The sequence below is a fragment of the Pelodiscus sinensis genome, chromosome 2 (assembly GCF_052426305.1).
Source record: "Pelodiscus sinensis isolate ZL-2025 chromosome 2, ASM5242630v1, whole genome shotgun sequence".
NCBI lineage: Eukaryota > Metazoa > Chordata > Testudines > Trionychidae > Pelodiscus > Pelodiscus sinensis.
The window spans coordinates 3,338,539-3,455,000 of record NC_143053.1 but is presented as its reverse complement, the minus strand read 5'-3'; the positions used below and the strand labels follow the sequence as shown (position 1 = coordinate 3,455,000).

The 116,462-nt window shown below is 57.7% G+C and overlaps 5 protein-coding genes and 1 long non-coding RNA gene across 14 annotated transcripts in view; 4 read left to right on the top strand and 2 right to left on the bottom strand.

The window, feature by feature from the left end:
- LRRC24 (leucine rich repeat containing 24) overlaps positions 1 to 21,533 on the top strand; it is a 23,259-nt gene extending 1,726 nt beyond the window's left edge. For both annotated transcript variants that reach the window (XM_075919960.2, XM_075919961.2), the window contains 4 exons: positions 15,752 to 15,914; positions 17,581 to 17,859; positions 18,549 to 18,717; positions 20,165 to 21,533. In XM_075919960.2, the coding sequence (XP_075776075.2) occupies positions 15,752 to 15,914; positions 17,581 to 17,859; positions 18,549 to 18,717; positions 20,165 to 21,186 (1,633 nt within the window). In that variant the 3' untranslated portion in view covers positions 21,187 to 21,533. The remainder of the gene's footprint in view (positions 1 to 15,751; positions 15,915 to 17,580; positions 17,860 to 18,548; positions 18,718 to 20,164) is intronic.
- Positions 21,534 to 25,842: 4,309 nt separating this feature from the next.
- Positions 25,843 to 28,136, bottom strand: LOC142826901 (uncharacterized). Its single transcript, XR_012901159.2, has 3 exons — positions 27,982 to 28,136; positions 27,005 to 27,087; positions 25,843 to 25,999 (listed from the first exon to the last, which is right to left on the bottom strand). It is a non-coding gene; the product is annotated as an uncharacterized LOC142826901 (long non-coding RNA).
- A 6,703-nt stretch (positions 28,137 to 34,839) lies between these two features.
- Positions 34,840 to 38,351, top strand: LOC102447605 (uncharacterized). Its single transcript, XM_075919958.2, has 2 exons — positions 34,840 to 34,949; positions 36,789 to 38,351. Exon 2 carries the CDS (start codon positions 36,888 to 36,890, stop codon positions 38,082 to 38,084), a length of 1,197 nt encoding a protein of 398 aa, XP_075776073.2. The 5' UTR covers positions 34,840 to 34,949; positions 36,789 to 36,887; the 3' UTR covers positions 38,085 to 38,351.
- A 16,926-nt stretch (positions 38,352 to 55,277) lies between these two features.
- LRRC14 (leucine rich repeat containing 14) lies at positions 55,278 to 63,024 on the bottom strand. Of its 3 annotated transcripts, none has more exons than XM_075919957.2 (4): positions 62,885 to 63,024; positions 59,511 to 59,878; positions 56,438 to 57,079; positions 55,278 to 56,011 (listed from the first exon to the last, which is right to left on the bottom strand). In XM_075919957.2, exons 2-4 carry the CDS (start codon positions 59,831 to 59,833, stop codon positions 55,441 to 55,443), a joined length of 1,536 nt encoding a protein of 511 aa, XP_075776072.1. In that variant the 5' UTR covers positions 59,834 to 59,878; positions 62,885 to 63,024; the 3' UTR covers positions 55,278 to 55,440. The 3 variants fall into 3 exon arrangements, with proteins under 3 accessions (XP_075776072.1, XP_089632254.1, XP_075776070.1); XM_089776128.1 differs by having other exon boundaries at positions 56,438 to 57,076; XM_075919955.2 differs by having other exon boundaries at positions 62,896 to 62,919.
- A 5-nt stretch (positions 63,025 to 63,029) lies between these two features.
- Positions 63,030 to 104,191, top strand: RECQL4 (RecQ like helicase 4). 5 transcript variants are annotated; one of them, XM_075919951.2, is made up of 25 exons: positions 63,030 to 63,161; positions 67,607 to 67,730; positions 70,525 to 70,558; positions 72,052 to 72,161; positions 72,355 to 72,498; positions 75,034 to 76,214; positions 79,048 to 79,147; positions 83,636 to 83,765; positions 85,204 to 85,326; positions 89,669 to 89,806; positions 90,556 to 90,648; positions 90,896 to 91,032; positions 91,455 to 91,538; positions 92,167 to 92,355; positions 92,874 to 93,056; positions 93,513 to 93,708; positions 95,183 to 95,460; positions 95,931 to 96,068; positions 97,801 to 97,963; positions 98,628 to 98,757; positions 99,623 to 99,795; positions 100,161 to 100,347; positions 101,156 to 101,321; positions 102,750 to 102,858; positions 103,928 to 104,191. In XM_075919951.2, the coding sequence occupies exons 2-25, from the start codon at positions 67,647 to 67,649 to the stop codon at positions 104,047 to 104,049; spliced, it is 4,392 nt and encodes a 1,463-aa protein (XP_075776066.2). In that variant the 5' UTR covers positions 63,030 to 63,161; positions 67,607 to 67,646; the 3' UTR covers positions 104,050 to 104,191. The 5 variants fall into 5 exon arrangements, 4 of the variants coding, with proteins under 4 accessions (XP_075776066.2, XP_075776069.2, XP_089632253.1 ...); XM_089776127.1 differs by lacking the exon at positions 63,030 to 63,161 and adding an exon at positions 63,229 to 63,360; XM_075919954.2 differs by lacking the exon at positions 95,931 to 96,068.
- Positions 104,192 to 108,143: 3,952 nt separating this feature from the next.
- On the top strand, positions 108,144 to 115,939 carry SLC33A2 (solute carrier family 33 member 2). Of its 2 annotated transcripts, XM_075919949.2 has the most exons (6): positions 108,144 to 108,404; positions 109,820 to 110,558; positions 111,140 to 111,287; positions 111,561 to 111,667; positions 112,694 to 112,803; positions 113,851 to 115,939. In XM_075919949.2, the coding sequence occupies exons 2-6, from the start codon at positions 109,877 to 109,879 to the stop codon at positions 114,022 to 114,024; spliced, it is 1,221 nt and encodes a 406-aa protein (XP_075776064.2). In that variant the 5' UTR covers positions 108,144 to 108,404; positions 109,820 to 109,876; the 3' UTR covers positions 114,025 to 115,939. The 2 variants fall into 2 exon arrangements, with proteins under 2 accessions (XP_075776064.2, XP_025044462.3); XM_025188677.3 differs by lacking the exon at positions 108,144 to 108,404 and having other exon boundaries at positions 108,443 to 110,558.
- Positions 115,940 to 116,462: the final 523 nt, after the last annotated feature.

Genomic DNA, 116,462 nt, shown 5'->3' with positions numbered 1-116,462 from the left:
GCGCACCTCGGGCACTGGTTTGACTTTGGGTCGTTTGCTGTCTTGCCTGGCGGCTGGCGGCTCAGCCAAAGAGCCCCACACGTCCAGTAAGTCACTGATCCGGAGCCAGTTTGGGAAGCTAATCGTGATACTGTCACTGATTGGACTGGGGCCGTGTCCATGTGATCCCCACTACCCGCTAGGCTAGGGTATTGAGTTCAGTTGTGTGTTAGGGTATTGAGTTCAGTTGTGTGTCACAGGCCCTGTACTGCTAACAGCTGAAGGGATTCTCCCATAGTGCAGACGGGAAAGATCTGGCCTTTCAGAGCAGGCAGCTCTGGTTCTCTCCTTGCGGTCGCTCTGCCGTTCCATGTATATTTGTTACGTTACGTTCCCTGGCAACCGAAAAGTTGGTCTCAGCAGCTTCTGTGGTGCTATTGCACCGAGTTACCTGAGTCGCTGGTAGGCAGCATGGCAGCCGGGGGAGCCTGTCCCAGGGTTTTCATATCTTCCTGCAGGCCTGGCGTTGCACTAGCCAGCGACCCCCGAACCCCACTGCTGTGAAAGCCAGGCATGTGTTTGTCTCGGATCAGCCCGTTCGGAGGCACCTGCCGTGTACAATGGGCTCTGTGCGGTCGGAGCAGGAGCATTTGAATGGACTGAGGAGTTTGCAGGCAACGCCACAGACAGCAGCCAGGCAAAACCGCAGCCAGGACAAGGCATCTGGGACGAGCGGAGGCTCAGGAGAAGCCCTGGGAGAGGGACAGGTGCAGCCTGGAGACTGTAGCAATAGGATCAGGGAAGTAGAAAGTGTCGTTATCCCTTTTTACAGATGGGGAAACTGAGGCATGGCATGGGTACGGGCCACAGGGTAAGTCGGTGGCGGCAGTGGTAAGAGAATGCAGCCGCTCCTGGCGGTGGCTCTCTTGCTGGTCCATGCTTAGCTAGCTGCAGACATTAGTGTAGCCCCCGCATCCCTGCCACGCTCCACTTCTAAGAGCTCTGCTATTCCCCGGAGGTTGGGAGGGGCCGTGGGCTTTCCCTTCGCTTCCTGCCCCACTCTGTAGGACTGCGGTGCACCGCTACGTGGCAGAGGCGCTCCACCCCAGAGGTGGCTGCATTTCAGGGGTGGATGACGGGATATAGCCCGTGGAAAGGATCCTTGGACGGAAGAGTTGTCTCCTGAGTCAGCTCCTGCGTGTGCTGTGCCCTGCCAGTGCCTGCGTGGCGGGAAGGCGCCCAGCACCCCAGACACCCTCTGGGCCCGAGCTCTCAACTTCCCTTCGTTTGAAAGCCTGGCTGGTGCGCTGAAATCGCAGGGCGGGTTGTGAATAGGAGCGGGAGGTGCGAGCCCCAGAGCGCTGTGTCGGAGACGGGCCCTGCCGTGGGGGAGGAGAAATAGAGACCCACGTGCTCCGGACTCCCAGCCGAGGACGCGTGCCTCGAGCCAAGCCCCAGCCTCCGGAAGCGCTGCCCGGCTCAATGGGGGGGTGGACCTGCTGCGCGTTCACGCCCCCTGGCGTGCCAGGCTAGCGAGCGGCCGGCACACAAGGAAGGACAGGCAGTGAAACTCCTGGGACCCTCCGGCTGCTCCGGCGCCGAGCTAACTGCTCGCGGCTTGCCAGGGTCGGCATTGCGCTGTGGAGCAGGGCAGCACCGCGCCGTGAAAGCAGCCGCGTCGCCTGGCACGAGGGACACGAGGCTCTGGCGTGCGCCTGCACGCGCGCTTCCGCTCCAGCCCACGCCTGTGCTGACGCACGTGGGCCCCATCAGCACGCACCAGAGAGGGCACAACTCCGTGCTAAAACACGCCCTTGTGCACCAACGCATTCGCCCCAGCTGCTCATACGCACGTGCAAACCCACACGTGCAAAGGGAAGTGCAATGGGATGTGCCTGCGCAGGCGAAAAGCCAGCATCTGTCACGTGCCACAGCACTCACTTCCGTGCACTCGTGCACGCTCCCCACGGCACGAGTGCCAGCCCCTCTGGATGGGCGGGGAGACAGACACACAGACACACCCTGCAGCTCTTGTTTTGCCGCATGGCCCTGCTGCTGCAGGCAGGTGTAACAGGGAGACTCTCTGGTTTAGCTTTTGGGGGGGAGGTGTTTAAATCTCCTAGTCCCGGTGAAAAGCCCCCAAAATGTGTCCCCTGGAGCTCAAACCAGCCGGTGAATGACAAGCCCCTGCACCTTGTAATTGTTTACACTCTCCTGACTTTGGAGCCAGTCTTGTGACCTTGTGGGGCCGGCTGGCGGTTTTCGAACAGGCAGAGCGGGTGTTGCCGGCGAGGTTGTACCTGGAGACCAGGAAGCAACCGGTATCGGTTCCCCTGGGGTGTGGGCTGGCGGCAAGGGCCAGTCTCTGTGTTAAGTGCAGCGAGCGCATCTGTGCTGGCCCCAGAGGGTCTCAGAATGAGGGAGGCAGTCTGCTTCAGTGGTTAGAGCAGGACGGGTCTGTTGTGGCCTTGTGTGAGAGTCTCTGGGTTCGTCTCCTCCCCTGTCTGTGCCCCCCCCGGCCGCCCCTGGCTGTTCGAATGGGGGCGCGATCAATGGCTCCTGTTACGCTCTGCCCGGCCAGGGCTGTGCATGGTGGCTGCCCAGCGCTGGCGCACGGGGAGGGAAGGTGTTTCACGAGCGGCTGTCAGCTCACCGGGCGTGTCTCCCACCCGGCCGGGTCGCAGCCCCTCCCAGGACAGGCGAGGGGCCGGAGCCACGCTGAGGTGTCTGCCTGGCTTTCTTCTGCTTCATGCTCCCACGAGCTCCTTGGTCCCAGCCCCACAGCTGGGGTCCCTGCAGCCCGGCCAGCCCCCTTGATTCCCACAGCCCTCAGCTAGGCCAGCCTGGGGCTCCCCACATGGCCAGTGCCTCCCAATCCCAACCTACAGCCCCCCCAGGTGTCCCACTCTGGGATCCCCCCAAAGTTCTTACAGCCCCTCCCCTCCCCCCGCTGCCTCTAGCTTCTCCCAAGCAAAGATGGTTTTGGTAAACTGCAGGGTCAGGCCAAAAGGCCTGGCCCCACGGGGCAGCTCCTGTCCTAGCCTGGCCCTTGGCAGAGGGCATGAGTGACGTGCAGCATCAAACCTCAGTTTGCACCCCCCCATTCGTCATTGCCCCCCCCTCCCCCCCGCATGCTGCATCTGCTCCTGGCCGGGAGCCCGCTCTGCTCTCTTGACTGGGGGAGATTCTGGGGGGCGGTCTTGGCACATCCCAGCAGAGACTGAGCTGAGCCCATCCAACTCATCTCACTGATGGCCTGGGACTGGCGCTTCCTTCAGAGCCGGAGAGACGGGCCCTGCCCAGTCTGGCGGCAGCCACAGGGGCGTGTCCAGTGCGTGAGCCCCCCCCAGCTCCAGTGAGGTCTCTCTAGGCGAGAGAGGCGTGGCTGGATCCCCCTGTGGGTCAGCAGCCGAGTTCGGGGGCTGAGCTCCAGGATGAAACGTTCCTCTGTGCTCCCCTTAGGGCAGTGGCGCTGGGGTGTCCGTAGAGCCCCTGTCCCCAGAGCATCGCTGTGCCTGCAGTCTGTTATCCCCACCCCCTGGGATGCCAGCTGGACCCCCATTGTACAGATGGGAAACTGAGGTACCGAGCGGCTGAGTGATTTGCCCCAAGTCACACAGGAGGTATGGGGGAGCAGGGACCCAAAACCAGGGGTCAGCCTTCTTCTCCCTGGTCACTGTGGGCCAAGGAGGCAGCGTGGCCTAGCAGTTAAAGCACAGGACTCCAGCATTCCATTCCCAGCCCCACCACTGACTCTGCGAGTCCCTTCCCCTTTCCTTGCCTCAGTTTCCCTCAACAATCCTCACTCCAGTGACATCACTGGGTGTGCAAATGACATTTCTCCCCCCCCCATGGGGGGGCGCACACACCACCCGGGCAATGCTGTCGTCTCCCGCCCCTGCGTTCAGAGTGAGGAGCAAATGGGCGTCTGTGTGCGTGGGAAGAGCAAGGGGGAGCGGGCCGGAGGCGCGGAAGGCATCTCCCTCTGCAAGGTGCCGGAGCGAGGCTCCGGCGTCCTGCCAGTGGCATCGGCTCTGGAGTGCGCTGCCCGGCAGGGCAGGTTTGTGCCAGCCTTGGGAGGCAGGGCTCTCAGCTGGGGGAAGGGGGCAGGAGCGAGGTGAGCGAAGAGCGGGGAAGAGGAACACGTGTGAGGGAGCAGTGCTGCCTAGTGAGTGAAGCGCAACGCTGGAGGTCAGGACTCCTGGGTCCTGTTCCTGCTTTGGGAGCGGGGGGGGTGAGGGCCGGGGGGGGGTCAGGACTCCTGGGTCCTGTTCCTGCTTTGGGAGCGGGGGGTGAGGGCCGGGGGGGGGGGGTCAGGACTCCTGGGTCCTGTTCCTGCTTTGGGAGCGGGGGGTGAGGGCCGGGGAGGGGGGGGTCAGGACTCCTGGGTCCTGTTCCTGCTTTGGGAGCGGGGGGGTGAGGGCCGGGGAGGGGGGGGTCAGGACTCCTGGGTCCTGTTCCTGCTTTGGGAGCGGGGGGTGAGGGCCGGGGGGGGGGGGTCAGGACTCCTGGGTCCTGTTCCTGCTTTGGGAGCGGGGGGTGAGGGCCGGGGGGGGGGGGTCAGGACTCCTGGGTCCTGTTCCTGCTTTGGGAGCGGGGGGTGAGGGCCGGGGGGGGGGGTCAGGACTCCTGGGTCCTGTTCCTGCTTTGGGAGCGGGGGGTGAGGGCCGGGGAGGGGGGGGTCAGGACTCCTGGGTCCTGTTCCTGCTTTGGGAGCGGGGGGTGAGGGCCGGGGAGGGAGGGGGTCAGGACTCCTGGGTCCTGTTCCTGCTTTGGGAGCGGGGGGGGGGAGGGCCGGGGGGGGTTAGGACTCCTGGGTCCTGTTCCTGCTTTGGGAGCGGGGGGTGAGGGCCGGGGGGGGGGGGGGTCAGGACTCCTGGGTCCTGTTCCTGCTTTGGGAGCGGGGGGTGAGGGCCGGGGGGGGGGGTCAGGACTCCTGGGTCCTGTTCCTGCTTTGGGAGCGGGGGGGGGGGAGGGCCGGGGGGGGTTAGGACTCCTGGGTCCTGTTCCTGCTTTGGGAGCGGGGGGTGAGGGCCGGGGGGGGTGGGGGGGTCAGGACTCCTGGGCTCTGTCCCAGGCTCTGGGAGGGGGGGTGTCTAGCGGGTTTGGGAGCCCGGACCCCTGGCTTCTATTCGTGATTCTGCCACAGAGTCCTGGCGAAATCCCTGCCCCTCGTCTCTGTTCTCCCCTTCCCGGGGGATCCGTAGCCCCTGACGCTGCCCTGCCCTCAGTCAGGCGGGGCGTGTGGGCAAGCCCGGTGCCCTATGGCGAGGGGGAGCCGGCAGGGGGTGCAGAGAGTCAGTCACTGACGCAGGCAGCCGCTCCCCCGCCTACCCCTCTGGGCATCCCCCTTCCCCGCACACACCATGTCACCCGCCTGGCCACGCGCCCATCGCCCTTTCCCCAGGCCCCCCCGATGGTGCCACCTGCCTCCCCGCTGGGGTCAGGCCCCTGTGCAGCCCAGCAAGTCCTGCGCCCCCGCCCCCCGCCGGTGGCTAATCCCTCGCCAGAGAAGCTGGAGGCCCAAATCCCGGCCCTGTAAGCGGCTTTGGAATTATTGGAGCTCTCTAAATACGCCATGACACCCGCCGGAAAGAGGCCTAAGCTGATAGCAACCCCCTGGGATTCCTCTGCAGCAACCCCCCCCCCCCCACCCGCCCGGGTATCATGCCCTCAGCACGCCCCCCACTTGCCCAGGTGTCACACCCTCAGCCCTCCCCCCCCCACCTGCCTGGGTCCCACACCCTCAGCCCTCCCCCCCCACCTGCCCAGGTGTCACACCCTCAGCCCTCCCCCCCCGCCCAAGTGTCTCGCCCTCAGCGCTCCCCCCCCACCCGCCCGGGTGTCACGCCATCAGCGCTCCCCCCCCCCCCCCGCTGGGTGTCACGCCCTCAGCCCTCCCCCCCCCACCTGCCCAGGTGTCACACCCTCAGCCCTCCCCCCCCCGCCCAAGTGTCTCGCCCTCAGCGCTCCCCCCCCCCCCCCCCACCTGCCCAGGTGTCACACCCTCAGCCCTCCCCCCCCCGCCCAGGTGTCTCGCCCTCAGCACTCCCCCCCCCACCCGCCCGGGTGTCACGCCGTCAGTTTCTTGTGGCTGTTGTGGGGTCTTCCCCCTCCGTTGCTGTTTTCACCCTTCCTCAGTTGCCGTGTGTTGGTGAAGGGGGCAGCTTCTCCAGTGGCTGCCCAATGGGGGTGGGGAAAGCCCCCCCGCCGGGCTGCTGCCTATTTTATTTGGCTTGGAGCCGGTTGGGCTCCGTGGCGCCGGGCGCCGCACGGTGGGACAGTCCCTGCCCTGGCGAGCTCACCGGCTACTGGTGGGTTACGCTCCCCCATTCCTGAGCTGCGGGGAGCGTGAGTGATACACCCAAGGTCACACGGGAAGTTTGTGTCAGAAGCAGGAATCAATTCCCGGGTCCGTGCTGTGAAAAAGCCGTTAGGGGCCCCACCCTGGCCAGCGCCCTGGCAGCCAGTGCAGGGTTGTTCCCTGCCCAGTCTAGCTGGGTTCTCCCAGGCAAGGGGGCTCGCAGCGGGATGGGTGCTCAGCCTAGGACGGCTCCTGGTCACCCGCTTTCCTGTTGTTCGGCCTTCGCTTTCCCTTCGCTCCGCTGTGTTCCTGTCCTCCTGTTGGTCCCCCTTGTCACCGCCGACGGATTCCCCTGCCTCCCGGGGCGCGTGGTCCCTTCCTCCTCTTTCAAAAACTCAGCCTGGCCGCTCAGACTGGACCTATGGGGTGAGGAGCTGTGGGGGCGCTGTGCCCCATTGCCTGGGTAATGCTGGGCACGCGTATAGGCCTGAGGCCTGGGCCTGTCGGCTCCTGCAGTGAGGCTGTTGCTCCGTGCAGCGTGATGTCTTGGCTCTGCTGCTCCCGGGGCCAGAAGGGGCAGGCCAGCGCCGTGCCCGCCTGGCAGCTGGGAGGAACGGAGTGGAGAGATTCCCCTCTCCCCCTGCGGCTGTGGAATGGGCTGTCACGGGGGCGGGGTGCAGGGACGGAGGAGGACACAGGATCCAAGTTACAGAGAGACGTGGGGCGGCTCCGGGGTCTCCTCTAACTGTCGGCCCTGGTGGGGGGATGCAAGTGCAGAGGGGGTGTCAGGAATTGCTGGCGCTTTGCGCTGTCCCCTGAGCAGGGCAGGGCGCCCGGGAGGTGTGGGGAGTTAACACCCTAGAATTCCGCCCCCTGCACCCGCTCTGCTGCGCGGCTCCAGCCTGGGGACCTTCCTCCGTCCCCCCTCTGCCGTGTGTCTGTGTGGGTCACTTCAGCAGCTCCCCGCCACGCTCGGGGACCCCTGCCCCCTCCCCTCCGTCCTCCCCTGCTGCGTTGGATTGATGCCCCCGCGCAGCGGCTGGCTCGTCCCCAGCTGAGCAGGGCGGGCAGCTCGAGCGAGACTTCAGCAGCTGGGAGGCGGCCCTGCCCCCCTCGGCGAGCAGATGGCTGCCCGCCCGCCGCGGGCTCTGGATGAAACGGGAATCGAGCCGAGCGCGCTTTCTGCTTGGGCCTCACAGGGCCTGGAAGGCGATTCAGGAAGCGCGGGAGCGAACGTTCGCTCTGGGTCCAGGAGCCCCAGGGCCAGGCAGACAGGGATCCCCAGCACGGCCTCGACGACGCCGGCCCTTTAAATGACAAACCAGAGCAGCTGGCGCTGCCCTGGACCTAGATGCTGGGCATGCAGCCTGCCAGGACTAGAGGGGCTAGCTGCAGTGCATGCTGGGAACTGTAGTCTTCACTGGCCTCCCTCTGTGCCAGGGTCACTGCACTGCCCTGGGGCACGCTCGGCGCTGGCACCCGTCCAGTTGGTCCTTCCGGTGAGGAGCAGGAGGCAGGCGCATGGCTCCGAGCTGGTGTAACCTGGGCTGGGCTGGACTTCACTGCCCTTCTCCAGAGCCTTCAAATCCCAACTCCCTGGGAAAAGTGGCTGGAGCTCCAGCGTTCAGGCTCCAGGGATTCTCAGCAAGGATAGCCTGGGCTGCGCCTCCTCCCCTTCAGTCCCCAAAGGAACCCCAGACGCGGATTTCACTAAAGAACTTTTATGAAAGCTCATGCCGAAGACAGACATCGTAATCCGATGTGTACGACGGAATGGAGCTGCGTTATAACCCACCAGCAGCATCACAGTGACGACAAACTTCCAGCAAGAGAAACCCAGGAGTAAAGTGTGGTCAGCTCAGTCCACGCAAAACTCAGTGAAGAAGAAACTGAGAGCTCCCAAAAGCTTAGGGGGAGTTCGCCGGAGTCGCAGGGTCTCTGATTCCCAGAGCTGCACGATTTGCTGAGCCTGAACCCTCTCTCCCCTTGCTTGTAGCGATCCTCCATTGGGATCCAGACAAACTCCTCCGCGGTGGATCCTGGCTGGCCAGCCAGCTCGCTGGTTAATCACTCGGTGTGTCCACACTACAGAGTTTTCCCAACAACCAGTACTTACGTCCACACTGCTATTGCGTTCTTGCAACAGACAGTCGAAAGAATGGAGACGTTTTTTCCGACGGCGGTAAACTTCATTCTGTGAGAGAAGCCTTTTTCCAAAAAAGCTTTATGGGAAAAAGGTGCGTGTGGACGCGGAAGAGAGGCCTCCAGGAAAAAGCACCGGTGCCCTGGTGGCCACTTCGTTGCCAGTAATCATGGCGTAAATGCGAGAGAGTGTCCAATCAGTGTGGACGCTATCTTTCAAAAAGGGGTAACCCACACGCCTAGGCTATGTCTACACTGGTGGCTTCTTGCGCCAGAAATATGCAAACGAGACTAAACGTGGAGTATCGCCGAGCCTCATTTGCATACCTAATGAGCCGTCTTTTTTTCAGAAGAGACTCTTGCGCCAGAGGGAGCGTCTACACTGCCCTTTCTTGCGCAAGAAAAACCTTGCGCAATGCAGCTACGCTGATTATTTTCAGGAAGAACACCATTGCGCAAGAGGGGTTTTCTTGCGCAAGAAGGGGCCGTGTAGACAGCTCCTTGTGGCGCAAGAGCCTCTTCTGGAAAAAAGGCAGCTCGTTAGGTATGCAAATGAGGCTTGGCGATATTCCACGCTTAGCCTCGTTTGCATATTTCTGGCGCAAGAAGCCGCGAGTGTAGATGTAGCCCTAGTGTGGTTACTGAGCAATGCAAGTGGTACCTAGACCACAGCAAGAGTGAAGACCAAGAGACCCCTACAGCACAGGGCTGGGAGCCAGCTGGCTTTTAGCCCAGAGGGTAGAGGCTCCTATACTCAGCTCCAGAGGGCCCAGGTTCAAATCCGCCGCGTGGTGGAATCGTGTTTTTGTTGCAGTTTACCCCTCCCAGGTACTCCTGGCTATAATTAACATGCCCATGTGCCCTGCTAGAGGGGTAACCTGCAGGAGTCAGTTTAGGAGCAGCCCCCAGTGCACAGAGCCCGGGCTGCAGGGTGCAGGTGCGTTTGGACGGGCTCCCTGGCGGGCTGGCGTCGCTGCCCAGGACGGGGCGTCTCTCCGGGACTCGCAGGCAGCGAGCGGCAGGGCGGGTGTGGAAAGCGAACAGCCCCACGCAGACGCTCGGTGTGAGAATAGCGGCTCCTGGACTCAGTCGTTGCATTGGGCGGGGATCAGCCAATCCACTCCCGCCCCAATGGCCAGGGGAGCGGAGCAGCCAGGTGGAGACCTGACGGGTGGGGTGCTGGGACCAGCTCCGCACTCTGGAGCAAGCCGGCAGCGCCTGTGTGTGGCGGGCTGGCTCGCCGGGGCCCTCGGGGTGCATGCAAGGGGCAGGGCCAACCTGGGAACGGAGGGGGCGCTCTGCTGGATTCTCCAGCTCTGTGGTATCTTTGGGGCAGGCAGGGGCCTCTCCCCTTTGTGCTGTCTGTGATGGGCCAGGATGTCGGTCTGGCATGACCTTCTCAATCAACAAGGGAATGCAACCCAGACGGGGCTACTGTCCGGTGGGTGCATAACTGGCTGGAGAACCGTCCCCAGAGAGTCGTTATGAACAGTTTGCAGCCAGGCTGAAAGGGCAGAACACGTGGGCTCCACAGGGGTCTGTTCTGGGACCGGTTCTGTTCAATAGCTTCGTCAGCGATTTACACACCGGCATAGAGAGGATGCTGGTTAGTTTGCAGATGATCCCAAGCTGGGAGGGGCTGCGAGTGCTTTGGAGGAAGGGTCAGAATTCAACAGGATCTGGGCAAATTGGAGAAACGCTCTGAGGGAAACAGGATGAAGTTTGATAAGGACCAATGCAAAGTGCTCCTCTTAGGGAGGAACAATCCGTGTCTCACACACAGAACGGGAGGCGACTGTCTAGGAAGGAGCACGGCTGAAAGGGATTTAAGGGTCTTACTGGATGACAAGCTAAATACGAGTCAACAGTGTGGCACTTGCAAAAAAAGCAAATGTGATTCTGGGCTGCATGAACAGGAGTGTGGTGAGCAAGACACGAGAAGTCTTTTTTCCGCTCGACTCTGCGCTGGTTAGGCCTCAGCTGGAGTCTTGTGTCCAGTTCTGGGCACCACATTTCATGAAAGAGGTGGAAAAATTGGAGAAGGTCCAGAGAAGAGCAACAAGAATGATGAAAGGCCTAGAGAACATGAGCTATGAGGGAAGGCTGAAGGAATTGGGCTTGTTTGGTTTGGAAAGGAGAAGACTGAGGGGGGACATGAGAGCGGTTTTCAGGTAACTAAAAGGGTGTCAGAGGGAGGAGGGGGGGGGGAAATTGTTCTCTTGGCCTCTGGGGATAGAACAAGAAGCAAGGGGCTTCAACTGCAGCAAGGGAGGTTTAGGTTGGACCTTAGGAAAAACGTCCTAACTGTCAGGGTGGTGAAACACTGGAATAAATTGCCCAGGGAGGTTGTGGAATCCCCATCTCTGGAGATATTTAAGAGCCGGTTAGATAAATGTCTATCAGGGATGGTCTAGACAGTGCTGGGTCCTGTCACGAGGGCAGGGGGCTGGACTCAATGACTCTCGAGGTCCCTTCCAGTCCTAGTATTCTATGCTTCTACGATGCTGGTGGGCGCCCTAAGCCCCTACTTCTAGGTACCTCCATGGGCCCTGGCTCTGCCCAGTGCGATTTCCCTCCTGGTACAGGTGTGACCCTCTCTCAGCTGGGACTCTGGTCCGACAGGCCCACAGATGTTGCTGGGCCGGAGAGACCCACTAAAGGGCCAGAGACAGGAGGCCTGCGGGGCCGGGATCCCAGCCAGGCCAGCAGCAGGGAGGCCAGCGGCGGGGAGCCCTGCCGTGGGAGTCTGGCGGAGCTGGTGGCAGGGCAGCTGGCACACCCGTGGGCTCCATCTGCCGTGGCGAGGCCGGGAGCCTGGCAGCGGGGCAGCAGTCTGCTGTGGTAGGGCCACGAGCTCCGGCAGCAGGGCTCCCAGCCTGGTGGGGCCGGTGCTGCAGTGGCAGGGCCGTGGTTTGCCACGGCGGAGCCGGGAGCCCCAGCGGCAGGACCGTGGGCTGCCGTGGCAGGGCAGCGGGGCTGCTGGCTGGCGGGGAGCCCACTGGGAGGCCAGGCTGGGGGACCAGTGGCAGGGGGCCAGAAGTGATCTGCCCTGGCCCAGCAGAATCCCCCCTCCGGGCCCACTGGGGCGGTGTGTGGGGATAGGACGGGTCCCGGCTCGCCGCCTGACGGCCGCGCAGAGAACTGAGGGCTGCCCGGGGCCAGTGACGGGGAATTCTGGCAAAGAGCCGAGGCTGGAAGGGTCCAGGGAGCCCCCTGGCCTGGCGTCCGGGGCCCGCACAGACCAGTCGCCTCTCCATCCGCGGAGCGGGGCTGTGGGGGGCTCTGGAGAAGGGCGGGGCTGCCCTAGTGTGAGCGCTCGGGGGGGGGCTGCCCTAGTGTGAGCGCTCCGGGGGGGGGCTGCCCTAGTGTGAGCGCTCCGGGGGGGGGCTGCCCTAGTGTGAGCGCTCCGGGGGGGGGCTGCCCTAGTGTGAGCGCTCTGGGGGTGGGGGGGCTGTGGGGGGCTCTGGAGAAGGGGGGGCTGCCCTAGTGTGAGCGCTCCGGGGGGGGCTGCCCTAGTGTGAGCGCTCGGGGGGGCGCTGTGGGGGGCTCTGGAGAAGGGGGGGCTGCCCTAGTGTGAGCGCTCCGGGTGGGGGGGCTGTGGGGGGCTCTGGAGAAGGGGGGGCTGCCCTAGTGTGAGCGCTCCGGGGGGGGGCTGCCCTAGTGTGAGCGCTCCGGGTGGGGGGGGGGGGGGGGGGGGGGGCTGTGGGGGGCTCTGGAGAAGGGGGGGCTGCCCTAGTGTGAGCGCTCCGGGGGGGGCTGCCCTAGTGTGAGCGCTCTGGGGGGCGGCTGTGGGGGGCTCTGGAGAAGGGGGGGCTGCCCTAGTGTGAGCGCTCTGGGGGGGGGCGGCTGTGGGGGGCTCTGGAGAAGGGGGGGCTGCCCTAGTGTGAGCACTCTGGGGGGCGGCTGTGGGGGGCTCTGGAGAAGGGGGGCTGCCCTAGTGTGAGCGCTCTGGGGGGGGGGCTGCCCTAGTGTGAGCGCTCCGGGTGGGGGGGCTGTGGGGGGCTCTGGAGAAGGGGGGCTGCCCTAGTGTGAGCGCTCCGGGGGGGGCTGCCCTAGTGTGAGTGCTCGGGGGGGGGCTGCCCTAGTGTGAGCGCTCCGGGTGGGGGGGCTGTGGGGGGCTCTGGAGAAGGGGGGGCTGCCCTAGTGTGAGCGCTCCGGGGGGGGGCTGCCCTAGTGTGAGTGCTCGGGGGGGGGCTGCCCTAGTGTGAGCGCTCGGGGGGGGCTGCCCTAGTGTGAGTGCTCCGGGGGGGGGGGGCTGCCCTAGTGTGAGCGCTCCGGGGGGGGGGCTGCCCTAGTGTGAGCGCTCCGGGTGGGGGGGGGGGTGGGGGGCTGTGGAGAAGGGCGGGGCTGCCCTAGTGTGAGCGCTCGGGGGGGGGCTGCCCTAGTGTGAGCGCTCCAGGGGGGGGGCAGCCCTAGTTTGAGCGCTCCGGGGGGGGGGGGCAGCCCTATTGTGAGCGCTCCGGGGGGGGGGGCAGCCCTATTGTGAGCACTCCGGGGGGGGGGCAGCTGGCATTCGGGGCTTTGCCTGATTGCTTGAGACGGGAGCCAAAGCCTCTAATGGGTTTAGGAGGCGGCGAGCTGGCTCTGCCCATGTGGGGGGACGGGGGGGCAGCAGGACCCAGCGGCCCCGGCCAAGGCGAGCGTGCCGGGGTCCCTGGCCTGGCTGGGCTTGAGGCCGGCGGGCCAAGCGGGTCTCCCAGCCCCCCTCGGGCGGGGGCAGCCGCTCTGTGCAGCCGGACAGACCCCGCTGCCTGGAGCATCCCCTGCGGCCTGCCCCCGCGAGGCTCCTCTCTGGTATCCAACCCAGGGCCCCTCACGCCGGTCCCCTGGGGCCGAGACCTGCCCCACGCAGATGGCAAAGGAGGCTGCTCGCCCTGGGGCAGCACAGGGCCTGGGGCAGGTTTGGGGGGCAGATGGGCAGTGGTGGCCAGGCCCAGGGCTCCTGGACGTGGCCGGTGGCAGCGTGGTCCGAGGCAGCTCTCCTGGGCCCCGCGGCCGATCCAGCGGGGCAGGGACCCCCCTGGGGACAGGCCTCCCGTCCCCCCGTTCTGCCAGCGGCTGCCGGGCCGGAAACCCGCCCTCCCCGGACCATGAGACGCGAAAGCAGCTTGTGAATCCCCGGCGGGTCCCCCGCTTCCTCTGCAGGACGGGCCGCAGGGAGACCCGCGAGCTGGGCCCTGGGGGTGCCCGGGAGCAGGGCCAGAGCAAGGGGGGGCGCAGACCGAGACCAGGCCCCTGCTCCCAGCCGCCTCTCTCCCGCCTGCCAAGAGAGGGGCTTGCAAAGTCGGGCTAAGGGCCTGGAGCTAGCAAGGGGGCCAGCCCCCCCTTTAACAGCACCATGGGAAAGCGATGTCGCCGCCCCCCTCCCCCGGCTGCCCAGAGCGCCCCCTGCAGGCTGTCGGATGCGTCCGCTCCGCACCGGGCCCAGCCAGGGACGGGCCTTTCCCGCCGACACTCAGCCAGGCCCAGCGCTCCTGGCCAATGCCGCCCTGGCCCCGGGGGAGGGGAGCTGGCACGAGGGGCTGTGGGGAGGGGGTTGTGCCCAGGGCAGGAAGGCGGGGAGCTGGCAGGAGGGGTTGCGCCCAGGGCTGGGGTGGGGCAGGAAGGCGGGGGGCAGGAGGGGTTGCGCCCAGGTTTCGGGTGGGGCAGGAAGGCGGGGAGCTGGCAGGAGGGGTTGCGCCCAGGGCTGGGGTGGGGCAGGAAGGCGGGGGGGGGGGGCTAGGGGTGGAGCAGGAAGGCGGGGGGGGGGCCAGGGCTGGGGTGGGGCAGGAAGGCGGGGGGCAGGAGGGGTTGCGCCCAGGGCTGGGGTGGGGCAGGAAGGCGGGGGGGGTCCAGGGCTGGGGTGGAGCAGGAAGGCGGGGGGGGGGGCCAGGGCTGGGGTGGGGCAGGAAGGCGGGGGGGGGGGCCAGGGCTGGGGTGGGGCAGGAGGGCTTGCGCCCAGGGCTGGGGTGGGGCAGGAAGGCGGGGGGCAGGAGGGGTTGCATCCAGGGCTGGGGTGGGGCAGGAAGGCGGGGGGGGCAGGAGGGGTTGCGCCCAGGGCTGGGGTGGGGCAGGAAGGCGGGGGGCAGGAGGGGTTGCGCCCAGGGCTGGGGTGGGGCAGGAAGGCGGGGGGGGCCAGGGCTGGGGTGGGGCTGCGGCGGGCAGGCCACTCAGAGGCGGAAGGGCAGGAGGGGTTGCGTCCAGGGCTGGGGTGGGGCAGGAAGGCGGGGGGGGGCAGGAGGGCTTGCGCCCAGGGCTGGGGTGGGGCAGGAAGGCGGGGGGCAGGAGGGCTTGCGCCCAGGGCTGGGGTGGGGCAGGAATGCAGTGGGGTGGGGCAGGAGGGGTTGCGCCCAGGGCTGGGGTGGGGCAGGAAGGCGGGGGGGGCCAGGGCTGGGTTGGGGCTGCGGCGGGCAGGCCGCTCAGAGGCGGGAGGGCAGGAGGGGTTGCGTCCAGGGCTGGGGTGGGGCAGGAAGGCGGGGGGGGGGCAGGAGGGCTTGCGCCCAGGGCTGGGGTGGGGCAGGAAGGCGGGGGGCAGGAGGGCTTGCGCCCAGGGCTGGGGTGGGGCAGGAATGCAGTGGGGTGGGGCAGGAGGGGTTGCGCCCAGGGCTGGGGTGGGGCAGGAAGGCAGGGGGCAGGAGGGGTTGCGCCCAGGGCTGGGGTGGGGCAGGAAGGCGGGGGGCAGGAGGGCTTGCGCCCAGGGCTGGGGTGGGGCAGGAAGGCGGGGGGGCAGGAGGGGTTGCGCCCAGGGCTGGGGTGGGGCAGGAAGGCAGGGGGGGCCAGGGCTGGGGTGGGGCAGGAAGGCGGGGGGCAGGAGGGGTTGCGCCCAGGGCTGGGGTGGGGCAGGAAGGCGGGGGGCAGGAGGGGTTGCGCCCAGGGCTGGGGTGGGGCAGGAAGGCGGGGGGGGCCAGGGCTGGGGTGGGGCTGCAGCGGGCAGGCCGCTCAGAGGCGGGAGGGCAGGCATCGGCCAGGGTCCTACAGAGCTTCCAGCCGACAAGGGCCGGGGGGCAATCTTGGGGGTGGGGCTGGGAGGGCCGAGCTGCTCCTCCCCCGGCGCCAGGTCAGGGCTCTGCCCGCTCCAAGCATCCGCCGCCCTGTCCCGGGGAGCCTGCGGCCCCGCTCGCCCTGCCGTCCGGACCCACTGACCGCTCCCCCGCGGGGTGGCCCTGTGCGGGGGGGTGCCTGTGAGCGGGGCCCTCTGGTGGCTGCAGCTGCAAACTGCAGCCGGGACCTGCCGCTGGGGCGGCTGGGAGCTGGGTGCCCGGTTCTAGTCCCGGCTCCGGTGGGGTTTGGGGGGTGAGGGTGGATCTTTGCTCCGGGCTCACTCCCTGCTCTCGCTCTCTCCGGCAGCTGCTCTAAAATGGCCCTGCACATCCCGCCCCTCCTCCTCCTGGGCCTGCTGGCGCTCGGGACCAACAGCTGCCCCGCCACCTGCCGCTGCTACAGCATGACCGTGGAGTGCGGCTCCCTGGGCCTCAAGGAGATCCCAGCCAGCATCCCCCCCTCCACCCAGGTAGGCCTGCCTCCCCTCCGGGCCCAGCCAGCAGCCCCCTTGGGAGCGGGGGAAGGGTCCCGATCCGTGCCCCTTCTCATTTTTTCCACCCCTGTGTGGAATACATTTTGGTATGTGCGCCGAGGCATGTGCGGATGTGCACCACCACTGGAAACGCGGGCTGGGGGCGCTCCGCCAATCAGCTGGGCAGCATTGGAACCGCTCCTGGGTGGCCGCCTGAGCGCTCAGCTTCCAGGGAACACTGGTCATTCTCTCCTTCCACAGGGGGGAAACTGAGGCACAGGGGGGACCAGCCCAAAGGGAGGGATAGACCCCAGGTGTGCATTATTATTATGGCATCTCCCAGGATGTCTAGTTCTGGCCTAGACCCCGTCATGCGAGGTGCTGGACAGACAGACGGAGGAACGCAGAGCCCGTCCGGCTAAGTACAGGGCTGGGATTCGCGACCTTTCGCTCTCGGCCCATCTGGGTAAGTCGCTGACGGGCCGCGAGACGCTTTGCTGGCATTGACCGTCCGCCGGCCCGGCCCCCGCAGCTCAGTGGCTGGCCAATGGGGGCTGCAGGAAGTGGCGGCCGGCGCTTCCCTGAAGCCTCGGCTGCCCTCCAGCGTATGGCAGGAGACTGGTTCTCTGGACGCTGAGCGCTTGGGCGGCTGCCCAGGAGAGATCGAAATGCCGCCCAGCTGATTAGCAGAGCGGCCGCAGCTAGTTTCCGCTGGTGGTGCACCTCCACACGTGCCTCGGTGCACCGAACAAAATGTATTCCGCACATGGGTGGGAAAAAAATTGCAGGAGACACGAGGTGAATAGATGGGGCAGAGCCAGGACACTCAGGCAGCTGCCTCCGCGCCCTCACGGCCAAACCGAGAGCAGCGGCTCCTGTGTGATGTGCTAGAGAAGGGGGAGCCAGGAGAGGGCTCCAAAGAGGGACGGGGAGGGGCAGAGGGGGCTCGTGGGTGTCGAGGCCGAGGGACGGCGGGTGCCGTGATCGAGGTGCCGGGCACCTGGCGAGCCTTTGGGCTGCGTGGCGGGAGAGGGGAGGCCGGGCTGGAGGGGGCTGCGTGGCAGGGACCGGTCTGCACACAAACGGGAAGCCCTGAGCCTCCAGCGCCCGGGGAGACCCAGCTAGGGCAAGGGGGGATCCTGCCCTCTCGCTGCTGCCCCTCGGGGGGACGGTTAAGCGCCCGTTGCCGGGACAATCCCGTCCGCCCTGGTGCTGCAGCGGAGCAGCCGTTCCGCGGGGAGTTACCTCCCATGCCCTGTGACCAAGGCGGATATCCGTATCTGGACCCAGGGGCTGGGTCGGGGGGGCCCCACCCCGTCTGCTGAGGGAACCGGGCGGCAGCCCCCCAACACGGAGCCAGGCTAGAAACCAGCAGGGAGGGAGGAAAGGCGAGTGCTGTGAGACGGGCCCGTCAGCCTCAGTGCATTCTGCCCCCTCCCCCTCCCGCTGGGTACCCGACCCCTGGGCAGATGCCCCAGCGACAGCGACAGCGATGCCCTGACCCGGCTGGCCTGGGAGAGCCGGTGGGAAGGGGGAGGGGAGGTTCTCACAATGCTGGGTGGCTGCAGGGGGAAGGTGTCTGGTTCTCCCCATGGCGCAGGGAGGTGGCGGGGGCTGGGGGGCGGAGCCAGGCCGTTGCTCTCACCCCGCGCCCCCTCGGCAGACCGTCTTCCTGCAGGACAACGGCATCACGCAGATCCACCAGCGGGAGCTGGCCGGGCTGCCGGGCCTGCAGTACCTCTACATGCCGAACAACTGCATCTCGGCGCTGGAGCCGGGCGCCTTCCGCAGCCAGCAGCAGCTGCTGGAGCTGGCCCTCAACGGCAACCGCATCCACCTGCTCCACGGCAGCGTCTTCCGGGGCCTGGAGCACCTGCGCGTCCTCTACCTGGCCGGCAACCAGATCACCAAGCTGCTGGACTGCACCTTCTGCGACCTGCAGGTGGGGGGCTGCCCGCGTCCGTGTCCCCTCCTCCCCCCGGCAGCGGGAGCCCGGCGCTGGCAGGGGAGGCCGGTGGGACGAGGCACGGCGGGAAGGCGGCCCAGGTGGGCCGGAACGGGGCTGCCAAGGGGGCGCCGTGCAGTGCCAGGCCCCACGCTGGCCAATGGGGGGGTGCACGGGGCTGTGCATCGAGGTGGGGGGGATGGAGGGATATTCGCTTCCCGGAGGGCAGGCTCCCCTGGATTCCCTGCTGCCCGCCCAGCCCGCCCGCCACGGGCTCGCGTCTGCGTGGTTGGCCTGGATGGGTTGAAGCTGCGGGCCCCAGCCACGGAACAGCTGGGAGCCCGGGTTCCCCCTCCCCTGGCAATGCAGGGCTAATGCTCCCCCCTCTCCCAGGGCATGGGCAGAGCTGAATGCCCCGGGGTCCGACGGGGGCGTCTCGTGACTCGCAGGGTGAGGGAGGCGGCGTCCAGGGGGAGGGCCCCACGCTGGTGAACGATGGGCGTGCGTCTGCCCCGTGTATGTGCTGAGCGGGGGGGGGTCGGGGCATGGATGGGGCCAGTGTGGCTTGTGCCTGCCAGTGCCGGCGTGTTTGCACGTCGGGGGGGGGGGGGGGTCAGGCCTGTCTGCTGTCGGGTGTCAGCCCCGCTGGCCTGGCCCGTGACCGTCCCGCCCCGGCCCCCTTGCAGAGGCTGCAGGAGCTGCACCTGCAGGAGAACAGCATCGAGTCGCTGGAGGGGCAGGCCCTGGCGGGACTCTCCTCCCTCGCCCTGCTCGACCTCAGCAAGAACCACCTGCGCACCATCGGCCGCGCCGCCCTGCGCCCCCTCATCAGCCTGCAGGTGCTGCGGCTGACAGGTAACCCCGCCCCCGGGCAGGCTCCCCGCCGCCGCAGCGCCACCTGCAGGGCCAAGGCTGGACTCCCCCACTCCCCCCGGGAGAGTCAAGGCTCTGGGCAGGCCCTGGGACTGTGGGCTGCTGAGAGGGCCCTCCCCCCCCGGCACCGGATCCGCCTGGGGATGCAGACGGGCCCTGGCTCTGGCAGCAGGGCCTGGGGCTAGAGGGAGCTGACTGGGGCGGGTTGGGGGTTGTGTCCCCCAGGATACTCCCCAGCAATGGTGTCGTTGAACGTCCCTCCAGCTGACCGGCTGAGTGCCTGGGGCGGGAATCGAGGGACCTGGGTGTGATTCTGGCCCTGCACACGTGCTCTGTGACCCCCCCCCCCCGTGTGCCCCGGCCGTGCAGCGGGCCGGCAGTGCTGGGTGCAGAGCCCAGACTCTCTAAGGCTGTGTCTGCACGGGGAAGGGTTGGTGATGAAAGTGCTGTCAACGTGCAAAAGTCGCCAAAAGTGAAAACCAGTCAAATCGTTTTTTCTGCCTCCCGTTGTTGCGTTTCTTGGCCAGGTTGCTAGCTCCCCTGTGGGCAGATAGAGCAAAGCATTGTGGGGAAGCAGTGCAGTGTGGTAAGAAGGCAGAACTGATCGCTGCGCTCCTTGCGATTCTCGTTTAGCTCTGGGAGCCCTCCGTGCTGGGGAATGTCAAAGCGGCACCGCTGTCCCTCCAGCCCTTCCCTTGTGGCAGCAGCCTGCCTGCCACTGGGTTCCTAGCAGGGCAGAACAAGAGCAGTCCAATGATTTGTTCTTCCCAGAGCAGCTCCCTCAGCTGTCAGACACTTCCTGGAGCTTTGAAGGGGGAGGGGCGCCTGCCTGCAGGGCAGCAGAGATCACAGAATGCTGAGCAGAGCCATCCGGGCGGGCATGGTGGGATCCTGACGGAAGCCTGTTCTCGCGACAGTACAAGCAGCAGAGTCCACACTGGCTCTTTGCAGACAATAAGGGGAGGGGAAAAGACCGAAGTCTGCACAGGGCTGGAAGTTTTTTGTCCCCCAAACTGGGTGTTTTTCCCGACCAAAGTCGCACGGCAGTGTCAACGCTCTGACGGTTTTGTCGCCCGAAGGCGGCTGGTGTCGACAAGGCTGACGAGTGCGATGTGCTTGGGGGGGCAGGGTCGTCCCCAGTCTGCTCCCTGGAGAGCTGTCACCCCCACCTGTGCTCAGCCCCACCCCGGGCAGCAAAGCTCCCCCCGCATCCAGCCTTTCCTTCCTGCATTTCAGCCCATTCCCCCCAGCTCCCCTCCCCGGCTCCCTGCAGCCATGCGGCACGGCTCCCTCCTCCCCAGTGCTCCGGGGGCTTGGCTGAGCCTGGGTGCCCCTCCCCACCGACTGGCCCTTAGCTGGCTGGGCGGGGGTGTCTCCAGTGGGCACGGAGCCTGGATGCCTTCCCCACTGACCCAGCTTCTCTTGGCAGCAAACCCATGGCGCTGCGATTGTGCCCTGCACTGGCTCGGCGCCTGGATCAAGGAGGAAGGGCAGCGTCTCCTGAGCTCGCTGGACAAGAAGATCGTGTGCTCGGAGCCCCCGCGCTTGGCCTACCAGAGCCTGCTGGACATCTCTGGGAACAGCCTGATCTGCATCCCGCCCGTGGTGCACGTGGAACCGCTGGAGGCGACGGCCCGGCTCGGGGCTGACCTGCGGGTCTCGTGCCAGGCCTCGGGCTACCCGCAGCCGCTGGTGAGCTGGCGGAAGGCGGCCCAGGTGCGGGCGGGGCCGGCCCCGGCGAGCGCCAAGCCGCCGGGCGGCACGGCGGCGCTGAGCGAGCGTGGCGGCGGCGGGGAGCGGTTCGACTCGGACACGGGCAGCGGGATGCTCTTCCTCAACAACATCACGGTGGCCCACGCCGGCAAGTACGAGTGCGAGGCCTCCAACCCGGGCGGCACGGCCCGCGTGCTCTTCCACCTCATGGTCAACCTCTCCCGGCCGCCGCTGCCGCCGCCGCCGCACGACTACCCGGCCGCCGGGGACGTCAGCCGGGAGCCCCTCTACGACATGGAGAGCATGGACTTCAACGCCCTGAGCCTGGCCACGCAGACGGCCATCGCCGTGGCCATCTCGCTGCTGGCCCTCGTGGCCCTGCTCCTCCTCGCCATGATCTGCCACAAGCACCGCAAGCGGAAACAGGCCACGAAGGAGGAGAACATCCTGTACGTCAACGACTACTCGGACGGGCCCAGCACCTTCGCCCAGCTGGAGGAGTACCGCGACGAGCGGGGCCACGAGATGTTCGTCATCGACCGCTCCAAGCCGCTCTTCGCCACCTACAAGGACCCCGAGGGGCCGGCCGGGGCCTTCCCGGGGCTGCCGGAGCCGCTGCAGGACCAGGCCACGCAGACCCTGGAGGGGGAGGAGGAGGGCGAGCGGGAGGCCAACGAACTCTTTGTCAGTCAGGGACTGGCGTTCCAGCCGCAAATCGCCTACGAGATCCACTGCTGAGGGGGGCGGGGCAGACCCCCCCCAGTGCGTCTGTGACCCCCGACCGTTCTCCTCCGTCCCTGTAGCTCTGATAGTTCTGCCCCACTGTGGTGTAGGGGGAGTCGGGGGGAGCTGAGTCCGGCCGAGGCCGAAGGCTGCTGGGCATCACCAGCATCGGGCCAGGGCCAGAGGGTTCGGCAGGGCGCCCCCGGCTGCCGCTGCCCGGCTCCAGACACTGTGAAGCCCCCCACGCCCCCCAGGCGGTACCTGTGTGGCCAAGGGAGGGACGCGTCTCCCGCAGCCGAAGGAATCGCCCGGGAAGGGGGGTGTTTTTTAACGAAAGAAATAAAACCGGGTCCCTGTCCGGAGTGGCAGGTGCCATATTTGTAGGACCTACAAACCAGCCCACCCGCGTGCCAGCCCGTTGAGCCACGAAGGCTTCCCCGGAGCCGGGGCTTGGTGGCCTGGCCCGGCCCCTCTGGAGGGCATGAACCTGCCGCTTCCGAGCCTCTGGGGCTGGGCAGAGCCTTGTGGCTATTTCCAGCGCCAGGGCATCGTCCTGGGCTTACATCCCCTTCCTGGGCCGGGGCAGCTGCTGGTCGCTGCTGCTCACACGTGTCCCGGAAGCCCAGCTCAGCCGGGGCCTCTTAGCTTCCTTGCTCTGGCTTAGCCACGGGCATCGTCCCTTAGCCCCCAGGGCTGGACTCTGGGACCAACCCCAGTGCCCTGAGGCCGGCCCGGCCTGCCCAGCTCACATATTGAGGCCTGAGCTTCAGGGGCGAGTCCCTCCCACCGTCTGGCTTTTGGGAGCCCGGCTCCTGTGGGACAAAGGCGCCTGCCCTGGCCCTGTGCCCGTCCCGATCCCCGGTTCTTCTGCCCCAGTGGGCGGGGGTGGCCGTGGGCGGGAGGCAGGCAGAGCGGGTGGCCTGCAACAGGGAGCACGGGGGACCTCAGGCTGAGGGTGGCAGGGCTAATATCTCCCCAGCCTGCGCCCCCTGGCACCATGTGCTGGGACAGACCCGCCCCGCCCCGGGAGCCGCAGCCTGGGGAAGACTGGCCCCGCCCTGCTGTTCCCCAGCAGCTGCGAGTGCGGAACCGAGAGAGACCCGGGCCCAGGAGGTGTCGGGCGCTGCCAGAGGCTGCTCTGAGCCGTGCGGGCCCCGTGTGAGTTTGTCTCTGCGCTGGGTGGAGCAAAGGGGTCTAGGACCCCTCCCCCGGGGGGCCACGCCCCTTTATGAGGGCAGCAGCCAATCACAATCCAGCCGGCCTTGAGTGACCCAGCTGGGAAGTGACCTTGAAGGATTCTCCCGTCCCCACCTGGCCACAGGCCGGCTGCAGGGGTTAATTGCAGTGTGGATGTGGCCTGGGAGGACACTGGCAGGCTTGCGAGGAGATGAGGCACTGGCAGTGCTGGGAATGTGCCTGGTTTCCAAACCCACGGCTGAATTACCCCCTCCGCTGATGGCTTGCTGTTAACCTGTGTAACTCCCCGCTGCGGTGTGCTGTTAACCGGTGTGACTCCCTGCTGCTGCAGCAGCATACTGTTAACCTGCATAACTCCCTGCGGCAGCACACTGCTAACCTGCATAACTCCCTGCGGCAGCATACTGTTAACCTGCATAACTCCCATGCGGCAGCACACTGCTAACCTGCGTAACTCCCTGCGGCAGCATGCTGTTAACCTGCATAACTCCCATGTGGCAGCATGCTGTTAACCTGCATAACTCCCTGCTGCAGGGAGGCAGGAGGATGCAGGTGTTTGTCTAAGTACAAAACCCTTCTCTGGTGCTGCCGTGTCCCAGGTGGGATGCAGCTATAAGGGGCCTTCAGCCTCATCCTCCAGCCGTAAAAGGAGCCGGGGCCGGGGGGCACTTCCCTCCCCACAGCCCTGGGTAGATGATGGCATAGCGAAGTGCCAGTGGGTCCCTGCGCCCTCCTTTTGGCCTGCACCGTGGGCAGGAAGCTCAGCCGCCAGGTGAGACGCAGGAGCCCTGGGTGAGAGGCACCGGCCTGGGCTCAGCCCAACCATCGTCCCCCAGCTGTGCCTGGATTCAATGGTGGGGGGGAGCCCCCTTGACTGCGACCCCTGCCCCTCCCACCCCTGAGCAGCACGACTCAGACTGGCGGGCGCAGCGCTAGGAGCCCTGCAGGCCTGTCTCCTCGGGCGGGCTCTCGCCACCCAGCGCAGCCGGCTCCGCTGCACTTCCAGAGCCTCACTGCCTGAGCCCCATGGCTGGTGCTTAAGAGCCATGTAGACAGACCCCCCGCAGCCACTGAAGCCACGTGGCTCCAGCAGGGGCACTGGGGCGGGGCAGGTGTTGGAGAGCAAGTGAACCCCAAGACATGAGCTCACCAAGCCTTATGTGTGTGGTTTACCCACACAGGATGCCTGGGCTCTGTCCCCACAGAGGGGCTGGGATCTAGGGTGAAACCTGGGAGGGAAGGGGGGTGGGTAGTCTGGGCTCCTGCATCCTATTCCTAGGAGGGGAGGAGCGGGAGTGGGGGGGGGGGAGGCTGGAGGAAAATCTGCAGTCCCGAGTTTTTCAGCCCCTGAATTCCTGTGCCCGGGAGGGTGGGGGGGGCGGGCGTGGTAGCTGCAGGCTCGTGTCTCTCGCCAGCCTCTCCAACACCCTGGAACGGACGGGGCTACAACAGCACTGCAGCCAACTGATCCCCTGGGGGAGTCGCCCACCTGACTCCTGGCCTCAGTTTCCCTGGGGGTGCTTGTGCCGGGGGAGGAGGGGCAGTAAGTCAGCTCCTTGGCTTAGGTGGGGCCTGGCGCACGCCCTAGGATCCGCACTGCGGACACATCCCACGGGAAAAGCTGCAAGTTCTCGAGCTTTATTGGGCCCTAGGGCACCACCAGCCCCCGGCGCTGCCCCCCCGGGACGTCTCGGCCTAGCGGCATCGCCCCGGGCGCCGGCTCCACCCGCTGTCCACCGCCTCCTCCGTCTCGCCCCCGCTCAGGATGCCCGTGGCGGAGAGGTAGGTCCTGGTGCGGTAGCCCCGGAAGGTGGACTGGATCCTGACGGCGGCGTCCTGCTGCTCGCGCAGCGCCCGCCGAGCCTGGCACCCCCGCCAGAAGGCCTGGATGAGCGTGGCGGCCCGGGCCAGCTGCCAGTGCTGCTTCCTGGTCTTGAAGACGCGGCCCTCGCCGTGGGACTGGCCGGCCCAGACGTGGTGGGAGAGCCAGGCTGGCTCTGCGCCCCTGGTGGCGCTCGGGGGGCAGCTGGCGGTGCAGGGGTACAGCATGGCGCTGCGGGCAGCCACGGTGCCCCTGGCCCACTCCCCATGGCGGGTTGCTGCCTGGGCCACAAAGGGACGTTCCCTCACCCCTGCCGCCCTGCCCTGGTGCCACGCGCTGGGGGCAGCTCGGGCTGCGGCCGCCGTTTTATTTGCGGGGAGGGTGCCTGTCCAGTGGCGGTGCCCTGGGTGTGCTGCGCCCTCAGCCCTCTCCACGTGGTAGAGCCCGGCTCGGCAGGCCTGAGCGTGGCTGTGCCCAGCCACCTGCTGGGAAAGCCCCGGCACGTGGGGGTAATATCGCTCCGAGCTGGCACCCGGCTGGTCGTCCGTGCCCCTCCCTACCCCCACCAGCACCCGGACCATTGTGCTGCGCCCACACTGGGGGCATTTCTTGCAGGCCGCCGGCACCGGGCCCCCTCTCTGCGCCAGGCTCGTCGGCTTCGGCAGCTTCTCCCCGCCCGCCCCGGGCTGTCCTGGCCGGCGCGCGGGGAAGCTGAGCTGGCTGTGGGCTGGCGTGGGGGGGTGTCGCCTGGGAGGCAGGCTGGTGCGGGTCGGGGCTGGCTGCGCGCCCGTCACGTAGTCCAGGAGCCCGCGGTACGTCTGGCTGAGGAAGTCCCTCAGGCTGCTGGAGGAGCGGGGCACGGCCCTGGCCTGGGCTACGGCCTGCCGGGCACAGTAGCCCCGCCAGTGGGCCTGGATGGTGGTGGCGGCTTGGCGCATCTCGGCCAAATCCTGGCGCGCCCGGTACCCCCGATAATGGGCCTGGATGATGGCGGCAGCCAAGTGCTGGTTGTAAATCTCACACCGCACCCGGTAGCCCCGGTAATGGGCCTGTATCACCACAGCAGCCTGCTCCTCCTCCAGCTCTGGCTCCGCCCAGTGGTACCCCGGCTCGGCCCTGTGGTAGCCTGGCTCAGTCCTGTGGTACCCCGGCTTGGCCCTGTGGTACCCGGGCTCGGCCCTGCGGTACCCCGGTTCGGCCCTGTGGTACCCCGGCTCGGTCCTGTGGTACCCGGGCTCGGCCCTGCGGTACCCTGGCTCAGTCCTGTGGTACCCCGACTCGGCCCTGTGGTACCTCGACTCAGTCCTGTGGTACCCCGACTCAGCCCTGTGGTACCCCGACTCGGCCCTGCGGTACCCCGGCTCGGTCCTGCGGTACCCCGACTCGGCCCTGCTGTGTCCTGGCTCGGCCCTGCGGTAATCTGGCTGGGCCCAGCGATGACCTGGCTCGGCCCCATAGCCCTCCCAGGAAGCTGCCTCCGCCCGCTGGGTGGCTGTCCGCTGCCTGGCGAGGTACCCCCGCCAGAGGGCCTGGATGGCGACGGCCGCCTCGTACTCGGCACGCAGCTGCTCGCGGGCCTGGTACCCCCGCCAGGCGGCCTGGATGACGGTGGCCGCGGCATCCTGGAGCATGTCCAGCTCGTCCACCAGGACTTCGTCGAAGGAGTTGGCCCGGTGCCTGCTGTGGCGCCGGTTGGGGCTGAGCCGGCTCCTGGACCGCTGGGGGGTCTGCCGGCCCGAGGGCTGCATGTCCTCCACGCTCAGCTTCACGTGGCTGGACCACGGGCGGGAGCACTCAACGGCCTCCATGCTGGGGGGGCAAAGCCACCGGTCAGCCTGTGGAGGGGGAGTCCGCATGCACCCCCCCACTTCCAGCCTGATTCCCCATTGCCACACGGCCCTGCACCCCCTTTGCCTGGCATCATGGACTCCCTCCCCCCGGTTGGCACATCAAGCCCCCCGACCCCTCAGGCCAGGCCTCGATCGAGGGCCAGGGCTGGCCTGCCCAGTGCCATGAGGCCCTGACCAACAGGCAGCAGCCACGGCTGGGCCACCCGAGAGCTGAAATGGCCAGACACTGAGGTGCAATGGGGAGGACTCGCCTCCTGCCCCCTCCCCCTGCTGCTGGCTCTGTCTAGGAGAGGGGAGGGGAGGGGCAGGAAGTCCTCTCCCTGGCTTAGGGGGTGCAGGCAGATCCCATGGTCGGAAGCAAAGGTGCAGCATGGTGGAGATGGCTGACAGGGTCATTCACTGGTGTCCGGTATCGGCCTGCAGTGACTCTTGTCTTTTCTTGTGTGGGGTGTTTTTTTGCTCGAGGACTTCGGTCCCCTGTTGTTGTTTTTCTTAACAAGTTTGGTCTTTTTTTTTCTCAACCCATTTTTTTCCCATCATGTTCAGTATTTTTTGTTTAGTATTTTATACTTTGTGGCACCTCTACTGGTGGAACTCACTGCTGCAGGATGTGATCAATGACATGCCTGGAAAGTTTTTTTTTTTTAAAGACTAAGGCAGAGCAGTCTGGACTTGGGGACATGGGCAGCTCTTCCACTTGCCAGGACAGGGGGGATGCCTGGCCTCCAAATTGGGCTTGCACAGCCCTACCCCCAATGCTCCCCGTCCCCCCAGAGATTAGGGTAGCCCTCAGGCCAGCCAGGTTTGGTTCTGCTATAGCTCCTCGGTAAGCCATCAGCCCCCCGAGACATGCTGGGAATGGGGTGTGCGGGGCTGCAGGGCTTGGCTTGGCCTGGGTCGCGTGCTGGGGTCAGCCCCTCCTGGCCTGCACCCTGGGGCTCAGAGACTCCTTTTCCCAGCCTACCTGTCCCCAGGGGACCATCCCAGCGCGGCTGCTCGCGGGCCTCTGTGCAGGGACTCGCAGGGGAACCTGGCTCAGAGCACCACCTGCAAGGAAGGCGACATCTCCGCTGGGGCCCGCCCTGGCGAATGAACGGGGAGCCCGGGGCAGGCCAGGCATGGCCACAGGCCAGTGGGCCCGGTTTGCTCCAGACCGGGGCGGGCACGAGGGACCAGGGTCCTTGCAAAGCCGCAGCATCAGGGAGCCAAATGGCACTTCCCGTGCTCAGACAGGCCCAGCCTGCACTGCCCAGCCAGCGGCAGGAGGGAGGGTCAGTGCTGTGCCAGGGGCTGGCTGGGGCGTGTGACACCCAGCTCGACAAAGCCCTGGGGTGCCAGGTGCTCGGGGGCAGTGAATGCTCTGGGTGCAGGACCCAGCCCTGCAAAGCCCAGCCCGGGTGCCAGGGGGGTCAGGGGGCAGGACCCAGCCCTGCAAAGCCCAGCCCGGGTGCCAGGGGGGTCAGGGGTCAGGACCCAGCCCTGCAAAGCCCAGCCCGGGTGCCAGGGGGGTCAGGGGGCAGGACCCAGCCCTGCAAAGCCCAGCCCGGGTGCCAGGGGGGTCAGGGGTCAGGACCCAGCCCTGCAAAGCCCAGCCCGGGTGCCAGGGGGGTCAGGGGTCAGGACCCAGCCCTGCAAAGCCCAGCCCGGGTGCCAGGGGGGTCAGGGGTCAGGACCCAGCCCTGCAAAGCCCAGCCCGGGTGCCAGGGGGGTCAGGGGTCAGGACCCAGCCCTGCAAAGCCCAGCCCGGGTGCCAGGGGGGTCAGGGGTCAGGACCCAGCCCTGCAAAGCCCAGCCCGGGTGCCAGGGGGGTCAGGGGTCAGGACCCAGCCCTGCAAAGCCCAGCCCGGGTGCCAGGGGGTCAGGCTGGGGGTGATCCATCCATGGTGCTACGCTCTCAGGGATTTGCTGTGTCCCCCCCCCCGGCCTGACCCCGGCCTGCACCTGCACTGAAGTGGGGAGCTGGGACCCCTGCTCCGGCACTAGCTGGGCCCCCCAGCTCCCTCGCCGCCTGCCTCCTCGCGCCCAGGGCCAGGGCCGGTCTCCCCGCGTGATGTCACAGTCCCTCTGTTGCCAGGCCAGAGGTGGGGGGAGGGGCGTGCCAGCCTGCTGTGCCAGCTGCTTGGGGAGGCAGATCTGGCCCAGATGCCCCGGCCCAAGGGCAGGTGTAGCCCGAGGCCCGGCAGGACCCATATGGGCTGCGGGGGGAGGGGGCACTCGATTGCACCGCTGGGGGGGGGGGGGTCCCAGCTGTTTCACCTATAGCAGATAGTGTGATGTCACAGGATGACGTGCCAACGATGAGGTCACGGCAGGGTCAGATTTTGGGGGGGGGGCATAAGCCAGCCCTGGCTGCCCTGATATTTTTCGCACAGGGCGGTGACCCAGCCCAGCTGCCGGGGGGGGAGGGGCGTTTGGCCTGAGCGTCGCGCCGGGGACGCAGGTAGCGAGGGAGCTGCCAGGCAGGGTGGGTCCCTGTGAGCCTCATTGGCCCCCGATGGCTGACAAACGGGCTCTCGCCGACCCCTCCGACCCCCCAAGCCTGGACTCGCATTGGCCACGTGGGCTGGGGTGCGGCGGGCAGCGATGCTGGTGCCAGCCACTGGGGGCCTGAGCAGGACCATTTTGGGGGCCCCCTTATACTAACAATTAATAGGGGCCCCTTGGGGCCCAGAAACTTTGCTTAGGCTGCTTGTGCATCGGCTCGGGGGGCGGAGCTGGGCGATGGTGCCCCATGGCCGAGTCGTGTCTATTGGCCATTCAGGGCCAGGGCCAGGGCGGCAGCACAGGCGCTTGGTTAGGCATCATTGTGACAGTAAAGGGCACACAGCCAATCCTCACCAAGCCTGGCAGGTTAATTTGCATGCTGCAGTCCCATTGGTGGAAATGAACAGGGGGCGTGTGTCAGCTGGTCACTGCGACTAGATCTGATGTGCCAGACCCCATGGTCCTGGCCAGCCCCCAACCTGTCCTATGGCCCATCCTGTCTAACCAGTATTGCTTCAGAGGGGGAGCTGTCCGGCAGGCGAGTTCGTGGCAGGAACTTGCCAGCTGTCTACACTGGTCGCTTGAATTTCCGCAAGAACACTGACGCTCTCATGTAAGATTGTCAGTGTTCTTGCACAAATACTATGCTGCTCCCGTTCGGGGAAAAGCCCTCTTGCGCAAATGTATTTGCACAAGGGGGCCAGTGTAGACAGCTAAAAAGAGTTTTGCGCAAAAAAGCCCCGATGGCGAAAATGGCGATTGGGGCTTTTTTGCGCAAAACCGCGTCTAGATTGGCCACTGACGCTTTTCCACAAAAAGTGCTTTTGTGCAAAAGTGTCCTGCCAATCTAGACGCTCTTTTCCGCAAATGCTTTTAACAGAAAAACTTTTCCGTTAAAAGCACTTGCGGAAAATCATGCCCGTCTAGACGTAGCCCTGATGCCAGAACATGGCTCTGCCAGTTCCCAGGGGAGCAGGGCATGAAAAGGATGCGCCCAGGGGCGCCCTGTGGCTATAGGCTGACTCGGCTGTCGCCTAGGGTGCCGCCTTCAGTGGCGTCCAATGATGACATCACCGCATTGACGGCCCAGTGACAGCTGTGCAGGCGGGGGCGCCGATCACGCAGTGCCACTGGGGCACCAGCTGCCGCACGCAGCCCGCCTCGGGCCGCTCCTCGATGTGCCAACAGCTGCAGTGTCTTTTCAGCTCTGCCCTGCCTGTCAGCCCCCACCAGGTAGATTTGAACCTGGGATCTCTGGAGCTGAGTATAGGAGCCTCTACCCTCTGAGTTAAAAGCCAGCTGGCTCCCAGCCCGTGATGTAGGGGTCTCTTGGTCTTCACTCTTGCTGTGGTCTAGGTACCACTTGCATTGCTCAGTAACCACACTTGGGCTACATCTACACTGGCGGCTTCTTGCACAAGAACATCTTGCGCAAGGGTTCTTGTGCAAGAGGTCTTGCACAAGAAAATGTCCACACTTCCATGTGTGAGCTGTGCTTTTGTGCAAGAGCATCCATGGCCGTGTGGACGCTCTCTTGCGCAAGAAAGCTCCAATGGCCATTTTAGCCATAGGGCTTTCTTGTGCAAGAAACCCCTGCCCAGCGTCCACACTGCCCTCTTGCGCAAGAGCCCCGTGCAAGAGGGCTTACACCTGTTAAAAAAGAGCGTAGCTCTTGTGCAAGAAGCCCTCTCTTACCACGCCGTACTGTAAATCTCCTTGTGCAAGAGCGGGTGGGCAGTGTGGACGCTCTGCAGAGTCTTGCGCAAGACCAGCCGATCTTGCACAAGAACCCGCCAATGTAGACATAGTGGCTGTGTCTAGACTGGCCAGTTTTTCTGGAAAATCAGCCCCAGCGCCCCGTGATGTCATCATCAGGTGCCCGGGTCGGTGGCGCCCTAGGCAACTGCCTAGTTTGCCTAGGCTCATGGGCCGCCCCTGCTGATGAGGTTCAACAAGGACAAGTGCAGATGGAAGAATCCCAAGCATTGGTACAGGCTGGGGACCGACTGGCTAAGTAGAGATTCTGCAGAAAAGGACCTGGGGGTTCCAGTGGATGAGAAGCTGGATAGGAGTCAACAGGGGCCCTTGTAGCCAAGAAGGCTAATGGCATATTAGGTGCATTAGGAGGAGCATTGCCAGCAGATCCGGAGATGTCATTATTCCCCTTTATTCGGCTCTGGTGAGGCCACATCTGGAGTATTGTGTCCAGTTCTGGGCCCCCCACCGCAGAAAGGATGTGGACGCATTGGCGAGGGTCCAGTGTAGGGTGACCAAAATGATTAGGGGGCTGGGGCACATGACCTATGAGGAGCAGCTGAGGGAGTTGAGTCTGTTTAGTCTGCAGAAGCAAAGAGCGAGGGGGGATTTGAGAGCAGCCTTCAACTTCCTGAAGGGGGGTTCCAAAGAGGCTGGAGAGAGGCTGTTCTCAGTAATGACAGGCGGCAGAACAAAGAGCGATGGTCTCAAGTTGCAGTGGGAGAGGTCCAGGTTGGATATTAGGAAAAACGATTTCCCTAGGAGGGTGGTGAAGCACTGGAATGGGTTCCCTAGGGAAGTAGTGGAGTCTCCATCTGGGCTTGACAAAGCCCTGGCCGGGTTGATTTAGTTGGGATTGGTCCTGCCTAGAGTGGGGGGCTGGACTTGATGACCCCCTGAGGTCTCTTCCAGCTGTATGGTTCTATGATTCTAAGCGGACGGAAGCATGCATTCCTGTCAGCCTCCTGCTGGAGTTGCATACTTTAAATCCACCTGCCTAGGCTAGTGTAGACCATTGCTTTTCATAAACCAACCCACAGCGCCACAGACCAACAGTTCATCAGGGCAAGTGATCCTGGTGAGGCCACACACCACCAACACAAAATACATCAAGCTCCACAATGGCTACATGGCAGCTTAGGTTGACTTAATGTTGTCGGATTGACTTGCCCTCCCTTATGACATCGGTATCCCCATATTACCATATTCAAGGCAATATTTGAATGGTTTGAGAAGCTGCAAATCGCCAGGCAGGAGAGAGACATTAACCAGTGTGAAGTGCTGGCTACAACAGGAGTCGGCTACGTCTACACTGGCATGATTTTGCGCAAGAACTCTTTTGTGGAAGAGCTCTTGGGCAAAAACTGTTCCAGAAGAGAGCGTCTGCACTGGCATGTGCTTTTGCACAAGAGCTTCCGTGCCAGTGTAGATGCTCTCTTGCGCAAGAAAGCTCCGATGGCCAACAGTTGCGCAAGAGGACTTATTTGTGAGCGGGAGCATGATAGTTCTTGCACAAGAAGCCCTGATTTCATACATTAGAACGTCAGTGTTCTTGTGCAAGATCACACCAATGTAGCCAGAGCCGAGGTATTTGCCCTGCCCCACAGGTAAGGCCCATGGACACAGAAGGATGCTAACAAGGACAAAAGACTTTTTGGCTCTGCTTGGCCCCAAGAAGATGATTGATGCAAGTGAATTCCTCCCATGTGCTGAGTTTGCAGCACAAAGCACATGGCAGGATGGGGATAACACCCCCAAACAAAAGGAACTGGCTCGCTCTGGTTGCTTAGGGTGGGGGGTCAGGAGAGGCAAAGGTTTCTGGGCCTAAACAAGAGATCTCCCAGCTGCTCAGCCTGGGCTAAAAGATGCTCACTTGCTTATTAGAGACATCTCTTTACACCTTGAAATGTAACTTTGTAGCACATTTGCATACCTATGGTTACCTGCTTTAATCTGGTAAATAACACTGGGGCTGCGTCTAGACTGGCAGGATTTTGCGCAAATACTTTTAACGGAAAAGTATTTGCGCAAGAGAGCGTCTACACTGGCATGTGCTTTTGCGCCAAAGCATCTGTGCCAGTGTAGACGCTTTCGTGCGCAAGAAATTAACGTTGCTGTCTACACTGGCCTCTTGCACAAGAATACTTGCGCAAGAGGGCTTATCCCTGAGCGGGAGCATCAGAGTATTTGCGCAAGAAGCACTGATTTTGTACAGTACAACGTCAGTGTTCTTGTGCAAGTACTCGCGGCCCGTGTAGACGGTGTAGACACTTTTGCGCAAAAGTGACCGCTTTTGTGCAAAATCTTGCCAATGTAGGTATATAGATTTGTATAGGATTGGCTACAAGTCTAGGCTACGTCTACATTGGCAAGATTTTGCATAAAAGCGGTCACTTTTGCGCAAAATCTTGCCACCTGTCTACACTGGCCGCGAGTACTTGCGCAAGAACACTGACGTTCTAATGTTTGAAATCAGGGCTTCTTGCGCAAATACTCTGACGCTCCCGCTCAGGGATAAGCCCTCTTGCACAACTGTTCTTGCGCAAGAGGCCAGTGTAGACAGGCAACATTAATTTCTTGCGCAAGAAAGCCCGATGTTTAAAATGGCCATCTTTTGCATTTTTACATCTTTTGCGCAAAGGCACATGCCAGTGTAGACGCTCTCTTACTCAAATACTCTAAGGCAAAAACTCTTGCGTTAAAGAGTATTTGTGCTAAATCTTGCCAATATAGACGTAGTCCTAGTGTTTGGTGTAAGATCTAAGAATGTTAAAATGTGGTTAATTGACTAGTCGACTAGTCTTTTACCTCCTTAGTAAGATCAAGGGTGCAAGTGACCTGGGATAAGTGACTGATCTTATGGGTCTGGGAATAAGCTGAATATTGCCGCGATTCTTGGTGTGAGAGGCACCTGTCCCGGGGTCGGCTCCCCAGGGCGGTGCGGCAGATCAGTGTGTCCCACAGGACTGTTGGTGACCCCACAACTAGGCTGATGTGGTGCTTGAGGGCTTCACACTGGCTGGCTGGGCTGGTGCAGTCCAAGCACACAACCCCACACGCAAAGTGGGGCTGCTGCCCTGAGGCTGGGCCTCGTGCACTCCGTGCGCTGCAGGGGGCAGCACCAGGACACCCAGCTCAGCTCTGGCTTCCAGCTGCCCAAGTGGGGCAGTGTGTAGACCCGGGCTCACCAACCTTTTTAAGCACGAGATCACTTTTAGAATTTAAGTGCAATCCAGGCTCTACCTCCAACCTGAACACCCTTGCCCTGCCTCCTTCCTGCCCCTTCTCCAAGGCCCCGCCCCTCCTCACTTCATCCTCCCCCCCATTCACTTTTATCAGGTTTGGGGCAGAGGGTTGGGGTGCCGGGCAGGGGGATGCAGGCACTGATCTTGGGCTAAAAGATTTGGAGTGTGGGAGGGGCTCTGAGCTGAGCCTGGGGCAGAGAGTTGGGGTGCAGGAGGGGGGTCAGGGTGCAGGCTCTGGGAGGGAGTTTGAGTGCAGGGGGACTCAGGGATAGGGCAGGGAGTTGGGGTGCAGGAGGGGGTTCAGGCTTTGGGAGGGAGTTTGGGTGCAGGGGGACTCAGGGATAGGGCAGGGAGTTGGGGTGCAGGAGGGGGTTCAGGCTCTGGGAGGGAGTTTGAGTGCAGGGGGACTCAGGGATCGGGCAGGGAGTTGGGGTGCAGGAGGGGGTTCAGGCTTTGGGAGTTTGGGTGCAGGGGAACTCAGGGATAGGGCAGGGAGTTGGGGTGCAGGAGGGGGTTCAGGCTTTGGAAGGGAGTTTGGGTGCAGGGGGACTCAGGGATAGGGCAGGGAGTTGGGGTGCAGGAGGGGGTTCAGGCTTTGGGAGGGAGTTTGGGTGCAGGGGGACTCAGGGATAGGGCAGGGAGTTTGGGGTGCAGGAGGGGGTTCAGGCTTTGGGAGGGAGTTTGGGTGCAGGGGAACTCAGGGATAGGGCAGGGAGTTGGGGTGCAGGAGGGGGTTCAGGCTTTGGAAGGGAGTTTGGGTGCAGGGGGACTCAGGGATAGGGCAGGGAGTTGGGGTGCAGGAGGGGGTTCAGGCTTTGGGAGGGAGTTTGGGTGCAGGGGGACTCAGGGATAGGGGAAGGAGTTTGGGGTGCAGGAGGGTTCAGGACTGGGGCCAGGGTTCGGAATGCGGGCTCCAGCTGGGCACCACTTACCACAGGTGGCTTCTGGGCGGAGGTGCAGGGGACTACGGCAGCCGCACCCTGCCCTGGCCCTGCACCGCTCCATCCCTGCCCCCCCTAGAGACGGGGTACAGGTGGGGGAGGGGCACCCTGACATGGGCAACCCCCCTTCTTCCGGTAGGCAGGGGGCTCCCACGGGTGGGGGCAGCTCCAGCCCATTCACGGACTCGCGGAGCGTTCGCTCTCCTCCCCCGTTCCCTGCCTCAGTTTCCCCGCGGGGCTAAGGCTGCGGACGAGCGATCCGGGGGCCGGGGCGGGGCAGCGCCTCAGCGCGGCTCCCCCGCCCGCCAGCAGGGGGCGCACTGGCCGGGCGACGCTCGGGCCTCGCGGCTCCGCCTCGGGTCGCAGCTTGATGACGTCAATAGAGAGCGCGCCGCTCGCCGGGCACCCGGAAGAGCCCGTCACAATGGGGGCCGCCAGGGGAGGAGCCGTTCAGAGCCGGGGGCGGGGGCGCCCCGGGCAGAGAGTGAGTGGGGGAGGGGGAAGGGGTTGAACTATGCCACTGCGGTGGGGGAGGGGCTGCTCAGAGGGGCTGACTGTGGGGGAGGGGCGGTAGGAGGGGGCGGGGCTGAACGTGGGGGAGGGGTGGGGAAGGGGGAGGGGCTGCTCAGAGGGGCTGACTGTGGGGGAGGGGCGGTAGGAGGGGGCGGGGCTGAACGTGGGGGAGGGGCGGGGAAGGGGGAGGGGCTGCTCAGAGGGGCTGACTGTGGGGGAGGGGCGGCAGGAGGGGGCGGGGCTGAATGTGGGGGGGAGGGGCTGCTCAGAGGGGCTGACTGTGGGGGAGGGGCGGCAGGAGGGGGCGGGGCTGAATGTGGGAGGGGAGGGGCTGCTCAGAGGGGCTGAATGTGGGGGAGGGGTGGCATGAGGGGGCTGAGGGCAGCGCTGACAGGGGCGGGTGGAGACTGAGCTCTGGGAAAGCTGGTGAGGTGGGGGGGGAGGGGAGTGTGAAGGGGGGGAGGAGCCCTGGCCAGTGTTCCCCACCCTGGCACTCCGGGGGCAGCAGGTGGGGGGCCCACAAGAGACCTTCAATACCTGCCTCCCTAGGCCTCTTACAAAACCTTCCCAGGGTCACAGAGGCACTGGCTCTGAGAAAAACAAAAACTGCCGCCATCAAGTGATTTAAATCCTAACCCCCCCCCCCCCCCCAGGAGGAACACTTGAATTCCTTCCCCACGGGCGCCCCAAGCTCTTTTACCATGAGAGAGCTTGAGAAAACAAAGAGAAAATAAACTGCAGTCTGAGGCCTGCATTCATTCTCTCTCTCTCTCTCTCTCTGTCACACACACAGACGGACAGACAGAGCAACCAACCTGTTTCTTTCTTTCCAGGACACAAGAATCAAATAATCACTTTAAAAAAGGTGATTTTCTTAACAAAATAAACAGATACACTTGAGAAAGCGTATGTGGCTGCTCGGTGTTACAGAGCAACTGACTAAACCAAATTAAAACACAGGGAACATCTCCAGATCCGCTCTTGGATAGTGAATGGGAAAGGGAAGGCACGGATTCACACAGAAGAGTTTAACCAAACAGCCAAAACAAAGAAAAATACCCTGATCACGACTAAATACATGTTTTCTCTCTACTCACGGTCTGTGCTTCAAGTCCCAGTTCACTCTCGTCCAATATTTCTCATAGGCATGGTAATTCTGATTATTGAATGTTGCTCCCTCCAACCCTTAGCTTAGAAGACACAAAGGAAGAGCAGCCAGGTATCTCCAGCTCAGTGTTTCTCAACCAGTGAGTACCCCTTAGGGGTACTCGAGAGAACTCTGGGGGGTATGTCAACACAACTGAAATTTGAAGAAAAGCAAATTTTTGTTCTAAGTTTTACAGCGCTTTATCATTTTTGTTCTTTTTAAACCCCAAAATTTCATTGCCCACCCAGCTACAATTAAGTTGTTTAAACAAATGTGTTGCAGTGGTTGAAAATTTTGTGTCTGAAAACTAGATACTGGGGGTACTTATAAATTCTTTTTAAACAAAGGGGTACTTTATTAAAAAAAGGCTGAGAAACACTGCTCTAGCCAATTCAAATTTCAGCACTGTATCCCTGTCGACACCCTTGCTAGCGACCTGAGTTTAACCTTTTAGTCACCAAGTGCTGGCCAGCACTCCTCCTATCCATTGCAGGTAGCTATCCAGAGAGGAAGGTGGGAGGCGCAGGGAGCTCATGGCCCCCTATTCTGGAGTGATCGAGCCATCTGGCTGCAAGGCACCAGGTGCTGTGACATTGGGAATGGGGATTTAATGGGGGTCGTGGTCCCAAGCCCATGTAACAGGATGTCATGTTCTCTCTGCAGGTCTCAGCTGGCCACGCCTGCCCGGGAGTGCCTAGCTGAGCATCAGTGCCATTGGCCCTCTGCGTTGGGTGGGGCCTGACTAGTGACTGCTTAGGCACCATGCCTCGGAAAAGGAAACATTGTCAGCGTTCAGCCCCCCTTCAGTTGGCTGAAGTCACTGCTTCAGAAGCCCCAGTCCTGGCCCGGGTTGGCTCACGGTGCCGCGCACAGCTGGGTCGCAGGACTAGGACGCCAAGCTACTTTCCCTTCAGCTTCCTGCCAGTAGACTGTCAGCTCCATGTCTTCTCTTTCCTTTCTGAGGTGGAGAAGTGCACAGCTGCCTTGGTCTGTGAAGCCTGGAGCAAGCTGATCCGCACCCCCAGGCTCTGGAGGGTGGCTGACTTCATAAGACTTGGGGCCTTCCACTCAGGCATGGATTTGGTGCTGGTTTCTGCCAGAGAATTTGAGAGGTGGAAAGAGTGGGTCCACCAGTATGCCTATCACCTGACCTCTCGTGGTGCTAGCCTGCTTGTCCTCCGGGCCAGCTTTGACCTGGGTGACCAGAAGACCAAATGGGCTGACTTCCTTTCACGCTTTTTGGACAGTGTCCACTGTGGGGAGTTGCAGGAGCTGGAGCTCAACTGGACCTTGACGCACCTGGAACCGCCCGACTTCTACCCGTCCGGCAATGGCAGCATGCTGCAGGTCAGCTTGATCAAAATGGAGCAGATCAGCAACTTCCAGACCCTTCTGGAGAAGCTTATCCAGAGGTCCCCAAAGCTCACCAGGATGAAGCTGCCCTTTGACTGGTCTGCACACTCAGTTGCCATGCTTACCCAGTTCCAGCAGCTTCACACCTTGGAGCTGAAATACTTCGGGAGCTTCAATGGGGTTTGCCCAGAGATCATGCGGGATCTCGCCAAAGCCCTGCCCCACCTCAAGACTCTAATCCTTCATGTGCTGGTGCCAGTCAAAGACTTGGGCATCTCCTATTCCCTGGAATCCAGATCCCTGGAGTACTTGGATGTGTCCCAGAGCCGCGGCCTGGTGTTCTATCACCTCGACCTGCCCTCCTTGAGGGTGCTGAGGATCAAGAAGACAGTTCGGGGCATCATCCTGAACCGGAGAACTAGGCTGGCTCTTCAGAGTCGCTGGTCCTGTCTGTACAGCTTGTTACGGAATGGCACGCCCAGCCTCCGGGTGTTCAACAACCAGGTGCTGCTGCCGCACTGGCGGGAGCAGACATACAAGGAGCTCAATGCCTTGCTGCTGCAATCGTGCTACTGTGTTCAGCACTCGGACACATGGTTACTGTAAAGCTTGATGGTGAAGGGAACAGCAAAGAGAACGTGGCCTCTCTTGTATCTACTGGTGTCAGTGGAGGGGGTGGATAGCACAGAGAGACCATGTGTCTGCCTTGGGAGGGGCCAGATAGCCTGTCTCTCGGGGCCGAGCAGTTGTCAGGTTTCAGGAGAGGATGTGTCTAGGCCCAGAGCTGACTTAAAACGGGAGGCTGGCTGAGGAGTATGTGAAGGGAAGGAGACTGCTTCTCGGCTACCAGGAGAGTAAATGTTCTGTTCCCCATCGCTGTTCCCTGCTTGTCGTTTGTAAGGACACCGTATGCCATAAATGACGGTTCGTGCTGCTCACAGGGGGGGAAGGGCCCTGACTCCTGCACACAGTAAAATTACAGCCAAACACACGTGTCCTTGGCTCAATGTGCTGATGCAGAAATGAAGATAGAATCAGAATCCTAGAACTGGAAGGGACCTCGAGAGGTCATCAAGTCCAGCCCCCTGCACTCATAGCAGGACCCAGCACCGTCTAGATCATCCCAGATAGACGTGTTTCCAACCTGCTCTTACATATCTCCAGAGATGGGGATTCCACAACCCCCCACACGCAATTTATTCCAGTGTTTCACCACCCTGACAGGTAGGAAGTTTTTCCTAATGTCCATCCTAGACCTCCCTTGCTGCAGTTTAAGCCCATTGCTTCTTGTCCTGTCCTCAGAGGCTAAGAAGAACAATTTTTCTCCCTCCTCCTCATCACATCCTTTCAGGTATTTGAAAATAAATAGACTTGGTCATCTTTGGAGTGTCCAGTATCAATGGCAGTGACTGGAAAAAAACCTAGGCCTCTTGCTCGTAGCTTGACAGTGTTATTGACTGGTTAGAGCAGGGGCCTGGGTTCTTTTCCAGTCACTGCCATTGATACTGGACATGTCACAGACACATTTTCAAAAGGAGCCTCTAATGGTGGGTGCCTGACATGTTGTGGGATAGCAGCAGCTGTGGCATTCAGGGGCCCAAGTTCGCCATCTCAGGTTCCCATCTTTAAATGGGAGTAAGCCTGATCTACCTGCCTGGGGATGTTCTGAGGCCTTTAGACCCTGGACCCAGGTGCTGCCAAAATCCATAGCAATATCAGCCAGTAAAGGAACAGGGATATGTGCCACTTCCCTGCCAGCAGAAAGCACCTCTCCCTTCCTGTTTTGCTGACACGTAACCTCACTGATTCTTCAGACCAGGCCTATTCTGGGTCAGCTGCTGAACTTATGCTAATACCAATCAATGGAGCCCCGTCTCTGTCAGTCTGTTCTAACCCGGCACCGGGCCAGGCATTCTTGCTCTGTTGGCTCTGTTTCCTAGGAGCCTCTTTCTAGCCTGGAGGGAGCATGTGCCTCAGCCTGGCTTTGTCGGGGTGATGCTCCTCGTGGGACATGTGGTGGAAGAGCCCCTGGCTTTTCTGCTGGGCTCTGTTTCACAGGTTGTGATGAGGGAGCAGAGCCAGAGTTATTCCTCTGAGGAAAGTGTCTAGGGCTACCTCTATGCTATAGCCCAGGTAACATGCTGAGATCGATCCACTGGGAGTGGATTTAGTGGGTCTAGCAAAGACCAACCAAATATACTGCAGATGGCTCTCCCATGGATGCCTTTGCTTTACCCCGGATGAGAAGAGGAAGAGAGATTGATGGGAGAGTTTCTCCCGTCGGCCCGCCCTGGTGTGCGCCCCGCGCTAACTCGACGCCAGGCACGTCGACTCCAGCCACCTTATGCGCACAGCTGGAGCGGCGGCACTCAAGTCAGCTGGCTGCCGGAGTGTAGATGCAGCCCGCGATGCCTGTGGGGTTTGAACTGCACAGGTGGCTGGGGGAGAGGTTGCTGCGCTGCCAAATGCTGGCTGGGGGGATTCCCGTGCATGGCCTCTTTCCATCCGCAGGCTTGAGCCAAAAGCCTCAGTAGCCCCTGGCTTAGCTGAGCCCCGGAAGGCTTTGTCTAGCTCCTGGCACAGTAGGCTCCTGTCCATGGCTAGGCTCCGAGGCACTACGGGGAGATAACCAAGGAATCAGGGTCCTACCCCCAGCTGTTCGTACCTCCTGTGCCTCCCACTGCTATGATGCTTTGCTGGAGGCAACATTTGACCTGGGGGGAGTATGTCCCTGTTGCCCCCCCCCCCCACGTTGCCTTTCTCCCTGCCAGAAGCCCTAGCAGCATCTGAGGTTCCTCCCCAGGTGCCTCTGCGTCAGCAGTGCTGCCAGCATGGGGGAGGAAGGGGGGAGGCTGGCACAGAACACAGCAGCACGTCTCCTTAGCAACGCTGGCTGCCATGAGCACCTGGCTCCGGCTTCCCGCAGAACCAATGTTCTTAGTCCGCATTGCCAGAGCCTGGGCCCAGGGGCTCTAGAAGAACCTGACGCTCCCGGGTGCGAGCCGTGATTCCAACTCTGCCCCTCTGGCATGCTCTGCCACGAGGATAGGGCTCGTTTGTGCAGGAGACCGAGCTGCCTTGGGCATCAGTCTGAGCCTGTGGCATGAATTCTCCCTCCCGCCGGCACCAAGGACCACCCCAAACCTCCCCACCCTCCGCTCTGAGCACGGGGCTTTGCCTGTAGCTGTGCGGGGGAAGGAGAAGAGTGACGGCGTGACAGACGAGTCGCGCGTCCGGGGGCCGTGATGAGCGCGGTGAGAGAAACCACACGGCACCGAATGGATTAGAAGGAGGCTCAGCAGCGATGGGTGCGTCGGGAACGTGCGCGGAGTGATTGGCGGGTTTTGTTACCTGTGCACACAGCTGTGCTGGGTGGGGGCTGTGGGGGAATCCCTCCTGGCGGGCTAAGGAGAGGCAGCACTGTGCTGCCATAGTGCCTCAGTGGCCCAGTCGAGGCCTAGGGCTCCGCCGCGCCAGATGCTGTACACAGAAGAGGCAGCCCTGTATCATGTTGGGCTGGAACATGGTAGCCAAGTCCGGCTGGTCCCTGACCTGGTTGCTGTGCCAGCTAGGGATGGAACCTCCCATTTATCCTTTCACATCCCTAGTGCCAATGTTTCCTCATATGTCTGATCTGTCCCAAGGCGTCCTGGCCGTGCTGCCTTCATCCTGTTCCCTCCCCTCCCCCCGTGCTTGTGTATGCAGAGGGGCTGCTGGATGCTTGGAGTGCACTGTTGGGGAAGACACCACCTGCGTGAGGAGGGGACCGCAGCACCTCCACTCCCCTGCGCCCAGAGGGGCCTTTGGGAGCACAATTTTTGTGAGTACAATTTTTCTCCTTCCTCTTTGGAATGCCCTTTTAGATATTTGAAAATGGCTCTCATATCCCCTCTGTCTTCTCTTTTCCAAACTAAACAAGCCCAGTTCCTTCAGCCTTCCCTCCTAGCTCATGTTCTCTAGACCTTTCATCATTTTTGTTCCTCTTCTCCACATCTTTCTTAAAATGCAGTGCCCAGAACTGGACACAATCCTCCAACTGAGGCTTAATCAGTGTGGAGTAGAGCAGAAGAATGACTCCTCGTGTCTTGCTCACCACACTCCTGTTGATGCCTCCCAGAATCATGTTTGCTTTTTTTGCAATGAACATAAGAACGGCCGTACTGGGTCAGACCAAAGGTCCATCTAGCCCCGTATCCTGTCTGCCGACAGTGGCCAGCACCAGGTGCCCCAGAGGGGGTGGACCGAAGATAATGATCAAGCGATTTGTCTCCTGCCATCCCTCTCCAGTCTCTGACAAACAGAGACCAAGGACACCATTTTATCCCCTGGCTAATAGCCTTTTATGGCCCTAACCTCCATGAAATTATCTAGCTTCTCTTTAAACTCTATTATAGTCCTAGCCTTCACAGCCTCCTCTGGCAAGGAGTTCCACAGGTTGACTACACGCTGTGTGAAGAAGAACTTTCTTTTATTAGTTTTAAACCTGCTACCCATTAATTTCATTTGGTGTCCTCTAGTTCTTCTATTATGGTGTCACAGCACCGTTTCCTCTCTCCGTATGGTTTTGAACTAATTGCTTCTTAGGCCAGGTCTGCAGTGGGGGAGGAAGTTGAACTGAGAGACGCGAATAGGGTAGTTGGAGTCGACATACCTTAGTTTGACATACCACAGCATCCCTGCTGCGGGAGGCTGATGGGAGAAACTCTCCCATTGACTTCCCGTACTCCTCATGGCCCCAAGGAGTGGTCAACAGGGGAACCATCTGCGGTTGATTTAGTGGGTCCTTACTAGACCCCTCAATTGAACCTTGAGTGTCGCTCTCCATTTAAGTGTAGACAAAACCTTCGGCAGCCCCACTGCTGACTGAGGGATTCTGCTCTCTGACAGTTGGGCGGTAAGAAATGAGGGATCTTAGGGCAGGCTTGCCCAGGATGCTGGAATCTCTCTTGTAATTGACATGATTAGACAACAACAGTTACCAAACGGTGCATCATTTACATTCGTTTGCCAGAGCAGAGTTTAGACAGAGGTGGGCAAATACCAATCTGCGGGCCGGATCCGGTCTGTCAGGGTCAGTCCCTGGCGGGCCCCTAACCTCTGTGTTTACCTGCGGCTCCTCATGTCTGGAGCGATCGCAGCTCTTGGCTGTGGATCGCCATTTGCAGTCGATGGGCTTGGTGGGAAGTGGTGTCCTGGTCTGCATTGGTTCCCACCGCTCGTTGGCTGTGAACGGCGATCTGCAGCCAGCAAGAACTGCGATCGCGTGATACCTGTGGCGGCACAGGTAACCAGAGTGGGGCAGGTAACCAGAGTGGTAGCAGGTAACCAGAGTGGTGGTGGCCTGCCAGAAACTAACCCTCTTGGGCCGCTGCTCTTTTACCACCCACCCCTGGGTTAGACAGATGCAGCTCAGCTATTTCTTTCTCCTAGCCCTGGCCGATCTAAGTGCACTGTCCATACGTGCTAAGCAATGTACAGCCTTGAAGATACAAACTGATGTAGCAATGAGGAGTCAGAGGTGTGACTGCAGCTTTCGAATGCGGTTGGGCCCCCCACCCCTGTTCACTTCCAAACCGCCGCCTTGCTCCCACTCAGCTGTTCGGAGAGCATGGCTAGATTGCATGGCTGGAATGGTGCCCTTCGCGGGAAGACTATCCATGCCTACATACAACAGTGAGGCAGCATGGTCCAATGGTCAGAGCATGGGAACCAAGGATCTTGGGCTCTATGGACTCTGCCACTGACTCACTGGGGCAAGTCACTTTAATTTCAGTACAACGGGCATAGGCCTGCCCGTTTCCTGGGGCGTGGGTCTTTGTAAAGCAGGATCTTCCTGGGCAGCTAATGACTATCCGAGGCAGCGCTGCACATGTACAGAGAGAAAGGGAGGAAAAGGAATCATAGAATCATAGAATAATAGGACTGGAAGGGACCTCAAGAGGTCATCGAGTCCAGCCCCCCGCCCTCAAGGCAGGACCAAGCTCCACCTACACCATCCCTGACAGATGTCTATCTAACCTGTTCTTAAATATCTCCAGAGAGGGAGATTCCACCACCTCCCTTGGCAATTTATTCCAATATTTGACCACCCTGACAGTTAGGAATTTTTTCCTAATGTCCAATCTAAACCTCCCCTGCTGCACTTTAAGCCCATTACTCCTTGTCCTGTCCTCAGAAACCAAGAGGAACAAATTTTCTCCTTCCTCCTTGTGACACCCTTTTAGATATTTGAAAACCGCTATCATGTCCCCCCTTAATCTTCTTTTTTCCAAACTAAACAAGCCCAGTTCATGAAGCCTGGCTTCATAGGTCATGTTCTCTAGACCTTTAATCATTCTTGTCGCTCTTCTCTGTACCCTTTCCAATTTCTCCACATCTTTCTTGAAATGTGGCGCCCAGAACTGGACACAGTACTCCAGCTGAGGCCTAACTAGTGCAGAGTAGAGCGGCAGAATGACTTCACGAGTTTTGCTTACAACACACCTGTTGATACAACCTAGAATCATATTTGCTTTTTTGGCAACAGCATCACACTGTTGACTCATATTCAACTTGTGGTCCACTATGACCCCTAGATCCCTTTCTGCCATGCTCCTTCCTAGACAGTCGCTTCCCATCTTGTATGTATGGAACTGATTGTTCCTTCCTAAGTGGAGCACTTTGCATTTCTCTTTATTAAACCTCATCCTGTTTACCTCTGACCATTTCTCTAACTTGCTAAGGTCATTTTGAATTATGTCCCTATCCTCCAAAGAAGTCGCAACCCCACCCAGTTTGGTATCATCCGCAAACTTAATAAGCGTACTCTCTATCCCAATATCTACATCATTGATGAAGATATTGAACAGTACGGGTCCCAAAACAGACCCTTGCGGAACTCCGCTTGTTATCCCTTTCCAGCAGGATTTAGAACCGTTAACAACAACTCTCTGACTACGGTTATCCAGCCAATTATGCACCCACCTTATCGTGGCCCTATCTAGGTTATATTTGCGTAGTTTATCAATAAGAATATCATGCGAGACCGTATCAAATGCCTTACTAAAGTCTAGGTATATGACATCCACCGCTTCTCCCTTATCCACAAGGCTCGTTATCTTATCAAAGAAAGCTATCAGATTAGTTTGGCATGACTTGTTCTTCACAAACCCATGCTGGCTATTCCCTATCACTTTATTACCTTCCAAGTGTTTGCATAGGATTTCCTTAATTACCTGCTCCATTATCTTCCCTGGGACAGACGTTAAACTGACCGGTCTGTAGTTTCCTGGGTTGTTCTTATTCCCCTTTTTATAGATGGGCACAATATTTGCCCTTTTCCAGTCTTCTGGAAATGAGTGGGAGGAAGGCTTTTTAGTGGTTAGCACCTGGGAGCGGGGGACAGGCCTCCTGAATTCTATTCCCAGCTCTGCCACCGACCTGCTGAATGACCTTGCCCCCATCACTTCTCCTTGGTGCTTTGGTTTCTTCACCTGTACGAAGCTGCAGAGAGACATAGTTCGTTTTACTGAAGCTTGGATGAAGGGGAAAGGAAAGGGCTACAAACCAGCACTATTAGAGGAGTAAAATATGGATTTAAAGGCCTTTTTTGTGGCACGTTGAGGAATCCTGAATCAAATGAAGCCCACGAACAAACCTCGGGGGTGAACATCTCGTGTGGCAGCCCATCCTACTGCCAAACCGCTTGTCAATCTCCCATCTGGGCACCTACCGTCTCCTCCTCTCTGGCCTTCCCAGCAGCCACCGCGCTCCCCTCTGCTGCCACCCAGCTTTCCAACTGCTGCTGATCCCACCCCCCTTCACAGACTCCACTGCCCCTTCTGCATTAGCCCTGCCCAGTGCCGCCCCTGCTTGCATCTGTTCCCCACCTCTGGGATCCTGTGGTCCCCCAGTGTGCTTCCCCCTCCCCAGAACATCCCTCTGGCCCCATACTCTGCCAGACCCCCCCCTTTTCCCACAGGCCCTCCAAAACTCCGCTGCTTCCTTTCCAGCCATCTGGAACCACCACCCAGTTCTCTAAAGCTGGGAGCCAACAAGAACGCACCGAGGCTTATTCTGTGTATTCCGGGCTCCATCCAGCCCGCCCTCCCGCTTGTCTGGTAGAACCTCCAGTCTCCTCCAATGTATCCCACCCAGCATAGTTTATATGTTCCCCAGGCCTGCTGAGTAAACCCCCTGGCACTGCAGTAGCGTATTAAAAACTAAAGCCAGCAGAGGGTTCCCTGCACCACCCGTCGAGTTGGGGCAGCCTGTAGGAACACGCCAACGCACAAAGCTACAGCACCTTGTACTCCAGGATTTCAATGCAACTGCCACACAATGGGGGGGGGGATCAGCCTTAAAACACCCCCAGCAGGTAGCGAAGCAGCCAGCCTGAGTTTCCGATCACGGGGCATCGCCAGCAGCAGAAACCCCTCTTCAGAAGGAACGACAGCAAATCCAACAAGCCAGCGGGAGGGTCGAACGTGATTTCCCGGGTGCTGAGGCGAGAGGCACGTTTCAAAGCAGAGCGACGTCGTGGTAGCGCTTTGCCTTTGGCCGGTGAGGCCGGTTTTACTCTTTGGAGGCGGAAAATGACATTTAACAAGGCCTGGATGGCCTGCGGGGGAGTGTAGGGTTTCTTTCAGCCCAGTGGCTTGGAAACTTAACACTAGACTGGGCAAATGACTAGCAGAATAGGCGGCCCTGACAGGCAGATGGATTGCACAACCTATTGGGTTAGTTTCATCTCTGTCTTCTATGATTCAGCTAATGCCGATGTGGCTACAGCCTGGCTCGGAGGAAAGGGACCATTAGCAATTCATGGTATCGCGGCAGCCACAACAAAAACGTTCTAACCCCTGCACGAACAGCTGGTGGTTAGAACAGCAGCCTGAGCATTTGAAGACCCGCGTTCCATGTTCATTTCTGCTCAGGACTCTCTTTGAGCCGGTCCCTGCGCCTCTTTGTGCCTCAGTTTCCTCTGTCAGCACCAGAACCACCTCCCCATCTCTGTGAAGAGCTTTGGGCTCCTCAGGGGGAAGGCGTGCAAAGGCCAGCTCTTGTTTTAGTATTACCAGCAATAGTCTGGTGGAATGCACTTAGCATGGGGAAGACAATCCAAGCCGCGGGGGATGAATGATATTTCAGCTACTCACTTCCTGCAGCACATTTTGGGACTTTTGGAAGGCAAATAACTGAAGATGGAGCTCGTGCTGTTTTGAGGAGCCCTACACTGCGCCTTGAGATCTAGCAAAGAGCCAGAGGGGAGCGATCGGCAGCTGAGCCCTTCCTGCCGACCTGCCTCACAGCCAGGCATGCCCTCGCACGGCTGCAGAGAAACAGGCATGCAGCCCTCCCTCCCTCCAGCTTCAGCAAAGGGGCAGGGGGCTAGGAACAGAGCAGGGTTCTGCCTCCCCTCCTCCAGCTGGCCAGGAGGCCTGTCTCTGACAGCTGCATGCTGGCAGCATTTCCTGGGCTCCGGCGTCCTGTGCCAGTGGGTGTGCTTGGGCGAGCTGCCGAGCCTGCCCCTCTTGGAAGTTCCCTGTAATTTGCAGGAAGCACCAGGCACTTAGTGCCCCTTGTTGATTTCAGCAGGGGGCAGGAGATAACAGCCTCCATGAACGAGCTGGGAGCTAGTCTCTGCAGCTGCCCATTCATTTCTCCAGTGGGGGCGCAGTCTGTGTCCTGCATACATCTGTGGCCACGTGTATTTTAAAGCCTCAGTCACGCAGGCTAAATGGAGTCCATAAAGCCCATTGGCTCACGCCTCCGCCTCAGTGCCCGGGGCCGAGCCCCAGCTGATCTTATGCGGCGCAGCTGTAGAGTTAGGGATGTAAGTGACTAGTTGCCTAGTGACTCTACTAGTCACTTCCCCCCACACCTTGCTGCCGCTATCAGAGAGAGGCAGCGGGGGGCTGGGGTGGGGGGAGCAGAAGACAGTAGTGGGGGGAGTTGGCTTAAAAGCCAGTTCCCCCCAGTAATGTCTCCCCAGAAGCAGAGAAGTAGTGGCACAGCAGGGGACTGGGCGAGAGCTGGGAATCAGCTGATTCAGAAGGGAGGGGAGGGGAGGGGAGTCGGGAGCAAGCCAGGACAGCTGAATCCCAGCTTGCTCCTGGTCCCCCAACTGTGCCGCTGCCTTTTAAATACAGTAAGAGCTCTTAATCCATTTCAAAGGCAGAGCCACAGTGAGATTAGCCCCCGGGCCAGGAGCTAACCCCGCTGTGGCTCTGCAGTTTCTTCCCTTTTCGATTAATCAAGTAGTCAGTTCCATCCACTACTCGATCAGCTGATGCAATTTAACAGCCCTATGGCTGTCTCTGCAGAAGGAGAAATCACTTTGAGACCAAATGTTTGGGCCAAAAGGCAACAAGGGGAGGGGTGGGGATGGGGTGGTGTGTGTGTGTGTGTGCGTACACCTGTAATCCCAACCCCAAGCCTGGTAAAGACAAGACAGCTCAGAAAAAACCCGGTGTGTGAGAGATCTGTAAGCACAGAGTCTCCTACCATTGGGTTCAAGAGCTGGAAAAGCCATGAAAAAAGTGGTCACGGCTCTGCTAATAGCTTGGCCCAGGCAGAGTTGAGTATCTGCAGTTGCCGCTAAGCGGTGGCTGCGACAATTCGAATGCGCGTGGGGTGCTCGGAGATCCTCCCATGGAAGATGAAACGCCTACGCTATGTCTACACTGCAGGCTTCTTGCGCAAGAAGGGATAGCTCGGAGTGTCTACGCTGCATGCGCATTCTTGCACAAATAAATGTACAGTAACGCATCAGAACAGAGGGCTTGCGCACGAGTTATTCCTTTCCCCTGAGGAATAAGCCCTCTTGCGCAAGCGGGCAGTGTGGACAGGCAAGGGATTTCTTGAGCAAGAAGCCCCTATGGCTAAAATGGCCATCAGAGTTTTCTTGCGCAAGGGAGAGTCCACACTGCCATGGGTGCTCTTGCGCACAAGCACATGGCAGTGTGGCCGCGTTCTTGCGCAAGAAGCCTGCAGTGTAGATGTAGCCCTAGCGACCAGGATGGGGTAGATTATCGCACAGCTGCTACCCTCCGACACCTTTGCAGCCTCCGGCGTTGGCTACTGTCTGACACAGGACGCGGGGCTAGATGGACATTTGTTCCCATCCAGTCCAGCGACTCCCCGCCGCAACAGGATTGCAAAATGCTTCTCGCTCTTGCTGGCTGGCAGAGCTGTGGCGGGATGGATGCAGGTAGCACTGTTGGGTGTCCAGCTCATTCATTTCCCATAGGTGTCTTGGCTAAAATCCATGACGTGAAGTTGGTACCTGCAAGGAAGAGCCCTGCTAGCCAACGTGGCCACCTCACGGAGATCATGGGAATGCACGTCACGTATTAGACTTGCTCTGGGGCCCTGACGACAACGCCTCATTGTTGTTTCCTGCCTGTACCCTGAGGATGGGTCAAGAAGCAATGGGCTTAAACTGCAGCAAGGGAGGTTTCGGTTGGACATTAGGAAAAACTTCCTAACTCTCAAGGTGGTGAAACACTGGAATCAATTGACGAGGGAGGTTGGGGATTTAAGAGCAGGTTGGACAGACACCAGTCAGGGATGATCTAGATGGTACTTGGTCCTGCCGTGAGAACAGGGGACTGGACTTGAGGTCCCTTCCAGTTCCATGATTCTACTCAGCGGGCAAGCAGGGTGAATGACCCAGATTTTACTGTTAGGGCTGGAGGGGGCGCTGCTGCTCAAAGGGGCATGGAGGTGGCTGCTAGCCCACCAGAGACACTCAACCCCCTTCTGGTGACCTCTGGAAAGGCCAAGGTCATTGATGGGGCTTAAAACCTTTGTGAGGGCCCAAGGTACAAAGGAGGCAGCGATGCATGTCTCATGCCTACCTGAAAGGCCCCAGCTGGAGGGGACTGGGGTGAAAAGTAGGCTGCATTGGCTTGCACTGGGAGAGCAGGATCTCTCGGCTGTGCCTGGAATTAAAGCCAGCCTGGACGAGGGAGCAGGTCCCTCTGCTTGCTGCATGGGCAGCCTGGCCAGCCGCCCCTGGAGGTGGGTGGGAGGGGGCCCCAGATGCAGCCCAGTGGGGACCTGGCCAGTCTTTCCTATAAGCTGAGCACTTGGGCAGCTACCCAGGAGATTCAAATGCTCCCAGCTGATTAGCAGAGCACCCCAGTTGGAAGAATGTGTTTGTACTGTGGTGCACATCCACACATGCCTCAGTGCACATAAAATTTATTCTGCATATGGATGGGAAAAAATTAGAGGGAACATTGGTCTGGGTGGTGGTGGGATTTCACCTACAGCAAACGGCTATCCATGATCACTGCTTTAATTCTGGGAAAGCGAGGTTAAAGACAGCAATGCTTCTGCCCACTAGATAAGGGAAATTCTGATGGCTGAGAATAACAGAGGGCAGGGGAAGTGGTCCTTTGGCAAGATAACTCCTGGAAAGTGTCTGTTTTCCAGGGCTTTGCCAGGTCAGGTGGATGGCTGGGAGATGTTTCCCCACGGTAGGGCAGGGCCAGGCCTTGTGATCAATGTGACTATTGACCGATGCTGCCTCCTTGCATGTTGTGCTCTTGTACTCCCTAATGGGCTCACACACTGGTCTGGGATTGAGCAGGGAGAAGGCAGGCCGGCCAGGCATGGTGCTAGGAGACAAGCATACATGCTGGCAGGGAGGCTGGTCAGATCGGGGGGGGGGGGGGGGGAGAGGGGATGTCACTATACTGGTGAAAAGGCAGGATTCCCTCGAATAGGGGTGCTCCCCCTGTGAGCCACTCGTGGCCCATGATACCCTCAGGGCCATAAAGGTAGCATCTATCGTGTGTGGCCACATAACCGACGGAGAGTTGCATATGCAGCCCACAACAGTAAACAGGTCAAGACAACTCTGTGGGGAGGCTAGTCCCCAGCCCCAACCTTTCCTCCCCAGGCCCTACCTCTCTCAGGAGCTGCAGCTAGCCCATGACCTCACAGCAAAACTTACTGGGTGGCTCCCCCCTGCAAAAGTTATTGCCCACCCTGCTGTAGAGTGTTCAGAGATGGGAGATTTGCCTTTTGGCATGAATGATGCTGAACGTCTTCAATCGGGGGCAGGCTCCCCTGACCGGCTTCCTCATGGTTCATCACAGCACTGCCCCAGGCCCCTGTGCAGCCTTGCTCAGGGCCTGCTGAAGCAGGTAGCCGCCGTGAAAGTGGCAAGGCAGTGCCCGCACTAAGACTTTCAGCCAATTCACATTATCAAGAACGGCACGTTACCCTCACTCCTACCCCCGCGAAGCGAGCTGGGGGCTTTGGCCCGTAGTTAGCCACAGTACAGAAAGTTAGAAAACAAGTCCAGCATTTAATGATCTTAGCTGAACCGGATAAGGAAGAGAGACTCCTCCGGCCAACAGCAAGCAACACCACTTGCAACCAATGACACGCAAGTTAGAAACTATTACATCATCGGCACACATGCTCATTGGCTGCCCGTGTCCCAAAGTGAGACAGCAGTGGTTAGTCCCTTCTACCTAATAGCAGCTAACCCTTTCCCGGGAGTCACGTCAAGCACAGCGTGTGAACAGCAGTGCAGCTTTGGACAGCAAACTGCCCCTGTGCTGTGGATTAGTAAATCCCAAAGAAAGTGCTCCTAAAAGTTAGTTCTCCACTGCAGTCCACAGTTTGCTCTCATGATCATGACTTCAGCCTACAGGCACAGCCCCACAACCCTGCCTGAGATCGAAATGGGAGACTGTCCCATAGAGAATCATGGAGCAAGGTATGTGCTGTCCTTGAACGGATACAGCATGTTGCAGTTTGAACATTTGGCCCCTTGGACTAAGACTTGAAATAATCATTTGCCTGATTTCTCGGGCAATGTTTGCTCATGTGAGGAATTTCTCTTCTGCCGACTCACCTGTTTGGGACACAGAGGGCTAGTTCCTGCCTAATGTGTCAGTGGTTGGAGAAACTGGCTATTGTAGACTCCAGACGCAGAGGGGCACATGGCAATCCCTCTCCCCCAAGGGCACATAAAATAAAGATCATGGTGAGCTCTAATGGTGTTTTCTCCAAGCATCAAAACATCAACCCATTGATCAAATTCCACCTCCTGCAATCACATTCTGCCTCCCTGAATCCCCTCCTGCGTTTTAAATAGACACGGCCTTCTTCGCTTGTGTCCTAACATGTTGCGCTGTTGAACGGACGGTGTGTTTCACCCTCAGAGGTGGCTGCATGTCATCAGCAGATGAGAATCTCTTGTACATAGTTAGTAAACCACCGTGGGATCCTTCTAGCTGGGTGGGTTTTGAACAAATGCAAGGTCATTTCCAAAAATAAATACTGATTGAACCATCAGCAGCAACCACTGCACTCAGCTAGAGCAAGAGGCACATAGTAATCCATGGCGGGAAGGGAACGCAAAAGATTGTGTGTCTGCTGCAGATGGGGCTCGTGCAGCTAATGTGCATAGCCATAAAACAAAGTGCCTGCTCTGTGGATCTGAAACTGACATGGTGCAAAGACAAACCAAGGTGAGGGGATGGCAGATTGCTTGGTAGGGTGTCTGCTTAATCTCTGAAGAGCAGGCATGAGGACAGGGAGAGAGGGGGCTGCAGAGAAGATGGAGGTGATCAAAGAGGTCGGATTTGAGGGGAGTTAACAACAGGAACTGGTCCAGGCCTAGGAGCAGCATGAAAGCATGTGGAGAAGTGAACAGATGAAAGAGGAAGGGGTGGGCACAGCTGAGACCAGGAACAGGAGCTGACGAACAGAGGGGGCTCTTAGGACATGCCTGCACTGGCGCTAGAAGCGGGCTTCCCAGCTCGGACAGACAGACATGCCCTAGCTCAAACTAGCAGCACAGCCCAGGTTAGCATAGCTGGAGGCTCTTTCTAGCCACCGGAGTACAAACCTGGCTGGACCCCCTGGGAAAGAACCTGGGCAGCGAGCCCAAGGGGATGCCCATGCTACTCCCGGCTACCATGCTGCTTTTAGCATGCTGGCTCGTGTGGAGCTAGCACGTGTCTGTGTATCCTACCTTCAACAGTGACTCTTCCCTCTAATGGGGTAAGAGCTCTGGAGTCCTGCTGGACATGAGAGCACACCGAGGGTCCACTGCTGGAGGAATTAGGGAAGACTGCACCCCACTGACTTCAAACACTCATCTCTTCTCCCTTTGTTCCTCCCACACGTGGGCAACCGTGACCAGGTCTGGGTGCCACGCTCCAGGAAAGATGGGACCACATGGAGAGAACAACAGAAATGCGCAAGTGTTAGAAAGAAAGCCTGATGCATAAAGGACAGCTGAGAAAAGCCAGGCATGTGGAGTCTTGAGAAAAGCAAGCAGATGGGAAAACTTGATTGTTTTCAAACACATCAAGGGTGATGAGGGCTCATGTCTTCTCCATGTCCACTGAATGCAGAGCAAGAAGCAATAGGAACTAGTCTGCAGCCAGGCAGATTTAGGTCAGTTCCAGGGACAAGCTTTCTAACGCTAACGGTAAGCTCTAGAACGGGGCTCTGGGGAGGTTATGGAATCCCCATCATTGGGCTAGTTCAGAAGCAGGTTGGACAAATGCCTGTCAGGGATGGTCTGATTTACGTGGTCCTGCGTCAGCGCAAGGGGCTGGACTCGATGACTTCTCAAGATCCTGACATTTCTCGGACTCTGATGATGAAAGGTCCACTACTGAAGACAGGGCTTTGCTGCTGGCAGCTCCTGCAGCAATGTCATCCCTATGAATGGGACAGCGGGCGTGGCTGCCACATGACTGGCCCCGGGAGAGGCAGAAGAAAGACGAGTGGCTCAGGGACAGTCTGACAAACAAGCATGTCCAACAGCAGCAGCGCAACCTCTGCCAAACAGATACTGTATTCCGCAGCGTGTGTTTCACAGGGTGGCGAGAGATTGCTCTATGGAGACAGTGCGAAAGGCCAGAGAGGAGACCAGCTTTAAGCAGGCAGGGAGCGGGGAATAATGCAAGATAGGGTGGCCAGGCAGCAGATCTAAAAATATGGTTTGCAAATGAATCCTGAATGCCCAGGGATTTAGCGGAGTTGATAAACAGAGGACACGTACAAATGTGAACTGATTTCAGAGAGGCTGCATGCATTGCTAAAGTACCAGGGAAAGCAACAAGGAGTCCTCTGGCACCTTAAAGACTAACAGATTTATTTGGGAAACAGAGGGGGGAAAGCCCAGCTAACACAAGGGTAATGTGTTGAAATACGTTTCAAAGTCCCTTAGCTGGGCAGTCTCTCACAAAATTAACCCTCCACTGGGAACAATTATTCCTCAAAGTGGCCAGAACAAAGGAGTTGACGCAGATATGCAGCCACAGAGGATGTGGGAATTCGGAGTCTGATGCCAAGGAAACCGCAAGCAGGGCGAGGGAGGTCGCCTTGACCCAGAGAAGCAGGTTGATTTTGAAAACTTTGAAGCTGTTGAGAGTTAAAATGAAGCCAGAAGTTTAACTGATCAAGAGAGGAATGGTTGACGGTATCAAGTTACGTGCAGTAGAGTTTAATCAATCTGAATTAAAACCAGAAGGGAATGACGACTATACCGGCAGACAGGGCAGAGGGCCATGCAAGTAATCTGGTGGGATTTTACGGAAGAGGGAAGAAAGAAGCCATTACCAGACACGAGTTAGACAGGTGGCAACAAACTCACCCCGGAGGGGAACCAGTTAGTGGCACAGCGTGACTATGGAATTGTATGCAGAAGCCGAGAACACGTTAGACTGAAGAGATCTAGTATGCCCCTCTTGGCTAATGCAGGATCGTTCTCTATTAGCTCAACCAGGGAGATGATGTGTTGGGTGCACAGCCATGCCAGAGAGAGGTTTTAGGGAGAGGAGGAAGACAAGATGTTCAGAGGAAAAATGGGTCTCAGGGAAGCGAACAAGACTTAAAACTTGGGTGTCGTTGCAATGCTACCTGCTTCAGTGAGGTCATGAGGCTTTCCAAGGAGAAAGTATTCTTTAAATGGAGCAATTAAAAGTTAGGGAGTAGGTCAGGAAGCTGATAAACTCCACAGGCCCATGCTGATAAGTCTATCAGGGAACCTTCTGTGGGAGCTAAGCTCTCATGACAAAAGTTTCTAGCCTTTCTGGTTGTGAAGAAAGCCATCGCACACATGCAGAGTGTAAACAGCCAGGCCGCACACAGGTCTAATGCCTTGGCTGCTACTCAGACCTTCTACGCACCAGCAACAGAGAGAAAACTGACAGGGATCAGCCTTGCCACTACTAAAGGCCGCAGGCAGCTGTGAAATGAATAAGAACTGGGTCAGTTTCATTTTGCTGCATCATAGGAAAGCGCCAAGCAACAGGAGGAAATATTCTGTTCACGGGAGGACTCCAAAGCAAAGGCTGGGGATACTTCACTGGCAGCAGCCAAAAAGCCAGGAAGGAGCACAGTAGAGAGGTCCCTAAATAGAGGTCTCCCCATCTTTTGTATCTGTCTGGCAAGTGGGTTTGGTGCTCGGACAACTACACAACGGACAGAAATTTCTGAGCATGCCGCGTGTGAGAGAATGAAGGGCTACATTAGAAATGGACAGAGGTTTTCAGATGAGGTAATCCACGCAGAGAAAGAGAAGAGTAGGCTGCCAGGAGGCTAGAATGGATTGGTGTTTTTTGGAAGGGGGATTTCTCATTGTCCAGCTGCTGGCTTTGAACTCTGCTAGCAACTCTGCAGCGCGATGTAAGGTGCATGTAATAACCCGCACAGGGTAAGGGGGCCAGAGGCATAGCAAGACAGGAGAGCAATGGCACTACCGGGATAAGCCACAGACAGAGAGGCATAGAGCTGGTGGCTTGAAGTTCAGCTTTACCGAACAGAGGTGCAGAAGAGGAGACGAGAACTCCCATTTGAATTCATGCCATGATTCGATGCTGTTAAAAAAAGGGTAGAAAAGTGGTGTTGCTGCTTCTGGTGACCCTCACGGTTTTGCCAGGGCATTAAAAACGATCAGCCCGATCAGTTTGGTGTCTCCTTCATTCTGCATTCCCATGAGCTACAAGTTAAAATAATCCAGGGTATTATGCCTGCATAAGTTCGTAGTCCAGACGGCGTTGGCCCGGCTTGCGGTAAGCAGCATCTGTTGCAGCTCAGCACTCACCCTGGAGAACTTCTCTTCATCCACAGACCCATTCAAGAGGTTAGAGGAGGTGGGGGGCCAGGGCAGGTTCTCACTGTAGCAGTCCACGGGGTAGGGATAAATGACGAGCTGCAAGTACAACAAGCCCATGGTCCTCTGCAGCAAGTTCTTCAACCCCCGTGTGGAGAGGGGGTTGCCAAACACCCCCAGGTAGCGAAGGCGAGAGCAGCGGCACAGGGCGGGGAGAAGCGACTCCAGGTGGATATCCATCAGGCGGCACTCCATGATGTCCAGGTGGAGCAGAGATGAGGAGGCCTCCTCCAGGAGACGCTGGAAGGGCTGGAGAAGTGAGTCGGATAAGTTGTTGCCGCTAAGGTCCAGCTTCTTCAGAGTGGGGGTGTGAAGGCTTTGGGAAAGGTAGGCCAGGTCATTGGGGAGCAGGTAGCAGAAGGCCAGCTCCAGACTCTCCAAGGGACCCTGCAAATCGCTGGTGGGAAGAAAGATTGCAAGGGTCAGTTCCATCGTAGATAACGACTGCCGTTCGCACAGGACAGAAATCAAAGGGCATGGAAAGGCCACAACACCGATAGCTCAGGGACAAATCAAGACCCACATTAAACCTTCAGACGCATACGGTGACCAACATCTCCCATGCTAGTTATAAAGGTCTGGACACTCGGAGAACTGTAAGACAGGGCATGCAGCACATTGGCCAACCTTTCCCATTAGAGGAGGCTGCAGAATACAGGCCCCAAAATGCAAAGAAGCTTCTCTGCTCAAGATGAAGCATTGCATGATGGGACATGTAGTCGCCCCTGGTCCCAAAAGAAGAGCTGCAACCTAGTCTATTACACAGAATCAATTGGCCAGGGCAGTGCTCAGCTGGGTCCCCTTGGCCCTACACACAGCTTACCCCAGCAGTTGCTTTAGTTTTCCGGAAAGCCTGGAGGAGCCCAAATTCAGCTCCTTGAGACGGGACAATCTACTGAGCTGGGTGGCGAAGTAGTGGAGGCTTCCTTCCATGCCCGCGGAGAGCCGCCTCACATCAATGTTGCTGTAGGGCAGCTTCAGGCTGAGCAGGTTGGTGAATTTTGCCATGTGCGGGAGAATCACCCTCAGGCCAGACAGCCCCAGGTTATTGAATCTCAGATCCACCTGCCGAACCCCCGTGGGATCCAGGAACTCCAGGAGCCCTACGGTACTTGCAATGGGCAGCTCCTCCGCCCTGAAGTCCCGGCACTTCAGCCGCAGCACGCTGTTGGCGTTGTTCTGCAAGGCGTCTTTAAGCACTCCGTAAGAGGTGCTGTTCACAAAGAGATCCACGTGGACCTCCACGGACACAGGCCGTGGCGGCGGCAGAGCCACCGAGCTGCTGTAGGGGCCCTTCCGTCGCTTTGAGGTGCGCTTGGCGCACTTGCTCTGGTGTTTGGAAACGTCAATGCAGGCTTTCGCCAGCGTCACTGTCCTGGACCACAGGCTCATGCTTTCGGGGCCCTGGTCTATTCCATCATCCTGAAGCCCGGTCATGTCCAGAACCTGCAGGCGCTGCCTCCTGCTGGGGGAGGCAAGAAAAAAAATCAGCAAAAAAATGAGAGACTGAAAAGACCTATTGGGCCACCTATTTCATTCACCCAGCCACGGCAGGAACAGTCCCTACACGGCCATGCAGTCGCACTCCCAATATATGGGGGGCTGGTATCAACAGCTGGCTTGAAAAGACTCGCTCTCACTCCAGGACTGGGGCCTCAGCTCCCTTCTGTGGCAGCTGTAACGACTGAGCCACTTGTCTTGCCTCAGGATTAGCTCCTTGGTTTAACCGTTCCTGCTGCACGGCTGGTGGCCCTGCCTATCTAAGTCTTTTGATCATTTGATTATTCTAGATCGGGGAGCCTTCCCCACCCCGTCTCCTGCCACTGCCCATCACTCATTTGTTGCATCGAGTCTAAAATAAGAGCGACACTATTCGGTGCCAATATGGTTGAGAGCATCTCAGGCTTAGCCTCCTTCAGAAAGCTTTGAGATCTAAGTATCACGGTCCCTTTTCCATAGGTCACAAAGCAGGGACTAGAATCCAGGTCTCCTGATTTCTGCCCCAAGCCCCTATCCTTCCAGGTAGGGACTTTTATTTTACAGAAAAAATAAAAAGCACCTAGTATTTTTGGCATTGAACAATGACTAAGACAGGCTGAGATTTAAGACTGTTCCCTCCAAAAGGAAGAGAGCCATGTTCATCTACAAGAAGATGGATAAGACCAGTGCTACTAAGGATGTTAAGTATCATGTAACTGACTCATCAAATAGTCAATAGGGTGCCGCTGTGGTGTTTCAAAGCAGCCGCACAGAGCCCGGGGGCAGCTGGGAAGTCCGCAGCTGACTTCAGGCTCCAAGTGGTGCCGCTATCTGATAGAGGCAGCAAGGGGGGAAAGTGACTAGTCGACTATCCGATAAGCTTATCGGATAGTTGACTAATCCTTCACTTCCCTAAGTGCTACCCAGCAAGAGTTACTGAACTGTATCCCACCTCCCAAAGCTGCTTATGGCCTGCCACTGTTTAATGCTGCCAACAGGCTGGCAGTGCCACCAAGAAGAGAAAGCACAGGCATAATGGCACCAGCGTCTGCTTTCAAAGTGCAGTCTACAGCACAGTCCCATGCAAGGGGCCAGAGAAGACTTTTGGCAAGCAGCTGCTACCTGAGAGGCATCCCATTCTGCTGCAATTTGAGGAAACTGAGATTGGATGCCTGGTTTAACATGGTAAGACACCTAGAATTCTTAGTCCACCAGGTTTATGTCGGCATCCAGCACCACTGATCAGCAGCTCTTCCTCCAGCGGGATGCAGCGCACAACTTCAATTTGAGCTGCAAGGCCAGTATGGAAAGCACCATATTATCTTGTCACACAACCAAGAACAAAAGCAAAGCTTTGGACGTCACCACAGGCTATAGTCAAGGGCCAGAGGGCTCAGACAACACCACTTAACACGCTAGTGCAGCGTTTCTCAAACTGGGTGTCCTGATCCAAAAGGGGTCTCAAGGCTACTGCAGGAGCATCACAGGAACATACAAAATCTCTTGAAAACCTTGCGATCCTTTGCTGGGATTACCATACTCCACGTTCCCAAACAGAGGATGCTGTGCCCCGGGGGGGGCGGGGGGGGGAGCATGGAGGGGGACACAGCAGCTACCACTCTCCAGCCACCCAGCTCTGAAGGGGCAACACCAAATCACTGACCTTTGTTCATGCTTCAGAACTGAAAACTGAACCGTGAGCACAATCTGAGAGTTCACCTCAGTTCCTTGGAACCACGAATGAAAAAAAATGGTGAGTTTCAAAACAGCCGCACCCCTTGCATTAAGCGTCCGGGTACTTGTTTGTACAGTTTCGTGTAAAGCCACGATCCTTGGACTATGATTATTGCCACAATCACTGGAAAAGGGGTTTAGCTCCCTTCACTGTAGCCTGTTATCTATTCAAAACACGTGTTTCTTAAATGTGCCTGTATTTATGCCTGAAATCTGTTGCTTTACACTATTTGAAAGTGCCTGTGGCTGCAGGAATAATGATTATTCTTGTGCTTCCTTTAATGCTCCTATGAGTGTGGACAGGAATTTACCATAACTATCGGGGCAGTGGGGTCATCACAGCCTGAAATGGCTGCAAGGGCTCAGGTCCTTTCCGACCAGCTCACAGCTCGTCTTCTTTTGCCCATATCTCCTCCTGGTAGCCCTCCGTCCCCCACACTGCAGGGACCGCCAAGTTCCTCCCTTTTCCCCACTAATTTCTCTTCCAAGATGCCCATGTGTCTCTCTATTGTCTCTTCCACCACTGCTGCCCTTGAAGTGCATGAAAGCCATCCAAAGAAATGTGAGGACCCCTGTGTCAGTGTGTTACTGTAAGCCTGCTTCCTGGCTCCTCCCCTCTGGTTTAGTCCCATTAGCATATGACCCTTTTGGTAGGGGATGATGAGCTGTGTGCCGACAGATACCTTTGGCTGTGGAGCTGGTCGTCTAGAGCCTCGTTCAGGTAGGCCACCACTCCCAGGATGACAGTCTGCACACAAAGCTTGTTGGGCTTTTCCTGGAGCAGAGCGCGGTCGCAGTGCTGACACTTCCGTAAAAGCTTCTGGAAGCTGAGTACCGGGAAAGGCCACGTCTGCACCAGATCCTGCAGCACGAGGGTCCTCTTGTCCATGAAGGCCGCTTTGAACAAGACTGGGTACAACTCCTTTGGGATGAACTCCAAGGCACCACGCACTGTGGAGTGGTGGGAAACCGCCTTCTGTGCGCAGAGGAACACGAGGGAGTGCATGGCTGCAGGGAGGCAGCAAGCCAGCGCCCTGGCTCCAGGCAAACACTGAAAGAGAAAACCAACACCTACTGATACCCCTGCCCCCAGGATGCAGCGCAACATTCCATCAGCAGGAACCACTCCTCATGAGATCCCCGATTGCCACCTGGAAGTCACCAGTTTTTGCATTGCTCTCTGCAGCTGCTGTGTGGGCAGGCAGGGGAGACAAACCCCACCTTCATCTGACCGGCTTCTGCTCTCTGGAAGCCAGCCACATAGTGCAAGAACGGAGCCGGGAGGCCAGCACACCTGCCTGCCCAGCGACTTCCAGAAAGAAAGTTCCCACCTGCTTCCCTCACTTGACATTCCTACAACAGTAGGACTAGAAATCAAGGAAGACCTCCGGGACTGCAGAAAATTAACCCTGTGGCTCCAACTTGCCAAACTGTTTACAAGCCCCCAGTTGGTCCTTGATTTTGCAAGGCCAGAGAGGGTTCAGGTCCTTTCTGACCAGCTTGCAGTTTTTCTTCTCTTGCCAACATTTCCTCCTGGTAGCCCTTCTTCCCCCACAACGCAGAGACCGCCGAGTTCCTCCCCTTTTCCCACCAATTTCTCTTCCAAGGTGTCCACGTCTCGTGTTTCTCTACTGTTTCTTCACCACTGCTGCCCTTGAAGTGCATGGGGCCAACGTGTCTGCTGTCATGGACTAAAATGGTTATTTCGCCATTACAGCAAGCAGGCAGCAGCATCGCTCAGGACTCTGGAGCTAGTGAAGAGCTACTCCTCTTCAGACTCAGCCCTTTTTGCACACCCTGATGGGAATGGTCTTGCCTCTAGGTGGCAAAGATCTGACTCTGACTATCACAACTGGTTGCACAACAGCTCTTATGTCTTCACCAGAAAGATCAGAACCAAAGTGCTCCCACTTAACATAAATTGAACAGAAACTGTGGCACAATCCCGTGGCTCTCAGAGGCCATTAAATCTTAAGCCTACACAGAGGAGTCACCATTCCCAGAGATACTGCAGCTGGGGAGGGCAGTAAGGCTCAGTCCAACAGGCCCAACATCTTAGCCAGCTCTGCTAGAAGTCCTGGAGAAAGATGATGCTCTGCATGGTAGGAATGGTGCATTAAGAACATAAGAACAGCCATACTGAGTCAGACCAAAGGTCCATCTAGCCCAGTGTCCTGTCTGCCCACAGTGAAAAATACCAGATGCCCCAGAAGGAGGGCTCACAACAAGTAATCCTCATGTGAACCATCCCGTCACCCACCTCCAGGCAAACAGAGGCTAGAGACACCATTGCTACCCATTCTGGCTAATAGCCATTGATGGACCTAACTCCCATGAATTTATCTAGCTCTTTTTTGAACCCTGTTAAAGCTCTAGTCTTAACCACATCCTCTGGCAAGGAGTTCCACAGGCTGACTGTGTGCTGAGTGAAGACAAACTTCCTTTTATTTGTTTTAAACCTGCTGCCTATTCATTTCATTTGGTTCTTATATTGTGGGAATAAGTAAATAACTTTTTCTTATTCACTTTTCCACACCAGTCATGATTTTATAGACCTCTGTCATATCCCCTATTAGTCTCCTTTTTTCTGAGCTGAAAAGTCCAAGTCTTTTTAATCTCTCTTCATATGGGACCGGTTCCAAACCCCGAATCATTTTGTTGCCCTTTTCTGAACCTTTTCCGATGCCAATTAATTGTATGTCTTTCCTAGGACTCCTTAGTCTTTGGTCAAACTCATCATAGTTGTCAAGATGTGAAGTGCTGTGTATGTCACGCCGGATCCAAGCAGCACAGCCACTGCCCTAACACAACAAGGAGTCCTGCGACACTTTAAGACCAACAGATTTATTTGGACATAAGCTTTCATGGGCAAAACCCCACTTTTTCAGACGCATGGAGTAGAGATTACCAAAGCAGGTATAAATATACTAGCACATATACCTTCACCTGCGAGGGGCAGCTGAAATGCCAGCATTTGATAGCCTCTTGGCTAAACCAGTTAAGATCCCCTATCACAGGCTCCAAGAGCTACCAATAGATCCCAATCTACTGGTTGGTGACCACTGAAGTAGACTATTTCTGACAAGTGTTTGTCTAACCTGCCCTTAATGATCTCCAATGATAAGAGATCCCACAACCTTCCTAGGCAATTTATTACAGTGCTTAACCACCTTCAATCATTTTTGTTGCTCTACTTGGGACCTTCTCCAATTTGTCCACATCTTCCCTGAAACGTGGTGCCCAGACCTGGACACAATACTCCAGCTGAGGACTAATCAGCACAGAGTCGAGCGGAAGAACGACTTTTAGTGTCTTGCTCGCAGTGCGCCTGATACCGTATCCCAGAATCATGCTTGCTCTTTTTGTAGCCGTGCCACCCCGTGACCTCTAGGTCCCTTTAGGAAGGAGGGCTGCAGAGTCGCTTCCCATTCCATGTGCGTGAAACAGATTGTGCCTCCTGAAGCGGAGCCCTTTGAAGGTTGCCCTTATTAAACTTCATCCCTTTTACCTCCGACCAGTGCTCCAGTTTGTCCCGAACATTCGGACTATGACGCACTCGCTGCCCCTCCCAGCCTGGTGGTATCTGCAAATTCACAAGCGTCCCCCCTATGGCACTACATCGCCGACGAAGCGATTGAAGGGGACCGGTCCCACCCAGAGCCCTGCGGATCCCCTGCCCGCCTGGCTGCGAACCGCTGGGAACCCAGCGCACGGCAGCCCCCTCTGGGCTGGCTCCCCTCGCTGGCGGGTGAGGGGGCCAGCGAGCCCGTCCCAGGTGCCTTGCTCAGCTCTAGGCCGGCCACGGCCCCTGCCCGGCCTGTGCGACAGGGCTCCGCGGTGCAAGTACGAGATGGTGCCTGTCACCATGACGAACGGGCAGCTGCACCGGGAGGGAAGGGGGGGAGGGGAAACGGTCGCTGCCCCTCCCCCCCTCACACCGCAGCCTGAGGGGGGCTCGTCCCTCCCCCCATTTTGCCGTTGGGCCCGAGGGCTCGCGCCCCACCTACTCCAGACTCTCCCCCCCCCGGAGTTCGCGCCCCTCCCCCCCGGCTCTTACCGTCCCCTCACCGGCCGGGCCCTGCGCGCGCGCTCAGCCCCGGAGCCGCTCCGGGCTCCGCAGGCCCCGCCCCCACCGCACTTCCGGGTGCGCGCGCTGACGCCCCGGCGGGGCCGGCGCGACGTTTTCCGGAGGGGAGAGGCGGGTCCCGGCGGGCCACTCCCCCCCGGTGACGGCGGCGGCTGTGATTGGGCCGCGGGCCCGCCCGTCCCGCTGCGGCCGCTCCCATTGGTGGGCGCCCCGGGCGGGCGGGCGGTTCGAGCGGGAGCCGGTGCGGGTGAGTCCGGCTTCTGTCCGCAGCGGGGGGCGCGCCCAGGTTCCCCTCAGGCGGGGGGGGGGAGGTTGTAGTGTCAGCTGTGCCCCCCCCGGTGAAGTCTCTCCGTGCCTCAGTTTCCCCTCATGAGCGACGTGAGGATGACGCGTCTCCCGCGCCCCCCAGGGCTGGGGCAGTGAGTTGCCCCCCAGGGCTCAGCCGGGTGGGCGTCTGGGACTCTCCCCCCCCCACACCCAGCGAGAGCTTCGTGGGGTGAGGTGCCACCCGGCAGCATGAGGGTTACAGCTTCTGGGGTCCCGCGAGGGGAAGGAGACGCTCTTGTGGGGCTCGTTCTGGGGGCGCACCAATGCAGCGCACCCCCTGCGAGGGATGCACATGTCCAAAGGGTACCCGTGGCACGGTACCTGTGGCGTGGCTTTTCTTCGGGAACGCCCGGAGATAGAGGGGAATGCAAATTCCCCCCCCCCCCCCCCAGCAACCTTTTGAAAGTTGGCCCTTGGGGAGAGACTCTTTGTAGACTAGTCGCTCCCTGGATCCCTAGAAGAGGCTGGACTGAACTGGTCTGGAGGATGCTCGCTCTGAATTGACGTGATGATGAACGTGTAAACAAAATAGCGATAGAAATGCTGCCGTGTTAGCCTGGGGCAGCTGAAACAAAAACCAGGACTAGGTAGCACTTTAAAGACTAACAAGATGGTTTATTAGGTGATGAGCTTTCGTGGGCCAGACCCACTTCCTCAGATCAAATCGTGGAAGAAAATTGTCACAATCATATATAGCAAAGGATACAATTAAAACAAATGAACACGTATGAAAAGGACAAATCACATTTCAGAACAGAAGGGAGTTGGGGGGAAGGTAAATGTCTGTGAGCTAATGATATTAGAGGTGATAATTGGGGAAGCTATCTTTGTAATGGGTAAGATAATTTATGTCTTTGTTTAAACTTAGGTGTAAAGTGTTGAATTTAAGTATGAATGACAGTTCAGAGGATTCTCTTTCAAGTGTGGTCTGTAAACAAAAGACACTGAGGCAGGAGGGGCAAAGTGCTTGTCTTGCCAGAACCCGAAATTAGAATTGGTGTAAACTCTAGTAAGCTGATTAGTCTGTGTAGAGTCTTTATTTTTCAGACATGCTTTTTACCTTAACAATACAGGCATGCTGAAGAAAGTTCTGTGTGGTCACTTATACCTGTACCAACTTTTCTATTCTCCGTCTCTGAAGAGAAAGCAAGCCCGTCTGTTTTGACAGACAGGCACAAGGAAGGCAGGGAGCTGTTCAGCCTGAGCATACCCTTGTTAGGCAGCAAAGAGATGCAGATTCTCCACCCAAGAGAGTCCTCAGTTGTGGTCCTGGGAGCTGCTGAGTGGGTGCCCTTCCGAGTCGGTGCCCTTGCTGAGCTAGTGAGGGGCGATACTGGTGCAGTTGTTTTGAACTGTGATGATCTTGCACTCCTACCTGAGTGGAATGGGAGCTCTGTAACACAGCTCAGTTTGGAAGTGAAGCAGCAGACTGCACTAACTTCAGATGATAGTGGGGATGTATCCGGTTGCCATCCATTAGGCATAGACTAGGGGTGGGGAACCGAAGGCCTGGGGACCAGATGTTGCCCCGGGCTTGCCTGGATCTGGCTCCTGAGGCTTGGGGCTCCCACACTGGTGCTCCATTTCCCCTACCATTCCCCTGCAAAGCTGGAGCACACAAAATACTAGCCCCCCCCCCCCAGGCTCTGGTGTGCAAAGGGAATATAAGGAGTGTCTCTCCTCCTCAGACAGGGACCACGTCAGGGTGGGTGTTTCTTTGTTTCTGGTTTTGTGGTTTTGGTTTTTTGCTTCTCATTGTGTGCGGCCCCTGACTGATTTTTCTGTGGGTCAGTGGCCCCCGACCCTGAAAAGGTTCCCCAGCCCTGGCATAGACCAATGATGGGCAACCAAGGCTAGAGAGTGGGCCGTGTGAGTGGCCCTCCTTTATCTCAGTGGGCCACATGATTGAAATATAATGGTAGGCAACCTGTGACCCACGGCCCACTGGAGTTCCACCTGCAGTCTACATACCCCCTTTTTGCTTCCTTCCCCCATGCCTCTTGCACCCTGGGGCATGGGAACCCTTCACTTCCTACTCCTGCCCCTCCTTCCGAGCAGTTTAGCAGCATCACGAATCTGCTAATTAATGCTCCTTCCCCGCTCCTCCCTATCCTTCAAATGGCTGAATTTTGGCATTCAAGTTCTAGGATGGAGGAGAGGTGACAGTGCATGAACCAGTGGATTCATGGCACTCCTAAACTGCTGGGAGGAAGGGGGAGAAGTAGGAAGTGCACGGCCCCAGTCTGAGAGAGGGGGAGGGGGACAGACAGGGGGTGCATGGGATGCTGGTGGAACCCCAGTGGGCCGCATGCCAGCTGCAAGTTGCCCACCACTGGCATAATCAGTGAGAGTCACCTGAGACAGGCCTGGGAGAGGGGTGTAGGAGAGGTGCAGAGTCTGGGAGGGAGTTGTGACCTGGAGGAGCTGGGGAGAGGATACAGAGGATTTGTGTGGAGGCCTTGGGCAGGTAGTTGGGGGGAAGAAGGAGCAGGGTGCCAGAGCAGGCTCTGGCTGGGAAGTGCTCACCTTGTGGCTCCTAGCCAGCAGGTTCCCTGCCTGTGTGCTGGGCTGACTGCTTCACATGGCTCTGTTAGAGCACAGGGAGTGAGGAGGCTTCATTAGCTCCTCAGCAAAATTTCTCAGTTTCTATTGGCTGGAAACTGGCCAACGAGAGCTGAGGGATTTTGCTAGGAAGTGGGGCCACACACAAAGCTTTCTCCGCCCTGCAAAGACTGCATAGCAATTAGCAGCCTGCTGTTTACGTAGGGATGTTAAATATCACTTAATTGAATACTCGAGTAACCTCTTGAATTCTTATTGGTTTCAGGGGGGTAGCTGAGTTAGTCTGCAACAGGAAAAACTTAAAAAACAACAAATAGTCTAGTAGCACCTTAAAGACTAACAACGTAGATGGAATCGTGAGCTTTCGTGGGCACAACCCACTTCTTGGTTAGTCGACTAATCTGTAGTCCCTGGGGGCAGAGCCGGCAGCAACGTGGGGTGCCAGGCGGGAGCTAGTCCACGAGGGGAGCCAGTTTAAAGACCAGCTCCTCTTGTGGACCAGCTGATTGTCGCCCTGTGCTGTGTCTGATAAGAGGCAGCAGTGTGCTGTCTGCAGGGCAGGGGCGCCTGAGCTCCCGGGCCTGGCGCGAACTGGAACTGAGCCGGGCTGCCAGCCTGCCCTGCTTCTAATACCCTAACTGTGGCTCTGCGTTTAAAGTGTAGGTCCTGCACCCAGTGTGAGCCAGAACTGAGCTGGGCTGCTGGCTAGCCTGCTAAAAAAATTACTGGTTTGGGGAGTGGGGGAGAGAATAATAGAATCATAGAATACTAGGACTGGAAGGGACCTCGAGAGTCATCGAGTCCAGTCCCCTGCCCTCATGGCAGGACCCAGTACTGTCTAGACCATCCCTGATAGACATTTATCTAACCTGCTCTTAAATCTCTCCAGAGACGGGGATTCCACAACCTCCCTGGGCAATTGATTCCAGTGTTTGTCCACCCGGACAGTTAGGAAGTTTTTCCTAATGTCCAACCTAAACCTCCCTTGCTGCAGTTTAAGCCCCTTGCTTCTTGTTCTATCCTCAGAGGCCAGGAAGAACAATTTTTCTCCCTCCTCCTTTTAGATACCTGAAAACTGCTCTCATGTCCCCGCTCAGTCTTTTCTTTTCAAAACTAAACAAGCCCAGTTCTTTCAGTCTTCCTTTGTAGGTCATGTTCTCTAGACTTTTAATCATTCTTGTTGCTCTTCTCTGGACAAGAGAAATGCGTGTAGTCTATTGCATTCTATAAGCTCTTGCTTATTGGTTAATCGACTACACTATTACATCCTTAGTTTAAAGTAGGGATGTTAAGGACTAGTTGACTAGCTGACTAGTCGCTCCCCCCCCCCCTTTCTGTGTCTATCAGATAGAGGCACCAAGAATGGGATAAGGAGTACTTCAAAGCGGCAGCGCCACACAAAGCCCAAGATCAGCTGTGTGGCGCTGCCCCTTGGAAATGCTGCCACAGCGTTTCAAAAGTGGCAGTGCTGCCCTATCGACTAATTGAATAGTCGATGCAAAAATGCATTTTTTTACATGCTACTTAATTACACGCTATTTAACATCCTTAGTTTAAAGTGGCTGCAGTTGCTGTGTAGTAAGGGTGCTGGTGAGGCGGCTGCAGGCTGGGATCTGGTGGCTTGGCGGGCCCGATTCGGCCCACTAGCCCCCCCGTGCTACCTCACCCTGACTAATCCCTCCCCAACTGTCTATAGATGGTACTTGTATGACTATTGCATAGTATTCACCAGCAGAAAGCTGCGTGGTGTGCATATAGCTTTCTCTGAGGAGGATTACCTGAAGATCTATGTAATATTTACAGCTGCCGCAGTTCTTCAGAGCAGAGCTAGGCCTTTGGAGCCATGGACAGATACAACGAGGTCAAAGTCCTGCTGAAAAAATGGGAGATGACATTTCTTCAAGAGCACCAGAAGAAACCGAGCAAGGTACCTGTGCAGGGATGGGAGGGAATTTGACTGAGTAACCTTGCAAAAGAAAAATATACAAAGAGAAGTGTAGCTTGACATCTGTCAGTGCTCATCTGTACTGGGGATTAGGTAGCCCTGCTGCTTCGTGCACTGATTTGAATAAAGATTAAAAGAGCTAAATCTCTTGAGTTTGGCTGAGCAACACCTGGTGTATCAACTCTCTGCAAGTTTAAATGCTAAGGAGGGCCAGAAACTGTTTAAGATGGTATGAAAGTGACATAAAAGGAAGGGTGGAATGACAAGGAGAGAGGGGAATTTTAAAATGAAATAGCAGTGAAGAATTCTTAATAAGTCTGTTTTTCAGTAGGACAGTCTCCCAGCGGGGCTTATCACACGAGAGATTCAAAGTCTTATCACACGAGAGATTCAAAGATTTGTATTTAGATTATGGTAATGTCTAGAGTCCTCGCTTGAAGTCAGGCTCCATGGTGCTCAGCAGCTCTTATGCTGCGTAGAGGAGGCCTGCAATTTTTTTTCCTGCTTGTTTTAGCATTAGAAATTCAGGTTGTGTCTATTTTGAAGAAGGGATGGCTAGAGAACTAGTAGGTTCTCGCCATCGGCGATATCAAAGAAATGTAAACCTGGATTAATTGAGAAGGGGAGTGGCCTTTATTCACACTGTTTAAAGCTTGTTTTGCTCACCTCCATGTAACTCCGGTGCCTAGTGGTTGGAAGAAAAATTCTTGTGTGAAAAGAACCTTGTCTGCCCTCCAGGTAAGGGCTGTGACAAAAGCTGCTACTTTGCATCTCCGCATCCTCCAAAGGAGACCGCCAGCAAAGCAGGGGAGATGAGACTTGAAATTCCTGACATTTTAAAGGAGAATGACCGAGTAGCATTTCTTTGCATCCTTTCATAGAGAAGCCAAAAAGGACAAAAATCCATTTTTCCTTCCGTTTAGGTCAGCTGTAAAACTAGCTGGATAAGACACTAGTAATCATATTAGTAACATGAGTGCCTGGCTTCTGCAGTCAGATCCATGCGGTTGGATCTTGTGCCTGTGCAGAGCCCCTTGGTCCAGGGTCTGGTTGCAAGACTGAGAACTAAGTGCTGACACAGAACTTGTGTTTTCCCAAGGTGGTGGAGATACTAGCTAGCTAATCTGCATGCTCTGGGAGATGGAACCTGGCTGGCTCTGGGTCACTCCATGAACCTGGGAAGCCTGATCTGTGGGCATGCTGGGTTCTCTGCCAGTGGGACAGATGTACCAAATCACCTAATGGCAGGCTGCAGAGAACTGTCCTGCTTTCGTTCTCTGTGCGCAATTCTCCCTGCCTGGGGGATCCAACAGTCTGTGGGACAGAGTGTGGTTCAGCTGTGTAATAAATATCCCGGATGACCAAGATCAGCAAGTCCAAGGTCAAAGTGATGCAGATACGATGTGTATATTTTAGCTCCTTTAACTTCACTAGGACCGTACCAGTGCTGAAAGTGAAGTGCATGCAAAGTGTTTGCAGAGTCAAGGTCTTTTTGCTCATAACAGCCTGTTCTTGCACTGTGCTCCAGTAGGGGGTATTGGTGCCCAGAGCACCACAGATGTTTAAAAAAAAAAAACTTAAAACTTGGGCTGCACAGAAAATTGGCCTTTTCTTTTTCCATGTATCTGGCTGTGTCTAGACTGCAGGGTTTTTCCGAAAAAAGTAGCCTTTTTTCGAAAAAACGTCACCTGCGTCTAGACTACAGCCACGTTCTTTCGAAATTAAATCGAAAGAATGCGGCTTTTCTTTCGACGGTGGTACTCGTCATTTCACAAGGAAGAAAGCCTTTTTTCGAAAGTGCTCTTTCGAAAAAAGGCATTCTTGAATGCAAACAGGGCTTTTTCGAAAGAGAGCATCCAGACTGCCTGGGTGCTCTCTTTCGAAAAAGCGGCTCACTTTTTCGAAAGAAGAGGTTGCAGTCTAGACGCTCTCTTTCGAAAGAGGCTTTTTCTATTCTTTTGGAAAAGCCTCTTTCGAAAGAGGCTTGTAGTCTAGACGTACCCTCTGCCCAAAAAAAAAAACCCCAAGACCAAAAAACCCCCAACTTTTTTGTCAAGCAATAAAGGCTGAGAAATTGAAGCCCCATTTCCCTCCTAACTGTCTCCTAAGGTGTGTCCTTTCAAGGAGGTTAAGAGGCCATATCCTCTTGTGGTTTGGGAATTGCTAATAATTAATTGTGGTTCTGCCCTTGGCTCCCTCTGTTGTCTAGGCCACATCTCTGAGTCATTATGTGCCTCAGTTTCTCCTTCTGTGACATAAAGACAATACTTTACTACTTCTCCAGGATTAGAGAGGTTACTGAAATGTGTTGAACAGGCTTTGCGCATGAAAATGCGATGTGAGAAGAGTTGTTATTGTGAATTCTACTATCATCGTCGGGAGACCTGGCCTGTTACTGCACCTCTGCCTCTGAATTAGGGGCTAGATGAGATGGCATCACTTAGTATTTAGCTCACTGACATGTAGACCGCGTCGTGCAGAGGAGCACATGCACCAGATGGAAGAGGGAGTGAGTCTCTGTCCCAAAAAACTTGCAGCATAAAAGTCTGAGCAAGAACACTGTACAATAAACATGGAGGGGCTGATAGACAGTGTCGAAGAGAAGAATTCTCAGGAGTCCTTGAAACAGGATGCTTAGGGCACTTGGCGCACAGGGTGGGAAGGTGGTTCCAAGTGGAAGAAGGCAGCACAGTGAGCAAGCTGAAAGGATAGAGCCTCTGTTTAAACACATCTGCTCCCGGTATCAACACCTAACCGTTTGGTGTTTATTTTACAGACTGATATGGAAAAGGCTCCAGAGGAGACAAAAAGTAAGTGGAGCTTGCCCTCCGCCCCAAACTACACAGCTGCTCCATGGGGTCGAGGTGGGTTGCCTGTGTCCCTAATAAGGGATCTGTCCATAGGGACAATTACCATTGATGCCAAAGGAGATAAGGCTTTGGCTAGAGTTGTCCTGGAAAAGGTCTCCTTTCCCTTGGGGTGATCTGTAAGTAGGGTGGCTCTTCGCCCTCATACAGCTCTTCCTCGGTTTCCCCTTCTGGGAACTTGAGATCCTGCTGCCCAGCTTCCTTGGGAGCTTTATTAATTTATATAAAGTGCTCTGAGATCCTTGGAGGACGCTAGGCAACAGTGCAAGAATTATGTATGCGGCCAGAACATAGGAAACAGGCATTTTAAAGTAAAAGTTTATTTTAGGAGAAGAGAACAATGTTCAGTCTTAGACCTGCAATATTTCCAAGCCTTTAATAATGTATCTTTAAGCCTGGAAGTGTTAGTTTTTAATTGGCAAATGTCAGTAATGTTGGATTTCTCCTTTACTCAGAAACAGCAGGGAGCCGAAGAAATTCTAGAATTATTCCTATTGAAGTCAATTGTAGTTAGGGGCCCAGTCCCATAAGGCACCTCAGCATGGCATGTGGGTGACGTACTTGGATGGGATGAGTGTCAAGGGTGACTTGATTTCAGCACATTCTACCTCGTGCTTAGAAAAAAATCTTAGGGCCCAGTCTTGCCTAGACTTAAACACACAATTAACTTTATACCATGGAGGTTTCTGCTTAAATCAACAGGCCAACTTACGTGCCCAAATGTAAGCAGGTTTGCATTTTTAGGGTTGGGCCTAAGACGCTAAAAATGGCCATCAACTATTATGCCTTAATTTCTCTATTTGTTGCAAATCTCAGTACCAATAATTAAATATTGCATAATAATGAGGATCATATTGCTTTTTTATAAATTCCAGCTAATGTAAAAAGTTAGCTGTCAAAAGTCAGGGAAGGGTCTTTGGATGTGGTTTTTGAGGTACAAATCCAAGCCCTCCAAACTCAAATCTACAGAATTCTTGTTTTCTAGGGAATGGAACAATGCCTTCCTTTGCTAGTCTGTTACTGCCTGGAGCATAGGTTCCCAAACTGGGGGGGGTGGGGGGGTGAAGAAATTCCAGGGGGGGTGCGAGGCGACCCAACTTCCCTCATCAATTCCCCCTCCCCCTCGAAAGAGCTCGGTCCATCCAGTAAAAAAAATTCAGAAAATACCATGTGAAAATGGCTGCCTTAAAAGGGCAATGCCTACTCTGCTCTTAAAAGGGCAAGTTCTTTACTTTTTTTTTTTTTTTTTTGGCTCAACAAGTATTGCTGCAATTTTTCGGGGGCGGGGAGTGTGAGGGTTTCTCAAAAATCAAAAAGGGGGCGTGATGCTGAAAAGTTTGGGAACCACTGGCAGTTTCCAGCAAAAATAAGACCATGGAGCATGTTCCAGCTACTTTTATGAAATCTACTTTTCTAATCCTTGTTTTAATACACAGAACTGTACAGAGAGTATAAAGCACTCAAGCAAGCAAGAGAGCATCAAGGCCTCCCCGAATCCAGCTCAGTCTGCCAGCAAACTGCTAAAGAAACCCCAATAGTGGAACAGGTAACCAAGGGACTCTTGTGTTTTGCTGAGCTCAGCAGCTTCTTGGCATCTCTTTCTGGGTGTTGTGACAGAAGGCCTGATTCTGCAGAATTTGCACTGGGGCTCCAAAGCCCCAGGGCCTATCATCCTTCCACACCCGAGCTTTGGAGCCGCAGTGCTCTCGCTCGCTGTGACTGTTTTTTCTTTATCACAGGCACCTGATTCGGGTTGCTGGGGCGCGCATCTGAATCGAGAGCAGCAGATCCCCAAGCTGAACCACCGAGACTGTGACACACTAAAGGCGTCTGCGCAGTATTTTGGGATGAAGCTGAAAGCCAACCTGGGAGCGGCCATAAAGGTCTGGGGACTCAGAGAAGGGGCCTTGGGTGGTCGGGTATCTTCTGCGTAGTTCTGACAGCTTCCAAAGGACTTGCATTTAGGTGATCGACTGAGGAGAGGAGACGCTGCTCTAGCACCCTGAATGGATTCACGAGGCAGAATCGTGCGCCTGAGGCCAAAGTGGGATCCACTGAATTGAATCAGGCAGAGGTTCAGTCTGGGTGGACCACAGCTCTCGGGGTGGGATGCTCTCTGGGAGCCAAGCTTGGATCAAGAGGGCACATTGCATGCTGGGAACTGCGCCTGCAGCTGCCTCTTTAGTACAGAGAATCCGCCTGCATAGTCACCTCCCTTTCATGCCTCTAGGGCAGTCCAGGCTAGTGGCCAGTGCAGCAACCGTGGGATCCTTCCCTGCCTTTGCAAAGGAGACTCTTTCCTTGCACTCAGACGTGTGTGCCAAAGGCAGTGTGGGCAGGCCTAGCTGGAAGTGAAGCTCGCGTGGCAGGCAGTGGAGAGAGAGGCCAGGGGGCGCCTCTCAAAGTTGCTCGTGGCCCTTTCTCAGAGCGGGAGGAGAGAGCCCCGCTGTATTTCCCGACAGAGCCCCGGGGTGAGTTCCAGCAGACCCCCTTAGCAGATCAAACCTGGGAATGCTGCAAACCCCTCCATGAGTTACAGGGGCTCGCGTCAAACCACGCTGAGGAAGATGAGGCTGCCACGTGATCCGATTTCATGAGGTCCCGGTGGCGACCTACAAACCAGCAGAGGGGTGAGACTGCGCCCCAAGTGCTGCATGAGACGCCCCTTTGGTCTGATTCTGCTGTGATCACATAGCAAGGCCAGGAAAGGGGGGTGATACCTGCTGTTTGTTTTGGTCCCCCTGGTCTCTATTGACTCTGTGACTTGCCCTTGCGTGGCGCTGTTCACAACTGTGGTTCCTATGGGCTGGCTTAAACCACTTTGCTCGGGAGCTGCTACGTAGTGACAATGAGCCTGATATCTGGAACTCCCCTTTAAGAGGCTGCTAATTCCTTCCCGAGGCAAAGCAGGTGTTTTTGGAAGCAATGGAAATTACGTTTGGATATTTACTATCCCATTGTAATATTGAATCCTTGGAAGGCTGCCTGAACAGAGCTGAAGCAAAATGCAGGACAATGTAGCACTTTAAAGACTAACAAGATGGTTTATTAGATGATGAGCTTTCGTGGGCCAGACCCACTTCCTCAGATCAAATCTGCCTGAACAGAGCTCCTGACTCCTTGTAGTCAGTAGAGATCCCCTGACATGGTCCCTGGAGCAAAGGCGTTAATTCCAGTGTCGTGATCAGATTTCACGCTGGTGTCTATGTTCTACACACTAAACGCGACCAATGGGTTCTGTTGGATGCCGTACTCTTCACTTCCTGTCCCAAAGCTTTGGAGCAGCTTGTTAAAGCAGCTGCCGCATTCCACTCCAGAGGTGGCTGCATTTCAGTGACTATTGAAGTGGTTCCTCGGCATGTAGCTGGTGAATCTGGGCTCAGTTCTGCCGGCTCTTGCGCTCGTGCTACGTTATGAATGAGGCCAGTTGTAAGTGGCCCGTAACATCCTTTGGGGTGCTCTAAAAGTGTCACTCGCTCATCTCGGAGGTGGCCTACGTCGAAAGTGTCTTTGTTCTCACATCTTCCCTTCAGGTGCCAAGAGCTGATGTGCAAAGGCAAGTGGAACCCACTTGGAAGCCATTGGTGCACTAAGGAAAAGCTGCCCAGAGGAGCTGTGATGCTAGCATGACGGGTTATTCACTGGGGGGGTTGATAGAGGTGTGAACGTGAACCCTAGCACACTGTTAACCGATGAGCCTGGGCTCACTGGTTAACCTTCGTGGATACACACAGCCTTCCACACATCCGCCCCACCCCCAGCGTGGGTGCCTCTAATACAGAGGCAGCGGTGTTGGGGAGGGGACGGTGGGAGCTGGTGTGCATGGGAAGTCTGTCCTCCTCTACTCCCCCACTGCTGCCTCCCACAGAAGCAGCAGCGTGGGCTGGAGCTGGTACACACTGGGAGCTGGATTTCAAGCTGGCTCTCATGCATACTGGCTCCTGCTGAGCTGACTGTCCTGTCTGAGGAGCGTGGGGGGGGGTGGGGGGCAGGAGCCGGCTTAAAAGCTGGCTCCCCACAGGCACTGGCTCCCGCCTGCCTCCCTTTTCCTCACATGTAAATGTGTAATGGCTAAAAAATTCCCCAGTTACATGTTTACACAAATAAACGTGTTTTAACATCCCTAGTTTTTGGAAGCGCTAATTCTACTTTGGGGCTTGTTAAAAGCTGCATAGATGCTAACCCTGCACTTGCGGCTGTGCCGGGAAGCCGGTCTTTGCTCTGACGAGCTGGCAGAGCTGATGGAGGCACTGGGAAGCTCAGAAGAAGAAATGTCCTGGAAGAAGCGATTCTGTAGGAGCAGCTTGGCTTTGGGGAGGGGAACAATGTGGAGAAGCAGAATTCCAAGGGTGGCAGTGTAGTGCCTAGCCTAGGCCTGGAACAGCTGAAAACTCACTGCCATTCAATTCTGATTGCAGGAGCGTCCTATAACTTGGAGAAAGTCCTTGACTCCCCGAAGGAGGCCAGCTGTGCCCCTGGTGGAGAAGAGCTCGGATGAGAGCAGCCAGGGGGCATGTCCAAAGCCCCCGCGGACACCACCGCTGAAAAGCGACACAGCCTGCATTACTAACTCTGATGCCAGCGAACCAGGAGATGATCTTCTCCCTCCCGCAATATTGGGGCTGGCCCCCACCATCCTCTATGCGGGGCTGACGCCGAGCCCTCAGGTAAATAAGTTCCAGCAGCTGAAGCAGACGGTGGCCAAGCGACTGGGCTCCCTGGATCCTGGCTGGCTGGACAGGTGTCAGGGCATCAGGGAGCAAGCAGGGGAGAGACCAAGAGAGGAAAGTGCTTCTACCTCAAATGGCAGGAGCCGAGATCAGCCAGCAGCAGGCCCTGTCCTGCAGGGGAATGCTGACCAACCTCTGCATAGCCATTCCCTGAACCAAACCACAGGAGCTAGGGCTCAGTCCCTGGAAAACGAGAATGTTCCGCTTCTGGGAAACAGTCTCCTGGGGGGCTGGAAACGGCAGAACCAGCAGGATCCTTCTAGGAGAACCCCTCAAGGAGCTGTGCTGGAGGCGGATGATCTAATGAAAGGAGGGGGAGATGCCTGCAGGGCGGCTGAGCAGGGTACTAGTGAAACCCGAGGGAACAGCAGGATGGACTCGGCGCTTGGCACGGCAGAAATCCGCCTTGCCAGAGAACGTGTCAGTAAACCTAAGAATCTCCGGAAGGATGCCCGCACGGGAGCAGAGCAGGAAGAGCTCGGTAACACTTCAGGAGGGGAGGGAGGAGCATCCTGCAGAACAGGGGACAGGCCCAGTCAACCCAAGAAGGTCAAAACGAGCAATAAAAAAAGGCCCCGAACGGCGCCGGCCAGCAGAGATGATGGTGCGGCAGACCCAGAAGATGGTGCTGCGGCTCCAAAGCGCAGGCGGACTAATGCGTCAGCCGGAGACAAGCGCGTCTCAGCGAAGAAGAAAGCGAGAAGGGCTGTCTGTGCGCCCAAGCCAGACAAAAACAACCTGGAAGAGCATGAGGAGTCCGCGGCGGTTGAAGAGAAGGGAAGGGATGTGCCGGTGCTCTCTGAAAACCTCCTTGGAGAAGTCGAAGGGGAGGGGAAGCAGAAATGGAGCAGCACAGCCAGTGTCTGCAGGTGGGTTTGGTCTCTTCTAGTGCCTCAGTCTTGGGGTTGAGAATCCAGCTGGGGAGGCCAAGTTGCAGCCCACGGGGTTGTATGATGTAGGCAGAAGTCCTTGACTTGCGTGTAGACAGGTGGCCCTGGAAGACTAACAGTCCCACCATGCAACGCTCCCTGCTTATCCAAGTGGCCAGGGTCTAGAGATGTGTAACTTGGGCAGCTCTTGCAATTCCTGCAAGCCACCTGGCAGTAAGATCAATGGATTAAATTAGATTCAAACTTGCTTGGACTTGAACGGCGCCCTAAATGTGAACTGCAGCTGGGTGCAGCTGGCACTCCAAGGTGATTTGGAGTACTGACTTCAGTACTGAATGAGCGTCCTCATGGCCTAACGTAGCCTTCTTCCTGCCAGCAGCTCTGAGGGGAGTGGCCGTAGTCTGGCTTCATTTGTAAACCGGGGGCCAGATCCCCTCTCGTGTGAAGATGCAGATGAGAGAAGCAGTCAGGGGCCAGGTTACAGCTTTCCAGTTCTCAAGCTGGCCCTAGCATAAAGTGGAGCAGCTTAGAGGCTGCTGTGCCTGTGACAGTTCACTCTGGTCATTGAGAGACCACGTACCCACTGAGAATTGCTCTGGGGGAGCAGAGTTTGATCTGTGTAGCTGGGAGAAGAGTCTGGCTCTTGGCAGTGAGAAGGCAACTAAACCTGCCAGCTGCTGATAGTGGGGGTTGATTCTGATGTAAAAGGAGAAATAAATCAAACCCGGGGCAGGGAAGGAAGCTGAGTGGGAGAGAGGGGAGGCACATGCAAACTGGGAGCAGGCCAGGGTTAGGAGATGAGGATTTTTCTCAGGCCACTAAGGCTGTGTCTAGACTACATGCCTCTGTCGTCAGAGGCATGTAGATTAGACACATAGGCAAAGTCAAATGAAGCCGCGATTTAAATGATCGCGGCTTCATTTAAATTTACATGGCTGCTGCGCTGAGCCGACAAACAGCTGATCAGCTGTTTGTCCGCTCAGCGCGCTAGTCTAGACGCTCCCCTGCCGACATCAAAGCACCTTGTCGGCAGCCCCATTATTCCTCGTGGGATGAGGTTTACCGGGGCTGCCGACAAAGGGCTTTGATGTCGGCAGGGGAGCGTCCAGACTAGCACGCTGAGCAGACAAACAGCTGATCAGCTGTTTGTCGGCTCAGCGCGGTAGCCATGTAAATTTAAATGAAGCCGCGATCATTTAAATCGCGGCTTCATTTGCCTTTGCCAAAACAACAAATCTACATGGCTCCGTCGATGGAGCCATGTAGCTTAGACGTACCCTAAATGGAGACTGCAAGCAGGAGAGGGTAAAGTAAATGATTAAAACCCAGCCCAGCGTGGTGGCGATAGAAGCTAGCCCAGCCTCGCAAGGAAGCGAGACAACTTTCCAGTCTTCTTGTCAAAGCCCTTCCATGTCCCACTTCAAGGCTCCGTGTCCAGAGCATTTATTGAGGTAAGCACAAGTCAGTGCTGAACTGCTCGGCTGCTTTTGCAGAGTGACTCCAGAGATTCTAGATTAGCTGTGGAGCCCAGAAGGGGAAGAGCAGCAATCAGGATTGCCCAATGGTCCCTCTAATTTTTTCCATTCATGTGCAGAATAATTTTTTTCATGTGCATCAAGGCATGTGCAAATGTGCACCACCAGCAGAAACAAAACACCTAGCTGTGGGCGCTCTGCAAATCAGCTGGGCATCATTTGAATCTCTCCTGACCGGCCACACCCGCTCACAGGGAACACTGGAACCGACTGTTTCAGAATATCTCCCTCCCTAAGGGTACGTCTACACTACAGAGACGATCGAAGCTGCCATTATTGATTTTCCAGGGTTCAAATGAGCGGGCCTAGTGAAGACCCAGTAATTCCAACTGAGAGGAGCGCCCTGGTCAAGGCCGGTAGTCCTGCTCCCACGAGGAGTAAGGGAAGTCAAAGGGAGAGTGTGCTCCCTTCGACTTCCTGCAGTGTGGACAGCGCCAAAAGTCGAGTTACTGTACTTCGACTTCAGCTCCGCAATGAACATAGCTGCAGTTGTGTATCTTAATTCGACGTTATCCTGTAGTGTAGACATACCCTAAGTGACTGAGCATGGAGAGCATACTTGAAAAATGGTTGGGGACAGATTCTGTCCCACCCTCACCCAAATCAATGGGTTGCTCTCAGCATAACATCTTATTCAGGGTGTGTGGGAGGGGGACAGAATCGCCTTTCTCTTGGATAATCTCATGTGCCCGACATGGACATGGAGCCAGGACACCTGGGTTCTGTTCCTGGCTCTCCCACAGATGGAGCACATGACTTTGGACCACTCTTAAGCCAACGCTTTCAGAAATCACCACTCATTTTTTCACAAGCGCCCATTGGCTCTATTTAGAGTTGTGGGTGCTTAACCCCCTCAGCTAGTCAGGACCCAGGGTCTCAAGGTGGCCTTTCCCAAATGAAAACCCCCAGGATGAGAGAGCAACTTTTGAAAATGTGGCCATTAGCGTCTCTGTGCCTCAATTTCCCCTCTGTACAATGGGGATGATGATATCACTGTCGTTGGGGCTTGTGAAGATTAATCATTGTTTCCGCAGCACTTTGAAACCCTTGGATGGGAGGCGCTAGAGAAGCGCAGCGTGAGGTTGGTTTCAACAGTGGGCCGACTTCACTATTTGCATTTCACTCTGCTTAGGAAAACTCCTCCCCGTCTCTCACCATTGAACCATGCTGCCTTCCATGATGCAGTCCAGCTTTCATTGCAGCAGTAATGTGATGCAGGGCATCTTCATGGGCAACCCACACGCTACTTTCTCTACAGTCTGCACTTGCTTTTCCAGGGCCCCTCCGAAGAAGGACGGCAACTTTGTCAGACTCAACCTGAAGAGGAGATCTCACGTTAAAGGTTACGCATTGAGAGGTAGCCACCTTCGCAAGCAGGTGAGACGGCCAGTTGCTTGGCGAGTACTAATTAAGGGGAAGCCCCTCCCTTTATAAAGTAGACTAACCCTCCCTCCCCAGGTCTGTGCTTTTTTATATTGCTAACTTCTCCTTCCCTGTCTCCGCTCACCTGCAGCCTAGGCTGTGAGTACTTCGGAATGTTTCACTCTCTGTTGTAGACCCTATTTCTGACAGCACTAGGTATTTATACCCTCTTGCTTGCTAGGTTTTGCCCTTTCATGAAAGGACTTAACAAGCTTGAAATCTACTTCACTTTTTCAAGTGAGTTTAAAGCAGTTTCAGGTTTTACCCTTGCCCCTTAATCCTCCTGCAAGTTTCTCTGGGTTTGCAATCGCATTTTCTCATTTTTGTAAATATTTCCTCTCCCTGTTATTGTGTGACGGATCCATACAACTGGGAGACAGCGACTGACTGTGCAGTGGGGCTGGGGAACAGTGCAGCTGGCCGGACAAAGTGCTGCCACTTGTATGTAGTAAATGAAAGGAGGGGTGGTGGGAAGGGGGGAGAGAAGAGAATAACATTTGCTCTTTGAACTCAGAGTTACCCTGAGGGCAGAACCAGTGTTCCCTGTAAGCTGAGCACTTGGGCAACCACCCAGGAGAGATTCAAATGCTGCCCAGATGACTTGCAGAGCACCCACAGCTGGCAGCATGTGTTTCTACTGGTGGTGCACATCTGTGCATGCCTCAGTGCACATAACAACAGATCTCTTTTGCTTGAGCAAGTTCCCCATAACCATTTTTTTGGAAAGGGGGTGCACTGAAACCAATCCTTCAGTGAGGATTTGTGTCACCACCTGCCCTGCAACCTTGGTTTCCTTACAAATGCAAAGTGCTCTACTTAGGAAGGAACAATCCGTGTCACACACAGAAAATGGGAAGCGACTGTCTAGGAAGGAATCATAGAATAATAGGACTGGAAGGGACCTCGAGAGGTCATCGAGTCCAGCCCCCCGCCCTCAAGGCAGGACCAAGCTCCGTCTACACCATCCCTGACAGATGTCTATCTAACCTGTTCTTAAATATCTCCAGAGAGGGAGATTCCACCACCTCCCTTGGCAATTGATTCCAATATTTGACCACCCTGACAGTTAGGAATTTTTTCCTAATGTCCAATCTAAACCTCCCCTGCTGCACTTTAAGCCCATTACTCCTTGTCCTGTCCTCAGAAACCAAGAGGAACAAATTATCTCCTTCCTCCTTGTGACACCCTTTTAGATATTTGAAAACCGCTATCATGTCCCCCCTTAATCTTCTTTTTTCCAAACTAAACAAGCCCAGTTCATGAAGCCTGGCTTCATAGGTCATGTTCTCTAAACCTTTAATCATTCTTGTCGCTCTTCTCTGTACCCTTTCCAATTTCTCCACATCTTTCTTGAAATGTGGCGCCCAGAACTGGACACAGTACTCCAGCTGAGGCCTAACTAGTGCAGAGTAGAGCGGCAGAATGACTTCACGAGATTTGCTTACAACACACCTGTTGATACAACCTAGAATCATATTTGTTTTTTTTGCAACAGCATCACACTGTTAAGTCCTGCAGAAAGGGACCTATGGGTCATACTGGACCACAAGCTAAATACGAGTCAATAGTGTGACAGTGTTGCAAAAAAAAGCAACCATGATTCTGGGATGCATTCATGTTGTGAGCAAGACACGAGAAGTCATAATTCTCCTCTGCTCTGCGCTGATTAGGCCTCAGTTGGAGTATTGTGTCCAGTTCTGGGCACCACATTTCAAGAAAGATGTGGAGAAATTGGAGATGGTCCAGAGAAAAGCAACAAAATTGATTAAAGGTCGAGAAAACATGAGCTATGAGGCAAGGCTGCAGGAATTGAAAGAATTGGGCTTATTTAGTTTGGAAAAGAGAAGACTGAGAGGAGACATGAGAGCGGTTTTCAGGTATCTAAAAAGGGTGTCACAGGGAGGAGGGGGGGAGAATTGTTCTCCTTGGCCTCTGATGACAGGACAAGAAGCAATGGGCTTCAACTGCAGCCAGGGAGGTTTAGGTTGGACATTAGGTAAAACTTCCTAATGGTCAGGGTGGTAAAACACTGGAATCAATTGCCTAGGAAGGTTGTGGAATCTCCATCACTGGAGATATTTAAGAACAGGTTGGACAGACACGTGTCAGGGATGATCTAGATCAGTGGTCCCCAACCTTTTTAGGTTGTCGGGCGCCAGGTGGCGTGGCCGTTTGCCCGCCGCGTGCTCGGGGGCGGGGCGCCCCCCTTGCCGCGCGCTCGGGGGCGGGGCGCCCCCCTTGCCGCGCGCCCGGGGCCGGCGCTCCTCCCCCCGCCGAGTGCCACGCGCCCGGGGCCGGCGCTCCTCCCCCCGCCGAGGGCCGCGCGCCCGGGGCCGGCGCTCCCCCCCGCCGCGTGCCCGGGGCCGGCGCTCCCCCCCGCCGAGTGCCGCGCGCCCGGGGCTCCCCCCGCCAAGCGCGCTCCCCCGCAAGTGCCCGTGCGCCATGTGCCTGGGGCCAGGCCAGCCCCGAGCACCTGGCGGGCGCATTGAAATGCCCCCGCGGGCGCCATGGCACCCGTGGGCACCGTGTTGGGGACCACGGATCTAGATGGTGCTTGGTCCTGCCGTGAGGGCAGGGGACTGGACTCGATGACCTCTCGAGGTCCCTTCCAGTTCTATTGTTCTATAATTCTATGACCTTTTTAGCACCCAACATGACAGCAGGTGGTGCCATACACCCAACTGAGCTACCTAGGTGCCTTACCTTTGCCACCCAAAGACACCAGTTTGCCAGTGTCCCAAGCTTACACCCCCACTGGAATGAGCCCCAACATTATAGTGTCTTGCACTCCCCTGGGATCTTCACTCAAAGGCTCAAGGGTTTAGATAAAGCATAAAGCAAGTGTATTACGATTTCAAGTGATTATAAATGAGAGCAAACAGATCAAAGCAGGTTACCAAGTAAATAAATCCGCTAACTGAGCCTGTTTCCATACACAGGCTAGAAACGCTGTTAGCCTAGGACCAGCGCTTCTCCTAGTTCTGTCTGTTCCTCAGGTATTGCCACATGTTCTCTTGTGTGGGGAGTGAAGCGAAGAGCTGATGTCACTTCCCATCTTATATAGAGCTTTTCCGTATGGTGGGAGCCCTTTGTTCCAAACTCAGGTTTCATTCCAGGTATCAAAACACAGGTACCAAAATGCTATGCTCCTATGTCCATCTCCACCTCACTCCAAGCGTGTACATTTTTAATATATAAGGCAGCACCATCTCCCTTTTTTCCCCACCCGTCCTTCCTGAGTAAGCTGTACCCTTCTATATCAATATTCCAATCGTGTGTATTATCCCACCAAGTTTCTGTGATGCCAACGATGTCATAGTTGTATTTATTTATTAGCCCTTCCAGTTCTTCATGCTTATTACCCATACTTCTTGCATTTGTATATAGGCATCTAAGATACTGATTTGATCTTGCCTCCCAGTTCTGCCTTGTCTTGAATAGGTCTTTCACAACCAGCTGTCTAGAGTGGAAGTATCTTGCTTAGTGGGCGTCACCCAGATGTAACTGCATGTGACATACAGATAGTCAGTCAGTATTCCTAGCTTCAGATACCAAAATGATACACCCACACAAATAGGATAGTGCTATTCAGCAAACTGCCACTTTTCCATAGACACCTCACAAGACCCGTCTTATACAAACTGCTGCATAATGACATCATCATCATACCATAATCTTACCCTTTGGAAGAATATGGGGGGCAGGGTCACACTGGACTTCAGCCCCAGCCCAGAAATCTACTCAGCACTGAAACAGCCGCACAGCTGATCCCTGTGAGCCCCTGTCGGTTGGCCCAGGCCAGGCGGGGTTGTTTTCTTCGCTGTGTAGACATACCCTCGATCTAGTTGGCTTAAAAAGGAGAAGATTCAGGAGTGACCCAGTCTATAAGTACCTAGCTGGGGAACAAATATCTGATGATGAGCTTTTCAGTCCAGCAGAGAAAGGTGTCACGAGAAACCCGCAGTTGGAAATTGAAGCTAGACAGCTCAGGCTGACAATCAGGAGTATGTGTTTAGCAGGGACGATAATTAGCCACTGGAACAAGTTATTGGAAGTTGTGGTAGAGTCATTCCTAGCAATTTTTAAATCAACATTGGCTATTTTTCTAAAAGATCCATTCTCGGGATTATTTTGGGGAAACGCTTGCTGAGCGAGCTACCCAAAAGTCAGTTTCCATCCAAAGTCATTTCTAGCCTCCCATTATCTGCGGTTTCAAATGAATTCATTTTTCTCCGTTGCTTTGCCTCATGGCCTCGCAGTGGTGCTGTGCATTGCTACACACCTGCTGACTGCCATCCCTGGGGGTGGTAACTTTCCCAGGAGCGATCCCTGACGGGTGTGGAGATGTAGGAGGTCACTGTGTCTGCTGACCTGCCTGTGTCTGAGGGGGTTTGCTTGGCTTACAAGCAAGGCCCTGGCTTAGGCATGCGGGTCCCTTTACAGGTGTGGAAGCAGAAGTGGCAGAAGAAAGGCGAATGGTTTGGAGGAGGTGGCAGGTGCTTCGACAGAGGCTCAGATACCTGCTTCAGATGTGGCGGAACGGGGCACTGGGCCTCGGAGTGTAAGGGCAAAGGTAAGGCTTTTACCTCCCGCGGCCAGCTCGGCCTACCTGAAAAAGCAGCTGGCCCCATCACAGAGTCCTGCACGGGGGTCAGAAACTGCTGTACAAACCAGGATGCTCTGCTAGGCACAACCATGCTTGGCAATAGTAACATTTTGGGGTTTTGACTCAGCTGGGGGCATGGCAGGGCACGTTCCCAGATTTTACTTTCATTGCACAAGCAGGTTTGGTTATAACGTTCCACCCACTTTACCTTTTAACGCTGGATACGTTACAGCAGCAGCATAAGCTAAGTGCTAGCTGTGCGACCATGAAGGAGAATCCAGCATAAGGCCTAAGGAATGCAGAGAGCCTGCCGCTGTGGAGACTGCTGCTTGCCAGAGGCAAGAGGTAACTTTGCCAGTGTCATCACAGTGGGAATCTCTCCCCTCCGCTCCTGCTGGTCTCAGGGCTTGGCCTTGGCGGGGGAGAACCTCCTATAGGAAGAGACTGAAAAGACTGGGACTGTTCCCCTAGAGAAGAGAAAAATGGACAGGGAATGGCTTAGAGAAGGGGATCAGGAGCGTCTGCCATCTATGTCTCTCAGCACAGGAACAAGGGGACAATCAGTGATATTGAAAGGTGCGAAACTGATAAAAAGAAAAATGTTTACAGAAAATGTAACTAGGCTGTGGAACTCCTTGCCACAGGATGTCCGTGTGGACGAGAGCGTGACAAGACTTAAAAAAGGGATTGGGATGTCTATGGAGAACCAGAGATTCCAGAGTTAAACAGTGCATGTAAAAGCGATGCATTGGAAGGGACATCAGACCTCCTGCTTCAGGGTTCCAGCCAGTCTGAGCACTAGAGAGCAGGATTGTCACATGACTTACACCTTCCTCTGAAGCAGATGATGTTGGTCAGAGATGGAATGCCTCTGACCTGGCACTTCCAGGGTTCCTATGAAAAGAGACTGGTCTGAGAAGTGTTTGCCGAGGCCACCAGTTGGCAGAGAGCTAGAGATTGGGTCTTAAGAATCATTTCATGGTCTCGGGCCCATTTTGCCGTTTCCCTTCCACTTTAGCTAAATGTCCCACAGCCTGTTCTGCCTTGAAACTCGCTTTGGTCCTCTAGCCTAGGCATTAGTCCGGAACTGAATGTAGCCAGGTCTGGACCTTGGGCCTGTGCGATATAAATCCCCAAATGACAAACACACTGTCCAGCGCTGACCTAAACCCTCCCTAAGTCGGCAGGGTCGTGTATCGGTTTCATTTCTTTCCAGCAACGTTGCGAGACGTGTAGGGATCAGGCCGCTGAGCGTTGCTCTGCAACCCGAGCACCGTTGGCTGTAAGCGTGGTGACTGTTCTGGGCTGGCAAGTTTACATGCTGGGAGAGAGGCCCAGGTGTTCGGAATCCCCTCCCTCCCATGACTGCCACCCCTCTAGGAATCAGCCCTGTTCTGCCTTGCAGGCCCCGCCCCTGCTGTCGACTCACGGCTGGAGGAAACCAGTGAAGCTGTTGAAGAGGAGACGCCATTACCCACTCTGGAAGAAGTGGCCCGGATGACCAACACGGCTTACAGCAAGATCTCAGGTGAGACTCCAGTGGCACAGAAGTGAATTATCCAGGATGCATTAACAGGAGTGTTGTGAGCAAGACACGAGGAGTCATTCTTCCGCTCTGCTCTGCGCTGGTTAGGCCTCAGTTGGAGTATTGTGTCCAGTTCTGGCCACTGCATTGCAAGAAAGATGTGGAGAGATTGGAGAGGGTCCAGAGAAGAGCAACAAGAATGGTTAAAGGTCTAGAGAACATGAGCTATGAGGGAAGGCTGAAGAATTGGGTTTGTTTAGTTTAGAAAAGAGAAGATTGAGGGGGGACATGATAGCTGTTTTCAGGGATCTAAAAGGGTGTCTGTCATATGGAGGAGGGAGAAAACTTGTTCATCTTGGCCTCTGATGATAGAACAAGAAGCAATGGGCTTAAACTGCAGCAAGGGAGGTTTAGGTTGGACCTTAGGAAAAACTTCCTACCTGTCAGGGTGGTGAAACACTGGAATAAATTGCCCAGGGAGGTTGTGGAATCCTCATCTCTGGAGATATTTAAGAGCAGGTCTTACTAATTTGTTAGAGTTCTTTGAAGGGGTTAACAAACATGCGGATAAGGGGAATCCATTAGATATAGTATACTTGGATTTTCAGAGAGCCTTTGACAAGGTCCCTCACCAAAGGCTCTTGTGTAAATTACATGGCCATGGGATAAGACGGAAGGTCCTTTCATGGATTGAGAACTGGTTAAAAGACAGGAAACAAAGGGTAGGAATAAATGGTGTCCCCCAAGGGTCAGTCCTGGGACCAATCCTTTTCTACTTAGTCATAAATGATCTGGAGAAATGGGTAAGCAATGAGGTAGTAAAGTTTGCAGATGATACCAAACTGTTTAGGATAGTCAAGACAGAAGCAGACTGTGAGGGACTCCAAGAAGATCTCACCAAACTGAGTGATTTGGCAACAAAATGGCAAATGAAATATAATGTGGATAAGTGTAAAGTAATGCACATCGGGAAAAATAACCCCAACTATACGTACAGTATGTTGGGGGCTAATTTGGCTACGACAAATCAGGAAAGAGATCTTGGAGTTATCGTGGACAATTCTCTGAAAACTTCCACACCGTGTGCAGCGGCGGTCAAAAAGGCAAATAGGATGCTAGGAATTATTAAGAAAGGGATAGAAAATAAGACACAGAATATCTTACTGCCCCTGTATAAAACTATGGTACGCCCACATCTGGAATACTGTGTACAGATGTGGTCTCCTCACCTCAAAAAAGATATTTTGGCCTTGGAAAGGGTTCAGAAAAGGGCAACTAAAATGATTAGGGGTTTGGAACGGGTCCCTTATGAGGAGAGGTTAAAGCGACTGGGACTTTTCAGTTTAGAAAAGAGGAGACTGAGGGGGGGATATGATAGAGGTCTATACAATCATGAGTGGTGTGGAGAGGGCCGATAAAGAGAAGTTATTTATTAGTTCCCTAAATAGAAGAACTAGAGGACACCAAATGAAATTAATGGGTAGCAGGTTTAAAACGAATAAAAGAAAGTTCTTCACACAGCGTGTAGTCAACCTGTGGAACTCCTTGCCAGAGGAGGCTGTGAAGGCTAGGACTATAAGGGTATGTGTACACTACCCCGCTAGTTTGAACTGGCGGGGTAATGTAGGCATACCGCACTTGCAAATGAAGCCCGGGATTTGAATTTCCCGGGCTTCATTTGCATAAGCCGGGCGCCGCCATTTTAAAATCCAGGCTAGTTTGAACCCCGTGTCACGCGGCTGCACGCGGCACGGAGTAGCTAGTTCGGATTAGGCTTCCTAATCCAAACTAGCTGTAGTCCTCATTCCACGAGGAGTACAGCTAGTTCGGATTAGAAGCCTAATCCGAACTAGCTACTCCGTGCCGCCTGTAGCCGCGCGGCACGGGGTTCAAACTAGCCGGGATTTAAAAATGGCGGCGCCCGGTTTATGCAAATGAAGCCCGGGAAATTCAAATCCCGGGCTTCATTTGCAAGTGCGGTATGCCTACATTATCCCGCTAGTTCGAACTAGCGGGGTAGTGTAGACATACCCTAATAGAGTTTAAAGAGAAGCTAGATAATTTCCTGGAGGTTAGGTCCATAAAAGGCTATTAGCCAGGGGATAAAATGGTGTCCTTGGCCTCTGTTTGTCAGAGGCTGGAGAGGGATGGCAGGAGACAAATTGCTTGATCATTGTCTTCTGTCCACCCTCTCTGGGGCACCTGGTGCTGGCCACTGTCGGCAGACAGGATACTGGGCTAGATGGACCTTTGGTCTGACCCAGTACGGCCATTCTTATGTAGGTTAGATAAATGTCTATCAGGGATGGTCTAGACAGTATTTGGTCCTGCCATGAGGGCAGGGGACTGGACTCGATGACCTCTCGAGATCCCTTCCAGTCCTAGTATTCTATGATTCTGTGGTCCCTTGCTCCCTGGGCAAGCCCACATCAGGGAGGGCATGTTTGCTTTGCTCTCCCGTGGTGTCTAGAGGCTGGTTGTGCAGTAGCCAGGCGATCCCTGACTTGCTGGAAGGTTAAGTACTTCTCAGCAGATTTGTAGCTGCATCTGCAGAAGGAAAGCTGAGGTGGGAGCTCAGAGAGGTGCATGTTAAACAGGTAACCAGGCCAGGCCAGGTGAAACGGTGACCTTCCTGGGAATAGCAGCAGTCTGGACTGTCACCCGCTGGTAACCTTAGCGGTCTGTTTCCTTTTAATTGAATTAGTCTGCAGCAGCGAGAGCCAGAGCCCGGTTCAACTCCCTCTTCTTTGGCTTCCAAAGAGCAAACCTTCCCCAAATGTCCAGGCGGTATTGTAGGTTAAAGAAAGCAGGGAAGAATAAACAGCCGAGTTATTCTTCCAGGAGAGCGCGCCGTGTGTGTCACCTCTGAACCTCCTTGCAGCAGCTCTGAGAACAGAAGGCCCTTTTCTCTGCAGAAAAGTGCATCACACTGACTGCCAAAGCCCCCCCTTTTGTAGAATCCTAGTCCAAGGGCTGGAAGAGACCTCAGGAGTCATCGAATCCAGCCCCTGGCCCAACGCAGGGCCAGCCCCAACTAAGCCATCTCAGGCAGCCTTTCCCTCTTTCCAGGAGGCCACAGTGTTGTATGGGAGCTGGTCCGCTGCATGCGAGGGAGTTTGTGTGTGGTGGTGCCCCCATGGCTTCAGAATTTGCAGACACTTAAGTCCAAGCCTAGCTCCTTCCAGCCACAGCACAGCCTGGGTTATTATCTGGTCACTCCTGTAGCCTCCTGCGCTGTGTCTAGTCTAAACCCCTCTGTCGACAGAGAGATGTAAATGAGGCACTTCGAAAGTGCAAATGAAGCGGGGATTTAAATATCCCGTGCTTCATTTGCATAATTGTGTCATGGCGCTCTTTCGAAAAAGCGCCATTTCGAAAGTAAAACCGCGGTCTAGACATGGTTCTTTCAAAAACGGCAGGCTTTTTCGAAAGATTCTGTAAACCTTTCCCGTAAAGCCTGCCGTTTTCGAAAGAACCGTGTCTAGACTGCTGTTTTACTTTCGAAATGGCGCTTTTTCGAAAGAGCGCCTTGACGTGATTATGCAAATGAAGCGTGGGATATTTAAATCCCTGCTTCATTTGCACTTTTGAAGCGCCTCATTTACATCCCTCTGTCGACAGAGGGGTGTGGTCTAGACACAGCGCTGGAGGCCAGCCAGGGATATCTGGTGATCAGTGGGATCAAACACAGCAGCTGGGCCTAGCCTGGTGAGTGTGGACGGACGGACGGGGTGACTCCTCTGTGGCCAGGAGGATATCGCCCCCAGAGCCGTGTGCTCTGTCTATCCCTGCCCTGGGCTGAGGCCTGGCCAGGCAAGTGAAAATGATACAAGTGCGTGGGATCTTTGGATCAAAGGAGCTACATAAAGTGCCCTGCAAACACTGCAGCAAGAGCGAGAGCACAGAGGCACCGTGCATGGGAATCATTGCGTCTGCCTCTGGGGTGGAACATAACAGCTGCTTACCAGCCTACAGCCGCACCTCCTGACAGGCTAGGGCAGGAAGCGAAGGAGAGTCCTGCCTCTAGCTAGACCCACAGAGGGAATTGAGGGAGGTAGAAAATAATTCCCCAGGTTTGCATTTGAGCAGGGCACTGGGGTTAATATCCCAGCTCACAAAGGGTCTTTAATGGCCAGAAGGGGTCAGAGTTTCTAGCCTGGGGCTATTGTGCGTGCAGGCGGCTCCGGCCGCACATGGCCTCCCCCATACTGCGCTGGGGCACTGTACTGACCAAGGGGAAAATGCCACACCTAGGGTGGCCAGCGCCTTGGATTTCCTCCCAGCCAGTGCTGTATAACCCTGGCGGGGGTTTCATTGGCTTGTCCCCGTTCCTTTCCATCCCCAGTGGAGAGCAGAAGCAGGCCTGAGAGGGCTGGCGAGGAGGAGTTTGACCTGCACGTGCAGAGGCCTGTGTATGAGCCCCCTGCTCCGCCCCCACCCATGGAGCCTCTCTATGCGCTGGGCCAGGATGGGAAGGTGAGAGGTAAGAAAGGCAGCTCTTGCGAGTGACTGGGATTACGGTGAGCGTGCGCTGGACCCGCCTTGGGTGCACGGGGCCTCTCTTGTGCAAACCTGCCTCCCTTTGCCGCAGGCCCCGACCCAGGGGTGTAGAATTGGCTTCCTGAACTGGGCACATGGCTCTCCGGGGGCCCTGGTGCTACTCGTCTCCAGGAGCAGCCCTGCCACGGTGGAGGGAATGGGGAGCGCGTCGCCATGAGCAGCCTTCACATTCGGCTCCTGCCTGTTCCCCTCAGGGAGCCAGAGGGGCAGCCGTGCTAGTCTGGATCTGCAAAAGCGACAAGGAGTCCTGGAGCACCTTCTAGACTGACAGACGTGTTGGAGCAGAAGCTCTCGTGGGCAAAGACCCACTTCATCACACGCATCGACCAAGTGGGTCTTTGCCCACAAAAGCTTCTGCTCCAACACGTCTGTTAGTCTAGAAGGTGCCCCAGGACTCCTCGCCGCTTTTCCCCTCAGGGAGAACCGCTCTGGCTGTGAATAAAACCCGACGCCTCCTGTTTTAAGCCATAGACCGGGCATCGCTCCCAGACCCAGGCGTCCTGACTCCCAGTTCTTCCTCTAAGCAGTAGCCTCCCTGCCTTCCCAGAGCGCAGCTAGAAAGCGGGGATCCGAGTCCATTCCCTGCCCTGCCTGCTCACTGCCTGTGCGTGTCGCTGGGCTTTGCAGCCGGCAGAGCCCTCTGCTGATGCATGTGTGTCTCCACGCTGGCAGAGAGCCCTGCGGAGGTGTTTCAGGCTCTGGCCGAGCTGGGATACAGCGCCTTCCGCCCGGGCCAGGAGCTGGCCGTCATGAGGGTTCTCTCAGGTAAGCCGTCTGTCTTTCCCTGCAGCAGGTCCTTCCTGCTGTCCCCACCCACGCCGGAACGGGCATTCCTGGCACAAGGTGGCTGGGGCTAGCCGCTTGTCTAAAGGGGGTGAGCCCCGAGAGCGCTTCCCCCAGACCGTCCCAGCTGGGTGGAAAGGCACGAGCCCCCCTCCATCTCTCTGCCCCCTTTCCATGCCAAACCCATGGATGGCAGCTGCTGACCCTGCTGCTGCCGTTTGCGAGCCAGGTCTGTCCACGCTGGTCGTCCTGTCGACGGGGATGGGCAAGTCGCTGTGCTACCAGCTCCCGGCCTACTTGTACGGCAAGCGCTCCAAGTGCATCACCCTGGTGGTCTCCCCGCTCGTGTCGCTGATGGATGACCAGGTAAACGGGATGTGGCGTCGGCCGCAGCCTGGCTGCATCGGCTCCTTCTCCCTCGCCCCCGACCCCCACCTGATCCCTTTGAAACGAGGAGCCTGATTGTTGACTTCAGAAGCAGGAATGGGCCCGATTCTGTCCCTCCTTTATCCTGTCCTTCATCGGCCCCTCACCCCCGGGGGTGGTACGTCCGGGAATACGTATATCTCCTCTGCAGAGCCATCCCGTTTCCAGGGCCGGGAGAGGGGGTGGCCGGGAACTCTGCTCTGCTAAGGGCTCTGTCCTTTCTGACGTGGGAGGCAGGAAATCCGAAGCCTCTGACACAAGGTTTGCAGTGGAGCGTGGGCTGCTGGATCTGGAGTCTGGAGCCAGCCCCCGCACCGAACTGCCGAGCATTGAGGGGGGCGTGCCCTGCGCTTCGTTCCCAGGTTTCAGGGCTGCCCCCGCACCTGAAGGCGGTCTGCGTTCACTCCAACATGTCGCAGAGCCAGCGAGAGGCTGCTATGGAAAAGGTGGGTTGCTTGGGATGGCAGGACCCTTCCCGGAGGAGCTGGCTGAAGGGAATACAGAGCACAGGGTGCCTTGGCCTGGGGGCAGGCTGCTCTGTGCAGTGCGCTGTCCGTTCATAGGCGCCGAGCTGGATCTTGTCTAAGGGATGGTGACGCTCACTCGCCTGCTGGCGAATGGGAGCCGGTGGGGCATGTCCACAGATGTCGGGTGGGCTCGCCCTTGGGCGCTGCTTGTCTCCCTGTGGCGAGGTTCTGATTGAAATTCACCCGACCGTACTCCAGAGCAACGGGCGTGTGTCGGCAGCCCTGGGCCTTGCTCGCTGGGCCTGCCTCTGGCTGGTGAGGGGAACAGGGACATGCCCGCGCTCTGCAGGCACACCCGTAGGGGAGAGGGCCAGCCCGTTACGGTGCGGATTGTATTGGCGGCTTCTGGGGTGCAGGATCTGACCTGAGAGCTCCCAGCTCCTCGCACTGAGCAGCCAATGGAGGGGGGAACCTTCTAGCCCTCCCAGCTGGGCCGGGTTGGAGTTTAAGGGAATCCCCTGAGCTCCCCCCGGAGTGTATTTCTGGGGCGGGGGCTGGGTAGGCGTACCTCTTGCGGGGGAACGCTCCTGACGCTGCGTGTCCGCAGGTGAAGGCAGGGAAGGTGCACGTGCTGTTGCTCTCCCCGGAGGCCCTGGTGGGCGGGGGCGGGGCGGGGTCCAGCTGCCTCCCCTCTGCCGACCAGCTCCCGCCGGTGGCGTTTGCCTGCATCGACGAAGTGCACTGTGTCTCCGAGTGGTCCCACAACTTCCGCCCCTGCTACCTGCGGCTCTGTAAGGTACGCCGGGCGGGGGATGGGCTCCCTGGCTCCGCATGAGACGCCTGCCTGTGGGGGTGGGGAGCTGGCCGAGGCTGTGAAGACCCCCCCTGCCCATGTTAGACGCAGCAATGGGACTTGGGGTGCTGGGGAAGGGACTCGGACGTGGCTAATTCCCTGCTGGGAACCGCACTCTGACCCCTGCTCCGCTTGCCTCTTGTGGCCCCTTCCCGAGCAGAGCGGGGCAGTGGGGAGGGGGAGGGGGAGAGGGTGGGAAGGGGCTGTGCCCCACATGGCGCACCATTACCTCTTGTGGCCCCTTCCCGAGCAGAGCGGTGCAGTGGGGAGGGGGAGCGGGTGGGTAGGGGCTGTGCCCCACATGGCGCACCATTGCCTCTTGTGGCCCCTTCCCGAGCAGAGCGGTGCAGTGGGGAGGGGGAGCGGGTGGGTAGGGGCTGTGCCCCACATGGCGCACCGTTGCCTCTTGGCCGGGAAATGCCGGCGCCTGTGTTGGGGAGTGACGGCTCTTCTCCCGGCAGGTGCTCCGGGACCGCCTGGGGGTGCGCTGCCTTCTGGGCCTTACGGCCACGGCCACGCTAGCCACAGCGCAGGATGTGGCCCACCACTTGGGCATCCAGGAGGAGGAGGGGATAGCCGTGCGCTCCGCCGCCGTTCCCCCAAACCTGCACCTGTCTGTCTCCACGGACAGGGACAAGGATCAGGTAGGGAGGGGGGCAGGGCTCTCCGGGAACTTGCAAGAGACCTGCCTGGCTGTTGAATCACTGGGGCAGCTTTCTGCCATCTCTGAATCCCTGCTTGGGGGATCACCCTGCAGTCTCCGCTCCGCACAGGACCCGTCCCTGGACCCGAGCGGTTGCGTGGTGTTCGTGGGAGCCGTGACGCGGCTGCCAGGTGTGTCTGGTCTCTGAGGGAGCAGGAAATGCTCCATGGGGCTAACTGGATCCGCTGGGGCACGGGGCTGTCTGGGGCTCTATGCGGCGCAGGGAGCAGAAGTCCCCAGGGATGGGCTGGGGGCGTGTCCGAGGGAGCGGGCCATTCTCCCTGCCTTCCGGGGGCTCCGAAACGCAGGGGAGGGTTTTCCGGCCCTGTGAGAGGTGCAGGTTGCCTTGAGAAGCTCGTCGGGAGGGGAGACTCATTCTCTCTTTGTGTGATCCCAGGCCCTGGTCTCGCTGCTGCAGGGAGAGAGGTTTGGGGGCCTGGACTCGGTCATCGTTTACTGCACCCGGCGAGAGGAGACGGCCCGGATTGCGGCGCTGATCCGCACGTGCCTGCAGGGCGTAACGCTCCGGGAGGCCCCGCCGGCCGAGGAGCAGCACCCTGCCGAGAGCGCTGGGGAAAGGAAGAAAGCCACAGGTAGGGGGTGTCCTGGCTGGGCTGTTCTGCAGCTGCAGAGAGGGACGCATGAGCCTGCCCCTCCCTGAGATTCGAGAGCCCCTGCCTGGAACGTCCGTCATAGCAGGACGCTGGAGCCCAGGAGCCTGCTGGGATGAATTGTCGACAGGAGGAAGCTGCCTAGGACACACAAGGCTTCCCACGAAGGCTCAGGCCACTGGGCCCTTGAGTTCAGTTGAGTGCCAACACCTCCTGCGTCAGTGGAGAGTGAAACTCACTTCCCTCCCCCCCCAGTGCTGGGTCCCCACCCTGGCTGTCCAGGGCTGCACGTGGGCGGGGCAATGCCTTCCCCAGCTCTGTCAGCAGCAGATGCGTGGCTGTTGCTTGCCCCGTTATAGACGGGGGGCGGGGCTAAACCACGTCAGGTGCTGCCACGTCAGAGAGGCTCACAGGTGTCTTCAGTAAAAGTCATGGACAGGTCACGCGCAGTAAACAAAAGTGCCCGGCCCACGACCTGTCCCTGACTTACTATATCCCCGACTAAATCTTACAGGCTTGGGGGTGGGGACGGCCCAGGAGGTGCTGCAGATACTCGGGGGGAGGTGTGCCGGTGCTCAGACCTGGGCCCCCTGCAGGGCAGTGGCTGGGAGGCTCCCTACTGGATCCCTGGAAGCTGTGACAGGTCCCTTCCTCGGCTCCTAGGGGGCGGGTGTCTCTACACCCCGCCCCAAGTGCTACCTCCTCAAATCCCATTGGTCAGGAACTGTGGCCAATAGGAACTGCAGGGAGAGGACTTGCAGGCAGAAACAGCGCACGCAGCTGCCTGGCCACGCTTCCACGTAGGAGCCGAGGGAGGGGGATGTCTCTGCATCCCAAGAGCCTCCTGAAGTAAGTGCTGCCCGGAGTCCCCCTAGCCCTGGGCGCATCCGACACCCAGACTCCTGCTGCTGGGGGATGGGGGCATGGTGGCTGGTGCAGCTGGTCCAGGGGCTGCCCCATTGCTCAGGTGGCTCCTGGGCCAGCCACGTGGGCTGCTGCAGAAGTCACGGAGGTCCCAGAAAGCCACAACCCGTGATCTCAGTGCGGGAGGCGCAGCCTTGCACGTGTGATGCCAGGAAGTTGCTTTGGGCAAGGATTCCTGTAGGCCTGCCCAGGTGTTTGACTCTGACCCTTGAACCACTCCCCCCTCTGTCGGCCGTGCCCAGATCTGAGCTACGGAGCAAAGACTGAATTACTTACAATCGGGGTGAATGCTCCGTCGTAGAAACCCCGCCGAGGGAGTGGCTGGGAATGCGGTGTCGCTGGAGCAGGAATGCCCTTGCTCCCCAGTGCAAGGGTGACTAGCCGGGGGGATGTATTCTCGACACTTTGTCTGTTGCTCGGTTGTACCTCGGAGCAGTTTGCAAACGCTCGCAGGGGCTCTGACAACGGGGAGCCCTACGCCCGTGCTCACAACCATCATTCCCGGTTTTCTCTCTCTCTCACCGTGGTGTAGCCAAGAAGCGCCTCCGGCGGCCTCTCAAGTGGGTCGCCGATTCCTACCACGGTGGCATGTCCGCTGCCGAGCGCCGCCGCGTGCAGAACAACTTCATGTGCGGCCAGCTGCGGATCGTGGTGGCCACGGTGGCCTTTGGCATGGGGCTAGACAAGTCCGACGTGCGCGGGATTGTGCACTACAACATGCCCAAGAACTTTGAGAGCTACGTGCAGGAGATCGGCCGGGCGGGGCGGGACGGGAAGCCGGCGCACTGCCATCTCTTCCTGGATCCGGAGGTAATCGCGGCCAGAGGGGTGGAGGCTAATCCGAGAGCCAGTGAGTCCCCCCAGCCACGCCTGCTGCAGCCGTCGAAATCCCGGTCCAACTGAACGCGCCTCCTTAGCAGCTAGTTGCTGCAGCCATGCTGGGGAGGTGCATGGCTCTTGTGTGCCCCCAGTGAATCCCAGAGCAGGGGCTCTCTAGGGCACAGCCCACCCTTGGCCCTGGAGCCCTGTCCTGAAGAAACTGGTCACCGGCTCCACTGAGTCTGGAGTCAGGGAAACTCGCCACAGATCCAGATTCCTGCCTCCTATTGGCAGGAGGGAAACGGCCTGGTTCTGTGCTGCCCAGCCTCCGACATAGCGAGCCCCGAGCAGGCAGCGGTTCTTGGCCTAGTTTCCCCGCCAGCAGCTGGGAAGCTCTGGGCTCAGCGTGCGTGGCAGGGGCTGCTCTCGCCCCATGCTCCCTGGCTCCGTTTCCTTCCCAGGGCAGGGATCTGCACGAGCTCCGGCGGCACATCTACGCCGACACGGTGGATTTCTTCACCATTAAGAAGCTAGTGCAGAAGGTTTTCCCTCGCTGTAGGTGCCTGGAGCTTCACCGCAAACAACGGGACCTCAGCGGGGTGAGGAATGACCCCTGACCGCCGGGGTAGCCGAAGCACGACCTGGGCTGCCCCCTCTCTTTCACTGCAGCCTGTGGGAACTACATGTCCCAGCATGCCATGCTGCATCTCCAGCTGATTGGCCCGCCCCTTGCCGTTTGCCTGGTGGCAGGTTCAGAGTGGCCTACTCTCCCGCCCCAGGAGGGGGTGCAGCTGGATGTGCGGAGACATGGGCCAGGATGGTGTGTGGGGCCGTGGTACGGCTGGCTTTCCTGGGCTGCACCTTCTCTGGAGATGAAGGGGAGCTTCATGCCGCCTGCTCAGCTGTAGAGTATCAGAGGGGTAGCCGTGTTAGTCTGAATCTGCAAAAGCGACGGAGTCCTGTGGCACTAACTGAAGTGTTGGAGCATAAGCTTTCGTGGGCAAAGACCCACTTCGTCAGATGCATGTGCCCACGAAAGCTTATGCTCCTACACTTCAGTTAGTCTATAAGGTGCCACAGGACTCCTCGTCGCTCCTGCTCAGCTGGGAATCCAGATTCCATCTGAACCGGCTTAGGAGTGGGCTGGGGAAGGCCTGGCTGGTGGGAGCAAAGCTGCAGCCTGTGTCCCTGCCACACGGGGCCCCTGCGGGTGGGAGCTGCGTTGGGAGTCGTGGAGAGGGGCTGCGTGTGGGCTCAGGGAGGAAGGAGGTCTGCAGCGCTCTGCTGCTCCCCTCTGCTACCTCCTGCCAGAGAAGGGCTCCTGGATGACCCTTCCAATTATTAAATATTGGAATAAATTGCCAAGGGAGGTGGTGGAATCTCCCTCTCTGGAGATATTTAAGAACAGGTTGGATAGACATCTGTCAGGGATGGTGTAGACGGAGCTTGGTCCTGCTTGAGGGCGGGGGGCTGGACTCGATGACCTCTCGAGGTCCCTTCCAGTCCTATTATTCTATGATTCTATGATTCCCAGAGAGCTGTTGTTAACGGTTCACAATCTGCTGGAAGGGCAGAACACGTGGGGCTCCGCAGGGGTCTGTTCAGTATCTTCATCAGCGATTTAGACTCTGGCACAGGGAGGACGCTTATGGAGTTTGCAGATGATCCCAAGCTGGGAGGGGTTGCGAGTGCTTTGGGGGAGAGGGTCAGAATTCAACAGGATCTGGACACACTGGAGAAATGGTCGGAGGTCAACAGGGTGAAGTTGAATAAGGACAAATGCAAAGTGCTCCCCTTAGGAAGGAACAATCAGTCTCACACATACAGAATGGGAAGTGGCTGTCTAGGGAGGAGCACTGCAGAAAGGGATCTAGGGGTCAGAGTGGACCACAAGCAGGACTGGCCTTACCATGAGGCAAACTGAGGCCTCAGGTGCCAGACTGTGGGGGGGACGTCACTAGGACCCAGAAAACTGTGTCTGCTGCTGTTAGTTCTCCTTTACTGGGGTAGGGGGTAGCAGAGCAGTCCCATGGCCTCTGAGTTCATCTTGGCCTCTGAGGACAGATCAAGAAGCAAGGGGCTTAAACTGCAGCAGGGGAGGTTTAGGTTGGACATTAGGAAAAAGTTCCTGTCAGGGTGGTGAAACACTGGAATAAATTGCCCAGGGAGGTTGTGGAATCCCCGTCTCTGGAGAGATTTAAGAGCCAGTTAGCTAGATCTCTTTCAGGGACGGTCTAGATGGTGCTAGGTCCTGGCGGGAGGGCAGGGGACGGGACTCGATGCCTCTCGAGGTCCCTTCCTGTTCTAATGTTCTATGTTGTTTCCCCACAGGGGCCTGAGGTGTCGGACACTGAGATGCTGGAGCTCATGGGAGCCGGCGAGGAGCCGGCGTGTTGGGCTGACAGGAAGAGTGGGCTGCAGCGAGTGTGTTACAAACACGAACGCGCCATCCCTGTGCAGCAGACGGTGGAGTCCCTGGATGTCCGAGAGGAAGGTGAGGCTCCCGCCGCTTCCTGGCATGGCCACCGGGACAGCAAATTCTTCTTCCCTTCAGCTCTGTGGGCAGGAGGAGGCCCCCGGGCGGGGTAGCGTGGGCTTGTTTGGCTTTGGGCAACATCCAGTGCGGATGGCAGGAGGACCAGCAGATCCGGCGCCTGCTGGGGTGGAGTGGGGCGGGGACAGCAGGTCCCTCCGCGCCGGCTGGGCTGGGGCAGGGCAGGCCTGGTGGTTGGCCCTTCGGCCTGGCCCAATGGGCTGCCCAGACCTGCTTCCGTTGTAGGTTGGCCCAGGCCTTGCTGCTGTGTCTGTTGCGGGAGGAAAAGTGCAGACGAGCTGTCACATCTGGTGTTGGAAGGTTGCCCGGCCAGGCTGGGGCTGCTCTGGCCTGTGTCCCGCCAAGGGCCTGCGCCTTGCTGTGAGCGTGAGGGGCGTGCCTTGTGCCAGGAGAAGGGAGCAGCATGGAGCTGCTCCTCTTTAACAGCGGGATGGCTCCTGTCCCACCACGCCCTGCTCTTGAGCAAGCCAGGTGGAGAGCAGGGCAGGTCCTGCATGGGAGGCTCAGCCGGAGGTGTGCCCCTGGGGAGCTGGGCCCGCACGCTGCTCAGGCCAGTCCCATCTGCATTCCCCACGACTGGCGCATTTCTTCTCTCCTGCTCCAGGCATCGAGACCCTGCTGTGCTACCTGGAGCTGCACCCACGGCGCTGGGTGGAGCTGCTGCACCCCACTTTCTCCTCCTGCCGGGTGGTGTGTTATGGGGGCCCCCAGCAGCTCAGGGCGATTGCAAAGAGGTGAGAGTCGCTGTGCGGCGTAGGCATGATGCAGTCGGAGCCCTTCCGCGCTGGGCATGGGGACCCCGCTCAGGTGCGGTGCAGACGCTGGGGAATGTCCGCGCTGGCAGGTGACCGCGCTGGAGCGTTCTCGCTCGGAGTGCAAGCTCCCCCCGCCGGCCCCTCCTGAGCACGGCAAGTGGCAGCACTGGGAAGCGCCGGCAGGGCTCTTCCAGGGAGCATCTCTGGCTAAGGAACAGCTAAGAGGTCCCCAAAGGAGGGGCTGCTTTTTGGTGTCGTCACGGGGCTAGGGAGGCAATAGATTTGAGCTCTGCTCTGAACTGTGCCTTGCGTTGCTGCCCTGAGGTCTGCTCAGCACAGCTGGACTCTGACGGAGCAGCCCCGCCGGGCTGCGGTTCCCCTGGATGTTTGCTGCCTGTTTGCGTGCCAGCTGCCAGGCTGGTCGCAGCACCCCGGCCTGCTGGCCAGGTAGTACGGACGCAAAGGGCTCTGAGAAAGGAATTGGTCCTGGCTGGCCAAGAGCCTCTGGGCTGCCTCCCTTGACATCTGCAGTGCCAGGGCTTGGCTGGCAGAGGCCCCAGTGTGAGGTGCCAGTGGAACAAACCCGATGCTCGTAAAAAGACACGGAGCTTTGCACGTCTTGCCTCATTGAGTCTCGCAGAGTGGTGGGGAACTGGCTAAGTGACAGGCCTCAGGCTGCGGAGGGAGGCTGTGTCAGAGCTAGGACGAAATCGGAGCAATTCCTGGCTCCCGGCTCTAGCCCCCTTCTCCCCTCCCCAGCTCCCATGTTACTGCTGCCAGCTTCGATTCTGTCTCTGGGTTCTCAGCGTCTGCCTCCGTGGTTTTTCTCCCTGCCCGCTCTCAGCTCCCCGCCCGTCGCCGTGTGCCTGGCCCGGGAGCGCCTGGCCGGGGTGGACCACACGCACGCCAGCTCTGTGGAATTCGACGTGATCGCCCTCAGTGACTCCATGGGCTGGGAGGTTCTGCCGGTGAAGCGAGCCCTGCGCCAGCTCCAGTGGAGCACACAGCTGCAGAAAGGTGCAGGGGCTGGCCTGAGCCGGGTTCTCGGGGGTGTAGGGGCAGAGCAGGGGGAGGGAGCCCCAGAGAGAGCAGAGCTGGAAGGGTAAAACTCCCTCTGCTCTGGCAGCCCATGTGGGTTCTTGCAGCATCTGCAGTAGGCAGGGTCTCTAAAAATGCCCCTGGTGTACATGGGATTGGCCCTCTGGGGTGCTCAGGGCGAAGTCCAGAGCTCCGGTACGGTTTCTGGCCCCCCTCCGAGCCCTGTGACAGACTCATGCCTCTCCCCTGTGGCGGGTTTGTACCACTGCCCCCTGGCTGTGCCTGGGTCCTCCCGGGACCCTGAGCCCGGCCCATGAAAGAGCCTTCCCCTCCTTGCTGCTCAGGCTGCCGGGGCGCTGGGAAGAGCGGAGTCCTGGTGGAGTTCAGTGACCTGGCCTTTCACCTGCGCTCCTATGGAGACCTCACAGACCAGGAACTGGACTCTGTGTGCAGCTTCCTGCACCGCCGGGTGACCGCGCGGGAAGCGACTGCGCTCTGCCAGCTCCAGGCCTGCTTCAGGGCCTTCCAGAGGTGAGTGTGGGCAGCCGTGGGGAGCCAGCCCCGCTCCGCACGCCGCGGGTGGCCTGTCGCAGCACGAGCCTTTCACGCCCTGGCTTTTACCCGCCCGCCGTCCCTGGTGGGGGGGCCCCTGGGCGTTGAAGTGTGTCCTGGCGAGAAGACCGGAAGCGAAGGGGGCGTCTAGCATTTGGGAACAGTGGGGCAGACAGCAGTGGGGCAGGGCGACATGCAGCAATCCTGCGTGTCTGTCGGCAGCTCAGACTGGTGGGGGGCAGTGAGGAGGCTGGTGCTGCCTGCCTGGGTGGGGGTGGGGATGGAAGTCCGGGAGGTTGGCTTGGGAAGTCCACAGAGAGTTTCTGAAACTGAGGGTCTTAGTGTTGGCCCCGATCCTGAAATGACTGGGCCAGTGGAGCTGCTCCCACAGGAATGAAAGACCAACCCCTTCCTCTGATCGGCCTTCTCTGACGTGAATTCAGAGCAGCATGGCCATCAGCTGCCCCAGGCCTTCCCAAACAAATTGCTCCCTGCCTGGGGAGAGGATGAGAGAACCGTGCAAGTCCCGTCCCTCCAGGCCTGACTGGCAGGTCCTCACCTTCTCCGGGGATGAGGGCTGGAGAAGAACCTTCATGGAACAGATGAGAATTCAAGGGTGGGGGCAGAATGTGGTTGTTTTGCTCTGTACATGTCGCCTTGCTTCTCTCCTGCCCTTGGGACCCCATTCCCTGCTTCCCTGTGTTCATCCCACTTGCTTCTCCACTGATCCTGCACCCTAAGATCTAGCGGTGCCCGGTCTGTCCCTAACACCCCTTGTCCTGAGCAGTGTGGCCTGCCACGCTGGCGCCCAGTACTCGGAGCATGTGGATGGGGAGAGGAGCTCCCGGCTGAAGGCCTTGTTGATGGACTATTTTGAGAAGAAGCCTGCGCTGGATGGGACCGGGCTAATGTGCGAGGAAGAAGAGGAGGAGGCAGATCTCAATAACATTAAAGTGAGCAAACCCCTTTGTTGCTTCCCATGGTTGGTGGATGGTTTTGAGCCCACCTGAGCCACTCTCAGGCTGGCCTCCGCGAGCCCCCTAAAACCATGGCACCCAGGCACCAGGTTTAGTGTCAGCTGTGCATATGGTTGTACTGTGGATGGACGCACACAGTGTGATGGCCTGAGCGGATCAAAGTCCGCAGCAGCAGTGAAGCAGTGATTGCTCCTGGATTCAGGGGTGTCACTCTTTGCAAAGGGGTGGGTGGGCGTGTGTGTGTGTGTGTGTGTGTGTGTGTGTGTGAGAATCGACAACAGGCGGTGCCGCCCTTTGGGGGAATGTTCTATGACTGGGTTTGAGACACTTCTCTTCTTCTGAAGCAGGGAAGCACTTTGCTCGTGTGTGTGTGTTTGTCCTTCATTGCACTTGGCTTTTAGACGTTTAAAAGGATGCCATCAAATTATTCTGCACCTTTCAATTTAGGCCTTGTTAGTAACACATGAGGGCCAGTCCTGGTTCCATTGACATCACTGGCACTTCACAACTAGTGCTTTACATTTTTCATCTTCCTGGTGTCCCTAATAGGAATTTAAAAGGGTATTTCTGTAGGTTTTCCTGTCCCTGGACTCTCTCTCTAAACACTCCCTGCAGCCTGGCTGTGCTAGTTCTTCACACAGCGTGTAGTCAACCTGTGGAACTCCTTGCCAGAGGAGGCTGTGAAGGCTAGGACTATAATAGAGTTTAAAGAGAAGCTAGATAATTTCATGGAGGTTAGGTCCATAAAAGGCTATTAGCCAGGGGATAAAATGGTGTCCTTGGCCTCTGTTTGTCAGAGGCTGGAGAGGGATGGCAGGAGACAAATCGCTTGATCATTGTCTTCGGTCCACCCCCTCTGGGGCATCTGGTGCTGGCCACTGTCGGCAGACAGGATACTGGGCTAGATGGACCTTTGGTCCGACCCAGTACGGCCGTTCTTATGTTCTTAAGTGAAGCTGATCACTTTGGTTTCACTCTTCAAACCGAAGAGGGCAGGAGTATCAGCCGTGAGGCTTAAAAGTGAATCACAGTGTTTCTCCCTGCTGCCATAATCTGGGGGTCTCTTAGATTAGCCGTTCTCAATTTACATATATCGCTGGGCTGGGGTGGGATTACAGAGAAGCCTTCCGGGGGGTTCATTAATTCATCTAGGTATTTGCCTAGTTGTACAGCAGGCTACGTTAAATGTACTAGCCAATTCAATGTCACCTAAAGGGTCACACAGACAGTAACCTGTTTACACTGATGCATGTGCTGTCACAGAACTGTAAGTACAATATTTAGATGCCAACTGATTGATATGGTAAACAGAAGAAAGTAGCCGTTTCCCGGAGGGACCTTGGCATATTCTCCCCCCCTCCCTTGCCCCTAAAGCCTAACGAATGTCGCATGTTTTCTCCGTAGCTGCAGGAGTGGGAAGGGCAGATCCGCTCGGACATCCGGAATTTCCTGTCCCTCCGCCAGGAGGAGAAGTTCTCTGGCAGAGCCATTGCCCGGGTATTTCACGGCATTGGTAAGGGAAGCCGAGCACAAGCCTGGAGCCCTATGTCGTGTGAATTGCCATAATGCTCAGCATTTTCTGCCACCCTGTAACCACTCAGATCTCATCTGAGCCCTCCTTAACATGGCTTGGGCACTGTGGCCATGGGGAAGGGGCTGGCTTGGAGACCGAAGGCTTCTTTGGGGATCTGTTCCTGCCGCTCTCCTTGTCTGTCCTCGTGGAATGGTATGCAAGCCCCCCGGAAGTGGAGCGTGACCCCCTGCTAACACAGTGCAGGGGGATTTGAGCTGCAGGGGACCTCTGACCCTGGAGTGGCATCCGCAGCCAGTGGGGAGTGTATCTGCCGCAGTTACAGCGTGAGTTGTGCTGTACGGCCCCTTGGAAGACCAGTTTTGCTGCTGTCCGCTCTCTCTGGGAGGAATCATGCAGGCCCTTTTCCTTCGGGGCCTTTGGCAGCAGCTGATTAGAGTGACTCAGAACTGGGCTGTCCCAAGCAAAGGGCCAGAAAATGCAGAGCAAAGAGTAAGAGCTGTACCCGCCTGAGAGCATGTTTCCCTCTTCTCATCTTTCCTTGCCTGCTTGGGAAGTTCCCTCCTCTCTGGGTGGGGAGCCAGCCTGCCCGCCAGAGCTCCTGTGACTCCTTGCATCCCTGTCGGTGCTCACCCCGGCCCCCAACAACTCCCTCCACCCCCCTTCCTTCGCTAGGCCCAGCATCCTCTGCTCCAAAGCTCGGGCCTGGAAAGAATAACTACCGTGGTTCTCGTGGCTCAGCGCCCTTAGATGCCCTGTCCAGGGGCACGGTCATTGGGTGAGCAAGGTTGCAGTCTCCTAGCACCGTGTGGGCCTGCTTTGAGCCAGGCGTGATTCCAGTGAACTGGAGAAGACCCCCTTGGTGTAATGGAGCAGGGAATCAGGCCCCTGAATGCCTAGGCTGCGGCCACGTGTGCTCAGCAGCTGTTAATGACTAGGCCGCTTGTTTGAAAGCTTTGGCCACTGGCCTCTCCAGAGTTAGGCGCTGCCCCTGAACGAGAGGCAGGCGATGGGTTCAGCAGCTGACTGGGGCTTTTTCTGTCCCTAACAGGGAGCCCATGTTACCCCGCTCAGGTCTACGGGCGAGACCGCAGGTTCTGGAGGAAATACATCCACTTCGACTTCAATAAAATCATGCGCCTGGCCACCGAGGAGATTATCCGCTGCAGATGAGCCTGCAAGGGCAGGGGTGGGATGTACGGAATGTCAGACATTGAGCATCAGGGAAATGGAATGGCTCAGCTGGCACCGGAGCAGAGCCAGGGAGCCCTGTGGCTGTGGCTCCATCTGCCAGAGCTCCTGGATTCCAGTCACCTCCCGGCAGGTCCCAGGAGCTCCCACGACGGACTGTTCTCTAAGAGCTGTCGTGATTCTGGCACCGGTTAACCCCGTGCTGGGAACTGGGGCTCCCATTTGCATTGGGAAGTTCTCCGCAGCTCCCAGCAGGCGAAGTACCTGCTTCTCATGGAGAGGACGTGCCTTGGGCTGGGCAAAAGAAGAGTGAGAGTCTGAAGCTGGCCCCCAGGGTTGCTGGGCGGAAGAGGCTTTTGGTGATCCAGCTGACTGTGTGTAAATATCCCTACTAAGGTTCAGTCCTCTAGATATGCCCCGAGCAAATGCACCTTGGTGGCTCTGGGAGGCAAGTCCACCAGCCCGGCGTGCTAGGGGTTTGTGGTCTTGTCTTCCTGCTTTTCTGGGCTAACTCCAACATCGGGCTCTACTCCTCTTGCAAAATTGTCCAACACCTGAACCCATTTCCTGCCCTGGTCCCCTCTGATCCCCACAGTACAGTGAAAAGCAGACTGGGTACAGCCGGCCTTTTCTCCTGACACATGGGCTGTGAATACACACGTCCCATTCCCATGGAATATTCAGTAACTGTCTTAAGAGATGGCAGCGTTTGGCAGGAGGGGGTGGGATGCTCTCTGTGTGTTTAGATGCAGAAGAGGTGGATACTCCTCCCAACGTGCCCCAGTGTATGTGAAAAGTGAGAGACATTCAGTTTCGAATGTACATCTGAGCTTTGACTGGTTCCCCGCGCTAACGATTGTTGCTCAGAGTCCATTCCAAGGCCTGTCGAGTGCCTTCTCACTGCTGCTGTTTCCCCTCTTCCATCTGGGACCATATTTGGGTTTTATATTCACACTAATAAACTGTGACTTTTTAAAGTGCCTCTGACTTCACCTTTCGGACCCTCCCTTCCTGCACAGTTGCAAGACTCTGATGAGCAGGACTGGGGATTTGGGCAGGTGGAGTGCTCTCCAAGGGCACCTGGGGGAGTGAGGCGCCCTAATTCTGCCAGGTGCCTTTGCATATCACACCCTTTGGGTTTTATCTTCATAAGCTACACCAGAAAGCCAACAAGTTCCCCAGCCAGCCTTTGTTTTCAAGAGGATGTACTGGGTTATTCCACTCTGCACGCCAGTGTACGGAGAGGTTGGTGGTTGCTCGGATATGAGGGGCAAGCAGCCCCCAAATCCAGATGAGGGCTCAGCACATCCTGCAATCCCAGCTGGCTGTTTTTTGGAAGATCTGGTGTAGGAAATAAATTGGGGCATTTCTGTGTCCTGTTATCCAGGAGGTCAGATGCTTGTTTGGTCCTTTGGAATCTATGCAGCTCCTTCTCAGCTGGTTTTTTAAATCCACTAACCTTGCAGCTTGTCTGACTGCTTGATAAGTATGTGTGTAAAACTGGTTTCAGAGCCAGCCAACTAATGAACCTTTCACATCTCCTACCTGACTCTGTTGAGTACGCTCTGTTCAGGGCCATGCTTAACGCATGCTAATGGCTGTAGCTGGCTTTTCATGACACTGAAAGTTGGCTAATTGTAAGCTCTGCTGGCCTCTTGCAAACAGGCAGAGGCTGGGTGCGGGGAGGGCAAGTTTCTCTGCTATCCTGCTGCACTCCTGCTCTGGAGGGCCCCCACTTCTGGAGGTGGGAAGATCCGAACCTGGGGCCATTCAACCCTTAGCTCCTCTGCTAAGACACCCTCTACCCACAGAGCACCTCCAAGATTTTGCTGCAGCCTGTAGCTGACGTTACCACTCCCTCCCCCCACTCGCCCTACACACAGGCACGCACACCACTGTGACTGGCAGGGCACAGAACATCCTCATCCTTTGGGTCCCTTGATGATTATCTGTTCTTTTCACTCCCCCGGGGCATCTAGCATGGGCTGCTGGCGACAGCCCGGACACTGGGCTGCATGGACCTTTGGTCTGACTCAGTCTGTCTGCTCTTATGTTCTTATCACGGCAACCTGGAGAGCAGTGCAGAGGCAGGAAGGGGTCCCCGCTCCTAGGTAAAATACACTCATGCTATGTGTACAGGGCTGGGTGGATGGGACAGGGCAGCTGGGAGGGCTACGGTTGCCAGGTATCCGGTATTTGGACTTTGTGTCCGATAAATGTCTACGTCCGGTATTTTCTAATTAAGTTTTTCTGCTTTTCCTGGACCTGGCTCTGTGCCGAGGGAAGCCTGCTCAGGACACGCGGGGATTCAAAGGGCTGTGACTGAATTAAAGGGGCCATGACTGCATTTCAGCCCCACCTCCCCTCAACGTCTCCCTGGTGCTTTTTTTTTTTTGCTCCATAAATTTTGGTCTGGTATCTTTTTTGAAACCATCTGGCAACTCTAGAGGGGCATCCCCATGCTGCCTGCCTGGTGCCCCCCCATGCTGCCTGCCCGGTGCCCCCCCATGTACCCCCCCATGCTGCCTGCCCGGTGCCCCCCATGTACCCCCCCATGCTGCCTGCCTGGTGCCCCCCCATGCTGCCTGCCCGGTGCCCCCCCATGTACCCCCCCATGCTGCCTGCCCGGTGCCCCCCATGTACCCCCCCATGCTGCCTGCCTGGTGCCCCCCCATGCTGCCTGCCCGGTGCCCCCCCATGTACCCCCCCATGCTGCCTGCCCGGTGCCCCCCATGTACCCCCCCATGCTGCCTGCCTGGTGCCCCCCCATGCTGCCTGCCCGGTGCCCCCCCATGTACCCCTCCCATGCTGCCTGCCTGGTGCCCCCCCATGTACCCCCCCATGCTGCCTGCCCGGTGCCCCCCCATGTACCCCCCCATGCTGCCTGCCCGGTGCCCCCCCATGTACCCCCCCATGCTGCCTGCCCGGTGCCCCCCCATGTACCCCCCCATGCTGCCTGCCCGGTGCCCCCCCATGTACCCCCCCATGCTGCCTGCCCGGTGCCCCCCCATGTACCCTCCCATGCTGCCTGCCCGGTGCCCCCCCATGTACCCCCCCATGCTGCCTGCCCGGTGCCCCCCATGTACCCCCCCATGCTGCCTGCCCGGTGCCCCCCCATGTACCCCTCCCATGCTGCCTGCCCGGTGCCCCCCCCATGCTGCCTGCCCGGTGCCCCCCCATGTACCCCCCCATGCTGCCTGCCCGGTGCCCCCCATGTACCCCCCCATGCTGCCTGCCCGGTGCCCCCCCATGTACCCCTCCCATGCTGCCTGCCCGGTGCCCCCCCCATGCTGCCTGCCCGGTGCCCCCCCATGTACCCCCCCATGCTGCCTGCCCGGTGCCCCCCCCATGTACCCCCCCATGCTGCCTGCCCAGTGCCTCCCCATGTACCCCCCCATGCTGCCTGCCCGGTGCCCCCCCATGTACCCCCCCATGCTGCCTGCCCAGTGCCTCCCCATGTACCCCCCCATGCTGCCTGCCCGGTGCCCCCCCATGTACCCCCCCATGCTGCCTGCCCGGTGCCCCCCCATGTACCCCCCCATGCTGCCTGCCCGGTGCCCCCCCATGTACCCCCCCATGCTGCCTGCCCGGTGCCCCCCCATGTACCCCTCCCATGCTGCCTGCCCGGTGCCCCCCCATGTACCCCCCCATGCTGCCTGCCCGGTGCCCCCCCATGTACCCCCCCATGCTGCCTGCCCGGTGCCCCCCCATGTACCCCCCCATGCTGCCTGCCCGGTGCCTCCCCATGTACCCCCCCATGCTGCCTGCCCGGTGCCCCCCCATGTACCCCCCATGCTGCCTGCCCGGTGCCCCCCCATGCTGCCTGCCCGGTGCCCCCCCATGTACCCCCCATGCCTGCCCGGTGCCCCCCCCACTGCTGCCCATTGCAGCACAGGGATGCTAAGGGGCTGGAGTCTCTGCGGGACCAGGGGTACAAGGGGGGGCACCAGGCTGGGGGCAGAGGGTGGGGCTGATGGGGGGGGGTGGGTTCAGGTGCCCCGCCCAGGGCGGGGGCGTGGCCTGGGCAGGGGGCGTGGCCCGGGGAGGCTGCGGGCGCCTATCCAGGGAAGGGGGGGTGAGAGGCCACGCCCAGGCCGGCCCTCCGCAGCCAGAGAGCAGAGCGCGAGGCGGGCCCCTGTGCGCAGCCGCCGTCGCGCCTCAGCCAGTGGGCGTGGCGAGGCCGCAGAGCGACAGGCGGCCCCTCTAGCCGGCACTTCCGCGTTCTCCGTGGCTATGGAGGACCTCGGCGCCGCGGCGACCCCCTGAGTCCCGCCCACCCTCGAGGAGCCGCCAGCCCCTCGCGGCCTCCCCCCCCCCCCGGCCAGGAGAGCCACGGGGTGAGCCCCGCCCCCTGGCCTGCGGGCTCTGCCGCCCTGGGGGGTTGGTCACTGCGAGCGGCCCTGTCGCCATGGCAACCCCAGGGAGCGCCTGTCCCCGCGGCCTCAGGCCCTGGCTGTGGCATTGGCGGGTGTTGTCATGGCAACCCTGGGGCGTGGCTGTCACCGTGGCCTCAGGCCCTGGCTGTGGCATTGGAAGGTGTTGTCATGGCAACCCTGGGGCGTGGCTGTCACCGTGGCCTCAGGCCCTGGCTGTGGCATTGGCGGGTGTTGTCATGGCAACCCTGGGGCGTGGCTGTCACCGTGGCCTCAGGCCCTGGCTGTGGCATTGGCGGATGTTGTCATGGCAACCCTGGGGCGTGGCTGTCCCCGTGGCCTCAGGCCCTGGCTGCGGCATTGGAAGGTGTTGTCATGGCAACCCTGGGGCGTGGCTGTCCCCGTGGCCTCAGGCCCTGGCTGTGGCATTGGAAGGTGTTGTCATGGCAACCCTGGGGCGTGGCTGTCCCCGTGGCCTCAGGCCCTGGCTGTGGCATTGGAAGGTGTTGTCATGGCAACCCTGGGGCGTGGCTGTCCCCGTGGCCTCAGGCCCTGGCTGTGGCATTGGGAGTTGTTGCTGTGGCAGTGCTGGGGAGTGGCTGTCAGGTTGGAGGATGTTGTCATGGCAACCCTGGGGCGTGGCTGTCACCGTGGCCTCAGGCCCTGGCTGTGGCATTGGAAGGTGTTGTCATGGCAACCCTGGGGCGTGGCTGTCACCGTGGCCTCAGGCCCTGGCTGTGGCATTGGCGGATGTTGTCATGGCAACCCTGGGGTGTGGCTGTCACTGTGGCCTCAGGCCCTGGCTGTGGCATTGGCGGATGTTGTCATGGCAACCCTGGGGCGTGGCTGTCCCCGTGGCCTCAGGCCCTGGCTGTGGCATTGGGAGTTGTTGCTGTGGCAGTGCTGGGGAGTGGCTGTCAGGTTGGAGGATGTTGTCATGGCAACCCTGGGGCGTGGCTGTCACCTCGACCCCAAGCCTTAGATGTGGCATTGGGAGGTGTTGCTGTGGCAGTGCTGGGGAGTGGCTGTCAGGTTGGAGGATGTTGTCATGGCAACCCTGGGGAGTGGCTGTCCCCGTGGTCTCAGGCCCTAGCTGGGGCATTGGAGGGGGTTGCCATGGCAGTGGTGGAATGTGGCTGTCACTGTGGCAGCATTGGCTACACGGTGTCTGTTACCAAGGCGACAGGTACCATGGTAGCTGCTGTTGTTGCATCAGGTGACTTCTGGGCCTGGTCCAGTGCCCTGACCACTTCCTTCTCGTGCACCCTGATCTCCCAAGCTCAGGTTGAGGCCCATGGCTTAATCCCTGCTGCACTGAGCCCTTTGCCTGGGCCTCTCCCCTCGCCGAGCCGGATGTGATGTCTTTGTGTTCCCCGCAGCCCAGCGGATCTCCCAACGTCGTGTCCTGTGGGAGCCCCTCACCCTGGGGCTGAAGGATGAACTCTAAGTATGTGCTGCTGGGGGGCCTGTACTTTGTCCAAGGGATGCCGTATGGGCTACAGTCTGGCCTGCTGCCCATCTATCTCCGCAGCGTGGGCCTCTCCTTCACCAAGATCAGCCTGGCCAAAATGCTCTACCTGCCCTGGATCCTCAAGGTGCTGTGGGCTCCTCTTGTGGATCAGTACTACACCAAGCAGACCTGGCTGGTGCTCAGCATGTCTGGTCTGGGGCTGGCCTGCCTAGCATGTGCCACTATGTCGCCAGAGACCAACTTCATGCCAGTTGCTGCCATGCTGCTGCTCATGAACTTCTTTGCTTCTGTCCAGGACATCGCGGTGGATGGACTAGCCATTCGGCTCCTGGGGCAGCACGAGATCGGGTATGGCAACACCATCCAAGTGGTGGCTTACAAACTGGGCTCTGTGCTGGCGGGAGGAGGCCTCCTGTCCTTGATGCACCTGTTGGGCTGGGGGATTCTCTTCTTGCTTCTGGCGATTGTTTATCTTCTGGCCGTGCTGTATGTGTGGAGTGCTTCAGGGCTGTGTCTCACACTGGGACGGCCTTCCGAGGACAGCCAGCCTCGGGCAAGAACCTTCAACCCTTGGAGAATTCTCCAGGAGCTCCTCTGTGTGCCGGGCACCCTGTGGACTGCTGGCTTTGTCCTCCTCTACAAGCTTGGTGAGTGCCTGCCCAGGATGGGGGTTCCTGTAAGGAAAGGCGTGTTTAGAGTGGGACACCCTGCAAAGTTGCCAGTGGAAAAGAGTTATTGGGTGTAACAAGTATAAACTAAGACAGGGTCATCTGCCAGAGCTGGGTTAAGGATCGAACAGAGTCATGAAAGCTTCCTGTTGTGCTGTTGGACAACCCCACATGTAGGGAAGAGTCCATAGAAGCCTAGGGCTGGAAGAGGTCATCGAATCCAGCCCCCTGCCCAACACAGGGCCAACCCCAACTCAATCATCTCAGCCAGGGCTTTGTCAAGCGGAGACTTAAACACCTCTAGGGATGGAGATTCCACCTCCTCCCTAGGGAACCCATCCCAGTGCTTCACCACCTACCTAGTGAAATAGTTTTTCCTAATATCCAAACTAGACCTCCCCCGCCACAACCTGAGCCCATTGCTCCTTGTTCTGCCATCGGCCCCCGCTGAGAACAGCCTCTCTCCATCCTCTGTGGAACCTCCCTTCACGAAGATGAAAGCTGCAATCCAGCAGAGCATGGACTTGGCTGTGGATCACTGGTGTCCTTTTCCCTTACAGGTGAGCAAGGTGCCACCACCATGTTCCCACTCTTCCTGCTGGACCACGGATTCTCCCCACAGCAGCTTGGCTTCTGGAACGGGATGGTAGCCATGGTCTTCTCCATCACAGGTTCCTCGCTCAGTGGCCAGCTGATGTCCAAGCAGAGGTGAAGTGTAGAACGGGGCTCAGCCGCCTTGGGGAGCGGGGGGGCAAGGGGGGGGAGAGGTGTGCATGACAGGAGAGGGCCGTGCGATACTTAGTGTTGGTTTGATTGCTCTTGGGCCCAGCTGCTGTGTCTGATTCAGGGTCCTTCCTCTAAATGGGGAGGAACCAAACACAGCCCCTCTCTTTCTGTTCTCCTTGCTCTGCCCCTGCTTGCAGTATCCCACTGCACTGGCTTCCTTAACCGTGTCTGCGTTGGGTCGCGTCTCCTTTCCAGGCAGCCGCTGTCTCTGCTGAAGGGTCTGTTACTGTTCCGCTTCTGCAGCCTGAACTTCCAGACCTTCTTGGTTTTCACTTATGATGCTGGCGCATCTCTCTTCAAAGGTGAGCCCCGCACAGCGGAGCGTAACGGGGCACCTGGTTGACGTGGGATGAAGGGAAAGAGGACAGTGAAGCAAGGCACAGCTGGTCAGAACTGTGTTTTGTTGGAAAGTGGGGTTTCATTTTCATGTTTTGGGCAACAGGTTTCGGTTTTCTGTGGAACATTTTGATTTAGTCAAACCAGACCTCTCAGGGCACTTCAGTTTGGATATGCTGGCACGCTTCTTGGCTGAACTGTGTCCTCTGTGGTGCAGCGTGTCCAGGAACTCTCATGAGGCTCCCCTTCCTCCCTTCACAAGGGGAGACCATGGTGCATCTTGGGAGAAGTAGTTCTCTACTGGAGCCCAGCCTATAGCGCATGGGCGTGGGAGGCACCCAAACTACACCTCCAAGGTGGCATTTTGGCAGCATTTCATAACAACACTAGAACTGGAAGGGACCTCGAGAGGTCATTGAGTCCAGCCTCCTACCCTCAAGACAGGACTCAGTACCATATAGACCATCCCTGACAGGTGTCTATCTGACCTGCTCTTAAATATCTCCAATGATGGAGACCACAATCCCTCCTAGGCAATTTATTCCAGTGTTTAACCACCCTGACAGGCAGGAAGTTTTTCCTAATGTCCAACCTAAACCTCCCTTGCTGCAGTTTAAGCCCATTGCTTCTTGTTCTATCCTCAGAGGGCAAGCAGAACAATTTTTCACCCTCTTTGTGACAGCCTTTTAGATTCCTGAAAGGATTGTAGATCTCAATGGAAATACTTGGTTCGGGCTAAAACATTCAATTGAGATGAAAACAATTTTGTTTTTCACATTAGTTCTTCACTGGAGGAGGGGGATAAACCCGTGTTCTGCCCAGCTCTTTCAGAGAGGTTAAGTGACTTGTGCATGGCCACACACCCTCTCAGCCACTCGCTCTGGGAGCAGAACGCTGAAAAAGCTGCTTCTGGTCCTGCACATGGGCCGTGCCTCTCGCCAGCCCTGGACTGATCTCCCGAATTCCCTCCTGCTGCCATGTCCTGTGCCTAGGGGCTGCGATCCTGAGCATCTTTGTCCAGCACTTCACCGCAGGGATGATCACCACGCTGGCTTTCAGCGCCATGATGCAGTGCACGCAGAAGGCAGATGGCAGCATCCAGGTACCCAGCAACCAGCACCTCTGCCAGTGCCCCAGGGGCCTGTACTGGCGATGGCGGGGTGGGTGGGCTGCCGAGAGGGGGTGGGTGGGCTGCCGAGAGGGGTAACTCACCAGTAGTAGTGAAGAGCCCAGAGTGACGAGGCTCTCTGCGGCCCTCCCAGATGTGACCGTCCCCAGGAAGTGTCCTCTGCACTAGGCAGGTGGGGAGCTTGGGTGCAGAAAAGGGAGGAGGTTCACCAAGCTCACAAGAGAAGTTCCCACAGGCCCCCCGGCAGCTCAGGAGATGGGACTTGGCTCCAAGCTGCTGAAGGGAATGACAGTCGGGTCCTTCCTGGAGCTCCTGGCCCTTTCCGGCAGCCCAGGGTTCGGGTGCTGCCGCTGGTTACCTGGGTCTGCTTGGCTGCGTACGTGGCTGCAGCACCTGCTGGCGTGAAGTGGTTCCCATTATGTGCTGGGTTTAGTCTGGTTCGGTGGCGCTCGGCGCCCAGAGCCGTCCCTGCCAATACGCAAACTAGGCCCCAAATGGCCCGGAGCCCTGGGTAGCTTTGGCAGCCAGACCCATCCCCGCCATCCCGGGAGGGCATGGGGCCCATTCCACCCTTTCCCCTCTGAGTGATGTGGCCCAGGGGATTAGTGGGGGGTCTGGTGCCAGCTGCAGGGGTTGGGTTTGCCCCCTAGACACCAGCAGTAGCGACCTGGCCCTGGACCATCCCTGCCACGTCGCTCCACTTCCCACCATCAGTGAGACGGGCGGCGGTTCCGCCCCTCCCTGGAGCCACATGGCTGGGAGCCAGGGGAGCAGAGCTGGGTTGCTCCACTTCCTGCTGCCAGTGAGTGCAGGGGCAGGCCCAACCCTTGCCGCCTCCCTGTGCAGCTCTGGGCCTGCCCCACAGCTCTTGGGAGGGGCCGGACCCTGTGTGGAGCAGCCGCTTCCCCCCACCTTTGCGGGACATGCTAGGCATGGGCTGCGTAAGACACTGGAACTGGCTGGTAGAGACGGGCCTGTCTGCGCCCCGGACTCATGCTGGTGCGTGTCTGCCCTTTGCAGGCCACTCATTACAGTTTCCTGGCCACCCTGGAGGTGCTGGGCAAGCTGGCGTTCAGCGCCTCCGTCGGGAGCCTCGTGGACTGGCTGGGCTTCTCGTCCAGCTTCTGCTGCTTCCTCTTCCTCTCCTTCACCTCTGTGCTCTACGTCCTGCGCGCGCCTCCGGGCGGGAGCTGAAGGAGACCAGCCCGGCCTCTCCAGGGATTCGCTGGAGGCGGGATCCCGTTGCAAAGGAGCTCGGGGGCCGAGTCTGGCTGGCTGGACTTGCAGAGGCCTTGAGCAGCTGTATTAGTTTGGCCTCCTGCTGGACGTGGAGAAGCCCCCAAATGCCCATACGAATGAACCCTCCCAGGGCCAAACACTGAGGGGCTGAGCGCCCCTTCCTGCTGTGTGGCCACAGGATGGGCAGGGGCTCAGGTTGCCCCATGTGTAACCACTTTCCTCTCCCATCCCCTGTATGGCCTACACAGCTGGCTTTCCCCAGAGCTGCCTTAGGGAGCCGAGTCCCATCCGCCCCAGGCAGGGGTGCAGGAACAGCCAGGCCCACTCCCTGCTCTGCTCACACTCCAGCCTTGGGCTGTGCAATTAAACTGTTTGCATACGGCACGGGTCTCCGTCTCTGCCGCGGTCCCACGCGGAGAATCCCTGCCCAGCGCTGGAGCCCCGGGAAGGGAGGAGCGCGGCTGGTACTTACCGGGGCCATGCGGTTCCAATGCTCCTGTCCCTCTCCTCCTGGCTCTACCGCTTGATGCTCTTGCCGACGTGAGACGGGCGCAGGCCGCACCCGGCCGTGGTGCAGAGTGCTCAGTTGGGCTGCCGGTGCAGAGAGCTCTATGGCAGGGCTCGTGTCTCTGGGCCTATCAGAGTCCCAGGCCAGCAGGCAGATCTGTCCCCCAACCTCTCGGGCGCCGCATGCTGCCTGGGTTAGGCGCAGGGGCATGTGACCAGCAGTGTCCAGGAAACCTGCCTTAGGCATCCTTAGGGGCGGGCGTTTCTCCTCGGCATGTCATGGGTAGAGGCAACTGAGCGTGGCACCCGGCCACCCTTCGGCTGCTGCTGCCTGGAGCCCTTCATGCTCCTGTGTCACGCTCCGTCCCTCCGGAATGGTTGTCGAGTGGAATCTAAGCCGGCAAAGGGACGGTAGCACTTTGAAATAGCCGCTGCTCTCAGGGCAAAACTTCTGGAAGGAGCCCGTGAGACTGCAGCTAATGTGCCCCACGCCGCTCGCAGAAAGCTGCACGCACAGGACTCAAACCCCCAGGACGTGGTCTAGGGCGGGGTGGGCACGATATGGTTCATGGGCCAAATCTGGCCAGCCAAGCCATTTGATCAGCCTGTGGCCTGCGTTGGTGGGGGAGGGGACGAGAGACTTCGTGCGCTCCCCACCTCCATGCCCTGATTGACTTGGGGGCAGGGTAGCGTAAGAAGTCTTTCCTCTCCCCGCCGCCACCAGGGGCGCACGGGCGCATAGACAGAGCTGCCAGCTGTTCAGAACGGCCGGTGGTTCCATGTACGCGCCGTACGCGCCGCACACGCCTGGTGGCAGGGGAGCACTCACTCTCTCACCCCCTGCTGGTCTCACATGGCGCATGATGGGAAGGGCTAGTCGTTTTGAACAGCGGTCAGCTCCGTCTACGCACCGTCTGCCCCGGCGGGGAGTGAGAGACTTTGCATGCTCCCCTGCCCCCAGCTGCGATGGTTGGCCTGGGGGTAGGGGAGCACACAAACCCCGCCCCCCCACCAGGGTGTGTGGTACCTAGAGGGAGCTGCCAGCTGTTCAGAATGGCTGGCAGCTCCCTCTAGTGACCCGAGCAGGGTGAGAGAGACCTCGTGTGCTCCCGGCCCCAGGACTTGATTAACCTGGGGCGCGTGCACAAACTCTCTTGCCCCCCAGGGACGCACGGCCCTGAGCAACGCATGGAGGGTACCCCTGTGGCTGGGGCTCCTGCAGGACGGAGCCTCCCTCAGGGACCCTGTTGGGCTGCTGGCCGGGAGCCGTCTGAGGTAAATGACTCCCAGCCAGAGCCTGCCTCCGGCACCTCAGCCCCTCCCACTGCTGTGTGCCCCAGATCATCACCTCCCTCTGCCCTAGGTTACCACCCGACTCCTCTGCACACCGCCCCAGATCACAGTGCCCTCCCAGACCCTGCACCCCTGCTACACCCCCGCCCCGGTCAATCATAGAACCATAGAGCTGGAAGAGACCTTAGAAGGTCAAGTCCAGCCCCCTGCTCTAGGCAGGACCAACCCAACTAAATCAACCCAGCCAGGACTTTGTCAAGCCGAGACTTAAACACCTCTAGGGATGGAGACTCCACTACTTCCCTAGGGAACCCAGCCCAGTGCTTCACTACCCTCCTAGTGAAATAGTTTTTCTTAATATCCAACCTGGACCTCTCCCACCGCAACTTGAGCCCATTGCTCCTTGTTCTGCCATCTGTCACTACTGAGAACAGCCTCTCGCCAGCCTCTTTGGAACCTCCCTTCAGGAAGTTGAAGGCTGCTATTAAATCACCACTCACTCTTCGCTTCTGCAGACTAAACAGACCCAACTCCCTTAGCTGCTCCTCATAGGTCATGTGCTCCAGCCCCCAAATCATTTTGGCCGCCTTCCG

Coding starts and splice junctions, on each gene's coding strand:
- LOC102447605 (XM_075919958.2), top strand. CDS start 36,888: ATGCCTCGGAAAAGGAAACATTGTCAGCGTTCAGCCCCCCTTCAGTTG.
- LRRC14 (XM_075919957.2), bottom strand. CDS start 59,833: ATGCACTCCCTCGTGTTCCTCTGCGCACAGAAGGCGGTTTCCCACCAC. Junction 57,080..59,510: donor GACCAGCTCCACAGCCAAAG/GTATCTGTCGGC, acceptor TGCCTCCCCCAG/CAGGAGGCAGCGCCTGCAGG. Junction 56,012..56,437: donor AAACTAAAGCAACTGCTGGG/GTAAGCTGTGTG, acceptor TCTTCCCACCAG/CGATTTGCAGGGTCCCTTGG.
- RECQL4 (XM_075919951.2), top strand. CDS start 67,647: ATGGACAGATACAACGAGGTCAAAGTCCTGCTGAAAAAATGGGAGATG. Junction 83,766..85,203: donor CTCGGAGTGTAAGGGCAAAG/GTAAGGCTTTTA, acceptor TCTGCCTTGCAG/GCCCCGCCCCTGCTGTCGAC. Junction 91,539..92,166: donor GAGAGGCTGCTATGGAAAAG/GTGGGTTGCTTG, acceptor GCGTGTCCGCAG/GTGAAGGCAGGGAAGGTGCA.
- SLC33A2 (XM_075919949.2), top strand. CDS start 109,877: ATGAACTCTAAGTATGTGCTGCTGGGGGGCCTGTACTTTGTCCAAGGG. Junction 111,288..111,560: donor CAGCTGATGTCCAAGCAGAG/GTGAAGTGTAGA, acceptor TCTCCTTTCCAG/GCAGCCGCTGTCTCTGCTGA. Junction 111,668..112,693: donor TGGCGCATCTCTCTTCAAAG/GTGAGCCCCGCA, acceptor TCCTGTGCCTAG/GGGCTGCGATCCTGAGCATC.